This window comes from Ylistrum balloti, unplaced genomic scaffold (assembly GCF_031769215.1).
Source record: "Ylistrum balloti isolate Yb309-2 unplaced genomic scaffold, AGI_CSIRO_Ybal_v1 Utg369660, whole genome shotgun sequence".
NCBI classification, from domain to species: Eukaryota; Metazoa; Mollusca; class Bivalvia; order Pectinida; family Pectinidae; genus Ylistrum; species Ylistrum balloti.
The window spans coordinates 539,147-683,325 of record NW_026781911.1 but is presented as its reverse complement, the minus strand read 5'-3'; the positions used below and the strand labels follow the sequence as shown (position 1 = coordinate 683,325).

The 144,179-nt window shown below is 35.7% G+C and overlaps 10 protein-coding genes across 10 annotated transcripts in view; 4 read left to right on the top strand and 6 right to left on the bottom strand.

Moving 5' to 3' along the window:
- The window catches only part of LOC132558758 (E3 ubiquitin-protein ligase TRIM9-like), a gene marked incomplete at its 5' end in the record, with an annotated part of 54,900 nt that extends 10,783 nt beyond the window's left edge, over positions 1 to 44,117 (top strand). Inside the window, 6 exons of the mRNA XM_060223359.1 lie at positions 21,619 to 21,775; positions 24,102 to 24,113; positions 28,012 to 28,151; positions 35,644 to 35,782; positions 39,015 to 39,239; positions 43,173 to 44,117. Of these exons, the coding sequence (XP_060079342.1) occupies positions 21,619 to 21,775; positions 24,102 to 24,113; positions 28,012 to 28,151; positions 35,644 to 35,782; positions 39,015 to 39,239; positions 43,173 to 43,477 (978 nt within the window). The remainder of the gene's footprint in view (positions 1 to 21,618; positions 21,776 to 24,101; positions 24,114 to 28,011; positions 28,152 to 35,643; positions 35,783 to 39,014; positions 39,240 to 43,172) is intronic.
- A 3,347-nt stretch (positions 44,118 to 47,464) lies between these two features.
- Positions 47,465 to 52,618, bottom strand: LOC132558686 (radial spoke head protein 4 homolog A-like). Its single transcript, XM_060223284.1, has 9 exons — positions 52,460 to 52,618; positions 51,082 to 51,271; positions 50,518 to 50,793; positions 50,107 to 50,164; positions 49,763 to 49,876; positions 49,536 to 49,633; positions 49,244 to 49,385; positions 48,231 to 48,600; positions 47,465 to 48,059 (listed from the first exon to the last, which is right to left on the bottom strand). Exons 1-9 carry the CDS (start codon positions 52,579 to 52,581, stop codon positions 47,831 to 47,833), a joined length of 1,599 nt encoding a protein of 532 aa, XP_060079267.1. The 5' UTR covers positions 52,582 to 52,618; the 3' UTR covers positions 47,465 to 47,830.
- A 153-nt stretch (positions 52,619 to 52,771) lies between these two features.
- Positions 52,772 to 66,366, top strand: LOC132558579 (protein salvador homolog 1-like). The gene is made up of 7 exons (XM_060223168.1): positions 52,772 to 53,316; positions 57,427 to 57,951; positions 58,561 to 58,761; positions 59,006 to 59,201; positions 59,345 to 59,511; positions 60,113 to 60,174; positions 60,550 to 66,366. The coding sequence occupies exons 1-7, from the start codon at positions 53,226 to 53,228 to the stop codon at positions 61,195 to 61,197; spliced, it is 1,890 nt and encodes a 629-aa protein (XP_060079151.1). The 5' UTR covers positions 52,772 to 53,225; the 3' UTR covers positions 61,198 to 66,366.
- A 4,765-nt stretch (positions 66,367 to 71,131) lies between these two features.
- On the bottom strand, positions 71,132 to 77,727 carry LOC132558777 (coiled-coil domain-containing protein 42 like-2-like). Its single transcript, XM_060223383.1, has 8 exons — positions 77,651 to 77,727; positions 76,129 to 76,348; positions 73,559 to 73,716; positions 72,788 to 72,870; positions 72,506 to 72,615; positions 71,852 to 72,022; positions 71,473 to 71,589; positions 71,132 to 71,275 (listed from the first exon to the last, which is right to left on the bottom strand). The coding sequence occupies exons 1-8, from the start codon at positions 77,725 to 77,727 to the stop codon at positions 71,132 to 71,134; spliced, it is 1,080 nt and encodes a 359-aa protein (XP_060079366.1).
- Positions 77,728 to 79,472: 1,745 nt separating this feature from the next.
- Positions 79,473 to 80,816, bottom strand: LOC132558748 (G-protein coupled receptor 84-like). The gene has a single exon (XM_060223347.1). The coding sequence runs from the start codon at positions 80,814 to 80,816 to the stop codon at positions 79,473 to 79,475; it is 1,344 nt and encodes a 447-aa protein (XP_060079330.1).
- Positions 80,817 to 81,535: 719 nt separating this feature from the next.
- Positions 81,536 to 82,870, bottom strand: LOC132558738 (5-hydroxytryptamine receptor 1A-like). The gene has a single exon (XM_060223337.1). The coding sequence runs from the start codon at positions 82,868 to 82,870 to the stop codon at positions 81,536 to 81,538; it is 1,335 nt and encodes a 444-aa protein (XP_060079320.1).
- A 1,978-nt stretch (positions 82,871 to 84,848) lies between these two features.
- Positions 84,849 to 95,060, top strand: LOC132558600 (protein YIPF4-like). Its single transcript, XM_060223191.1, has 6 exons — positions 84,849 to 85,017; positions 87,228 to 87,399; positions 88,290 to 88,461; positions 90,433 to 90,510; positions 90,884 to 90,997; positions 93,237 to 95,060. Exons 1-6 carry the CDS (start codon positions 84,849 to 84,851, stop codon positions 93,372 to 93,374), a joined length of 843 nt encoding a protein of 280 aa, XP_060079174.1. The 3' UTR covers positions 93,375 to 95,060.
- A 1,916-nt stretch (positions 95,061 to 96,976) lies between these two features.
- Positions 96,977 to 103,748, bottom strand: LOC132558627 (kelch-like protein 28). The gene is made up of 3 exons (XM_060223227.1): positions 103,702 to 103,748; positions 99,147 to 100,859; positions 96,977 to 99,018 (listed from the first exon to the last, which is right to left on the bottom strand). The coding sequence occupies exons 2-3, from the start codon at positions 100,843 to 100,845 to the stop codon at positions 98,777 to 98,779; spliced, it is 1,941 nt and encodes a 646-aa protein (XP_060079210.1). The 5' UTR covers positions 100,846 to 100,859; positions 103,702 to 103,748; the 3' UTR covers positions 96,977 to 98,776.
- Positions 103,749 to 106,147: 2,399 nt separating this feature from the next.
- On the bottom strand, positions 106,148 to 120,604 carry LOC132558716 (DNA polymerase alpha subunit B-like). The gene is made up of 15 exons (XM_060223315.1): positions 120,526 to 120,604; positions 119,979 to 120,112; positions 117,640 to 117,722; positions 117,323 to 117,508; positions 116,972 to 117,159; positions 115,912 to 116,156; positions 114,477 to 114,539; positions 113,641 to 113,686; positions 111,688 to 111,806; positions 111,111 to 111,149; positions 110,611 to 110,684; positions 110,023 to 110,122; positions 109,170 to 109,285; positions 107,211 to 107,400; positions 106,148 to 106,789 (listed from the first exon to the last, which is right to left on the bottom strand). The coding sequence occupies exons 1-15, from the start codon at positions 120,602 to 120,604 to the stop codon at positions 106,631 to 106,633; spliced, it is 1,821 nt and encodes a 606-aa protein (XP_060079298.1). The 3' UTR covers positions 106,148 to 106,630.
- A 246-nt stretch (positions 120,605 to 120,850) lies between these two features.
- On the top strand, positions 120,851 to 141,239 carry LOC132558767 (uncharacterized). The gene is made up of 20 exons (XM_060223371.1): positions 120,851 to 121,012; positions 121,585 to 121,789; positions 124,345 to 124,511; positions 124,845 to 125,142; positions 125,354 to 125,427; positions 125,962 to 126,015; positions 126,530 to 126,644; positions 127,214 to 127,389; positions 127,871 to 128,098; positions 128,250 to 128,458; positions 129,838 to 129,978; positions 130,304 to 130,447; positions 136,163 to 136,388; positions 136,578 to 136,779; positions 137,254 to 137,451; positions 137,852 to 137,895; positions 138,284 to 138,386; positions 138,564 to 138,760; positions 139,930 to 140,146; positions 141,100 to 141,239. The coding sequence occupies exons 1-20, from the start codon at positions 120,851 to 120,853 to the stop codon at positions 141,237 to 141,239; spliced, it is 3,300 nt and encodes a 1,099-aa protein (XP_060079354.1).
- Positions 141,240 to 144,179: the final 2,940 nt, after the last annotated feature.

Here is a 144,179-nt window from a genome sequence, read left to right as displayed (position 1 = left end):
TGAGGAGGTGTGCATTTGTGTATAGATTTGGAATAAAGTTGTGTTAGTGCCCCAGTACAGTCAGGTACTTTGTTGGTACTAGAACCATCCTTCCTCTGGCAAACTTTGTTCATGTTAGTGATTGAACTTTTCATTAATGGAAGACCAAGAACCACTGTCTGTATTTATACCTGATTCCTAAACCTGCTCAGGAAATAGCTGTAGTGTCTCAATCTGGCTTCAATTGTCTACACAATTCAGCCTCAAGATTTGTGGAAGTGTTGTGGATCTGATGTCCAGGGATTATAGAGACTAGACTGTGATAGTGAGACACTGACTGACTGTGTGGAGCTTGAGGCTGACACAACAGACAGGGATTGTCATCAGTTAGCCAGTTTTGCTGATTGTAGAAATGAATTTATACAATATGTTTTGTAAAAGGGTTATATGGAAATGATACAAAATCCCCTGACTTTCGTTAGGAGAATGGATGCATTAAAAGGCGTTGTAGATATGTATACAGACCATACCAATATCAGAAATGAAAAGTTGTATATATGCACATTACATTTAATGGTCAACAAATTATACCTTTTATCTCACTTTTATCCTCAGTTGAACTTGACCATTAAGATAGATTGGTCATGCATGAAAATTATTGACATTGATAGGGACACAACATCAAACACTGACCGATGCTCTCAATCTTTTAAATCTGGACAACCCATCAGCAGTTATCTCTATCTATTTATTGAACGTTCAATTCATTTCTTTCACACCTTCAAAGAATTAGATGCATAACACTAGACAGAAGGCATTCTGCTATATTATAGATATGTTTACCATGCTCTGGGCTCTACATCAGGAATATAGAAGGTTTAATCAGACCATGATGTGCCGCCCCAGGGACCCTAGTCAATGTTTGTGAGCTGTCACTGTCCACTTGTGGACCTATAGCCAATCTCTGAGTGGTCCTAGGGCTACTTTTAAAGGGTGTCTCCATTAAAGAAACACCTTTTGTGGCAAGGAGGTTCTGTGAGGTGTATTAATAGCATACCAATTGTCACTTGATTTTTGTCAAATAAAGCGGTGAGAAAATTTGTACTTTTCAAAAGACCAGGCGAGAAATCTTAAGAATTTCTTGCTAAAAATTCCCACTGGCCAAGTAGCATGCTGGGAATCTTTTATCTATGTATTCAGAATAAGGTCTTATCAGATGTAGGTACACACACATTAGATCAGGGGTTTAATTGAAGTAAGTAGTAGGTAAACTGACTTGAGATTAGAGGTTACGTGTACTACAGGGTTTGTCAAACATCTCCAGCAGTAAGGTTACCCAATAGAACTAATCTAGTTACTCAAGGGGTCGGATTTACACACAGGTATTGTCACTGTCCTGTCACTTGTAAGTCCTTGTAGCAAAACATTAGCTTTATAAGGTACACTGTCCTGCCATAAAATGCCCCCATGATAGTTGAGGATTAAGAAAGTATCGTTTTTTTTCACATGTGTATTACAATGCAAAATGATGATTTGAATATCACCTTGTTAGAGATTGTGATATGTACTATTGTACAACACTATATCAGTTTTGTTTTACTAGACAGGTGATGTTTGAATGTTGTAGGTTGTAGACACTGTGTGTTTTGACTTTGTCAGATGTATATATGACAAGGAACTGGAGACATGTATAGAGGATGGTCACGACATGCACGGTATATCATCTATAGACTACAATACCTGTGTCTGGTCATGCTTCTGTGACCAAGGATCACAGAGATAGAAAGATACAGGTGTATTACATATATAGATAACAAGACTTAGTTTCGGTGTTGTAAGATGATGATATGACACTTTTCCCTTCAGCATGACTGACTGGCTAATGTGAAGGGAAATAGCAACACCCAGAAAAATTTGGCTTTTCTCATTTGTATAACTGAATCGAAACAGTCGGTAGAGGACCAATAAGATGTAATCTGGAACAGCTGATGGCTAAAGAACCTTATACAATACTACTAGTATAGGGATGTAATTTCAAAATATTCTTATTCTTTATGGAAACATACCTGATTTAGTCAATTCCACTTAATCTGCAAATATTTATGCATGGTGGTACAGGTCCTCTTTATTTGATATCCTTTGTACAGTCAGAGATGAAACCATGTGTTTTGGAATGTTATTCAGAATAACCATAAACAAGGATGGAAGATGGTAACCTCGGAAACAACTCGGTATATTTTTTAGGGAGATAATCACCAGTCTTATTCAGTGGAAGAAAAAAGGGGAATATTATTGGTCTTAAAATAACCTTATTTAATTTGTATTTTGGGGTTGAAGAGACCTGAATGTTTGAGGGAACTTAATATTCTTCTTCCCCAGTCAGTAGTGGTGGTAGTTGGTAATTGGCACCATGCTCCAAGTAACACCTTCTTTCCTAGTCAGTATTTAGAAGTCAGGACCTTAGTTAGCTGAAATATATATGTGTCCAGCCCTGCAGGATTCATTTCAGAGACAGATGTTGTTGTCAAGACTAGGTCTATTTGATCAGTTAGATTTAAGAGGGACACCTGATTAACTTTAGTTTGGTAGTTTTGTCTAACCAATGGTTATCATAGTCCAAAACACCCATCGTACATTCATGTGCTAAAATTGTCTGGTTTCCAGTCCAGAAGTGTTGATAGTTGATCAGGGTTTGAGAAACAATCTGGATAGATGATCCCAGTTTTGCATTGATAGGCAGCTTTTAGATCAAATTATTTGTCCCTATAAACCATGGAATGTCAGCAGGCAGCAGACTTTAATTGTGTGTTGGGCTGTGCAGAGATTCCATTGGATTTGACCTCTAGACACAGGGGAACAATCAGACCCACAAAGACCCTTGTCACTCAAGGCATACAAAATTCCTAGGCTATTCTTGATTAATTTCCTTTGGAGAAAATTGCAGGAGATAAAGTTTCCTTGTTGGGGATGTGTGTTTAAAGTTTACATTATATTGATTTATGCCTGCAACGATATGCATGTTGGAAAGGTAGACATTTTGTTAGATGTTAAAAACAATCTCAAAAGGGTACTATTACATAACATTGTGCTAGAGACTACAATACTGGGCTAGATATTTGTATTGATTCTAATACCTTTTAAATTTATCAAATTAAATATGTTTAAACTTGAATATCGGGTGTAAGTGAGAAAGAGATCAAATTTAGTTACTAGTATTGCAACTACGGAAGTCTATTAGATAGAAAGTCACATTACTGAGACATGTCTACAGTTCCCTCCAAGTCAGACAGTGCAAAGATAGGAGATACTTTAATTCTCATGAAAATTTTTTATCTTTAAAATTAAAAAAAAAGAAAGATATCAATTTAATGTAGACGATTTCTAGAGTCTGTTTTTACAAATGTTTCTATCATAAACGTGTCAGCAGGGCACAGTCTAATGTAGGAAACTTGCTCAGTTTTAAACAGTTCTTCAAAAAAAAAAAAAAAAAATAGCCAAAGGTTACCATTTAATGTGATGTAACTGTGAATTGGTTTAAAGAAAAAAAGGTCTACACTCTATTTTTGAGTCAGTTACTTATCAAATTTCATATACTTAAAAAGGAAGAGATTTGTATCAAACAGTATGTGTGAGTCTGTAATGTACTTTTAAAATTGTTTTAAATTCTTGTTTAAAAATTCAATTTTATCTTAGATCACAATAGAAGATCAGTGTACATTATGTGCATTGGTGACAAGAGATTATGTGACCTTGTGGTTTTGACTTTCTCCAGTGCTAGTTGGTATCTGATCACTCACCCGACACTTATTCCCAAGAAACTCACCAAGTACATTTCACAATTTGTTTGATATTTTAGATTTGACTGTCTGTTAAATGGACAGGATGATTGTCCTCAGATCATTAAATAACACATTACACCAAATCTCACAATACCAAAGTCTTATTGGAAAAAGGATAGTGGCAGAATGACCATTGAACAAACCTAGTAAAATGTACTAAGTACAACTATTTCTAGGATGATTTAAGTAAACAAGAATCTCTTCAAGCTGTAGAGATTACTATTTGTAATTATATATATGTTTTTTTTCTCATTGAGATTTCAAATATGGATCACATTAACTATGAAAATGATTTGCAGAGGTCTTTCAAATGATGGCTACATTTGACTTAGATGAATTAAGTCAGCTGTCAACTGATGGAGTAAAGGTAACCAGACCCATGGGAACCAATAAAAAATTGATGTTAAATGTCAGAAGTTATTCCAGAACAACATGGTCTCATACCACATGGCTGTCCTCTCTATATAATTGTCCCTGCACCACCCATATAACATGACATGAATGTCATCGTAACCGGTTCCTGCATTACCTCAAGATTTGTTCATAACCACATGCAATTTGATCCGTGTCCTCTCCAGATCTCCTGTTCCTTCCCACATACAAGATAGCTGTCCTCTCCAGATCTCCTGTTCCTTCCCACATACAAGATAGCTGTCCTCTCCAGATCTCTTGTTCCTTCCCACATACAAGATAGCTGTCCTCTCCAGATCTCCTGTTCCTTCCCACATACAAGATAGCTGTCCTCTCCAGATCTCCTGTTCCTTCCCACATACAAGATAGCTGTCCTCTCCAGATCTCTTGTTCCTTCCCACATACAAGATTGCTGTCCTCTCCAGATCTCCTGTTCCTTCCCACATACAAGATAGCTGTCCTCTCCAGATCTCTTGTTCCTTCCCACATGCAAGATAGCTGTCCTCTCCAGATCTCAAATTCTAACCCACAGATAACATGGCTACTGTCTCCAGATTCCCAATTCCTACCAAGACAGATCTCCAGATCTCTCATTCTTACCACATGGCTATCTTCTCCAGATTTCCCATCCCTACCCACAGATAACATGGCAGTCCTGTCCAGATCTCCCATCCCTACCCACAGATAACATGGCAGTCCTCTCCAGATCTCCCATCCCTACCCACAGATAACTTGTCTGTCCTCTCCAGATCTCCCATTCTTACCCACAGATAACATGGCTATCGTCTCCAGATTCCCAATTCCTACCAAGACAGGTCTCCAGATCTCTCATTCTTACCACATGGCTATCTTCTCCAGATTTCCCATCCCTACCCACAGATAAAATGGCAGTCCTCTCCAGATCTCCCATCCCTACCCACAGATGACATGGCAGTCCTCTCCAGATTTCCCATCCCTACCCACAGATAACATGGCAGTCCTCTCCAGATCTCCCATCCCTACCCACAGATAACTTGTCTGTCCTCTCCAGATCTCCCATTCTTACCCACAGATAACATGGCTATCGTCTCCAGATTCCCAATTCCTACCCAGACAGATCTCCAGATCTCTCATTTTTACCACATAGCTATCCTTTCCAGATCTCCCATCCCTACCCACAGATAACATGGCAGTCCTCTCCAGATCTCCTATCCCTACCCACAGATAACTTGTCTGTCCTCTCCAGATCTCCCATCCCTACCCACAGATAACTTGTCTGTCCTCTCCAGATCTCCCATCCCTACCCACAGATAACTTGTCTGTCCTGTCCAGATCTCCCATCCCTACCCACAGATAACTAGTCTGTCCTCTCCAGATCTCCCATCCCTACCCACAGATAACTTGTCTGTCCTCTCCAGATCTCCCATCCCTACCCACAGATAACTTGCCTGTCCTCTCCAGATCTCCCATCCCTACCCACAGATAACTTGTCTGTCCTCTCCAGATCTCCCATCCCTACCCACAGATAACATGGCAGTCCTCTCCAGATCTCCCATCCCTACCCACAGATAACTAGTCTGTCCTCTCCAGATCTCCCATCCCTACCCACAGATAACTAGTCTGTCCTCTCCAGATCTCCAATCCCTACCCACAGATATCTTGTCTGTCCTCTCCAGATCTCCCATCCCTACCCACAGATAACTTGTCTGTCCTCTCCAGATCTCCCATCCCTACCCACAGATAACTTGCCTGTCCTCTCCAGATCTCCCATCCCTACCCACAGATAACTTGCCTGTCCTCTCCAGATCTCCCATCCCTACCCACAGATAACATGGCTCATTCCTATCACATGACTTTCTATTACATTACAAGTGTGTGTTCCTATTCACGGCTGTTCCCTCTAGATCTTGTATTCCTCTCCCGTTCTTTGTTTATGAATGTAAAGTCAACAGATATGGTAGAGCTTGTTATTTACCTGGAGAAGGACTTGACATCCTGTTAACATCTCAGAGCACTTTTTGAGATTTTATTGGTACACTTACTGTCGTCACTGGTACAACCTAGTGAGCTGGTAATGAGGTGACCGAGGTACATTAGTGGTGACAGACAAGCAGGGGCATTTGTGAGCTTGACAGCTACAGTCAAGACAATTTTATGCCAATTTTATTAACTTTTTCATCACATGATCCTTTTAAAACTTCAAGAAACATCAAGAAGCAAAACAAAGACAATAGAAAAAAAATTCTTAAAGTGCAGTAGGAATGCTTTTCTGAAAGTAATTTGAATATTTCTTTTGTACTTGGGTGTTTCTGCAGATCTGACAGGAACACCTCCAACCTGAGACAGAATGCTGTAATGTTTAAAATGAAGATGAAACCATATGGTTTTTGATGTGTTGATGGCCGTTATGCCTCTAAGACAGAACCTGATAATTTATAAACAAGTCTTGTGAACAGTTCTGTAATGCCTAAAGTGTAACAGCCCTTTTTTACTCATTTTCAAGGACAATTTTGTATGCACTTGTACAGCATAAGGAACACCTCACTATGTATTAAAGCTGATTTTCAGATTAAAAAAATTGCCCCTAGTCCAGGTTTATATTTTATATGAAGTTTGCAAAGAATATACATTCACAGGAGATAGTGTAATGCAGCAGTTACTACTTCAAAAACTTGCTATAATTTTGAATTCCCTTCGCAAAGAAAATATTACAGTATAGCTAAGTGCATGGCTATAATTACCTTTGAAGGAAATTGATGATGTGTCTCCTGCTGGGTATAAAAACAATCCAAGAAGCCAGGCAGTACAAATTTGTGTTTAATTGGATTATTTATTATGGATACCTGACAAACTTTCTCACAACTTTCTCTGGTGATTATAAGTAAACGTAGACTGTAGTGAGTATACCATGGATATTATACTTCTTAGGTTTCACGCTTCTGTCAATATCAACTGATAATTAGGGATGGATGGATTGACCAAGGGAATCGAGTGTTACCACATGTTTATAATGAAGGGGCACCTGCTTTCAAAATGACTTCACTAGAGTCCATCAAAGGCACCCTCTGATTGACAGGGGTATTTATTAGGTTAGAAGGAGACAATTTGTGTTAAAATAGGATATATAAATAGCCATCCATTAATTGATTGAAAAAGGTTAGTAAACATCAAAGATGTTTCAAAAAGCTGTTCAATACTTAGATTTACATATGACTAAAATATACCCAAGTTCTATTAGCATTAGACTCTACCTGTAACACTGGGGGCAATGAACTTCTTTGTCTAAAACGTTAAAAGGCTGATTGGTTTGATCCGACAGTGATGAAATGGCCGCAGTGCTAATAGATGGGGTCAATAATCTCCATATGGAACAGTGAGTAATGAATGGGAGGAGCTCTATTGTCTTATAGTTTAGGCAGTGATCAGGTTGGTCTTTCTGTCACAGAATCAAACAGCCCCTGTAGGTGGTCAAGTGTTTTTAGTCCTCTCCCTGCTTACCTATATCATTCACTTTTACTGCATTGTAAGGTAACAATACATACAGTATTGGTGAATGGTTGACTGTCCATGTACAGGAGAAGCAGAGTCAACAAAATAGACATTTCCTTGTTACATAGAAATATAATTAATGGATTTAATTCAATATTTTACTGTAAAATGGATCACAGGTACAAAAAAGGTCCAATAATTAATTCAATATCTCACACTTACATGATTCACAACTACAATAGAATTGTTTATTGTTCTAAGGCAGTGACCCTTTAGGAAGTGTCCACATACAGTAATAAATATGCTTGTCCATTCCTCCTGCAGGTCATACCTTTAAGAGTGATGCCTACTAACTTAAAGGGCCAGTTTCCTATCTTAAATCTAAATGGGGTTCAACTTGAGGTGAAAATATTTACAGTATAGCAAGATTTATTTTTCAACACATTTGTAGGTCTTGACAGAAGTAGTCTTTAACTTTGAATAAAATAGGTCCACTTAACATAGGTATTAAAATGTTGTAATAAGTTGACTTTGGTCGACTTAATGTAGTTAAATGTTGTGTTAATTGTGAATCATCTGTTTTACATATTCACAAAAAGTGAATTATTTATTACTTTTATCCTGGAAATCTCTTGCAGACAATTTCACAAGACATTTATGTGAAAGGATAGTTAATAGTAGACATGATGGCAGTATTGGTCAGGCAAGTGGAGAGATTGATAAAACTTGTATCAAAATGGGATATAGAATTCGGAGATCAAGTAATGCTGATAAAGACAAAGCCAGGCCTCACTGTAGAGATATATAACAAAGTCTGGCCTTACTGTAGAGTGGAAGGGTACACCAATAATAACAGTCAGGACTTACTGTAGAGATATGGAAGGGGACACAGGACTTACTGTATAGATATGGAAGGTGACACCAATAATAACAGTCAGGACTTACTGTAGAGATATGGAAGGTGACACCAATAATAACAGTCAGGACTTATTGTAGAGATATGGAAGGGGACACAGGACTTACTGTAGAGATATGGAAGGGGACACAGGACTTACTGTAGAGATATGGAAGGGTACACCAATAATAACAGTCAGGACTTACTGTAGAGATATGGAAGGGGACACAGGACTTACTGTAGAGATATGGAAGGGGACACAGGACTTACTGTAGAGATATGGAAGGGGACACAGGACTTACTGTAGAGATATGGAAGGGTACACCAATAATAACATTCAGGACTTACTGTAGAGATATGGAAGGGGACACAGGACTTACTGTAGAGATATGGAAGGTGACACCAATAATAACAGTCAGGACTTACTGTAGAGATATGGAAGTAATACCGTATAGAATATAATATAGTTATGTCACGTATTTTCTGTACTTGTGAAACTATGGTGTCTGATCTGTATGTTGGAGATGTGAGGATGATATTTACGATGATTTACATAAAAGAGAAGTTATTTTCTCTACTGGAATGATACTTATAGAAGTTAATGAGAGAAGGGATACTATCTTCTGTGGGTAGATAGGGGATATTAAACAGTCACAAACCATTCTGAGTTTGAAAATTAATCATGAAATTGTCTGATATGAGATGACAAGATGTACTGGAGTTACTTCTCAACAGTATGTAAGGTTAAGTTAATATTGGGGAGGGGACACATACTCCCTAGGTGATCTCTAGGTAAAATTAGGGAGGTATACATACCACCTAGGGGAACCATGCCAGGTAATATCTCGGAGGGGCAACACATACTCCCTAGGTGATCTCTAGGTTATATTAGGGAGATATACATACCACCTGGGGGAACCATGTCAGGTAATGTCAGGGAGGGTTACACATACTCTGTAGGTGATATCTGGGTTATATCAGGGAGATACACATACCACCTAGGGGAACCATGTCAGGTAATATCTCGGAGGGGCAACACATACTCCCTAGGTGATCTCTAGGTTATATTTGGGAGGTATACATTCCACCTACAGGAACCATGTCAGGTAATATCAGGGAGGGACAATTACACATACTCCTTGGGTATCCCTATCTAGAAAAGAACATTATGTGTTTTCTTGACAGAACTTTAGTCCTGTTTCAAGTGGTATACATTGAAATCTATCAGGAGTTCACACAAATAGACCTACAGGTACAATATGAATGTCTTTAGAGTTCCTCCCATTTGAAAACACTGATGGGTTCCATCATTAAACAGCTCAAGTATACACTTCAGGGAAAGATTTTTTTACTTGATGTGATAAAAAAGTAATTTGGAAAAGTTCTCTGGCATTATTTCTTGGGGCCAGAAAATCATCACAGGTTTAGTGAATGTGCCCTTCTCTACAGCTATATAATAATTACATACTTTACAAAGATCAGAATTTCTCTGAAATACATTTATTAGTGTACTCATCTGGATCATACTGTATGTTTTACTACGTCTCTGGTCAGAAGTAGTGCTGTTATGTTTTTGTTTTTCAAAAACAAAACTATTATTGGATGGATGTTGTATTTAACATACTCATTGAGTCAGTGGAAATATTACTAATTGTTTAACTACTATAAGTATTATGTTAAGGAAACAAAACATTAGCTTGTGTATCATCTAAAATCAGAATTAAAACACAGCCATACAGCCAGAGTGCACTGACAACGTTTTTCAGTACATCTCTAATGAAACATCATAGCCATGTAGGTAAACTGCTTTACAATGTAAAAGATCAAAGATCAACGTTTGTGTTTTAATGTCCTTATTGGATTTGTTAATCTGTAGAATCTGAGCCTCATATGTTGTTAGATTTTAACAGATTCCTTGTGTATATTGGTAAAGTGTACAATAACTGGAGACGAGTGCCACCTCTACACAGGTCAGAGTTGTACCACTTATAGCTGGGTGTCTGTCCTGGAATGGATAAATAGAATGTGTATAGAAATGTAGCACAACATTTAGCCTTATCAGACAGATTCTGACATACAATATCATATAGGCTAATTTGATACATGGATTATTAAGTATGCATAACTCGACTGATAACCTAGTGTGATACAAGCCTAACAGTTAAACCCTCCAATATAAATATGACAATGTCACTGCTGTGCTTTTAGATGTTAGTGTGACTGTGGATATTCATGTAATTGATCAATATAAGATCTGTAATAAGTTTTTATAAGATTGTGAATATGAAAATCATGTTTCCGAAGTACATCTGTGAAGGTAGAGAATGTACAAGACAGCTAGCACCCTGCAATCTCGCCCAGTACACAGCACCTGATGCATGGCCAATTATAGAACCATGGGAAATGTGCTTTCAAATTATGTCCAAATTTGATTGGTGTTGTTTGCCAAAAAATTATGTTTTTAAGAGTTATCCTTGTGAATTTTAATGTTAATTTCTCAAGTTGGATTCACTTAGCCGAGATCTTTATTAGAAGCATGTGGACATTGCTTTACAGGAATTGTGGATTCCAAATATTGCTACCAATCAAGATTTGATATGTTGCCATGTACATGACACACATGTAACTTTGTATGTCATTGGTTCCGTGTACAATGGCCCTATATGTCTACACAACAGCTGGTGTACCTGACACGATAGTAGGCTAAACACCTGACAATGGTAAACCCAAACACCTGATCAAGGTCTCAAACCACCCTGCTGGCAGCCTTATTGCAGACACTACTGGGTACCATTGTTTACTCATAGTCCTTATATTGACCGTCAACACTCACATGGGAATGTTAGGTAGCTTTCTGTGTAGTTTGTCTGATGGTGGTCTAGACATCAACAAACATTATGTTTTTGTAGAACTGCAGTCCAGTAAAATAACAGTAGGTTTTGTTAATGAATAGTTTAAATAAACTACCAGTAGCTAATTTGTTTGTTTTCTTACTTTGTTCTCATTATTTAATGTAAATACATCTCTTCATATGTTGACGGATTTCTTGTACCAACAGTAACACAGACATATACTTTACAATGTACATATTACACTGATGGTATTGTATATACAATGTACACATTGTAGAACAGTATATTGTGTTTATGATGTTTATAATGTATATGTGATAACATTTGCTCAGGATGTGTTTTTTTTTTTTTTTTGCATCCTTGGATAAAACTGTTACATTCATCTTAAAATAAAGATCACATCTTTTAGCTTTAACATCAAATTTTGACCAATCATTTATTAGTTATCTGTAAGTTTTCTGTATACAATATTGCAGTCATGTACATTGCTTTGTAAGTCTGGGAACTGGGCTTTGAACGGGACAAATGGTATCTAGACTTGAGACTCCAGAGTTGTTTGAATTGACTGACAGGTTTTCCATCTCTATGACTCCTGTGGCTGGGTAACATCTAAACCATGAATGTTAAGTGTTTCAGCGATGAGTCGTTAGGAAGTTGAATCAGGTATATCTTCATTGAATCAGTTGATATGTTCTTCAATTATTTCAATGATTGAAATACCACCATATTTGTATGGGGAAAAAATGTTGGATTTCAGTATTCTAGAGAAAATGAAGTTATGGTAGAATTTCTTGGCTACTTATTCAGTACTATTGTCAGTGAGACTACATCTTAACTGGCAGTAATGAAGCATTGATGTACCTAAGGGTTATGGCTAGTGTCCAGACATCTAGATTAAAGGTGGTCTGAGTGGTGACGGTAGGGTTGGCTGGACACTGGTCATCATGACAGATTAGCTGTTATATTGATAAGAGACAGTCCTACAGGTGCACTATTTGATACAAAGGCTGATGATGTCATACTGCTGTAATAGTAGGTAACAGGGGGTAACAACCTGTAACTGATCAAACAGACACAATCAGTCAATTAATTCATTATTCTTGTTACTGTCTGAGGCCTCACAGACACTAGCCAGTCTCTACTATTGCTGATGTTGAGAATAACATCTCACACTTTAAGATCTTGTATTTCCTTTTGTTCTGCAGTGGTTTTGATGTTTTCTAAAGATATTAAATGATCTTCCTGCTTTACCTCTAAATAATCATAAAGTACATTGTGTTTTTATTAAGCATTTATCAATTATTGAGCCTGAAAGGATGATGTTATCAATGCCAATGATGGTATATTTATTCCATTTCAATACCATGAAAGCCTAGTTGTGTCTGTACTCTATATCCACACCGGGAAGCTACGGGATCTGTATTTAGTAATGAGTAATGTCTCACAGAGACTCATTCAGACCCAATATTATCTTCAAAATACATGCACGATCCTCATCTGGGAAGCCTCATTCTGTATCATGTCCATCAGGGATCACCCGTTCCTGGGGTATCATGTCGGTCATGGTTCAGTGACTTCTGGGGTCAGTGGTTTGTGATAGGACCTTATCAGATATGTTTCCTATATATATATGATAGCCCCAGTGCCAGACAAGACTTATCCAATCTAGTGTAACCATAAAATCAGTTTATATAAAGGCACACAATTATTTTATTACAGATCTTAATACTTGAAAGGAGCTTTTAGATATATCTTTTTATGTTAAGACCATTTTAGAATCTTAGCTTGGCTATCAGTTAAAGATGGCTGACACGTCCTCATATATCTCTAAAGATGCTTGACCCATGTTGGCATCCCTTTATAAATATTTTTTTTTTTCATTTTCTTTTTTTTATGGACTATTTTGATGTTGTAAAAAGCTTTCAATTGGACCACTGTAGGTCTGAAGAAAAATAAATTCAATCAAATGTTTCCTTTGAAAATGAAACCTCAGCAAACTGATTGACTTGCACAGATATGTGATGCACCACAGTACATGACCATGAACTCAGAACCTTAAAATTGGTACAGTATTGATACTTCTGAAAACTTAAATGCATCATGGGTAAGTGTCTTCTGAAGTGAAAAAAAATGCTGCCATTTTGTTCAGGTTAGCTGTTCAAGCATTGAAAATAAAAAAAAAAAAATGCTTTCTGACCAATTTTATTAAATGAACGTTAATATTTTTCTGTTATAATCAAGAATAAACTTAATTGCAATTACCTTATAAGGCAATCTTTTTTACTAATATGCCCTTTATACTACTTCAGTTTAATCCAAGGGCTACAATCCATATTGACTGACATTCAAATATTCACTTCACACAAAATGCTTTATAAATTTCAATTACCTACCTTTTTTTATTATTGTTTGTGAGTAAACATGAAGTTATTTAGGTACAGAATGTGATATAATTACAGCGTACGGTCTATAAAGAATAAACACATTTAACTAGCTTCCTTTTAACGTGTTACATATATAATAGCAGCCCCATACCTAGTAAGGTTATGGGTGTGCATGTGTGAACCTAAACACGTTTGAATCCATAAGACATTTACAGGATCAGGTAGGATTATTTCTTGTGCGACCAAAATACATGTGCAAGAAATATATCTATTTATTCTTATTTTCGTTTGCCAATAAAAATGATTTGTGATATTTCATGTTTGATCATTTCAAGTAAAAAAAAACCATAACCACAATTAAAACAATACTTTGATTCCTCAGTCCTGTAAATTGTCACCTGATCCTGTAAATGGATTAACCCCATTTTGAGCAATTGACCGCAGACTCTAATATCATTTACTTCACACCAAATCTGAACATTTCATTGTAGATATACAAGTTTTATGTGAGAAAGTCGCCAGGTACTGGTTGTAGGTTGGTGGTTTTCCTCCAAATCCCATCTTCCTTCCATCATCCAACGTAATACACCCTTAAATGACCCTGACTGGTAGTAGGAGTTAAAGGAACCTATGAACAAGTATTGGATATCGAACATCAGAAAAATTGTGATGATAAATATGTGACCAATTTGATAAAGTATGTACTTAGAATTACACAAAATGTTTAAGCTTTCAAGCATCTTGGAACTGCCCTTAGATATTTCATGAACTGCAGATTTAGAAATTAAATGTCCTTGACAATTGCTTAATGAATTTGTCATAATTGACCATCAACAAATTAGTCAACTACTTCTACAGATTTAGATTCACATGTATTATTGAGACAGCAGTTTTGCTGGTTAGTATTTACCACCGTGCGTGACAGGATAGTGTTTAACATGGGTTTGTTGTAGGATTGAAGGGTTTTATAGCATCAGTGTGGTATATGGCTGTTTGGTAGTATTTAGTGTTAAGTATGGGTTGATATAAGTGTACTTGCTTGATTTAGAATAAGACCGTTTGATAATGTGTACTGTTTGTGAAAATATGGCTGTTTGAAATACAAATTGTTACAACCATTGAGAAAGTGCACTGGACCACTCGATCACAAAGCACTCTCAAGTCGACTTGAAAATCGACAGACATTCATGTCTGAGCTTTTCATTCACTAAAGTATTGATTCACTTTTGGAATTATAAAGCATGTCTATCTACATCTAGGTATGGGTTGTATGTTTCTGTCTGCAGCATCAAAAACTTTTCCCTGAATGATTGTATTAAAATAAAGATGCATAAAGGGCTCAATGTTATGGTGATTCAAATCACTCCGCAAGTTGATAAGAGAGAAGGGCCTTTGAAGGTTTGTCTTATTATGCTTGTAAAGACACATCAGTGATCCGAAACTCCTTAACCAACACCAACCATGTCATTCAATTCATAGTCATGTTTTATTTTAATTCATTAAATACATGTATTGAAATTCAAAAGGAAATGTTTTATGTTTGCTAGTGTTTGTTTCTCAGCAGAAGCTGACTTAATGTAATGACCCAGATAGTGTGGTTGTTCCTACAGAGGTTCATCACCATCAAAGAAATGAATATAATGCTTAATCTTATCAATAAGAGGCTTGAGACAAAGTGGGATCTTTTCATTTTATACCTCATTGCCTTCAAACATTGAGGAGTCTTCATTTATTGTTTTTATCGAGAAGAAAGTTATAAGGAACTAATGGAGATGAGACTGGCCTCATTGATCAAGGTCATCTTTGTTTATCTACCAGGAGTGAATCTTTATTACTTTATTTCTGTTATCTATTTGATAGTCATCTTAGGTTGAAGTCATTTCATGGTTTGAGGAGCAGTATTTGCTTACATGATGGGTGTGAGTTCTATCATGGAAAGATCTATTTTCTGTTGATCAGATAGCTTGTTTTCTTTGACAGAATTACATTTATTTTGAATCATTTTGATGGAAGACACAATTATATATACATACTGCATAGAGATAGAACACATTGGTATTTGTAGAATTCTGTCGAGTTCTATATTGTTATCTATAGAATAAGGAAAGAGTTCCTGGGTTTGTAGTCTTATCAATCTGCTCAAAAATGTCAATGGAGAATTCTTTGATATGGCTGGACAGTCCTTCACAAGGATGGTGTTGTAGTATCATCTACTTAATCAGGTAGGTGGCTGGACAGTCCTTCAGCATGATTGGGCTTGTAGTCTCATCTGAATGGTGAACTATGAACAATCTGTGTGATGAGGAAGGTGGCTGGATAGTCCTTCAGCATGATTGGGCTTGTAGTCTCATCTGAATGGTGAACTATGAACAATCTGTGTGATGAGGAAGGTGGCTGGACAGTCCTTCAGCATGATTGGGCTTGTAGTCTCATCTGAATGGTGAACTATGAACAATCTGTGTGATGAGGAAGGTGGCTGGATAGTCCTTCAGCATGATTGGGCTTGTAGTCTCATCTGAATGGTGAACTATGAACAATCTGTGTGATGAGGAAGGTGGCTGGACAGTCCTTCAGCATGGCTGGTCTTGTGGTTTTGTCTGTCTGGCCAGGAAAGTGACTGGACTTTACTTCAACATGACTGGCTGCACTTGTAGTCTTTTCAGTCTGGCCATGTCTTTAAAACCATACAGAACTGGATCATATAGTTAAAGTTCTGAAATGAAAACCTTTAAAACTATAAACAGAATCATATATAGAAGTCTGATTGCAACAAAATCATACAGAACTAGGTATGTAGTTATATACAGAACTAAGTATGTAGTTATATACAGAACTAAGTATGTAGTTATATACAGAACTAAGTATGTAGTTATATACAGAACTAGGTGTGTAGTTATATACAGAACTAGGTGTGTAGTTATATACAGAACTAAGTATGTAGTTATATACAGAACTAGGTATGTAGTTATATACAGAACTAGGTATGTAGTTATATACAGAACTAAGTATGTAGTTATATACAGAACTAGGTATGTAGTTATATACAGAACTAAGTATGTAGTTATATACAGAACTAAGTATGTAGTTATATACAGAACTAAGTATGTAGTTATATACAGAACTAAGTATGTAGTTATATACAGAACTAGGTATGTAGTTATATACAGAACTAGGTATGTAGTTATATACAGAACTAAGTATGTAGTTATATACAGAACTAGGTGTGTAGTTATATACAGAACTAAGTATGTAGTTATATACAGAACTAAGTATGTAGTTATATACAGAACTAGGTGTGTAGTTATATACAGAACTAGGTATGTAGTTATATACAGAACTAGGTATGTAGTTATATACAGAACTAGGTATGTAGTTATATACAGAACTAAGTATGTAGTTATATACAGAACTAAGTATGTAGTTATATACAGAACTAGGTATGTAGTTATATACAGAACTAGGTATGTAGTTATATACAGAACTAGGTATGTAGTTATATACAGAACTAAGTATGTAGTTATATACAGAACTAGGTATGTAGTTATATACAGAACTAAGTATGTAGTTATATACAGAACTAAGTATGTAGTTATATACAGAACTAAGTATGTAGTTATATACAGAACTAAGTATGTAGTTATATACAGAACTAAGTATGTAGTTATATACAGAACTAGGTGTGTAGTTATATACAGAACTAAGTATGTAGTTATATACAGAACTAAGTATGTAGTTATATACAGAACTAAGTATGTAGTTATATACAGAACTAAGTATGTAGTTATATACAGAACTAAGTATAATACTTGTAAAACCTACCAAAGAGTATTGATTTTGTCTGCTTTGATAGCATCATGTGACAAACAAACGATGTTTCATTCAGATATTTTCCAATATTGAATAAACCGATGAATGTGATGTATAGTAAAAATACCGCATTAGAAAAATACAATGTACCAGACAGTTTACACAAGTCCACACTGGACCGTTCCTGGTTCTATAACTTGACAGCTTGGGTTTAGTAACGTATACAGATACTATAATGGATATATTGATCAGTGGTTGCAGTAATATCATACAGCTATAGTTCGTGGATGTTGTTGCACTCTTTCAACACTATTGTACCACACCTGGATTGTGCAGGACATAAGATATATTTAAACATAAGATAAAGTAAGTGAAAAGCACTAAAAAGACATGGTGATAATGTACCTACCAAAGACAGAGCTGGAGTCTCATAAACAAAAGCTATCTGTATCTGTAGGTATATCCACTGAAATCTACTACCTATATTTGTAGGCCTCCCCTCTTAAACCTACTACCTATATCTGTAGACCTCCCGTCCTAAACCTTATACATGTATTTACAGTCCTCCACACCTTAACCTTCAACATGTACCTATATTTAAAGGACCTCTCCCTAAACCTACTACTGATATCTACAGGTTACCCCTTCTATACCTTGTTTATGTATCTGCAAGCCTCCAGACTTAACCATTTACTACCTATATCTATAGGCCTCTTCACCTTTGCCAACCTCTTCTATTTATCAGCCTTTCAACCTAAACTTGCTACCTACAGGTCTCAGCACATTCTTTCATCTATCACATATATCTTGGGCCTTTTCATGTCCACCTCCAACCTATTTGAGCAGGCTTCTCAATCAACCTGCAACATGTAATCCACATGCCTCTTCCCCTCCATTTACAATGCATAAAGGTCTTAGAGATTTCTGTCTGTTAGCTGTATTTTTACAGGACTCTCCACCTCTACAGACTATCTATTATTTCAGTCATAAGAGATACTGATAGGTCACCCTATCCCAATGTAATAGTACTTACTGGCACATATATCAACAAGTAAAACAGACACTGATAGGCTTGAGTCTCAACCTTCTACCTATATCAAACAAACTCCCAACCTCAACCTACTACCTATATCTACAGGTATTTCAGAATTTGATAAGCTTCCAACCTCAACCTTCTACCTATATCAAACAAGCTACCAACCTCAACCTACTACCTATATCTACAGGTATTTCAGAATTTGATAGGCTTCCAACCTCAACCTACATTTTACCTATATCAGCAAATTTATTAGCTCTGATAGGCTTGCACACTCGACTTATAACCTTTAAATTTTACAAAAAAATCTCAAATCTACAGGTGTAACAGACAACAGGATTTCTTACCTCAGTCTGCTACCTAAATGTACCTACATATCTATACCAGACACACACTGACAGTAACATGCCCATAGGGAGCTACAGTGGTAAGCACATTGAACATAGATTGTAATCAGCTGTATATTCTGAAGCTAGACTTAAATTCTTTCTTAAATCCGCAGACTTCAATTTAGATAATGATACTCTATGAAGTTTTATTCATGACATGTCTTTTCTTAGCAATAATAAAAAAAATGGAAGTAGAAGAAATGCCGAAAGCATTTACTGTATTTTTTTCACTTGCATTTTACAGTGTTTCTCTCCTCAACTTGAGAGCATTTGACCATTTATTTTGTATAAGTGTGATTCACTTCTGCAGACTTTTGTGACTGCAGAAGCTGAAATCAAATAAAAGGTTTAGCTTGCCCAACACCTAAGAGTCTCCCTAAACTATTGGGCCCTGCATCAACAGTTGGTTATTGATTCTGATGCTGACATTGATTTGGATTTGATATCCAGTGGTGATCGTTGTGTCGTAAAACCTGTCTATTGTGACCCCTGAGTGAATCAAGTCTCATCCTACAGCAACTCTGTTATTGGTTCTTTGGCAATAGTCATCTTAATTGATTATAAAATGTGGAATATCATCACCATAGGTCTTGAAGAACTCGAGTGAATGTATGTTTAATGGGTACAGAGGCTGCCCACAGCTCCATGTCACCCAAGGGGAAATTTCTATTCTCCAGCCATGTGTATTTTATGCCGTTTCTGACCTTGCCTCTGAAATACTCATTAATATGCATGATGACCTCTGGTTGACCATTGCATTGGTGGTCAGTGTGACTATTATAGGTATAAATCTGAAGAACTCTGCTGACCTTGAGGATTAAGGTCATCTGGTGCTGAACTAGTTAACTTATCCTGTTGATAGCACATCAGTCCACTAATAAGTTAGTATATAATTGACCAGCATTGTGTGTCAGTAGATGTGACATTATGTAAATATATACAGATATCTAGGCCAGTTTCTATCTAGAATACAAAAAGTCATTATGTAAATTAGGTGACCATTTATCCTTAGGTCAGCCTGACTGGGTACATCCAGTGTGAGGTCCACAGTTAATATGTTAATGTGACGGTAACATTGGTGTGATGACCATATATTCTGACCATGCACATTTAGTACACAGAGGTCCAGTAGATTATCAAATAATCCACATGTAATGGTTTATATTATTATGAAAGAATATTGATTAGTATTGTTCTGTAAATCTTCATCAGTATCACTTCTAAGTATGATAAAATAAAGGGAGGTAAATGTGATGATTTGCCAGTAAATATAAGATTTATTTAAAATTTTTGTTTTACATTATCATTAAAGAACATGAAAAAATAAACAGTCAGTCTTACTTGCAAGTATGATAAAGTAAAGGGAGATATTATGATTTATTAAAATTTTTTGTTAATTGTTAATTAAATGAATGTAACTGATCATTGTTCGACTCGATATGTCTCTTGAATATGCTCTCCACATGAAATTTGTAAAGGAGTGTTAAAGGAGATTTCCAACTGCAACTACAGTTACCAATTTGCATGACATCTGTCATAGTTGTAAGCCACAACAATGAGATAATCTGCCCAGCTTCCCCAATATAACCGTGGCACACTTTCTATATCACCTTTGTGCCTAAATACACTGATGTCCAATGTGAATGGTTTGAAAAGCAGTATTGTGTCTCAAGATTTTCAGTATAAACCCCGTGGGAACTACAACGAAAAAATTCAAATTGTCATTGGGACATTAGCAAGTGGTTTGTTTGATTAACATAAACAAGGGTCTGCTAATGAATTCCTGGCACACATCAGTCAGACTTTCAGGCTTGATTTATTCGATAAAGTGTTCTGTACAGAAGTGGAAGTATTGCTGGCTATAAATGGAAACGTGCATTGTTATGATGTATTAGAGTTATTAATAACCAATACGATCAGGGTTTGTAAAGCGATCCATCAATATGGCTTTACTGGTTCCTGTATCTGTGTTTAATCATTTCACCATACAAATTTAAATCTATACATTGCTGCATTCTAGTATCATGGCAGATACAAAGAGTTTGAAAATGTTTACACAGTTTTGAAAATGTTAAATGAGAAAAGGATATGATATTAATGTTGTATTGAACAGTATTCTTTAGCACTTGTTAATGATTTGTGTTATTCATGTTAGATTGAGAATAAACTTGAATTTGCTTTCACTATTCCCCCCCCCCCCACCAACATTTGATCAATTTCAATTAACTTTATAGTAATTTGATCACCAACACTCTGTAGATCCAATTTGCTTATAGTTGAGTAACAGGATCACACACCATATTAAAGATCTGAAGGACAATTAAAAATCTCTCTCTGTAATAAGGTGACACAATGTCTTTATCTTACGTTGTACTGGTATGTAGAATGAGACATTTAGGGAGAAATGTGTAAGTCAGTTCCAAACACTCGAACTTGTTCAATAGATACTGGTTTTACATATTATAATAGGAACTGATGTCCTTAAACACGCAACATATGTGTTACAACACTTCAACATCTTGAGCAGTAGCTAAGTATTGCTGTGTTATATATTTCAGGTGTCCAGTGGATTGCTGAGCAGGGTCTCTGTCGCAGATGAAAACTTTAACAAGGAAATGGAGTTCATCCCTAGAATTTCCCCGGAGTTTGAGCTCACTCTTGACAACAAATCTGTTCTCCATGCCATACAAACTATGAATTTTTTCCAAATGAAAGGTAGCCGTCTAATCTTTTTCAACAAGAGATATCTCCTTTTGTAGTGTATGGTTAATGGTATTCAAGATATAAAGAAGATATTAACAAAGTGTTTTAATATCATGGCATTGACTGAATAATTTCAAGTGTTAACACGTTAAAAACCTGTTTGTATATGATAATTCAGCTTACAATCAAAAGAATCTTGCCATTGGCAGCTACCTATTTTTTCCAGTGACTTAATCAGTGATAAACAAGCCTCCAGGTCCAGGTTTATTCGGGAGGAAGAGTCTAGGTCAGCAGGATGTTTTCAGGTCAAATTGTCGTTGACATTTCCGTTGGTTGTCTAATTTATCTTTCATTTACTTCCAGATGGAGGTTATTTGATATTCAAATAAGGGTTTATATCAAGACTTGACACTTTAAAAGATAACTTATGTATATTCTGTCCAAAATATTTCTATTTCAAACGTTTTCTCCAAAAGTTTTTATCAGTCAGAGATAAAAAAAGACATGTAGTGTTTTGTCATGGGATTGAAAGCCTCTGTATGTTAGAATATAGTTTGTAGAAACACTTCCATGTAATGAACCTGAGCATGCACAAGATGTGAGAGGTTTACACACTGTTTGGTGAATACAGAGCTATGAAATTTCTGTCTGTAAGTAGATAGACACAGAAGAATGATTAATGCACTGATGGTCTATTTAATATATTACTGAAACGAAGAAATTTCAACAGACATTCAATGTGATAATTAGTTTTCTATGGGAGGACATAACATGATTACTGTATGGATGGAAATGGGGCAGGGGTGATGGCAGATGATTGTAGCACATGGTACATATTATTCATCTCATGAATAACAGACATAATAGCTGTCTGTACTTTGTATCCAGATTTCCATACATTCATTATTGGCTGGCACTAAAAAGTCTGAGAAATCAAACTAAGTTAAGGTTAAGTATGTTAACTGCTTACAATTAGATACTGCTTAAAAAATTAGTCAGGACAGTAACAATGTATTATGTCTACAACTAGATCAGATAAACTAGACGTCCCTCCCCCTAGTAACAATGTCTACAACTAGATAAGATATACTAGATGTCCCTCCCCCTAGTAACAATGTCTACAACTAGATAAGATATACTAGACGTCCCTCCCCCTAGTAACAATGTCTACAACTAGATAAGATATACTAGATGTCCCTCCCCCTAGTAACAATGTCTACAACTAGATAAGATATACTAGACGTCCCTCCCCCTAGTAACAATGTCTATTGTCTACAACTAGATAAGATATACTAGACGTCCCTCCCCCTAGTAACAATGTCTACAACTAGATAAGATATACTAGACGTCCCTACCCCTAGTAACAATGTCTACAACTAGATAAGATATACTAGATGTCCCTCCCCCTAGTAACAAGGTCTACAACTAGATAAGATATACTAGATGTCCCTCCCCCTAGTAACAATGTCTACAACTAGATAAGATATACTAGACGTCCTTCCCCCTAGTAACAATGTCTACAACTAGATAAGATATACTAGACGTCCCTCCCCCTATTAACAATGTCTACAACTAGATAGATATAACAGATGTTCTTCCCCCTAGTAACAATGTCTACAACTAGATAAGATATACTAGATGTCCCTCCCCCTAGTAACAATGTCTACAACTAGATAGATATAACAGATGTCCTTCCCCCTAGTAACAATGTCTACAACTAGATAAGATATACTAGACGTCCCTCCCCCTAGTAACAATGTCTACAACTAGATAAGATATACTAGACGTCCTTCCCCCTAGTAACAATGTCTACAACTAGATAGATATAACAGATGTCCTTCCCCCTAGTAACAATGTCTACAACTAGATAAGATATACTAGATGTCCCTCCCCCTAGTAACAATGTCTACGACTAGATAAGATATACTAGACATCCTTCCCCCTCACCAAGTTACTTGCTACAGTAGCTGGATCACTTCACTTTACGTATCAATCATCAGTGTAGGTGACATAAATACTGGACCATTGTAATATTTTCAACTTGTCTTAAAGATTGAAATCACAAAATCTGTCATCATTTTAATTTATGTACTACTATAGGGACCAAAAGATACTGTTAGTTTAAAGTCACCAGAAATAAAAACAATGCAAACTTCAAAAATCAACCTGGAGCATGATGGTAGGCGTGTCCCATGTGATACATCACAAAAATCTGGTGCCCAGATAAAACAAATTGATGTAGGATGAAAGTTTGATTTACAGAAGTTGATGTACTGTTGGTGTATTATATGTTGATGACATTTAAGTATCATGTGTTTGTTTCTTGTTCTGTCATTAGAGGGTGTCGTTGGTAAGTTATTTTAAGGCATGCTTACAGTAACACAGTTCTAGATGGAACTCTTTCAGCCGTATTTTTTTGTTCATTCTGTGTTGTCTGCTATGCCATTTGTGTTTGCTGTCAACAACATCTTTATTCTAATTATTTCATTCTGTTATCTTTTCATTAAATGTTCTATTTCGAGGTAGGGAAAGTTGTTAATGGTACATGGCTCTAGGGGATTGCTTATGCTTGTTTTGACACTTTCTAAGATTATGTTGGATCTGCTGAAGATAATTCATCAAAAAGATGATTGGTGTGACCCTTACAACCGTATAAGTGTCATTCGACATGTCCACATCAATCACACAGACAGTCTACTCTGGATCTGTGGTTGAAAGGGTCAATAAAGAATCAGTTTTGTTTGGTAGTTTTGATATACCAGTTTAATAAATTTCTATATGGCCATGTGATGTGTAATGTCATGAATGTGTTATGTGTGACTAGCTACCCTAGAGATACTAACCCCACACCATGTGTGTCCTAGCCACCAATATCACAGGACATTTTATCACCATGTCATTGAGATTTTCAATCATCATAATTCAGTTAGAAATTTAATGCACAATTCTGATATCATAAGTAATGTGATGGCAATATATATTACACAAACTATTTCATGTTCATGGAATCCAGTGTATTAGATTGTTCTCCTTTGGTAGCCTGATGCTGGTACATCAGTCCTGTAATAATCTCAACAACTCACAGCAGGTCTGCTTTCTGATTTTTTTTTAGGGAATTTTTAAAATTTTGACAAACTGGGACTTTTTATCAGGTATGATGATTTTTCTGTCAGTGTGTACCATAAGGAAGGTAGAGAATTGATATTCAGCCATGGGAAGGCAGTTGGGACCATGAGTTATGATTTTGCTGTCAGTAATGCTAGACTGGTTATATCAGGTGGAGGACTGTGTAATCTTTGTACCCCTCATCAATCAACCAACTGCCACGTTTTTTTGTCTGTTTAGGTTTTCTGCTGTTTTGACATTTGACCCGAGGGTCTGATCTCTAAATTCAAGCTATTTCTCTGGTTGTTTTATTTTTACTTTTTATTTTACCTGTCGTCTTATCTATGTTTCAAACAAATAGCACACAGGACTTTTTATTATTTTTTTCTGTATAATTTGATGTTGTAAAAATATTATCCACTGGTCATCAGGAAAGCCAATGACATGAACCATTCTTAGCATCACCATTTGAGTTCCAGAGTGAGGGAAATTTGTCAAGTCCTAAACTTGTTTTTCCCACAGGAAATAAGTAATGACATCATTAACCTAGCTGTTTAGTTTTCATACCAATTAGGAATATTTTGTCATCATTATTACAGCTTATGTTTTATTCAGATCTACAAGTTCTGTGTATTAGCAGATTTGGACCAAATTATGCAAAGAAGCTATACTTCACACATATGTAAAACTATGAAAAGGATCCATCTTTGTTTTCAAATAGATGCAGCGGCAGGACGATGAAGCAGTTTTTTTTTTCAGATTTTAAGTCTGGAACACTTGTTTAAACAATTGTCTATAGTAGATCAGTACACACTCTGGCCCTTTATTGCTTTAAGATTGATTTCTTTGCTTTTATTGAGTTCAAATAAACTGCAGCAGACACCACAGAGGCTTACTGTTGCTGAGTGTACACCCCCTCCTGAACTGATTTCTCTTCTTAAAACCATATGTGGCATATTTCTGCTTGGTGATGAAAAAAGTATCTGGTACATGAAAGACATAAATTTACAAAGTAAATACAGATGACCATTTGTATTGTAGTCTCCTTCCAAAATATAAGACGACCTTGTTTGGCATCGTGATAATTATCCTTCCAAGACTTCACTCACAATTACCTATTTCAGGCAATTTGTCAGAAACTGGTAAATACCAATGTCATCTGACCCTGTTCATTGCCACATACTGTAGAGCAAGCATTCATTTTATCCCTGTTGCCTCAGAAAAACTACAAATGAAGTTATTGTCGATTAGGAAGAAGAAAAAAATTAAGGAAAAGGCTACTGGATTGATTGCTGAAGTCACATTCAACCATTTTTAGTGGGAAATTGGCTTCCATTGATTACTATTTACATACCCTCAAAGGCTTGAGACGTCTTCAGTCCAGCAAAGAGCAGACAGCAGGATATTGAATGATGGGAGACAATAAGAGCTACATACTAGAGTATTGTAATATTGTTTCTTGTAGGCATTCCAAACACATATGTCGGTATTACACATGGATAGCCAAGTATCAAAATAAGCCAAGAATATTTTATCTAATCTGTTAAGATGAAAGAAGCAGGTAGAATATTTCATGAATGCATGCAGCCATGTTTGCATGAAGCATGCAGAAATTTTAACATGGAAAACACAGACATTTGAGGTATGAATAGATTGATATTTCAGTAACAAATGTGATGAAGCTCCAGCATGCTCTTTTAATTGTGTTTATTCTACTAGAATTTTTAAGGTGACCCGTTCAGTGTCTGTGTAATATCAACTTTAAGAATGACACTTAAAGTCACTGCACCTGTGAAAAAGCTCAGCTGTGATATTACAAATTGAAGACAGACATATATGTATGATATCTTTATTTATTTGGCTATCCTTTTAGAAACGTGAAGCAATTTAGTTTTTGTAATCAATGTAAAGAAACACAATTTATCATTATTTACATTGTGTCTACAGAGGAGTCTGATTTCATTATAATCATTTGCACCTGTTAACAGCTCAGTTTGTGGCATTAAATTGCTAATAGAAAGCCATATAAAGTGTGCCAGTATTCTGTGTCAGCCAACCTCCCTTCTCTGGCTTTACTCAACCACTAAGTTTTGTCTGCATTTGAATTGGAAGAATTTAATTGCTGTGTCTATGATAGCAGCAGTAAATTGATCAAGGTTTGGATCTAAGGACACCAATGGAGATGGTTTATGTCAGTTTTATACCCTTTAAGCCAGTGTGTATAAACCCGGTATTTTTGGAAATCTTTTCATTGTCATGAGGATCGTGATAATGAAGTACTTGAGACATTCTGTCCTTTAAGATGAGAGAGTTCCAGGCATTATTTCAGTCAGGATTGTCATATCTAACAGCAATATTGTAAAACTTTGGCAAAGAGTCAGGGACATGTAATTATACTACCCATGCTGTTTATGATGCTTGAGCTCCTCCCAGGCATATTTTCATTTCATATGATGTTTTATCTCATTAAAGAAATGTCCAAATTGTCAGGAACTGAGAAGGGCCCTACATGCAAGGAATTTAGAAGGGTGATAGATGCAAAATTGTCAAGAACATAAGATATTTGTACCAAGTTGTCAGATACATACAGACAAATCTACAACCAAGTTGCCATATGCATGAACAAACACAGTATATACGCCTCATATCTGGTGAATCTGGAAGGGATAATATGTTATTATCAAAACCTTATTAGCAAGGTCATTTGTCCTAGTCACTTGTGTCAATTTCTTTGGAATATTGAAGAAATTTAGATATTGTTTCTTTATGTATACTCTATTGTTTGATATTGTTAACACAAAGTTGTAAACTGTCTTGGTAGTAACAGCTGTACATTTTTGAATAACAATACATTTTACAAAAGTACAGAAACCCAGATCAGATTCATTCATCATTTTCTGAAGAAAAAAAAAGTGATTTTTCTTGTCCAAAATAGACAGAAATTCTTCTGGAACATGTAATTTTTGGGAAGGAATTCATTATCAACACTAGCAGAAGTTAATAAGAAAGTGATTGAGACTATTTATCATCCAGTTATTATTACAGGAATTATAAACAGAGCCAAGTTGACAGTGGGTGGTGGAGTGTACTATTATTGTGCCCATTGTAATGTCACCATTGATACATGTTTTTTCTCTCCCCAGCGCCAAACAAACCTATGATCCTCCCAGGGAGCTGTAGTGCAGAGAACAACAGTGTGACCATCGCCTGGCAACCACACATCGGCAACGTTGTAGAGAATTATTCCCTGGAACTGGACGATGGCAATGGAGGGGACTTTAGGGTATGTTGTAGATACGACCACAATGGTTCATAACATTCACAAACTGGTGGGACTAAGGGATGCATTCAGAGTACAAAGCAGTAGCAAATATGCAGTGGGGGTGGGGGGACTAATGTACAAATTCAGAGGTCATAATAGTGACACACTTGGAAAAGGGGGACTATTACAGACAAATTAAATGTAACAAATGGTGAATGTCATGGAGTAGGGGTAGGAGGACTAAAGGACAAATTCAGAGTACATCACTGTGGAGACAAACTTATGTGATGGGTGAGGCACTTTTAGTGATGGGAGAGGCACTTTATGTGGTGGGTGTGGCACTTTTAGTGATGGGAGAGGCACTTTATGTGGTGGGTGTGGCACTTTATGTTGTGGATGAGGCACTTTTAGTGATGGGAGAGGCACTTTATGTGGTGGGTAAGTCACTTTATGTAGTGGGTGAGGCACTTTATGTAGTGGGTGAGGAACTTTTAGTGATGGGAGAGGCACTTTATGTAGTGGGTGTGGCACTTTATGTGGTGGGTGAGGCACTTTATGTAGTGGGTGAGGCACTTTATGTAGTGGGTGAGGCACTTTATGTAGTGGGTGAGGCACTTTATGTAGTGGGTGAGGCACTTTATGTAGTGGGTGAGGCACTTTATGTAGTGGGTGAGGCACTTTATGTAGTGGATGTGGTATTTATTTGGTGGTTGAGGTATTTTGTGGTGGATGGGAGGTACTTTTTGAGGTGAAGGGTATGTCAACTGACCTTCAATGATATCATGGAGATGTCCAAGTGGAAATTAACATTATTAAATCTATATTATTGCAGGTAACATTCATTTTACACAGTACACATACAGTTTACACTTTGTTACAGATTTCTTAATGAACAGTGCAATATATTTACAAAACACTGTACGGTAAAGCTATCCTTTAATGAACAATAAAGTTATACTGTACATTAAATTGATACAAACTGTACAATAATGCTATAATGTACAATGAAGTTATAAGTTATAACAAACGGTACAATAATGCTATACTGTACGATGAGATTATAAGTTTAACTACAATGCTATTTCTGAAACTGTAAGATGATAGCTGTACTGATTTGAACTTGGTACATGTCACTATATGTATACGCAGTACCTGAAACTTTAAAATTGGTACATGTGACATGTAAAATTTGTACAGATATCTTAAATTATAAAAAAGTACCTTCGTAAGATAGCTAGCTTCTCTGGTAAGGTCATTTGATAAAATTAAATACAAGATGGACTAACTATCCCTCAACTGTAAAAAAAACAGTGGAACTTTAATTGTTGCTTTCCATCTGTTTCAATTCAAGCGGACTGACCAGACTGAATCTTTACACACTGCTTTCTTATAAGGAATGCATGCTTGCAATTGCTTTGGGGTTGAAAGGTGAAATGTTAAGTTCACTTTTACTATAAATAGAAAACTGTTCAGAATTGCTGTTTATGGACAAAATAAAAGTTCCATTGGACAGATCAAAGTCAAACTCATGCTCCGATTTCTAATTAGGTAGTGCTTCTCTGGGATTGCTTATTTGGGCAAAAAGTCAAACATTAAGGTCACAATAAAACTGTGGTTATAAAAATTATTATTGAGTTACCTTGGACCAAACAAAGTATAATATCACACACTGCTTTCTTAAATAATGTTAAAATTTAGATGAAAACCTTTGTTGCTATGAAATAAATTCATTTGGATGCAGTAACTCAAGTTTGCTCAATAACTAGTCCCTGAACAATAAGCAGATTAGGGGGGATTAGCATCATTTTATCAAAACCTGAAGCCGAAAGTAGACGTAAAGGAAACATAAAGGAAATCTAATTGTTTGGGACATAACACTCTGAATGATTCCAAAACACTGATCTGTGAAGTGTGTTGTAATACAGTGTTGTTTAATGTTATCAGATTACCATAAATATACAGCAATGATAAGATACTTTATTTTGAGAAATCTAAACTTACAGCATGTAAAAACAATAGATGAGGTAAGGAAACGTGTGTGTAACCATTCAGAGATGTTATTTTGATGCTTTTAAAGTTTGGTTTTGAAAGTCTGTGTGAAATCATGATTGTTTGTTGGTACTTACATCAATTCTACTACAGAGCCATAACATTTTAATGGAATTGTCCGTGTTCGCAACTTATCTTCTGGATTGGAGTGTTCCAACTCTTAAACCAGAAAACCAAATCACTCGAAGGTGTAGCAATGTTGCTGTGTTGTTCATTTTTTTCTTTCTTTTATTGACTTTCCTTTCGTGTGCTGACTGCGATTGTTTTGCTGTCCTAAGTACCTTTGACGCCAAGCAAGTGTGAGCAATCTCAAGTGGCTTTTGGCAGCTGCCAAGGTCACAGTTCTGACATTGAAAACAATTTCTATTTTTTCAAGCCATACACCCCTTCATTGGGCAAGATAAGGCAGCTAGACTAGAATTATTGTAACATTTCTGTAACCATATTTGGAAGGATTACATGATATAATTGAAGGGAAACACCCAGAACACTTGGTGAAAGCTGTCCTCGTAACAAGATGGTGTTTGTCATTGTCGTCATTTAAATCCATCAGACATTCATTTTTACTTCAGTGCCCACCGTTAACCATCCCATCCTTCATACATTTTGATAAAACCTGTCAGCAGCCAGTACAAAATATGATGAGATTTGCTTGTTTGTTAGACTAATCTACACTCAGCTCCCAATAATGTCATTGGTCGGATCAGACTTTTGTTCAATTGAATTTCCCGTACAAGAATGGTGCATCAAATTTTCCTAGAAGATTGTCTCTGAGCCCAACCGTATTGGCCAAACTAGCTACATGTGTGGTGTGTGTGGACAATATTATTAAATTGGTCTTGAAACATAAAAAGTGAAACGGCCTTGAGTATGTTTCTAGGCTTAGCAATTTAATTAACCGAATTCCGTCATTAATTTAGAAATAGCTGAGAATTAAATGGTTAGCTGTTGATAGTGAAGCTGTCTTTTTAAAACCAAGTTTGTGTTTTTTCTTTTAATCATTTTGAAAAATAAAAAAAAAAAAAAAAATCTGAACAAATTTAGTATTACTATGCCCTAGTGTTTAGAAAAGCCAAATCATGCAAACTAAACTTTACATTTGTAGATTCTGAAACCTCGGGTATCGAGTAGTGAATTTAATTAAACATCTTCACTTTTCTCTTAAAGATCTGTGCTCATTCCTGATTCTGTAAACCTCCAGTATCGAGCAGTGAATTTAATTAAACATCTTCACTTTTCTCTTAAAGATCTGTGCTCATTCCTGATTCTGTAAACCTCCAGTATTGAGCAGTGAATTTAATTAAATGTCTTCACTTTGCTCTTAAAGATCTGTGCTCATTCCTTTGTAAACTCTATCAAAGTGAATTTAATTAAATGTCTTCACTTTGCTCTTAAAGATCTGTGCTCATTCCTGATCCTGTAAACCTTCAGTATCAAGCAGTGAATTTAATTAAATGTCTACACTTTGCTCTTAAAGATCTGTGCTCTTTCCTGATCCTGTAAACCTCAAGTAGCAGTTAATTTAATTAAATGTCTTCACTTTGCTCTTAAAGATCTGTGCTCATTCCTGATCCTGTAAACCTCCAGTATCAAGCAGTGAATTTAATTAAATGTCTTCACTTTGCTCTTAAAGATCTGTGCTCATTCCTGATCCTGTAAGCCTCCAGTATCGAGCAGATCTGTGCTCATTCCTAATCATAAATCCTAAAAGTGCATAAAATTTACACCTTAAAACCTGAAAATTATTACTGTAAATTTTCTTTATGATTCAGTTTGTATATAAGCTTGCAAAGTTGACTTTTGCACTACACGTATTTGATTCCTACAATAAAGTGTGTTTTTCAACCATTATATACAATCTCTGTTCTCAGCTTTGACCATTTTGCCGTTGCCCATACTAATCAATTCCTGTTTTCAAGTTTGGCCCATTTGTCATTGTTTGTGGTAAATAACCTCTTTGGACAATTTTAGCCTGTCTGTCTCTATATGTGACAAAGAAACCCTATTGAAATGGTTAGTCCTTCTGTTTCTGTTTGTGTTAATCAAACCCTATTGAAATGGTTAGTCCTTCTGTTTCTGTTTGTGGTAATCAAACCCTATTGAAATGGTTAGTCCTTCTGTTTCTGTTTGTGGTAATCAAACCCTATTGAAATGGTTAGTCCTTCTGTTTCTGTTTATGGTAATCAAACCCTATTGACAGGTCTAGTCCTTCTGTTTCTGTTTGTGTTAATCAAACCCTATTGAAATGGTTAGTCCTTCTGTTTCTGTTTGTGTTAATCAAACCCTATTGAAATGGTTAGTCCTTCTGTTTCTGTTTGTGGTAATCAAACCCTATTGAAATGGTTAGTCCTTCTGTTTCTGTTTGTGGTAATCAAACCCTATTGAAATGGTTAGTCCTTCTGTTTCTGTTTGTGGTAATCAAACCCTATTGACAGGTCTAGTCCTTCTGTTTCTGTTTGTGGTAATCAAACCCTATTGAAATGGTTAGTCCTTCTGTTTCTGTTTGTGGTAATCAAACCCTATTGAAATGGTTAGTCCTTCTGTTTCTGTTTGTGTTAATCAAACCCTATTGAAATGGTTAGTCCTTCTGTTTCTGTTTGTGGTAATCAAACCCTATTGAAATGGTTAGTCCTTCTGTTTCTGTTTGTGGTAATCAAACCCTATTGAAATGGTTAGTCCTTCTGTTTCTGTTTGTGGTAATCAAACCCTATTGAAATGGTTAGTCCTTCTGTTTCTGTTTGTGGTAATCAAACCCTATTGAAATGGTTAGTCCTTCCGTTTCTGTTTGTGGTAATCAAACCCTATTGAAATGGTTAGTCCTTCTTTTTCTGTTTGTGGTAATCAAACCCTATTGAAATGGTTAGTCCTTCTGTTTCTGTTTGTGGTAATCAAACCCTATTGAAATGGTTAGTCCTTCTGTTTCTGTTTGTGGTAATCAAACCCTATTGACAGATCTAGTCCTTCTGTCTCTATATGTGGTATATAAACCCTATTAACAGGTTTGGCCCTTTTGTTTTGGTCTGTTGTAACAACCTTTGTTGACAGGTTTGGCCCTTTTGTTTTGGTCTGTTGTAACAACCTTTGTTGACAGGTTCGGCCCTTTTGTTTTGGTCTGTTGTATACAACCTTTGTTGACAGGTTTGGCCCTTTTGTTTTGGTCTGTTGTATACAAATCCTGTTGACAGGTTTGGCCCTTTTGTTTTGGTCTGTTGTATACAAATCCTGTTGACAGGTTTGGCCCTTTTGTTTTGGTCTGTTGTAACAACCTTTGTTGACAGGTTTGGCCCTTTTGTTTTGGTCTGTTGTATACAACCTGTGTTGACAGATTTGGCCATTTTGTTTAGGTCTGTTGTATACAATCTCTGTTGACAGGTTTGGTCCTTTTGTTGGAACCTCTGTTGACATTAATATGTTTGACTTTTATGTCCTGGTCTCTGTTGACAGTGTTATAGCCTGTTAATCATGTCACTTGTTGAACCTGGTAGTTTTAGCCTAGTGGTCATTGTCACATTGCTGAGATGATGAAACTCATAGGGACATGATCTACTATTGATCATTATCCAAGTTGTGTATTTATGTCATGACATTAAGAACATGATGACCTTTCAAAGATTTCTGTTTCTGGTTACACCAGATTCTAAGAAACCTATAAGAGGATCCTTTAAGCCTTCAAACTAAATTCCCATAATTCTAAAGTGATTATCATTACATTGTACATGTCATACTGACCTGGTGCTCTGTAAATAGCCCATTGTATTAACTTCACCCTTCTTACCAACCACTTGTAATCGATTCTCTGGGACTCTGGAACACAAGGGGCTTTACCTGTTTCTGATCCTTCTGGTTGGACTGGTACAGATTGATAATGGTAGGTTGATACTGTAGGCTTTACCTTGCTCCATTACATGTTCAGAGCAGTCTGACCTATGAACATCCATATATAGGATACACATCAACTGGTCGTCGTTGGCTCCTTCTTGCATGTCTGTTGTAATAGAAGACATTACAAATTTAGACATTAGACAAGGAGGGTATTTATTTTTGCTCCATTACATTTTCTGGTCATTCCTGACAGACTCAATCTATAATGGAGCACTGCTAAGTTGACCACTCTTAATTTCCTGCTTGGTCAAACTGGTGAAGCCCTTTAATGGAAGGGAAGGATCTGACACTGAAGTTGCTATACACATCAGAACATAGTAACCCTTCATCTGTTTCATTGTTCTCCTAGCTGTTGTACTGGTTCTGTTTAACTTATCAATACTAAAACCATTCAGAACTATCCACAGACAGTGGACAGGAAGCCATCATTGTCTGTGGTCTCTCTCGGGCCATAATGCCCCTACTACCACTGTCAGGCTCCACATCCCTTACAATTGGTACAGCTGTTAACAGTGTCATTTATCTCTGGAATAGATATATAAGGAAAGTCTGTATGACTTATTAAAAGTATACCAAGTGTCAGTTCAAATTGTGATTTATTAATTATAGCCAAACATGAGACTGCCATTTTTAGGCTGTTTGGGATGACATTAACATGTGTTAAGAATTGTAATATTAAAAGACTGTCAAATAAATCTAAAAAGTCATTGATTAAAATTGCTCTCAATAAAAAAAAAATTCTTTTAAGATATTTATGTGAGAGGTCTTCTTACTGATGTAGAACTTTGATAATTCTGTAGATATCAATCTATAAGTAGATATCTAGATATACTGAATTCTTCCATCTGATATGTTATTCATTGCATTTAGTATTCATGCCTTGTCTTTAGCCACAAAAGCAATGACAGTTTCTGCACTACAAATATTTTGTGTTATACAGGACACATTATTTCAATATCAATTATTTGTTGTTGGTTAAAACATTTCTATCATTATAGAAAAATGTCCTGTTGATGAAACCGCTTGCCACACAATTTGTGCCTTGAGCAAGAAGAAAATATTGTTTGTCATACAGCTGTTGTGTGAATACTCAAAATGGAGATGGCACTGTGCATGCATACTTTCTGTTAAAGCTTTTAAGCAGATTTGTTATGTTATCAATCAACTTAATCTAAATTCTAGCACCAACATTTTCCTAAAACGCAACAAACGTGTCTAAAATATAAAGTATCTATATTGTTTGGAAAAATTCTTAATAGAATTTCAAGGAAAATTGTCTGTGTACGAGTGCTTAATGTGAAGAACAATTTGTAGGCTTCTAATCCGGAGTCGTTTTGTTGATGTGTAACTATATGATGTAAAAAGCGGTATAGATGTTTTTTGTGGTTTTTTGTGGTTTTTTTAATTTCAGTATAGGACGGTGAATTAGCATTGTTTTATCTGATTAGACATGAACAGTGGGATTGTTACCTGTCTTTGGTTTAATAATGGGTAAAGATTATGGGTTTTTTAACTGAGTTATGGGTAGTTTGACTTAATGGAGCTATTTTTTAGTCATTGTCATCATAACTTTATATTTTAGGTGGTGTATGTTGGAAGAGAAACAATCTGTACTGTCGATGGTCTCCACTTCAACAGTACATACTTCGCCCGTGTAAAGGCTAGCAACCATGCTGGTGACAGTGATTACAGTGAGCCAATCAGTTTACAGACAGCAGAAGGTAGGCTACTGTTTTGCATTATAAAGTGTTGCTAATCTCTTAGATGGGAAAATCCTATATACTTCTCATGTAGCTCTGACCTTTGACACGGCCATGAAGTAACATCACTGACCATAGATGTCCGTCCTCTGTATGGTGTATTTTACACCCCTCCATGTTATAGGCATTGTTCCCAGTGACAATCGTGGTGATGACAATACCTGTAAATAATCGGTACAAAAACAATCCTACCTTTGGGAAATCACTTTAATCTGGCAGAACTGTACAATTAATTACGAGATAATTTGATTTGTCTAGTGGTTTGTTCACAAATAATTAGCATTCTTATTAATGAAAACATGTACTTTTATCAGTTGTATTAGATTACTGTCAGTTTAACAAAGTTAATTTACTGATTTGAGTACATCTTACACATATGTCCTTTATTTGTGACTGGTACCGTTGTGAATCACTGTTAGTAAAACTTTGTCCAATATTCTTGTTTGTGGTCTAATGAGTTCCATGTCTGCATGACTTCCTATTATACACTCATGCTTTAACATCTAATGGTAATGCCAACCTCGTAACTTCAACATGACACGCCTTAATGTCATTTTCCTTAAATGGTGTGTCATTAAAATGGTAAAATGCATCAGAATGGATTTAAACAATCAGAATGACTTTCACAGTTGACCTTGACATCACAGACTTGGTGATAATAAGAGTCTTTACAGAATTCTATGAGATTCATACATTGAATGAGTGTAATTATAAGAATATAGATATTAATTATAATCAGTGTGCCCTCTGTTTTTACTGGAGTCTAGTAATACAAAACAGTATTAACCAACTGAAATTTGATGACACAGTAATATTTTTGCAGCATGATAACAATCTGGTAGTGTTGTTCATTTTATTTCTGTTTGATATTTATTCTTGTCCATGTTAATCAGAAATAAATCATAAAATTCTGTCACTTTCATTTGACCCGAATATGTTTCCATCCACAATGAAGAAGAACTAAACTCCTTACAGCCTTTGAACCAATGACATTGATGGATTAAAGTGAGTGAAAGAAGGAAGAGATTTTACCCCACATGCATTGTAGTAACTATGATGACTTTGTGGCCTACTAGACAAGGCATTGTTCCTGGGATAGGTCCCTCCTCATTTCCAGGGCCGTCATGGTAATCCATTACTCACAGCAGGCCAGGATTTTACAGCAATTTACACTCCTGACAAATTGCTGCAAATGTATCATTTATATGGGGGGAAAACCTGCAAGTAGCTCTAAATGTAGTTAAGAATGTTTCAAATTAATTTTAACACTGTTATGTATGGGGACATTCATTATGTTACATGTCCTCAGCATTTAGTTTAACATCAGTAGTTAACTTGGCAGCATCTTCATACAGAAGAAGCATGGATACCACAGAACTGGCCAATGGCATTTGTACAATTGTGTACCTGTGATATTGTAATAGAAGTGAATTAGGATGACATGCTCAGCAAGACCTTTGAGAGCAGGATATAAGTCTCCATTGTCATTTAAATCTATCATACATATTCATTTTCTTGCCAAATGTAATAGCCACTAATCATTTCAGCTACATTCCCACGGTAGGGACCAATCTGCTCTTTTTTCTCCTGACTGACAAGGTGGGCATCTTGCCACTGTGTCAGGTTGTCAATGTCCTAAGTAGGGGCTGTGACATCATAATGTGAAGGTCACAAAGATCATATACTGAATGCTATACTTCCTCAGTTTATTCTGCTGTACAAAGTCATCCCCTCCACATTTGAATTCCTGTATCCTTGATGAGATTTAGGGAGGATCTGCAATATCAGATATCAGCCTCCCCTTTCAGACAGATTCTCTAAAAGATTTGGCTGTGAGTTACTTTGTGTTTCAATTGATGCTTCTCTGTCCATGGTAGGTCTTGGCTGGAAAATTTATGTAATGGCATGTGGACTTCTCATATCTTTTCTAGTGTATTTAACTATATTTGTAAATTCCTCTACAGTTTGACCTTAGATTTGACTGATACGAGACAATTTGTAGGTCGAGGTTTAATTCTATTTAGTTTATGTTATCGAAAACAATAGACCTCAGCTGCATGTGTACTTTGAGCCTGCTTCTTCTGTTTGTCGATGTCATCATACTTCTTTTAATGTGATAAGAATGTGCTATCACAAACACATAAAATGAATGACTTGAGAGACTTGTAGAAATCATCACCATTTGTAAGATAAAACATTATATGTAAGACACAGTGTTAAGGATAAACCATTACATAGAGGCTACATCTTAGATACAGCATTAGGTTGTCGCTGATAACTAGATGTTCAGACAGATTACGCATTGTCTGCTTCATCAGTGACATCCACTGTGTATTTATCAAAGTATTCAACATTATGAAATGAGATGATTATAGTTATAGGTGGAAGGGTATGATTGAATAGAGATAGTACATCTGTAAGAACAACCGTTGCATAGGGTTTCTTTCATTCTGTTTTTAATGTACTTAACCACAGTGTAAAAGGATCACATATGTTACAGAAGTGTCTGATATGTTTTGTAATAATGGTAAGCTGCCTGTCTGGACACTGCTCTTTAACATTGTCCTTTTTACATCTGATGACAGACTGAATCAGACAAATCTCACCCTTACAGTACATGCCTGACAGACTTATTTAGATTACATACCCAGTACATGGATTCTTAGTTTACATGACAATAAATGCCTAGAATTATCTCCCTTGTTACTCTACACACTGTAAATCACATAGATTTCGTGAATGCATATATGTGCTTAATTTCAAAATCTTACCCCTTTAGATGTATTTTAGAAATGACTTTAAATTCACAAATAATGAGCTAGTAGAGACCTGGACTCTTCAAGGTAACCAAATCAGCATGAATGATATCCAGAGTTAGCAACTGACTCTCCTTACAAATTACTGGTAATGTGAAAATAGATCTCACACAACACATAATTGTTTAACAGTACATGGATTCTTCAATAGCATGATAATACATGTCTATGGTTATTATCTCCCTTTCATTTCAGGTGATAGATGATAGGTAAATGCCAAGGACTACTCCACCTAAACAATTATTATTATTCCCTTTCAGTGCTTGTGATTACATGTTCAACATATTTGATAGCTTTTACACACAAACAAGAACCATATTTTTGGAGGTCTTTATGCACTTCATGACCATTGTCTGATAAACTTCCTTTTTTTTTAGTTGCCTGGTTTCAGTTTGATCCATCTGCTTCACATCCAGACATCATTTTTTCCAATGAAAACTTGACTGCCACTTGTAACAGTTTTGACCACCGCGTCGTCCTTGGAAGTACAGGGTTCTCAAAAGGTGTCCACTACTGGGAGATTGTCATCGATCGTTACGACAACCACACAGATCCAGCTGTGGGCATTGCACGATTTGACATTGACAAAATGATGATGCTTGGTATGTTCTCTTTGAAAAAACTTTATCAGTTATAATGTTATTAAGATGTTTCTGTATTTCTGTATACAAAACTTTAAATACTGTGTCATAATTTCTAGAGAAGGAATTTTTTTTAATATAGATGTACACTTCTGAAATAGCAATTACTTCTCTAGTGTTCTGAAAAGAATTATGTGAACATTTCCTTTGTTAATTTCAAATTGACTAAAGATTATTGAAAGGTTAAAAGAACTTTTCAGAGCAACAGTTGGATGATCTCATTGGTCCCCAAGGGTCCAATCAGCGAGACTGAGACATTAGAAATAGATATCGAGGGACAGCGTTAACATGCTGGCACTGTTCACTCCGACCTATTCTATGAATAATTCATTCATTCTGTAACAGAACAAGTTAATCAGTTACAGTGGTAATAATAACCTTCATTACTGTATAGTTATCATAAACGAAGCTCTTAATGCTGAATCCCTTCTGCCAGTAATAAAACCAACTATATAAATAAGTCAGGTCTACTTGCTGGATTTAGGGTTGTAAGGTGCACTTGTCAAACTCTTATTTGTTACGCAACTTCCTTCATTCATATTCTCAGCCATTCTGCATCTGTAATGCAAGTGTAAAATAGAAGTATGCCTACTGTTATAACTAAGTCAGTGTTAGCCTGGATTCATTATCCTCACTCTCACCAACACATTGTTTTAATGATGCTCCTTCTTCGTTTTAAAATCCAATCAAAATGATTTTCCAAATGAAGTCTTCTTTAGAGAATTACATTCAACAAAGTGAGAATGCCACCTACAGAGAAGAAAAATGGCAGTGTCAGAATAATTACAACACTACATTACTTTGAGGCATGCATTATCAATTATCAATTACTCATCATATCCTATTGCTGTAGTCAGCACACACTTAGAAACAATTTCACCATTATGAGACTTAGAAACAATTTCACCATTACAAGGTTGCATATACTTTGAATTTCAATTTTTGAAATTTTCAATTAAGTAAAAGTAGGATAATTTCTTTTAATTTTCTGAAAATCCAATCAATTTTTACCTTTTGGTGTGCTATTTAAAAATGACGATGCCAGTGTATGAAAAATAAGAGAAAACAGAAAGGGAAACCCATGTTTTACTGTATAATGTAGTTCTGTTGTACAATGTTATGTTACTGTATCAGGGCTTTCATAGCACACATGTCTTAATTAGCAATTTATTCCTTTTTATCAATGTACCTTTATCTGCTGTGTGTATTTTGGAATTTTTCGGAGTAAATAAGTGGCTAATAATCTTGGTGTTGCCACAGATGGAAGTAAAGCCAGAGAGATTTCCTGTTACTTGTCATTACTTATCATTATCTTATGCTGAAAAAGTGAATGTTGACATTTGGGGGGAAAAAAATCAAATGTTTTAAAAAAAATATTCAAATGTCAATAGGCTATGAGATAATTGTTAGCTGATAACACATGTCCAAAACCATCTTCTGGAGATTTTTATCCCAAGAAAAACATGACACGCAGATCCTTAAGAGTCTTAAGGGAGAGGGAGAAATGTGAAGCAGTACAGCTAATTTGCGCTCTGCATCCATACCTCAGTAGAAGATCTAATGTACAGGGTATTTTTTCATGATGAAAAAGTGCACCAGCAAATGTTGATGCAGCAAAACTTGTGATAAATTAAGGTATAATTTATTAAATGAGCAGTGTCCTTTATGGCTTCTAGGTCTAGAGTGTGTGCTAATGAAACTGACTGTGATATGAGAAAAGGGAAAAGTGCTTGTTGTATATAGTCTTCCTTTAAGAAGAGGTTAGATTAGGATTAAAATGTAATCTCTCTCAGGGATAGGGGGTGGCTTGGCTGGGAGCTGATACTGTTAGCACTTTGTCTCAAAAAGAGGGGGTAGGATGATACTGTCAGTATATGGACTGTAACAGGGAGGTTGGATAATACTGACAGTATGAAGACCGTCACAGGAAGGTGTAATGATACTGACAGAATGTAGACTGTCACAGACAAGAGATAATACTGTCAGAATGTTGTGTGTGATGGGGAGGGAGGTGAAGGTGACATTGTTGGAATGTAATCTGTCTAAACACTGTATCGGGAAGAAGGTAACATCTGTCAAAGTAAGCAATTTAGTTCAAAATCAGTACATATGATGGGTGCTGCCTTTGATGTGAGGTGCAATGTTAGTGACCTTGAGTGGCTTCATACAGCACATCAAGACTGATACACAGAACCTGTAATGATATTTTATACAAGCAAACTTATCTTACAGTATAGCATGTTATTAGCAGAAATGTGGTTTTGATGATGGGAACAACATTGATTAATATAAGTCAAATGATAACACTAATACATCAGGCCCTAAATTTTGTAACAGAATGACTGGTTCATAGATACTTCATCTTAATTTAGAATTATTATACCTTTTTTATCCTCAAGTATCACTAGACTTTTTATTTTATCAAAACAAAACCCTTGAAAATAAACTTTGGGAGTTTCTCAGTGTTTTTTATTCATTCTTAAATTAAATAATAAGCTTTCCTATGATGGAATGCAGGAGCAGATTTCCTATGAAATGTTTTATTAGGGAGTAACATATTACATAAATTTGTAAATTGAGGCAATCCTCCATATAAAATGTTGAGTGATATGTACATGTCATTCCAAACATTCTCATCACTGTTAGTGGAACACATAATCATTCAAGCCTTACATTGCTTCCAACCATTTCTAGTCCACTGATAGCCAACATTTTATTAAAAACATATGAAAGCTAAGGCATAATTTAGAGGGATTATAATGCATGGATAGGGCTAGAATAGCCATGATTCCTGACTTAATTGTCTACCATGGGATAGCTGTACAGTCAGTAACTGAGAACAGGGTCATAGCTATACAGGATTCATTAAGTCTGGGACATCTTGTTTTCATTAGAAGCTCTAATTAGTTCTAACTTCCCTGATCTTATTTCAATTCCTGAAATTTATCTGAAGATCTGACTAGAAGTATGTCTGTAACACTATTTCAATTGACCATGTCAGAGAGTGGGGATGTGAAGCCGCATCTGGTTTGTGCAGACTCCTCAACTCTCTTGAAAATGGAGTGTGTTTTTGTTGTGTTTTATCTGGTTAAATAACATCATGTACATAAAGCATTAAGTGTTATACAGGCTTAAACTGTTCAATCAATAATGATACTTTCATCTGTCTGCATGATCACACTAATCCTGAAAACTACTGGATTTAAATCAGCCACACAGTGCAGCAAGGGCAGTTACCAGAACACTCTTTGTGATATAATGATTCAGTATAGCGTGCAGTTTACTGTCTCTCCCAGAATCAGTTATCACAATATCATTGTCACCATTTATTAGATATACATTTAGGTTTAGGTTATGTTGGGGACACAGAAATAAAAACTCCTTTCTATTACAGATATTGTGTTGGAATTTTCATGTTAAAGAAACCAGCATTCTCTCTATTTGCTTAGAATCAAATTTGCATTGTAAATAGATTCAAAAATTGAAACATGAATTCTTCACCATATGAAAGCACTGTAATAGCACAGGCTTTCTTACAGAATTGTGGCAGTTAATATGTTGAATATTAGGATGTTGATAATTCAAATTATCTGGCAGAATTCTATTGCAATAGAAATCAATCATGTATTGATATTTGACTAGCAGTGTGAAAGTCTTTACTATTTCATGTAAACTAAATTACCTGCATCACAAATTCCTGAACACAACATGTCAATTTGATAATTCCACCTTCAAATTTGCTATAGAAAGAATTAAAATCCAGAACATTCCTTATAAGTGAACTGCTTTGCTGTGGTGAGGTGAGGAAAGAATGACCAGATTTAGAATTAATGGGTTCTATTACACTGATGTTTTACTGTTCTCATCTCTCTAATACATTAATTCTGATTCCAGGAAAGGATGACAAGGGCTGGGGTATGTACATTGATGACAGCCGTAGCTGGTTCATGCATCATGATAGCCATAATGACCGAACAGAGGGTGGCATCAAATGTGGCAGTGTTATAGGTGTCTTACTTGACCTTGACAAACGCATGCTTAGTTACTTTGTTGATGAAGAACCTCACGGACCCATTGCTTTCACCAGTCTTCTTGGCGTCTTCTTCCCAGCAATCAGCATCAACAGAAATGTGCAGGTGACACTGCGGACTGGTATTGAACCCCCAGTCGAAAGTGACCACGAAGAAGATTCCTCATAGGTCATCAAGAATCTCGAAAACCTCATGATCTCCTTTCTCCGTCAAAAGTGCATGTCCTGTGACAAAATGTCTTTGAGGAAAAATTTACCAGCTTTTATCAAGGAATCAAAGTTACCGTGCTACTTAAAAGATTTCAGTTCAATCCTTGAGTTCTGTGATGGATGTGTTGATCAACCTAGGCCTTTGCTTGAACATTACTACTATGTTATTACATGCAGGAAATAGAAGATATATCAAAAATAGAGAACAAGAATCGTAGCAATAACCATCAGGTCTACATTTATTGTTCTACCAGACTTACTGACCTGTCAGATGTGTACTGACAACATGACAGAATCAAAGGCAGGAGGTTTTATGTATGTGACCTGAAGACATGATGGCTACCTTGTTAGTGCTTAACTAGTATAACACAATATTTCATGATAAAGGTAAAGGGAGATAACTGCAATAAGGAACAGCACAGACTTTTTGACTTAAAATCAACAGTTTTCTTTCAACAAACATTTTTCAGATGATTCATTTTTAATGTGTTTATCTTTGCAGTATTAGAAATATTCATCACTATGCAAAGACCTACACTCAGCATTCATGTACATTATTAAACAAACCAAATTTTTTTCATTTTTCTAGTCAACGTTTTTTCTGCATTTTTTTGTTTTTGTTTTTTGTTTTTTCCCTTTGAAATCCTTTATGTAGATTTTGCAACAAATATAAGTATAATATCTTTAAAAAAAAGATTTTGTTTGATACATTTTTGTGTTTGCTTTATTCAAACTTAATATTCATCTCACCAAATCTATTCATTGTCAAAATATTTTCTTTTGTAACCATGTTGGTTTTATACTATACAACTATAACTTATAATGTCTATTGTCAAAATGAAAAGTAGTAATTTAGTTTTATGTTTTAGAGTTTGATAATATGATTGATTTGACATTACCATAGTTCAATGCCAAATTAGGTGACAAGAATATTTACGTATTAATATTAATATCTTCTCCAAAATGTGTTTTAACTTTACTGCAATAATCAAATATCAGCCTTTTTATGAATTTTTACGTGAGTTCATACAGTATTGATGTTAGTACATATAACTGTAACCATTAAAAGTGTTTTACCACATACATTTACCATGGTAATTTTACATGGAAGAAAGTGTGTACTACTCAAAAATCTTGCTAGATAGTGACTGTTTCAGTCTATAACTTGGTATTTTTTGTAGCAAAAGAAAATGTATTTTTGTATTTTGACCAAATCTTTTGGCCAGGATTAAAAAGACAAGTACACTTTACTGCAGAAAAAATCATGCATTTGTAACCAAATTTGATTGGATAAATGGATGTTTTAGCATTAATATTATCCTGATATTTTATTAAACATAATTAGTTTGTGGTATATTTTTTAAAATACATTTTTTCAGACATCAGAAGCAATCCTAAAAGGATCTATTTTAGTGAAACTTTTATAGTATACGAGGTTGTGATTTACCAAGGATTTAATTGTCCACATTATCAAGTAAAATTTTAATAAATCAATTTTTTTTTGTAAATATGTGTTTATTTATTTTTGATTCATATTTTGGTTTAATAATAATATTACCATTTATTATTTGCTCATAATTTCTTCACATTTTCATTGTAAGCGTATTTTTCACTTCATATAACTGACAACTGCAGTTTATGGGGGAGTACAAGGGGAGATAATCTGCTGTGTGGTAGACAGACTTGTAGATACAAAAGCCACAAATATTAGAAAATAAAACTATAAAACACATGTTATTGTCTTGGTTTGTTTCTTATCACACAGAATTCCTATTCAAAAGCAAAATTTTGTTTGTAAAAACTTCTAGTGCTTTGGATTCTGCATTAAAAAATTGGATAGACTGCCTTGAAATCTCTACATTCTTGCTTTGAATTTGAGATGGTTGGCTGTTCAAATCACTGTGCCTATGAGTCACAAATCATTCTTATTGTCACAATTTCTATAGAAACATTTAACAAATAATTCTCTAATTCCGTATGTATGTTTCCCTTGGTCCCTTGTTGTGAACAGGCAGTTTTAAAACTGATCATAAAACGGGCAGGCATCTTTGTTATTGACAGTCAGTGTTTCTCGTGACCAGTTCTGGAGACATATTAAATGTATCACTTTCCAATTTTGTATACAGGTTCCCTTTAGTCCTTTGTTGTACTTAGATCATTTTGGGACGAATGGGGAAAAAATGGCTGTCAGGTGGCCATCTTGGATTTTAACAATGAAAGTTTATTCATGTATCTATTTCTTGAGAAATCATGGATGGATCTTTCTTAAATTTCATATGTAGGTGCTCTTTGGTCCCATACCATACAGCATCTTTTGACTTGACTTTCCTATGTCTTTGTAATGTGATGCAAAATTTATTCTTGTATACATCTTTTTGCAATGAATAAATGCTTTTAGCTATTTCATCACTTAAACCTATATTTCATCCAATTTACACCAGATTTGGTACATTTACAGAGTTACAGATCTTTCAAATCCTTAGAATAAGTTCCTTGTTTGTTTCTGTCAGATAACTATAATTTTCCTTGTCAGACTTGAACCAAACTTGTTTTATATTAGTGAGATGTCAAGGGAGTTCAGTATTGTCAAAATCTGTCAGAGCTACAGGACTTAAATTTAAATAAGTATATATAATAATACTAATGTAATTTTCATGTTCATGACTGTAGTGACTAAATAACTAATCTGAGCACATCAAGGCTTAATTATATGATCTGACAATGGAGAACATTGTACAAAGTTTACTTGTCAAAATATTTACAATTAAATTCAATTATCCTTAGTCCGTCAAGGCTGCCATATTATTGAAATGTTACATCATGCACTGAAGCATATCTGTGTTTGAAAGAGTCTGTAGTTCAAAGCTTAAAAATGACTCAGAAGTTATACAAAAAATTTTATCGACTAAGCTAAAACTGGATTATTTAAACTGTTGAATACCAAATCTTTACTGTACCAACAATGTTTCCCACCACACAGGTGTTTTTATGTTTCACCATGACCGCTGTATCGTGTGTCACCACACCCCTTGACCAGTATTAGAATACTTTACAGAAAATTATCATGTTTTAGCCACAGCTGCAGTTTTGATACACTATTATCTAAATACTTATTAACAGTAAGCTTGTAATGAAAATAATGGTGGAAAACCAGTAAAATAATAAGTTCCTTACTTCATTTAGCAGACATTAATGATTTGAACTGTTGTATTTCCTTTCCTTAACTTGTAGTATGTCCCATAGTCTCCATTATATTTACTGTTCAGATATTATCCCAAACTATCACAATAATGCCAGAAATCACAAGGGAGTGTCTCACTATGTGTAAGATTTATGTTTTTGTAAGAAACAGTCAGGCATTTCAGCCAATCAGTGTCCTCAGTTTGGTTGCTTTGAAAAAACAAATGCAGTTGGGTGCTTTGGAATAATGTTCAAATATTTAACCAATCAGAAGCCGTTTGGTTGCTATGGATGCCAACATAGATAACAACATCATTTGGAATCTGAATAGCTGCCGACCCACACAGATACTTATGCAAAGGAGTACAAGTAGTCCCGGAGGGAAATGTGTTACAGCAACTCATATACCATTGACAAGAAAATGCTGAGAAGTGGCCCCCGTGTCTTTGCGATGTATTTATTAATATGTTGCTCTCATGGCCCTTTTGTTCACTCAGGAGTGCAATGTGCTGAGAAAAAAGTTGATCCTCATATTGTTCTGATTGATGAACATTGTTCAGATCATAACTTTCAAATAGTTCTCTGAAACAATTAACAAATCCAACAGTCATTAACATACTACTATATCAAAATCAATTTGTAATTACAGGATTCATCATACAGAAATTATGATAATAGTGTTTAACATAATTTACATAAAAGGAAACACCCAAAGATTTATTCAGAATATTTTACTCTATCATACATTTATTTTTCTGTACAATACAATTGTATTATGTAAGTAAGCATGCACTCTGGGGAAGTATTGCCTGCAGATGTATACATCCACCAAACATCCTTGAGTGAACAAATTGCAATTGATAATAAATATTATACACAATCTATACATGACATTCTCTGGATTGTTTCTGTATAAAACAAGTATATCCTTCCTTTGTAAGGCCTTCAATCTTTTAACAGCAGTTTTTCTCACTTTTTTAGTCAATTTGAATATCCACAGATGTGTTGGGAACAAAATCATGTTCAAAATATAGATTGATTATCACAGTTTATCAAAAGAATGAAACAACTGGCTTGTTAGACTGATGAGTCCAATGATAATTTGATGAATTTCGGGTCACTGAGATGTAATCTAATCATCCTCATCTTCCTCCTCCTCTGCATCCTCCATCTCCTCAGCAGCCTCAGCAGCTTCCTGTTGTGCATGTCGGAGTGCATTCTCCTCCTCAACTGTTGGATCCTCAACTTCAGTAATCTCAGGACCACTTGGAAACTCGTCCTGAATGCCAGGGGTGGGCTGTGGACTGTAGTTGTCCTGGTTGTATTTGTGGCCAAATCCAAGGTAAACATTCTCAAACTTCCTGTAATTATAGATCAAAACATTACTCACTAAAGTATCCCAGGAGTTTCATAAAAAAAAGAACAATTATGAAAAAATAAGACAGATTTACCACCCATATATCATGTGATTTGTAACTTCTGACATTTAAGACAATTAAACAAAAGCACATCAATCTATAAATGCCACTTACTTTCCAGTGGCGAAAGCATGAGCTCCTGGCCAGAGATTGGAGTGAAGCACTGCTATGGCATACTGGGGGATGAGGTTTGATGACAGTTTAGCAGTCCATGGGGGCAAGTTCACTATCTCTGCATCCTCAGACAGAGGAGTTAATAAGGGTTGTCCTTGCTCTGGAGTCAGCTCATCGGGCTCCTCTCTTTCCTCTTCCTCTTCCTCATCCTCAAAGTCTTCCTCATTTTTCTGGATGGGGTTGTGCCACTGACACCGACCCTGTGGCAGGATGTATTGTACATGATGTACCCAGTGTTGTAGTGAAGAGTCTGTCAGGTCACGCAAGGGAAGACCCTCAAAGTCCAGGTTGGTCACAAAGTGATCACGTGCTGAATTAAGAATAAAGACATATTTCTGAAATACAAATCTTTTAAATTTGTTGTTTTTTTAAGTTTTTTCAACAGATGTTGTGTCTTCTAATTTCATACCACTTGCAAAGAATTTGCCATAATAGGTTAGCTTAAAGTATGACAACACTTCATCTATTAGGACTATGGTAAATCTAGAATAAGTGCAACCAGTGATTGCCAAGTTCACCAGCAGCAGCCATTGCAAAAAGTTTATAATAAACAAATTGGAAGAGTGTGAGGGGTATGCTGATATAATATGAACTGATCCACCTTTCAAAAACTTTTAAGTGAGTTTTGATATGAAAAAAGTAAAGTTCATAGCATGGCAAATTTTGCAAAACATGAAAAAACACATGCATGTACAAAACAAGAATTAAGTGTATGAGATGTAGTTTTTGTTATTTGTAACTGGTGAGTTAAAAACTGATGAGTTAGAACCGACTTACCCAGTATACTGTTAAAACAATTTTGCAATGTTGTTGTAAATAGGAGAAAATAGGTAAAGGAGAGTTTAAATCTTGCCTCATAAAATAGAAATTATATACATATTGCAAAGCTGCCCTAAGAGTCTTTTATCAAACTGCACAGAAACTCCTACTCCGCGTCATGTAACTATACACACCTTCTCCCTCCTCTTCTTCCTCTTCCTCTTCATCGAACTGGTAAAATCCAAGTGGTGAAACATGGGTTCCAGAGCTGATTCGAGCAATTTGAGCCCTAAGGTAGTTACACTCATTACCAGGAAATGGAGGATAACTGACAACCTATGGAAGATAAGTTTAGTTACAATCAAACACAGCAATTTCTACTGGTGAAAAGTATAAAAAAGAATACATCGCGTAACAAATGAGATTGTTCAACAAACCTTTCTTGTGGAACTTTTATTTTAATAGTGTATTAATAAGAACACTTACTGGTGCATCAAGACGACCAGTGAAAAATTTCTTGATATTCCTGCCTTGAGCGATTTGGGCAGGAGTTACTGGAGGAAGTTTGACCCATGGTTTTCCAGCTGTTAATGAAAAGATATAATTTTCCTTATAATGATATATTTCACTGTATAGCTATAGGATAAAAGATGCTAACATTCAAAACAAAATATCAAGTTAACTAAATTTTCCAATGTACATATAAAACTTACGATCATTGCACACGAAGTAGGTCTTTTTGTTAGTGCCTGTTCTGTTCTCTTCTTTGGGTATTTCTGGTGGGGGTTTGAAGTCTGACTTTGGTGTGTCGTCCTCCTCTTGTTCCTCTGTAACAATGATCAAACAAAAATTTGAAATTTAGTCCAATAATGTGTTGCTCAATATCTTTAAATTGTCACATGATATTGTTTCTCATTACCTGAAAATATTGGTAGATTTATGTACTAAAATTTTACAGTGGATGAAAAGTCAGTACCAAATTATTTTTCAAAAAGTCCACTAGAAATTACTTCTTTTGAAGAAATATGATCATATAATTTAGGTGCACAATAGTTACCTTCTTCTCCTTCTTCTTCATCTTTCTCTGCTGTCTCTTCTTCATTTTGTTCTTCAGGCTAAAATATTAAATCATCAAGTTAAATTTCAAAATCAGCATGTAAAGGCATAAAAATGAAGACATGAAAGTTGATATTACACTGATATTTGTGAGTCTCTGGTTTGTTATTATAAGTGCCATGAAACATACTTTTCAGTAGTAATCTAGTAACTTGGGTGGTGTTTGTAATTAATTAATTAAATCATGTGTGTGATATAGGTGTTCTGCATTGAGGTCTTTAGCATTATTTTGGGTGAGTCAAATCATTTTTACTTTTAGTCTATTAAAATTTCAATGCGTGTGGAATTTGAATGACTCAATATTAAAATATTAGCCTTATCATATTGTCTCAGATTTCCAAAACTAATTCACCTCTTCCTCTTCTTCCTCCTCTTCATCTCCTTCTCTGTATTCCACTTCAGCAACATAATAGTTCTGTTCTCTACCAAAGATTTTGCCCCAGAATCTTACATGTGCTAAAGTGTGACTGTCTACAAGATTTTTAAGAGCAAGCCATATTCTGATTACTTCTTCACGATTCAACCCAATTCCTGCTTGTTCAAAGAAAAAACACAGTTCCATAAGGTTTGGCAGTGGAGTTTCCACCTCATCATCTGCATCTTGATCCTGGTCTTCTCCATCTCCTTTCTGAAATCAACATTTTGTAATTTTTGTTTAAAGTGTATCTAAAAGTATGAAGTTGATTAACTGGTCCATTTATAATTTCATTCTCAGTCTGCTTAATTGAAATTTTGAAAATGGAAAGAAACTGTTCAAAGTACATCAACTATATAAACAAATTATAGCTACAGTGTACTTTAATTAAAAAATTATCAAAAACAGAATTAACGTCATGTGAGAAACAACCGAAAGACATCAATCTGTCTTTTTTAGGAAAACATAAAATCAAATTTTAAAAAAGCAAAAAATACTTACAGCAAACAACTTCCTCTGTACATGTGCTAAAGCTACTTCAGTGGACTTGTCTAACTTGTCTTGAACAGTGTCAACCTTTGAGGTGAATTTGGCTTTCTTGGTGTCTTTGCTGATATCTTCAAAAACATCAGCTACATTGCCAGGCCGTTCATCTAAAATCCTTGTCAGGACACCACTTAAATGGTCAAATCTGAAATACAAGTTAAAAAATATAATCTCTTACAATACTTACATATACATCTGTTGATAACATCCACTTTATACTGCTACTTGTTCAAGTCCATTCAACTTTAAATCACAGTGCATATGTGAAACTTTAAATATCAATGCCATTATCTATGGATCAATTTAAAATTTATTTTTCTGATATTGTCTAATAACAAATACCAATGACTGCTGATCTTGACCAACACAAAAATAAAAATGTAAATAGAGACATTTTGATCAGAGCCTTTTGAACAAGTGTCATACATTCAGGGACCTATAATGCAGAAGGGTAAGAAACTAGGCCCAGTGGAGACTTTTCTGGTTTTAGCTTTTGTGTTTGTTCACTGAGCTGTGAAGTCCCCTCTTCTTATTGCTGTTATCAAATCTCATCTACCTGTGCCTCGATGATGTAGTTACTGTGACTGGCATAACCAGAGCCATGTTGTTGGCCAGTCAGAAGTTAAGTTCATTTTCATAACAAAATAATACGATTGAATAAGACTGATGTATCACAATAATAACATCAGTCAATTGGAATATAACTCAGCTTGGTATGCCATTAATTTAAAGATGACTTCTACATATTTTCAGCAGAAGGTTGTATACAACGAAGGGAAGTTGTAAACAGGTTAAACATTTTGTTTTACAAATTTCAAAAGTTAACAGAATTTTTATGTCATAATAATAGTTAGCTCAATCAATTTGAAAATATAATGAGCTTTCTAAAACTGTCTATTTTGAAAAGAGTTGTTGTGAACTTTAGGAGAAAACTGGTTTATGAAAACAGCAAGGCTTGTTAACTTGAATTTCTTCGCTACAGCATTACACAGAGATATAGTCAGTTTCCCATCTCTTTGTATTATACGTTCCTGATATATTACGTCCCTGATATATTTCATACATGTAAATGAATGTATAACAAGTAGGGCAATATTAGTATGTATATATGATCATTTCTCCCAATCGGCAATAAAAGTGTAAATGGGAAAACAAACACTCGCATACCGTTGTCAACAACTAAAACGCATTGTACATGTTCAAGAATTATTAGTATAGAAACTCGCCTGTATAACACTAAAGTACATGTCTCCATTCAAAGATGGAATGTATGAAAAACAGTTTTACAAATCATAGCAACAATGGCTTCATACACAAACATGTGACTACTTACAAATTAAGTCCTGTGTCTGTGCTGGAAGTGAGAAGATATGATTTTGCATTGATATATTGCTGATCTTTCGGGTTAATATTGACATCCATGTTGACTGGTGTCTGTGGTTTATCGCTACTCATATCACAATGAGGTAACGATTCCCTCCCAGTCTTCTAATGAAGAATACTTGGTCTTGGTGCTTGCTTGTTGTTGCTAAACTACACACTGCAATCCTTACTGTGATGTTGCTAAGGAAAATACACACAATGGCGTCATGACGTAGCTTCCGGTGAAGAATCCGTGACGTAGTTCACATAGCGAGCACCTTGAAACATTTCCGGAAAGCAACTTAATTCGATTGTATTTGTCATTATCTGTGCCACGGAATGCTTCATAAAGGATGGAAATGTTTGGAGAGTATAGGGATATTGATGATGTATACAATCACAAGAAGTATGAGTTTCTAATGCAGATATCATATTTACAAAATAGGGCGGTGTCGTTGTATTGGAATTTCTTTGACCTGCCAGAGAATGTGCAGAATGCATGGATTTTTTCCCGATAAATAGGATAACAAAATCAATAAATTAACTAGGTTACATTGATAAACTAATTATCTTTTGTATATACAGAATAGTTTGCATCTGTTACTACATGTCTGAGGCGACTCTCAATGGTTCGTGAGCAACAGTTGGTCATTAGATCAACAAGTACAGGAAGACTGTTGACTGTGTTGATGGGAGTCTGACAGCTGCAGAACTCTCATCAAACTAATTCAATCAAAATGTTGCCAAAAAAGAAAGACTCTGCATCCGGAATAAATGATGGCATTGCTGGAAAATATGTCAAAAGAGACACTCCACCTATGTTGAGAAGTGAGTATGTAATGACTATGTTACTATTTATAGACAGAGTAAGTAATTCTGAATACTTGGTTGTTTACAGTCATTTCGGTAACAAATCGTTTCCGGAGAAACACAGCAGTCATTAGGGTACTTTACTGGGGTTGTTTCGGGACATATGAAAAAGTTGTTTCTCTACTTTAGTCATTGATTTTAATAATTGCAATGACTGACTCTAAAAGTATTTGTTTAAAACAGATACTTGGTACGGTAGACCGATGTTACATGATCACTGTCAAAGAACATTGAATTATTTTCAAGAGTATTGCCAGTATTTGCCTGATTTACATAATTAAATAGAGGCTTCGAATGAGATGAAACTTTTCCCATATACATTATTATTTTTTTATGATTATTCAAAAATTGTAAATTGTTACAATAATACATTTTTATACGTACACTTATTATTTCATTTTTAATTTTCAATAAAAACAATTGTTGATGTATTGTCATCTTGTGTTTTGCTCACATTTCCTTTTTCATTTTGAATTGATTAGTTTATGTAACAATAATTGATCAATATTAAATAAATATTTAGAAGCAACTGTCAATCCTACAAACCCTTGTGCTATTGCTGCAACAGCAGGTGACACTGTCAGACATATCATAATATTGAATGTAACCAAATCTTCAAGATTTGGTGACATCACAGAAAACCCCATTAATGAAATTAAAAAGGAAATCCAAGAAAATCAATTACGATAACATATTGTCAGATTCTATGGAGGTACCAAAACATCCTGGGCAAATCCTAAAAATCTCTTTCAAATCCTAAATCGTTTTTGGGACACCCAAAATGACTTGTTATCGAAATGACTCGCATTCAAAACAATATAGATATTAAAGGACATCTACATGAAATAAACAAATACGTCTGCTATCACCTACAGGTAACAGAATTCCACCTCTACTAAGATTTTACAGGTTCTGACTGTATCAATCATTTCATTTTTACCTTTTCAAGATAAAATCAGAAATAGATAGTCAGAATCCTTCAGACTACCAAGGTGTGTTTCAATGGTGAACAGCCTCATCATTTGTTTTATGTTTATGTGATACTCTCACAAATATACCAATTGCCAATTGACATTTTGTATCTGATGCTATTTATCATTAATCACATACATGTACAAGATGTACTAATACAGTTTCACAACATAAACTTTTACATGCATAATTTTATCAGCAATCACATTTTGACCCCAACTGACTAGTAGATCATGATCATGGTATAGCATCCATTATCTGCCAGCAACAACTTGTACAAGTTTTTTCATTTAAAAGCTTGGTTTAACAGAAGAGCTGTTTAGATCTTGACCAAAACTGTTGAGAAGAGTTATGACTAATAGTGAAGGAGACTTTAAACAGAGGGTGTGGTCATGTGTGGGCTGCATGAAAGCTTTCCATATTTCTGTGTGAGCTGATATTAGGATTTTAATCACAATATGTTCTGTTACTTAAAAGTATCATGGACCCAGGGGAATCAATTTCACATACTGGTATGCATTTGTACTTTGGCTCTTTTCTTGGTAGATGATCATGGGTAGGGAGTAGGGAAAAGACAATAAGTGTTGTCATTTAAATCATTATTGAATAGGATAATTGAAATGGGTCAATATTAGGGTCAGCAGCAAGATTCATTTTGCCGTTTGTTGATAACAAAAGTAATTGCTAAACACATATGTATGTGTGCAATGATATCTAATATCTATCTCTTGTTTGCAATTTTTTGTTCATCCATCTTTTTGCATCGTGAATCATCCGTTATTTCACTTGCATTTAAATCTTAGCTGTTAGTTAATAATAATAGATCTGAACAATATCTTTATTTTCTTAATTTCAAGAAACATTGACCTTTAGGCAACAGTACATTTATCTATGTAATCTGAACGAAATATATCCTGTGATTTTGTTGATTGAGAAACAAGTATAGCTATAATTGAAAATTCCATAGATGCCAAAAGTAAATAACTTTAATCTTTAAATGTTCCAAATGTTAAATAAAACTCTTGCAACAATGACTTAGTTGGGAAGATATGGTGATAACCATACATATATACAGATAGATAATGCTAATGGGTTAGTTTAGATTAATTGGAACTTCATTAATTTTGAAGGTTATTGATGTGAAATCCTTTTCTGTTTTGCTACAGCATGGAAGAGTAGGTGGATGGTACATGCCATTAGGATTTTTGGTATAATTAATAGGTAGCATTTATATATATTTACAGTTACCGTTGAAGTTGTTCTGTAACCTTTGCAATCTTCATTATCATTATACATGGTTAATGATGGTTTCTGTCACATAAGTAGTGAGATAAAAAATCATGTCTTAATAGAAATCTCACATCAAAAATTAATGCAAATATATCGATGATCATAGTAAATGAAATAACATGTTGATTACACCTAAAAACAATTAAGTAAATAACGAGGATTTTGAGACATGGAACCATGTTCTCTCATGATCAGTATCGTGTCCACTACTGCTTAGGCCTAGTCATATTTGGAAGATGAAACTGCCGTCAGCTGATCACAATCACAAACCTCATATTTTCTAGATGTCACAGATATTTATTTAATGTGTGTGGTACCAATGAGACACCTTGAGTGACATTTATTCTAAAATCACCAAATGTGCCAACAGAAACATCATCAGACTTGATTACAAAGCCAAAAACAAAAAACAATTTTCCAGTCTGTATACTGTGTAAAGCCAGTTTTACATTCATTACATGATAAACAATAGATTTACTTCATTTGTCTTATATATATCTGAACCAGGTGCATTGGTGTTAAATAGTAGCCTTACCGTCTGCATGTAACTTCCTCTAGACGTGACATGTAGCCACTACTTCATCTGATATTGTTACATTTATATAAACACAGCTGTATAAAGTAGAGGAGACCTGAGGTTTAAGTCCTTGTATGGTCAGTGTAGGTGGGAAAGGACAATTTGTAATATGTTCATTTCTGAATTTATTGATAAAAGATACATTATATTTGTTTCCTCTAAGTTTTTCTGTCATTACGTACATTACCACTGTGTAATGACTATGTGATCCCTGGTCTAATTATAGTAAAGTTGTGCATGCATTATCTACTTTAACTCCATTAGTGGTATGTACTTAAAATTCCATGTAGGAGGGTGTCATTTCCTCCTTTTAGACTATCATTTTAGTAAGTTGGGATGTACAGTTAACATGTTGAAATTTCCTTCATTAATCTTGTCTCAAACAATGGACTTCAACCGTGACTGGGATACTTTTTTAAAAAGTCATCTGGATTCCTTGTTCAGGAAAAAAGATTTCCAAGTTTGTGATGAACATTTTAGCTTTAATGAGATTTTCAACACTATGTCTCTAGGTAACTATCATTGTTATTGTTAGTACAGCCTTAAACATAACTGTTTATCCAATATTTCATGGCAATGAAAACATGAATACATACTATCTAGATATCATGTTCAAAGATAATTAGATTTTATTATAAGCTGATATACTGTCAAAGTGATATTCCAATTTAACTGATTACCTGTATTATGTAGTGCACCACAAGCAGGTATTACAGGTGTCACAATTTATTATCAATTAAGTCATTCAAGAGAAATTGATTTGTTTACAATCCTAAACAAAAATACTATTTTACATTTTTGAGAGTACCAGGGTATGCCTCAATGATATGCTGCTGTTTATCAATACGGTCACTCAGTAGACCTATATATGTAGTTTATGTAAATAAAATTACAATGTCAGTGTGTTTGAACATGAAATAATTTATTCATTTGATATCAGAATTTTTTTAAGCATTCTCAAGAAGTTGCTGTTTGTTTCAAATAATTAAATGAAATAATAAGCTATTTTTTTATGAAGGAGTTTTTCAATATAAGTGTTCATTGTGAAAATTTCACAATAGCTGCCTTTATTACTTTTATTAAATTCTTATAAAAGTGAAAATGAAATCATTGGTACCAGTTTTATGAAATGTGAAATTTTCTTCTTTGTATGCCATCTTGTTTGCTTTCTAACCTTGGTTGTGTTAAACAATAATGAATTTGATGTAATTAAGCAATTGTTTTTACAGATTACCATACTCCAGTGAGACAGACACCAAACTTTCAGAGGAGGAGTTCAAAAACACCAGCATTTTATGTACCTCAACAACCCATCATCCGCCCACCTGTGTCACGCTCTGTCCTGCCGACATCACAGATGACTTTCACTAACACAAGCAGCTCATATGAACGCCAAGTACAGTCTCATATTAACAAGTCACAGCCACAAAAACTGCCTCTCAGCAAACCAGTACAGATGCCGGTGTCCCAGCTCACACATGGATTACAGAACATGCACATAACTGGTCAGAGTGGCGAACAGTTTCATAAACCCAATGTTAATCTGTCTCAACCAGGGAGTTTTCCTTACCAACCTGCTAATACAGGGTCAAACAGCTCCTTAAGCACTCAGGGGTCAACATCTAGTCGTACAACCACTGGGTCCTCTGGGTACCAAAGTGGTGGATCAGGTGTTCAGCATTTCATCCAGGAGGTGAAACCAGCACAGGTGTCACAGTCAAATAGACTCGGTAGTTTGGGAGCCATCAGAGAAGGTAAGTGCAAAGCGTTTCATAATTATAAAGTTGCACAATTGCAAGTTTTAAAGATTCAGAAAACATTGTCACAGAATAGAAGATTTTATAACACAACCAGTGGAAGATTAGAGTTTGACATTTCAATGACTACACAGTCACCTTCATCAGACATTGATTTTCTGGTAAAGGTGACTAATCATCGAAACGTCACATTCAAATATTCTACTGGTTGTGTTACAAGAACATACATTCTATTGAAATTATTTGTGCCAACCTGAAGAAAATGTTCTGAAATATCGTTATTCTGTTGATGATCTTATTTCTAACATGTACTGGAAGAAGCTGTATTGAAAATAAATTTTATTTTCGGTCTGTGAATTACATGAATTTAAAGACAATTTTGCAATGAATATCAGTGAAAGCATTCAGTTGAACCTTGAAATTTGGCAATTTCAGAAGTCAAATCACAAATCTGAAGGTCAAAACATATTTGAAATAGGCTTGTTTCTTCACACTCAAGAGTCAAAATACAATTTTGAGATTTAAACACAGTAACTACTGAATGCCCTGCCTATGAAATGACATGTAATCAGCATTATAAAGTTATATTGTCTTGGAATCTTACAGACAACAAGGATGACATATCTGGTCATTATCACAGTAATTTTGACTACCACAGTCAATATGATGAAAATTACCAAATCCAGCAGTATCACCAAGAAATACGTAAACACTACGCCCAGCAGAATCCTGGGGGACAAATCGTAAAGCAAAGTCTACATGCCACCACACAGAAGGAAATCCAGACAAACGTCCCTTCCTCTGGTTGTAAGTTGGTTAGATTAAGTATCAATGACAAGTAAGGCATACAATGTAATGTTAAGGATTAAAACAAATGGGATGATTTACCTGTCACCAAGTCCAAATGCTCTGGTTTTATTCTGATTGCAGTGTTCTTGCTATCCCAGTATTTAAAATAAGATGACTGTTGATAAACAAAACTGATGTTAATAGGTTTACAGCATTGAAAGGTTATTATGCTAAGCTTATTACTGTTAATTAATGTTTATAGCATCGAGTGGATTCCCTGGTCAGGATGAGATGGCCTTACCAACAGGGTGGTCAATAGACTGGACAGTGAGAGGGCGAAAATATTACATTGACCACAACACCCAGACTACCCATTGGAGTCACCCATTTGAAAAGGAGAGTCTTCCGATGGGATGGGAGAGGATTGAGTCCAAGGAATTTGGAGTCTATTATGTCAAGTAAAATGTTTTTTTGATAAAAATAAAATTTCAGAGATATTTTCAGCTTTTGTCAATTATGGCTTTTGAATCATATTTACAATCACTAATGATCAGTATATTGTATTTACGCACATATATTTAAGTACATTTGTTATTTACAGTCACTTCATGAAGATAGCACAGTATCAGCATCCCTGTGCTCCAACCATGCCACAGTTTAGCCTTGCCTTCCAGTTCCCTCAGCGACCTGGGCTCCCACAACAGATAGAGTACCGGCCAGCTCGTCAGACGAATGTCCTAGTACCTGCAAATCCTTACTTATATACAGGTACAAATCTCTTCCTTACATAGAGGTGCACATCCTGATTTATATTCTTACTTATATAGTTACAAAACCTTACTTTCATACAGAAGTGTCATTACTGATATACAGGTACAAATTCTTACTTATATATACAGGTTCAAATCATTACTTAAATACAGGTGTAAGTTCATACTTATGTATACAAATAAAAATTCTTACTTATATATACAGGTACAAATTCTTACTTATATATACAGGTACAAATTCCTACTTTGAGATAGGTACAAATTTTTATTTGGATTTTTACAACAATATTTCTGGTAACGTAAAAATGAAGACAATTTATGACCATGGCATGTCCTAGAATGAAAGAAGAGGGCCTAAGAAAGTGATGTGTTCAAATGTTAATTTTCATGTTTGTGTATTGGTTTTGATAGCTCACTCTATTGACCATGTTAGTATTAAGGTTAACAATTTTCTGATGGGTTTTGGATGTTAACGCATACTTTATTTCATTATTGTGGAACTTACTTTAAAATTCACCTGAAAGAATTTACTGGTTTTTTGGCATTTGATGACTACCAGTAGTGTTTCTAACTTGATGATGTACTTGTCATATTTTAAGAAATCCCTCAGTGGCTGAGTGTGTACTCCAGAGGTGCACCAGAGCACGACCACAAATTAAAGGTAAGCATTATGGAACGTAATACCCTATACAGTACCAGATATTGTTCTGAATGTAGAAGGCATAGGTTTAATTAACTTCTTCAGTGAACATTTAAATATCTTTTTTGAAAAAGGGTGATAATGCACGTTAAAATTTGTTTTTGATTGGACAGATTTCTGTCAGATCAAAATAAGTTATTGAGTAAGTCCCTTTTCCCATCTAGCTCTTCAATTCTTAATTACTTTATAGCAAACAGTGTATGAATCCAGCAAAGTAATACTACTCTATGCCCCCATGTTTACACTGTATACAGTCAATACTACTTCTCTTTGACAAATGATGGACATTGAATCCAAGTCAGAACTACTTCTCATGTGATATGATTTGTGTTGCAGTGGGACCTGTTCACTGTCAGTCAACTGGAACACTACGATGCTATGCTCATGAGATTACATAAGCAAGAACTGGAACAAATTGTGATGAGTTATGAAAGTTATCGTATTGCCCTGAACCGTGCAATGGATAATCATAAAAAGGAACCACAGACCCCTCAATTACCAATGCAGTTAGCGTTACCCCAGAATCTCGAACATCATGATCTGTTACAGCGACAGTTACCAGCCTTACAAGAGGCACTACAGAAAAAGATGATGGCACAGAACAGTGGCAACCAAAATAAAGGTCACTGGCACCAAATAGAACCATCAGGAAAACAACCTGTGTTAAAACAACAACAACAACAGATACCAAAACAACAGCATCAGCTACATCAACACATGCAACATCACCAGCAACAGCTTCATCTTCAGCAGCAGCAGCAGGAACTTCACCTTCAACAGCAGTATTTACAGCATCAACAACAACAGTTACGTCAAAAGGAGCTACAGTTGCAACAGCAACAGTTCCAACAACAGCATATACAACAACAATTACCACAGCAACAATTACCACAGCAACAGTCTCAGCAACAACAGCCTCAACAATCTCAACAGTCTCAACAGCAGAACAGATTACTGACTCAAAACATAGAAACAAAAGTATGACCGTGGCTTTTATTAAATGTCAGGGCACCAATGTTTGGCTGTGCAGTTTTCAAATCCTGCCAAACATGTCCACTCATTTTTACTTGTGTTTCAAACAGACAGCATATTTTGCTAGTCCAAACTAGTGAGAGCTGCAGTCCAATGGATGATTTTACTGTGATTTAGGTACTGCTGGCTGGGGTACTTATTGTAAAACTAAAGGGATGATTATCTCAGAATGTTATGTATATTGTAGTGAAATGGTGTCAGTCTGAATAGATTATGTAGTATTATATCAATCCATTATATCATTTCATTCATCCTGTCATGGAAGCCCTCATACACAACATTACATTTTTTTGTGCTACAAAGGACAAGAAATGAGACAAAATGTGATATGGTGCTCTGTTTATCATGTATAATATTATGTATCGACTGCTGTGAGTTGTGTGGAATATTACCATCAGTATAACCTTTTCGTTTCATTGATGATATTTTATTTGCACCAAAAATGTAAATATCCTTAGGGGTATAGAGCCAACGCCATTCTTTCCGCAAAGAATGCAAATAGGTACCATCGACTGATATTAGTAAATTCTCCCCAAAATCAGATGATGATTTAATGATCAGTTTCATTTTTAACAGATAAGTGACAGCATGGAATATGTAACTTTGTGACCGATGTGATTAAACGTATTTGGAATGTGAACAAATGATCAGTTTGTTTAAACTACCTAGGAACCACCATACAAATGTATATGTTGAACATATATTTAAGTATGTGCCATAAAAATATTATTTTAGAGTCATCACCTCTCTGGTGTTTTATGAAGGGATCTTAAATAGTCCAGGTTGTTGACTACCTAATGGTGGAAGGTTTAATTGTAAGTTGGACACTGGCCTTTTATATATGTGTTCAATAGCTACTGGTCCTCATGGTGTATAGCTACATGAAAATGAAACACTGGCCTTATTACTGACTTCTATGGTGAGGTGATATTAATGCATTTTAGCAATAATTATGTTAGGTTGTAAAGGGATGGAGCAGTATGTGTGGAATGTTTGGGAGTGATCAGCTGTTTATAATACAACCATTTTACTAGAAATTAGTGAAAGTTTACAGTCAAAGTATATTTTTATGATTTTATCAGATCGATAATGATGAAGTATCTTGAAAATCTTTTTAAAATTCAAGAATTTTCAGTTTCACATTAGTGTGATGCCGACGTGATGTCCACCATGCAGGGGAGCCTGTGACCTGTGGTACTCCTGTGTACTGTGGGATAATGTGTGGCTTAACTTTATATGTTAATTTGTCTGATGATTGGTCTTGTTCTGATGATACAACACAGTCCTAGTTACATGGTGTCTCTTGTCTTCCTTAAACAACTCATTATAACACAGGTTAAGTTGATAATAACCATTATATGGATTTATATACCATATTATTTACAACTAACCCACATTTTCACACATGCACTTATTTGTTACCTCCCTTTGTTAATTTTTTCAAATTTGTAGGAAATCAAATTTCACCTAGTATCATGCTTTTATACTTGTAATAGAGATACTTTTTTACTGTATTTTTATATTGATTGTTGAGGCTTGTGAAGATTTTCAATTTCTATGACGATTTTAAATTGGTATGTGTAAGTTTGTAGGCCCTCATAGTGTTAAACAATGTTAAATGTTCCTCCATGCTGTGCATCTGATGTAGCAATTTTTCTGTCAACAAGATCAGGATATCCCCATATCAGACAGTGCATGGAAATCTTACCCTTGAGTCTTGGTCACTTCTTACATGAAAGAACTGTTCAGTGATCAAAGAAGAGTAGAAAAGGAAGACCTACACAAACCAACCCTAGGGTAGGTTTTCCCTTAACTTCTACAAATAGGATTGAAGGAAACTGTAAATTTTTTCATTGTGTTCTTTACACTGTACTGCAATATATACACACTGAATGATATACATATATTTATATATATTTTTTTTTTCAAAAAAATTTGTGATCAAATCCTGTAATTCAAAATGGCGCAAAGAAAGAATGAACTAAAAATGTGAATCTATATTTTAGTTGGTTTTCAGTTCTACATAACAGTATGAAAATACATTTATCAGTAATCTTTGTTCTTTTATGTATTGGAAGCATTGTGCTAAAAATGATAGCACTAAGTGCAAATTGTTGATGTTTTCTGTGGTAAAATATTGTGAGTGATCCCATTCACTGATGTAGTAGAATTGTATAATGTGCTAAAATTTCAAATGTGCCTTAATAAGTGCATTCATTTAACTCCTTTATTAAAGTACCAGGAAATAGTTTCCATCAGAATGGCGCCCCAAGATAAATCGTATAAATAGATAGGGAGTAGTCAGAGATTCCTCTGATACTGTAAGAGTAAGTAGTCACTGACAGGTGTGAGTTGTGTAGTGTTGGTGGTCATGAAGACAGGTTCTCAGACTCTAGTAAGAAATATTAGGTGTGATTGAAGTGGGAATGGCTGTCATGAAGAAATGTTCTAATATATTCTTGTGGGAAGTTGCCACAAATAGGTGTGAGTTGCTTGGTGTTGGTTTTTATGGAAACATGTTCTGGTACTGACTCATTTGAATGGTGTTCGAGGAAGAGCCACCCACATGTGTGATTATTGTGGGAAACAAGAGCAACCCACATGTGAGAGTGATGTGGGAAACAAGAGCAACCCACATGTCTGAGTGGTGTGGGGAGAAGGAGCCACCAATACATGTGAGAGGTGTGGGGAGAAGGAGCCACCCACATGTGTGAGAGGTGTGGGGAGAAGGAGCAACCCACGTGTGAGTGGTGTGGGAAGAAGGAGCCACCCACATGTGTGAGAGGTGTGGGGAGAAGGAGCAACCCACGTGTGAGTGGTGTGGGGAGAAGGAGCAACCCACGTGTGAGTGGTGTGGGGAGAAGGAGCCACCCACATGTGTGAGTGGTGTGGGGAGAAGGAGCAACCCACATGTGAGTGGTGTGGGGAGAAGGAGCCACCCACATGTGTGAGTGGTGTGGGAAATGAGCAACCCACATGTCTGAGTGGTATGGGGAGGGGGAGCCACCCACATGTCTGAGTGTTATGGGGAGGAGGAGCCACCCACATGTCTGAGTGGTATGGGAAGGAGGAGCCACAAGTACATGCGAGTGGTGTGGGTTCAGCTATAATGGATACTATCACTTGATGTCTCATACTGTAGTACAGGTAATTTATTTATTGTCATTACTTGACAGACCTAGATTGTCATCTGTTTTTCAATGATCTCCATAGAAATGTGATTCTGCTCATCATTTCTTGTTTTAGTATGAAATGTGTTTTATTTATAACAAAGATATTTACAGGTGAAGATTATATTATTTTAATTCTTCTCTTAAACCAGTGGTGATCATCACCTATGCATGGTGCACAATCTGTGAGTATTTTGTGTTGGTCGTCAGCAGTAGCTACCAGCTGTATTGTGTGAATTTACAAATTTGTACTGATAAGTCTGGGTCCAATTTTGCTACCATACCATACAAATGGTCCTTGTACTTGATTGGTTGGTCAGTAAATGATTAATTAGTCCAAGATAAATGGTTTTCAGGCATTGAATATTGATCTTCTGGTAAACAGAATGTAAAATTGAGTTATGAACTATATTTTTTTAAATTTTAGGTGAACTCTTATTATCAGCAATCTTGAGATCATCAATATTTGGACTCCAGACAAAACAGTAAATAGATTTCTGAACCATAGGCAAAATGGAAAAGAGAGTTTTGAACTTTTGCCCAATGGTAATCAGATTTTTGGACAATGTGCCAAATATTGAACAGCCTTTTTGACTGTTGCTCAAAAGATAAACAGACTCTTGGACAGGTCAAATGGTAAACAGACTTAGGAATAATGGTTGCCTTACTCACTTGGACCACAAGATTAATGGTAAATAGATTTTTACACTCCAGGTTTTAACAGATTTTATAACACTGGATCAAATAGTTATCTGCCTTTGAGTTTGACATCTATACTCTGCATTTGTAGTAAAAAAAAATAACATTCTTTTAGACATCAAACCTTACTGGTGTACTCTTTAATGGCTGGTGTGTGTGTTCATAGACTTACAAAAAACAGACCGATTGTCTCAAATTTTGTATACGGTATATTTATACAAATGTGTTTGTAGTTGTCAAGTCATATATCTATTTACTTAAAGTCATCTAAAACCTTTTGTTTTTAACAGATTATTCATGCCTGTTCCCTTGTATTTTCAGTGTTCATCTGACTTCTATATCTCCCTGATTATGTAAATTACTAGAGCACATAAAACTAAAAAAATAAAAACAAAAAGATGTGCTACCATTACTACTAATACAGGTTTGTCCATCTGTGTACATTATTTCTGTGGTACAACACAGTAGCAGTACAGGTGTACACAGCTGTGTACACTATTTCTGTGGTACATTACAGTAGCAGTACAGGTGTGTACATCTGTGTACATTATTTCTGTGGTACATCACAATATTAGTACAGGTCAGTCCATCTGTGTACACTGTTTCTGTGGTACATCACAATAGCAGTACAGGTGTATACATCTGTGTACACTATTTCTGTGGTACATCACAAAAGCAGTACAGGTGTACACATCTATGTACACTATTTCTGTGGTACATCACAGTAGCAGTACAGGTGTGTACATCTGTGTACACTGTTTCTGTGGTACACAATTATTGATAGTATGTATTCCTTTTTGAGATCAAGTAGTACCAGAAACTAGATATCTATGCGAAGTAAATTTCAGTTTTTACTTTTTGTGTGTGGAATGACAATTGGAAATCCTGTCATATGGTGTTCATTAAGAATTATGATGTACCCTTTATCTTTATTTATTACATGATGACATTTCTGTTTTGTTTACATAAAGGTTGTTCAAGTTGTTAGCTGACAATGTAGTCCGAAGTCTGTATACTGTTTGTGATGCAAGTTCGTGTTCATGAAAAACACAAAAAACAAATATTTAAGTGCAATTGGTAGATAAGACTGTATTAGTCCCTGTTTGTACTTGTATATCAGTGTTTTGTTATCAACAAACAATGTAATCTATTATGTAAATAATATTTATGTGTGATTACACATAGGTCAACATTTGATACATAATTTTGTCATTGTATATTATACCACGCAGTAAAAGCCATTCCTTCCAAACATTATCTCTCTGTTGTCACTGCCACAAGAAGCAAACTCACAGACTTATATGGAAAAACAGTTTATACCAGTAGTTTATGATTTATACCTTAAACACACAAATCTATAGTTAAAAAAACAGTATTTTTGCCGCTAACTCCCAAATTTACATAAACATCTACTAGTAGTACATGATTTCAGCCTAAAAAGTTATAGATCTATTTATTGTGAGAAAGAAGAAGTAAAAGAAGAATTTCTGCCCGTCACTCACAAATCAATGTATAAAATACAGAATTTCTGCCCGTCACTCACAAATCAATGTATAAAATACAGAATTTCTGCCCGTCACTCACAAATCGATATAGTATAAAAATACAGAATTTCTGCCCGTCACTCACAAATCGATATAGTATAAAAATACAGAATTCCTGCCCGTCACTCACAAATCGATATAGTATAAAAATACAGAATTCCTGCCCGTCACTCACAAATCGATATAGTATAAAAATACAGAATTCCTGCCCGTCACTCACAAATCAATATAGTATAAAAATACAGAATTCCTGCCCGTCACTCACAAATCAACATAGTATTAAAATACAGAATTTCTGCCCGTCACTCACAAATCAATGTAGTATAAAATACAGAATTTCTGCCCGTCACTCACAAATCAATGTAGTATAAAATACAGAATTTTTGCCCGTCACTCACAAATCAATGTAGTATAAAATACAGAATTCCTGCCCTTCATTCACAACTCAATGTAGTATAAAAATACAGAATTTCTGCCCATCGCTCACAAATCAATGTAGTATAAAATACAGAATTTCTGCCCGTCACTCACAAATCAACGTAGTATAAAATACAGAATTTCTGCCCGTCACTCACAAATCAATGTAGTATAAAATACAGAATTTCTGCCCGTCACTCACAAATCAACGTAGTATAAAATACAGAATTTTTGCCCGTCACTCACAAATCAACCCAGTATTAAATACAGAATTTATGTCCGTCGCTCACAAATCAATATAGTATAAAATACAGAATTTCTGCCCGTCACTCACAAATCAACATAGTATAAAATACAGAATTTCTGCCCGTTGCTCACAAATCAATGCAGTTATAAATACAGAATTTCTGCCTGTCGCTCACAAATCAATGTTGTATAAAATACAGAATTTTTGCCCGTCACTCACAAATCAATATTGTTCCAGATAATCGTTGCATCTGTAAAAAGTTTTTCAAATAGTCAGTATAGGTGTGAGCTTGTAATTCAGAGGTACAGCACAGATATGATGTAGTGTCCCAGATAGTAAAACCATCCAAAATCAGTACAGGTTTGGCTGTCTTAGGTAGTCAGTACAGGTTTAATCTTATTTTCCACATGTTTAATACAGGTTTTAACTAATGCCCAAGGGGTCGGTGTAAGTGTGACTTAAGTCCTAGTTGGTCAACTTGGGTGTGACCCTGTGTCCAGATAATCAGTTCAGATGCGACCATGTAGCCATGATAATCAGTGCAGGTGAGGCCCAGTGTCCTAGATGGTCAATACAGGTGTGACTTAGTGCCTCAGGGGGGTCAGTACAAGTGTGATTTAGAGTCCAAGATGGTCAATTTGGGTATGACCTTGTGTACCAGATAATCGGTTTAGGCGTAACATATTGTCCAAGATGATCGGTACAGGTTTGACCTAGTGACCAAGAAAGTCAGTGCAGATATAGGTGACATCTTGTCCCAGACGGTTAGTACAGGTGTGACCTAGTGTCCCAGACGGTAAGTACAGGTGTGGCCGAGTGTTCTATAAGGTCAGTACAGGTGTGACCTCTTGTCCCACACAGTGAGTACAGGTGTGGCGGAGTGTTCCATAAGGTCAGTACAGGTGTGACCTAGTGTCCCAAATTAGTACAGGTGTGACCTAGTGTCCCAGACGGTTAGTACAGGTGTGACCTAGTGTCCCAGTCAGTTAGTACAGGTGTGGCATAGTGTTCCATAAGGTCAGTACAGGTGTGACCTAGTGTCCCAGACGGTTAGTACAGGTGTGACCTAGTGTCCCAGATGGTTAGTACAGGTGTGACCTAGTGTCCCAAATTAGTACAGGTGTGGCCGAGTGTTCCATAAGGTCAGTACAGGTGTGACCTAGCGTCCCAGTCAGTTAGTACAGGTGTGGCATAGTGTTCCATAAGGTCAGTACAGGTGTGACCTCTTGTCCCAGACGGCTAGTACAGGTGTGGCAGTGTTCCATAGGGTCAGTACAGGTGTGACCTAGTGTCCCAGACAGTTAGTACAGGTGTGGCCGAGTGCTCCATAAGGTCAGTACAGGTGTGACCTAGTGTCCCAAATTAGTACAGGTGTGACCTAGTGTCCCAGACGGTTAGTACAGGTGTGACCTAGTGTCCCAGATGGTTAGTACAGGTGTGGCCGAGTGTTCCATAAGGTCAGTACAGGTGTGACCTAGTGTCCCAGAAGGTTAGTACAGGTGTGGTCTTTAGTCCTAGATGGTCAGCAATAGTGTGACCTAGTATTTCAGATGGTCAGCATAGAAGTTATGTCTAAAACGGTCAGTGCAGATGTGACCTTAGTGTATTTGATGCAATAAATACATCCTAGTCCCTGGTTGGAATGTGTATACCCTGGTACATATGTTGTGTTGATGTATATAAAAGTGTGTTACAAGGGGTTTTCTATTTTACGTGAGATTTTATGAAATAGCCCTGTCCTTTTGGGTTTTATTTTTTCATTTTTATGAGCCTTGGTGAGCAAAAATCAAAACTCGAAGACAAGTTTCATAAAATGATGTATGAAAACAAATTTGAATAACTCAGAATAAATAAAGTTTGTCAGGTTTTAAAGTCAAAATATGGCGGATAAAATCAAAAGGAGGAATCAATTTTGTTGCATCATTTTCATTTCATAATGTAACATCATTGTCCATATCATGACATAACAATCAATTTCTGACTGGTGCAGCCACTGAAAAAATGTTCCAAGGTATATTACGCTAATAACATAAGATATTAAATGGGAGAATTCACTAGATAAGAGGGAGATTGTGTGGTAAATGTGAAAATCTAAGATTTTGGTAATAAAAACAAAATAGGGTTATTATAACAAAGACTGGAATTTGACAAGATGTTTTATTTCGTTCACATGGTGAGGTAACTATTAATGTTCCTTTGAGGGCAGTTTGGCAAGGTAAATGCTCACTATCAACCTTAACAACATCAATTAATGATTTTCTGCTGGATTAATATTGTAAAAGCTCTTCAAAATGTAACATGTAATAGGCAAAGAGGATTTGTTTTTGTAGTATTAAACAGTCATTTTCTGTCATTCTATTTTCAAGGTATTATTGTATACCTGATCAACAATATCACAGGCTTTTCTTGCCAGTCTATATTTCTTATTATTTTGACCATAAGATTGCACGGCAAATGTTGAATTGACAAATTTTAAATGAGAAAAATCTGCAGCATGTGATTTTACTTCCTGCTCATCAATAGTAAAATTATAACATGGCTGGAATTACAAATTCTAGTTTTGATACCAATGGCAAAATTCAAGGTATTATATCCACAAAAAAAGGTGAGAAATTATCAATGTTAACAGTGTTGTCTGTAGTGACAATAGCCTTTGTCCAGATTGAAAAGTTACCGTATGTGTACAATTGTAAACGTAAAACATATGCACACTATGTCAAGTAGAACAATAACTTTGTAACCATAAATTTTATATTTTGATAAATGTTTGTTAAGCAGATTAAAATTCAGCTCAATCCACACAAAATGTAAGGTGCTTTTCAGACCAAGTAAGATTTTCTACAAACATTTTGTCACTCAACACTGAAACCACATGGAAACACAGATGGACAGTTACCTCCCCTTGGGTACTATAAATCTTTTCATGAAAACAATTAATTTCAATCACAGAGATTTAATATATCATGGCATCTACAACTTGCACCTACATCAAATTATATATGCAACATAGTTAAATTATATTGATTTCCTGACCATGATGAACCGGGTACTTGATTGCTAAATTTGTGTTCATCCATATATATATAATAATTGTAAATTAGGTTTCCAATTTTAAGTGACACCAGATGAAAAATATGATTTTGTAATGCTTGTATTGTGGGAATGATTATTCTGTAGATATAAATTTGAAGGGTGTCACATCATTATGTAGAATGCTTTTAATGAAATGGAGATCAGAAATCTTGGGTAGTAACATGGCAATAGTTTCCATACATTTTCTTTCACCTAAGATGAAACAACAATACACAATTTCCTTTCTCACAATCTTTAACTCTCCCTTTCACACCTATTCAGCTTTCTTTTACTCCATCTTAGATACTAACAGTAACTGTTGTTGCAATTTTGTGGTCAGACTGTTCAGAAAAGTCTGGCAGTATACATTCAAGACATATACATGTTTTATACACACAATCTAATCGTTGTTTGAATAAGAACTCTATTATCTTTTGTAAAGGATTTTGACAGGACACAATTATATAACTAGCTTTACAATCCATTACTATGATCCATGAGATAACTTTTCCAACATGCTTATTTGTTTACCATGAACACAGCTGATATTAGCAGTAACAGTAATGCTGTATATGGAAGGTGTCAGATTGGACAGGTTATACCTACAGTCTCCTAATTCATATATCTAACATGTACTCTTTTCTGTTGATGTTCTGCTAATTAATTCAAAGACTTCTGGCCAACATAACAACTGGAATATTACTACATTAACATGGGTAGATAAGTCTTGATTTTGATCATGATGGACCAGTTACAACAACTTTTTTCTTGGCTTTTGACTTTTGGAGATCTGCACTGTTGCCTCTGCTGCTCTCCTTCGCTGTGGTCGAGTCACTGGGCATGGCCATACGAGCAACATCCTCCCGCTCCACTACATGATCCTGTGTAAATATCATGGTTACAAGTATATAAACATTCTGGTTGCAATGAGAATTATACCTAATATATAGTTCCTTTTCTGTAATGGTGAGTAACTTGCTATGTATTTTGTCAATATCACATTTATATGTTTGTGATTTAATCATTCTACCAATAAGTCTCAGTTTTATCAAGTAGATTTCTTGATTATAAACCTTACCCCAATTTTTTTGAGTTTTTGTTCCAAAGTGAGGCCCTCCACCGATGTGTCGAGGGCCTTTAGACACTTCTCTGTGATGTTGTCTATAGCCATCATGATCACTCCAAATTCTGTTCGCTGTAAAAGAAAGTCTTTGTGACTAAGAATATCATTGTAACTACAAAATATGTAACTGAAAACAGTGTAACTAGTAACAATTGAAAGTAACTAGAAAGATTTGAATATCCCCTACTCCTGTGCAAGCCAGAATGTGATGTAGAACTTGATCATGATACTAAAGGATAAATATGAACCAAATCTGTTGAGAGCCTAGATAAAGCAAGGGAACACTCAATTTATTTTACAAAGAGTTCCAAATATATGAGAAAAAGAACCTCACCTTTGACCTCATATTTCCTTTGTTAGCAGCGAAGTGTTGCTCACTCTGCTTGTTGCTTTCTTCTTTATGTTCATGTTCATGTTGTAATCGAGCCAATTGACCGTTGATTGACATTTTCATGTTTGTGTGCTCCCCCTTTATTTCATCCAAGTCATGTCTTAGTTCTTTCATCTGTAAAAATGAATAACAGACTTATTTATGAAGCATTGATGAGTATGTACAAAACATAGAGAGCTCTACCATAACACTCACACTTCAGTTTCACTATGATAATCTTTACTATGGAAAATGTGTAAAAGTGGTGACCTAGAATACAACATTGAGATATGTACTGCCAAGTATCTATGGTGACATAGCAGACTCCTGCCTATCCATAGCGACCTGATCTATCTTTGAGATCTCTACTATTTTGTATCCATTGTGGCCTAGCTAGTAGACTGCAGCCTATCAGAGAGACCTGTACTACCCTGTATCTATGGTAACCAAGCAGATTCCAGCCTATCAACGTGAACTGTTCAATCCTTATTTGTTGTGACCTAACATAAAACAGCCTATCTATGAGATCTTTACTACCCTGTAACCATGGAAACCTAGCAGACTCCAGCCCCTCAAAGGAAGTTTTACAGGTGAGAACATATTTCCATAGTGACCTACCTCATCACCAGCTGACTCCAGCTTATCTATGAGAGCTTTACTGGACTCGCTCAATGTCCGATGCCTCATCATAAGACCTTTCACCTTGTCATCGGTGGTAGGAATATAATCTACAAACAAATCAATGATAAGTAACTCATCACATCATATCATTAATACCTGAGTGTATATATATATATAGATTTAGAGGCTTTAGCTGAAGATAACTTACAATTCCAAGTATAATTGTGAAGTTGGTAAATTTTAAGATTTGACTCTCTGTAAACTAAAGTGTATACTTACCTTCAGGCATTATGTCTATCACCCTCATCAGGAAATCTGAAAACTTCTTGTATCTAATCACAGATCTTTCTAAATGTTTTTGCCTGAAACCAGAATAATGCTTCACATCAAAACACAATCATCATTAATATATAAACTATACTTGTTGGTGGTATGTTTTTTGTTTATTTTTTCATACGCTACTTCCTGCTCCTTTCACAAAATCACAATGAGTGATAATGATGAATTTCACCTTGTCACTGGTCGTAGATTTTTTATAAATCGTGACCTTTCTTCCACTTAAGAAACTTCCTTCCTCTTTAACTCTTTGTCTCCTCTTTAGATCCTCCTCTATTGATCAAATCCCTACCTCCTCTTGAAACCACTGTTTCCTTTTCAGATCTTACTTCCTCTTTACTTTAAAACAATACATCCTCTTTAGTTATTTACCTCCCCTATAGATCCTTACCTTCTCTTTAGACCTTTACCTCCATTAAATATCCTTGCCTCCTCTTTTAACCTCCACTAAAGATCTTTCCCTCTTATTTAGTTATCTCCTATGTGACCCTTACTTCCTGTTTAGTTCTTCACCTCCTCATGTCCTTAATTCTGTAGATCCTGACCTCTTTAGTTCTTTACCTCCCCTATAGATCCTCACCTCCTCATGTCCTTAATTCTATAGATCCTGACCTCTTTAGTTCTTTACCTCCCCTATAGATCCTCACCTCCTCATGTCCTTAATTCTATAGATCCTGACCTCTTTAGGTCTTTACCTCCCCTTTAGATCCTTACCTTCTCTTTAGATCTTCCATTTGTTGTAGTAACATTTCTAGCTCCTTCGTTTTCTGTTCCTTGAGTTTAAGTTCTGTCTGGTACTTCTGTATAGCTCGCCTCCTCTTGGCATCATAGTCTTTGATGTATTTTTCACAATTAGTAAATTCATCTTTCATCTGAAATGAATACAACAAAATTGATTGTACAAAGTATAGCAGAGCAACTCATTACCAAAGGATTTGGTAGTAGAAATTGTAAGAACTCAAATTCTGATTACACATAATGTAATACAATATGATCAGGTTAGTAGGTATTGACTCCTACTCATCTAGATATCTTGTTTGTTAAACACCCTGCATGCATACCTTCAAGCAAGCAAACGAGGCGTCATCTCTGAAGATGACACATCTTGTCTCTACCCTTGCCTCGCCCACCTCCATGTATACATGCATATATAAATGAAGTCTACCAATCCTTATATTTATGAAAAGTAATTAGAGATACATACGACATCTAATGCATGCTAGCAATATGTAGTTACCCAAATGTGAATTTTAAAAATCTGAAATGGTCCTTCATATTTGTGTACATTTGCAATTGAACTTGGTTCACAAATTTGTTGCATTTCCATGATACGGTTTTTAAAAACCTTTATCTCATCATTAGATCATGGGCTATTTTAGTTACAAAATTCGGCTTGAGTTAGATACATTGGAAAAACATACTGAGAAGTTATTATGAACTGCATTTTATTTGAAAACCTGTGTATAGTTACCAAGGTAACCAAACTTTTTTTAAAAAGATTGTATTCACATCTAGATATTATCCTGTTTGTTCCTGTATTGTTTCATAGAAATCAGTGTGCATATTTAGGAGGCGTTGTCAAAAGAAAGAAATAATGCGCTTTGTTCATAGGATGAAAAATTAACAAGCCAAATATTTTTATTAATGGTTTTAAACTAAGCAATCCAATTCTAGTAGACTGAACAAAATCAGAAATGTGGATATTTCATTTGAAACCTCAAACATCCAGAAATCTTAAATAGATAGTAGTGTCTTTCTACTAAAAATATGTGTATAATATACGTGCAGACCTTCTGAAATATGTAATGAAGAAGTTCTTTCAAATGAACACTACATTCAAAAGCTTTTGTAATTCAGTAGGACATCAATATAGTAAACTAAACCTGCAGTAAATTCTATACAAACACCTGGTAGTACACAACCACTAACTGCTGTCAAATGTACAAAAGTACAACTTCTACCAAATATTATCTAGACATTCAATTAACTATTTGTTCTCTGTCAGTATAGTTTGGGACTGTGCCAGAGTGTTTTAACACATTAAATGTTGATTGTGAGGGTGACAGTCACATAATACCTTACAAACAATAGCTATAGAAGTAAGGTGGAGAGCACCACCTGGTATTCTGTTCTTCAAGGTATTAATTCAATTACCTTACAAGGAAATTAAAAATTAAAGACATATTACTTCAATATTAACTGAGTTGAAGTAATGTTAATTTAAGAGATACCTATATTTATAGGACCTTTATTTGCAAAAATACCCTTAGAAAAAATATAGAAAACGACCTTATTAGACAATTAACAGATAAAGACAACATACCCATATTTTGTAAGCTGGTTTAATAATGTAGATATAGAAAACCTACACTTTTCTGGTGGTACAAGATTTCCTTGTCACATTTTAGAGTTGATAATCAAAGGATGTCATTTCAAAAATCCATGTTTATAATAGATCAGGTGATGCAGTGATAATACACTTGCCCCTCATCTAGGAGTCCTGGGTTCGATTACCTGATTGAAATTGACAAGGTATACAATCTCCTTCCTCATGGATTTTTCTCCACCTACTCCAGTTTCCCCTCCCCACATCAATCACTCAATCCTTAACAGGCAAACCCTGCTGCTTCCAATTCAGAAACTTTGTTTAAACCACTAACTTTAAAATGCACCAATACAATTTATTTTAGTTGAAAATGCTGAAATTATGTTGACTGAAATTCTAAAACATATCAATTCAACATTATTCCAACAGACCTGCCTGATATAAGTACAAGTATCATCAACTACTCATTTTGATAATCATTTAAGCACCTGTCCCTGGAGACATAGAAACAACCAAATTTAATAAATCTTCAGATGATGCTTTACAGTACACCAATTTCAACTTTATCAAAATTGTTCGTTGTACATTAACAAGAAAAATCATCATACTACCTTATTTGTAACATTAGTGTCATATTTTATTGTAGCATAACTAAAAAGTAGAGCAAAAACCATAATTAATTTATCATTATGTTGGATTGGTGAGATAAAAATTTTCCTGACATGTAAACAACAAGATTTTCATTTAGCACCTTTTAGGAGCAGGAGCTGAAATGTTCAATATTGCTGCTTATTCTCATATCCAATCCATGCATCAGGAGAATAGTATCTCACTGCTGTACCAAATTAATGAACTACACCACATACTTCAGCACTAAGAAAGATAACTGCCAAACCAAAAATCAGCATGGCTCTATATATGTGTCCCTATATCTATGTATTGTCAAATGTCAACGAACCTGTTGCTGCCTCTTCTGGATGTCAATCTGACGCTGTGCACACTGCTCCATTTTACGTTTGAACTCTTGTCGTTTTTTGTACAGCTCAATGTCAACTGCTTCCACCTCCACCTGTTTCTTGAGCAATAACGTTTTCTGAAGTGTGTTGATCCCCGTTTCAATGAGCTTGTCACCAGACTCCTTGACAACGGGGAACGCTGTGATTTCGTCCTCATCGTCTCTGTAATATCAATGAAATCCAGTTACATTTGTTTCTCTTGAATCTTTTTCTCTCTTTTTTTCTGTTAAAACAAGCAACTGGTCTTATCTGTTTGGATTAAATATTTTCTTAACTTCATTTAGGAAAGGGAAATATGATAATAAGACACCTAACATGAGCTTGTAATATCTAGATCTAAGTCCCTGGTAATTCTGAAAAATTACTCAACCACACAAAACGGTTCTTTAATTGAATAACTAAAGTTTGCAATCACAGTTGTGCTGCATTTCATTTTCTAGCTAATATCAAAAGTCTTATCTTACTTTTCTGTGTATATATTAATACATATCCAGCATTATAGAATGATAACAGAACATGTATAATCCAACTCATGAAATATATCAATATATCAATTCAAAACAAGAAACACAAGTCGATAACTGAGTTCTAACAATTAAAAAGTTACAAGCATATTAGTCACAGTAATATTCATCATGCTGGTTTTATTAATGAAACTGATTACAAAGACAATCACCTGGAGACAAATGTTATCAAATGACAGTTAATCAATGCCTGTTCAGCATCATGGCAGTTAAAATACCATATTTGGTGTATATATAAAATACCATGCAATACGTTCTATGAGCTAGCACAGTAAAATACAGTAAAGTATATATTTCAAGACATATGTTAATGTGTACCAATAAAAAAGATTGAGTGCACTTTAATACATCTGCTATTGAGAAAACAGTGTATTATTCTTTATTTTCCTAATGATTTTGACAAATTAATACAAATTATCCACTAAACTTTATTTTTCTGGGATTTTCAATTTGTATGGTTATAGACATACATGTCTGTCCTGTTATTTACTCATTGTCCTGTGTATCAAATGTCATCAAAAATATTTGCTTCAATTCCTCCACTAGGGATCGAACCCAGAGCCTCTGGTTAATTTGTCACCCAGTCAATTAAAGAGATCTCTCTAGCAGAGCTGTATACCGTTGTTAGTGTTTATCGGATGGTTACAATTTAATACCACTGAATCAGCAACTAAACCATTTTTTCGTGTTTTGATATGTCATCTGTGTGATTAATGAGGAATTTATTGATACATGTATGTATCCATTACTTCTATGTAATTTAACAAACGTGTATCACCTTAATCTATTCTCTCTGTATCAGTAATGTCAAGGGAACATCTAAGCCTTCCCGTGCGTGACGAGTAACTTTAACATGATGGCCTGTAATAGACTCCATCTATAATTCACGCACTTGTTATCACTAGTGGAATCACGACATTACACATGGAATGGATCTTACCTTTCGTTGAGTTGCGTGACGAACACATTGCGTTTCTGGTTGTCAAGGTCCAGGTTGTATCCCCCAGTGTCAGCCATTTTGACAAATAATATCCTTTGCTGATTTTACAAACTCGCTATATGCTTTCAATCGTTCACAGCCACACTGTCCGCCATTACTAAACAACTTTATGCAAATGAGGGTACCTAGGAGATGATCACGTGGCCATGTTGACAATCGTGTCCGCATACACTGTGGACTGACAATTTTGCTATAGCTGACGTTAAAAGTAGGGGATTGGAAAGTGGGGGAACTTGGGCATGCATGCATTTTATATAGGTAAAAAATATTTCACTGCCGCGTCATCATGAACGGTGGGCACCAGACTGTGCGTCAAAATAATTTGACCTCGGACGACAGGAAAATCACTGATACCACTTTAAGATATTGCTCTCTCTCTCTCTTTAAATAAATAGGCCTACATGTTCTAGGTAGAGATACCTCAATCACACATGTTTGTCTAGTCTGTTGAATGTTTAGATACATATGTGTACCTAGTTCTTCACGATAGATTTCTTGTTCTATAAAATGTTTAATTTGAACAGCTTCACTGTTCTGTATTCGATTTTAATTAAGTATTCATTACATACATCAGAGACGTATCTGGATGGAACAAACCAAAGGGCACTACGATATTATATATATTACTGATAAATATTGTTTCGATATCATATAAGGAGGCTTTCAGGTTGGCTACACCTCATCAAGTACCACAATTCCCCGACAGGAATCGAACCTAGATCTGTACCTGATGCTATTTAACACAACAATCTATACAATTACATTATTCTGTTCTTCCCCAGACTTAGATCTATAGTAATGTCCGTGGTTCTACCTTCTAATACTCCAAATCATATCTTTTCGAGGGGTCCAAATTTTATCACTGGCTTTTACAACAAAAATTACTGATTCGTGGACAATTGATTCCGTGGATAAATATCGCTCTCTTAAGATCCTTCTATTTGTATAAGATCGTGGACGTGTCCGAATTCGTAGATTAAGAATACTTACGAATTCAACGAACATAAATAATCCACGAAAATTGCACCACAGTACAACAGTATCTAATCCAATGGGGTTTACATTTGAAAAAAATGAGTATTCACGCGAGTGATGGAAATTCCAATACCATTTTATTCATTTTTTTACTTGGATATTGGTGCAAATCCTGGAAAGATAGCTGAAGGTCTCATCTGACCAAAGTCGCTCGAACTCGTGATTTCCAATTGTTCTTTGCTTTTGCAGGCTATAGTCGTATATGTGCTAAGGAGGAGATGAAGAGGAAGTTTCGTTTGCCGCTGTAGATTAGTGAAGAACTAGTGTACAAACAAACCAGTCGTTGCCAACAAGGAAAGGAAAAGGAAATCAGATATCAAACGATCTTAACGCTGGAGAGAGAAAAGAAAAAAACGAAATCGCCATTTAACGCCAGTTCAGTTTATCCTTCAAAGTTTATTACAAATACCGTACATTGGCAATATTTTCACCAGAATAGGAGAGGGATTATAAGGAAGCCAGTGATTTGACGGGAAAGCATCAAAGCCAATCGCCGAAATTGATCCTGGCAATATTTATGTTCTGTTAATTTCAGCAATGGATGTATAACTTTATCCCAAACTATATTAGATAAAATTACCAATATAAAACGGATGATACAGTAACCGCGTCGTCCATGGAAACACTATGAATAGAAATTGTCATCGAAACACGTCCCCCGATGTTTGATGTTTTCCTCCTGAAAAGTCACGTCCTTATTGAATAACATAACCAGCGCACTGCAATTTTATTGTCCAAGCATCACTTCTCTGACATCGTTGTCGTTTGATGTCGATACACGTCCAATGTTACTTACTGGGACTCTTGGTAAAGAAAGCATATTACGAACTGGTCCCACTTGGCGGGAGAAGAGACGACAACATTCACGGCGGAAGTTTCTATTAAAGATGCTATATATTATAGGATTGGTAGCGTTATTTAGGCAGAAAGACTTCGACGCCACTTCTATCAGCTGTTGTACATGGATGTTCTGCTTCCGGAAGTCCATTTCGCTATATTTGAGGATAATCTCAATGACAAGATACGGAATATAGCTGAACATAAAACTGACCGTCACTGCTATGAATATAATGGCAGTTTTTGAGATTTGGAACCGTCTTTTGATATCTAAATCTTTTATCTGTTCGATATTCGCTTGTGGAACTTGTTCGGTCGGCGTCATACATTCATTTGCAATATTTAACGTATTTCTGCTTTTCCTTTTCAATTCATTATCATCCATGCTATCTAAGCATTTTGAATATTTGGTTTCCGATAAGTGCTCGTTTTCAACGTGTTGTGAGAACCGCTCCGAACACTTTAATACAAATACATCACGAGTATTTTGGTTAGCTTTGGACTGAAGGTCGTAAGACCTTACGTTCTTCTTTGCAAACTTAACTTTCATGGCCTCCCCGATGTTATTTCTAGATCGATTATAGACGACACGGATAATGCGTGTATAGACGAACACTAGAAAGAAGAAACTCCCAATGACGATAACAGCATAAAAACCATAATATAATTTAATAAGTAACTGATTGCGTGAATCGTCGATGGAACAGGTTGTTGTCACGATCCCTGGTATGGCCATTTCGATCGTCTTGGTACCGTATAGGAAGGAGGTCGGCCACGAGATGAAGAGTGCAAGAATGAATGTGCAGAAGATGTTTTTGTGTGGAGAACGAACAGCAAAGGTCTTCAAAGGATGACAGATTTTATAGTACCGATCTCGGGATATACATAACAACAGGAGACACTGCGACACGTATGCCACCGTGGTTACCGTACTGAAGAACTTACACGAGATGATATCTTCGTACAAAAGGGGAAAACGGATCTCAAATATCTCGAACGGAATACAAACCGTACAACACACTAAGTCAAACACAGACAACCAGTATATGTAAACACTGGCACACGTCTTCTTGAATCGGTATCCGTACACATAGAACACAAATCCATTGCCCACCAGCCCGAGAATCATCATGGAACTGGCAAAGAATATCGCTGGTATGTAGATTTCTACCTCTTTTTCATTGGCAAGCCACAGTAACGTACTGGTGGCGATTCTTGTGGTGTCATTTGTCATCATGAAGCATTACAGTCTGAGACAGGGTCTGCAGGTATTCAGAGACTTTTACGGTAGCCGTACTTTCAAATTAAGAAGCGATCTGAAAGAACATGCAAGTTTCTTTGTATAACATGGTGATAAAAACCAGGACGTTCACGTACCAGTTTCACGATCATATTTGAAGAATTCGAAATGTCACACATTTTCCAAGGTTAAAAAGATTTATTGGAAATTAGTGATAATTTCCTGTAGACAATAACACCATTGGTAAACTAACCAACATTTTTTATATATCCATGAAGTCACTTGAAGTTTGACAAGTCTTCATATCTCCGGTGGTTTTAGTTTTTGAAGATGTTAATTGTTTATATTATTTCAACAGATCCTTTCAATATTGCTGATTTTGATACTATATTCGCAGACCTTTTCAATACTGAAAATCATTGGCACTTTTTCACAGACCTCTTCAATACCGATAGTTGTTTTAACAGCATTTTCACAAGCCTTTTTTCTCTGGTGATACCGATTAACTGTTGGCCAGTTGTGATGGATGGAATGCCGTTCATGTACTGTAGTTTCTGTAAACACAGTGTACATTTTCTGTCGATATGACTTTGTTTTAGTTAATGGGTTTAATCACTAATGATACCGACAGATAAACGATGATTGTTTGCAGTGATGTTATCCTTCTGAAAAGTCACGTCCTTATTGAATAACGTAACCAGCGCACTGCAATTTTATTGTCCAAGCTTCACTTCTCTGACATCACTGTCGTTTGATGTCGATACACGTCCAATGTTACTTACTGGGACTCTTGGTAAAGAAAGCATATTACGAACTGGTCCCACTTGGCGGGAGAAGAGACGACAACATTCACGGCGGAAGTTTCTATTAAAGATGCTATATATTATAGGATTGGTAGCGTTGTTTAGGCAGAAAGACTTCGACGCCACTTCTATCAGCTGTTGTACATGGATGTTCTGCTTCCGGAAGTCCATTTCGCTATATTTGAGGATAATCTCAATGACAAGATACGGAATATAGCTGAACATAAAACTGACCGTCACTGCTATGAATATAATGGCAGTTTTTGAGATTTGAAACCGTCTTTTGATATCTAATTCTTTTATCTGTTCGATATTCGCTTGTGGAACTTGTTCGGTCGGCGTCATAAAATCATTTGAAATATTTAACGTATTTCTGCTTTTCCTTTTTAATTCATTATCATCTAAGCATTTTGAATATTTGGTTTCCGATAAGTGCTCGTTTTCAACGTGTTGTGAGAACCGCTCCGAACACTTTAATACAAATACATCACGAGTATTTTGGTTAGCTTTGGACTGAAGGTCGTAAGACCTTACGTTCTTCTTTGCAAACTTAACTTTCATGGCCTCCCCGATGTTATTTCTAGATCGATTATAGACGACACGGATAATGCGTGTATAGACGAACACTAGAAAGAAGAAACTCCCAATGACGATAACAGCATAAAAACCATAATATAATTTAATAAGTAACTGATTGCGTGAGTCGTCGATGGAACAGGTTGTTGTCACGATCCCTGGTATGGCCATTTCGATCGTCTTGGTACCGTAGAGGAAGGAGGTCGGCCACGAGATAAAGAGTGCAAGAATGAATGTGTAGAAGATGTTTTTGTGTGGAGAACGAACAGCAAAGGTCTTCAAAGGATGACAGATTTTATAGTACCGATCTCGGGATATACATAACAACAGGAGACACTGCGACACGTATGCCACCGTGGCTACCGTACTGAAGAACTTGCACGAGATGATATCTTCGTACAAAAAGGGAAAACGGATCTCAAATATCTCGAACGGAATGCAAACCGTACAACACACTAGGTCAAACACAGACAACCAGTATATGTAAACACTGGCACACGTCTTCTTGAATCGGTATCCGTACACATAGAACACAAATCCATTGCCCACCAGCCCGAGAATCATCATGGAACTGGCAAAGAATATCGCTGGTATGTAGATTTCTACCTCTTTTTCATTGGCAAACCACAGTAATGTACTGGCGGCGATTCTTGTGGTGTCATTTGCCATCATGACAGCCTGAGACAGAGTCTGCAGGTATTCAAAGACTTTTACGGTAGACCTGCTTTCAAATTAAGAAGCGATCTGAAAGAACATGCAATTTTTTTTTATAACATGGTGATAAAAACAAAGACGTTCAAGTACCAGATTCACGATCATATTTGAAGAATATGAAATGTCACACATTTCCAAAGGTTAAAAAGATTTATTGGAAATTAGTAATAATTTCCTGTAGACAATAACACATTGGTAAACTTACCAACATTTTTTATATATCCATGCAGTCACTGGAAGTTTGACAAGTCTTCATATCTCCAGTGGTTTTAGTTTTTGAAGTTAATTGTTTATACTATTTCAACAGATCCTTTCAATATTGCTAATTTTGATACTATATTCGCAGACCTTTTCAATACTGAAAATCATTGGCACTTTTTCACAGACCTCTTCAATATCGATAGTTGTTTTAACAGCATTTTCACAAGCCTTTTGTCTGGTGATACCGATTAACTGTTGGCCAGTTGTGCTGGATGGAATGCCGTTCATGTACTGTAGTTTCTGTAAACGCAGTGTACATTTTCTGTCTATATGACTTTGTATTGATTTAATCACTAATGATATTGATAGATAAACGATGATTGTTTGCAGTGATGGTCATTATTAACGGAGCGGAACACGGACATATATTAGTTTACAAGTTTACTCAGAGAAGGCAAATACTATTTTGAACAACGTTCGATTGTTATTACTTTTTTCTGGGTAACTCAAAGTTTGATAAATCGGGGAATGCACACAAGATATAAACCCGATCTTGTCATTATCAGTCATTTTCCCATGAAAATAAGCAATTTGGAAAAAGACCATTTCGTCCGGAGAGTCGTTAAAACAGACTGCAGTTGAAGCATATGAATTAACATGTTAAGTGATGCACTGAAATATATCTTATGTAGTACACTTAAATACATGTCTTGTGGTACACTTAAATACATGTTTTGTGGTACACTTAAATACATGTTTTGTGATACACTTAAATACATGTTATGTGGTACACTTAAATACATGTTTTGTGGTACACTTAAACATGTTATATGGTACAATTAAAGAGATGTTGTATGGTACACTTAAATATATGTTTTGTGATACACTTAAATATGTTTTGTGATACACTTAAATACATGTTATAGTGTGATACACTTAAATACATTTTTGTGGTACACTTTAACACGTGTTATGTAATAAACATACACTTGTGTTTGTTTTATCGTATCGGACAATAGATTGAATACCATATCAATAACAAGTTTTCAATACTGAAATTATAGATTTTACCATAAACATCACGAAATGTCACATATCGATCAATATTATAAGAACAAATACATTACAGACATGTTAGTTATAACACGTTTATTTTCCAAAAACAGTGACAAGGGAATGGAGTTTCCTATTCTCTTGTTTTTCACCAAGATGATCAGAAAAGAGTCTGGGGCTGGTGCAGTGGTAAATCCGCCTCTTCTCTTGGAGTGGCCAGTCAACGTACCTTAATCTGAAGATGTTGTGTATGGTTCCGCCTACTGCTTGTGGGTTGAGATTTGAAGGGTGCCTGACCCACTGTGGTTCATGGATGCTTGTTTTCATCAACATTTCTTCAATCTCTATTTCCTCAATTGGTCAGGTTTTAGTAAAGTTATCAGGTAAGACTGCTGTATACCCGCCGGGTAAGGCCAACGCGTTTGCATGCACCGGCCTCTGCCTTTTGAAGGATAATTTCGCTTCAACCCCATAAATGAAGACGTCATCTAACAGATATTTTTCCAAAAAAGGTAAATCTTCGAATCAGAGAAAAAAATGAAATTTTCACATGAAGATGTCTAAATTATATAAATTCATAATTAAATAGAATTTTAAGAGGAACATATAATATGCATATCTGGTGCCTCCTCCCCTCACTTTATACGAAAGTGTCTCTCTCAATTGAATGCTAGCTAAAATGGCGTCCATGGACACATCGAGATCCACATCATCAAATGATTATTCTTTAACCATGGATGACTTCAAGTCGCAGCCACTTGGATCTAGTGATTATAAATCAAACGAACCTGCAGTTTATAATCCATCAAGCGACGAGTTTCAATTTGTACAACAATCACCAAATTTTGGTAAACCTATGACACTGACTTTTCTCTCTCACTCTCTTTCGCAGTTTCGGCTTGCAGTCAGTTGACATTCACAGGATTTTGAGTAACGTATAACATTAGTTAATAACCACAACACTAGAAATCCAGTATTTGTATCTTATGAAGTTTATAAAACATTTGGGCATCGATATATAAATATATGCATGCCCCAATTTGTATAAGGTTTCAGATGGTGTGTATTTGTACCCTTAGACGTTTCGTTTAGACATCGGTTTCTGTCCGCTAGATATATCGGTGTTGCCATGTTGTTGCACATTATTACGTGAAATGTTGACCTACGTAACCTACAACCCGAGTGATTTTGGTCACTGTAACATGTGACGCTTCAGAAGAGAGACAAAAACTGGGATTAAATCCATTTATCATCAAATATTATGAGTATTCGTTTCAGTGGCAAATTTGTGTATTTTTCTTTATACATATTTTTACATGTCAAACATCCTCCTAGATATGATAAAATAGCTAATCAATCTGTTCCCATAAATCAGTATTTTGTTGTCTGTTTGTAATCAAAATCGACTATGAATAATAGGCTATGCCTCCTTGCATTTTTCTTTGCCACGGAAGTCCAAACATGCACATATGATATTGGAAAATCAGGATTTTGAAATTATCACTTTTAATGACTGCTTTCTGCTTTAAAGTTACAAGTGAGTTGTAGTATGGCACGTGAAAAGTTTGTGGTAAGGAAAAAAATAAGTAAGAAACATGGCTTAATATGATTTTATTTAAATTTTTTCCAGTGAAATGTCATTCTCATTCTGTTGATTTTATGTAAAATTTGTGCACTTCTGGGTAACTGATAGACTAACTCAAGCATCTCTGTGATTCAGGGATTTCATCAGAAGCAATAGCGTAGACACATTTCCGATACACATGTGTCATTTGAGGTGGTATTTGTGGATATCTTTCAGAAAAAAATACTGGTATTTCTCTGATTACTTTATTGAATAAATTTCTTAGTATGAACACATTTCAATACATTTGTGTATTTGTTTGTTTGCAAATCATTAACATAGTATTGATATGGAGATACAATGTATAAGGGGCCTGAAACCAATTCGCCAAGGATGTATGAAGTATCAGTCTGCCTGATTGCATCGGCATTGTCACATGAGTTTTTCACTGTTTTGAACCTCAAACATTTTTGGAGTAAGTTTGTAAAAATACTGGATTTATACTATTGTGATTATTAACAGGTTTCATAAATTACCCACATTCCCAAAAGTGAATTCTTGCACTGGTAGTAATAGGCACTGAAAGACCACAGTCTCAACGACCTGTTTAAAATCAGGATATATATATTGGATGATTGATTTTCATACTGGTTATTAATACATTTCAGTTCCAGTGAAATCTAGCAGAAGCCATAACAGCATAAGGCATGCAGCTGCTCAGTAACATTGCTCCAAATTTTCTCTAGTCCCGTCATGAACACAATTTGACATTCTTTAGAGATGTTCACAGGTGCTTGTGTGGTATGACCATGCATCTTTCTGCCTAAATGCGTATGACCAATGTCTAATATTAGGGTCATTATGGGAAGGAAAGATGCATGAAGTCTTTTCCACTGAAAGCCTATAATAGCAGACGTAAAACCTGTTAATTAAATGAATAGATACAATGTGGAAAGGATTCAATAGGTTGGGAATAAGACACATACATGAATTTATCATGAGAGGTTCAACAGTTTTCTTAATGATACAACTTGGTGTTGGAGCCAGAGGATTCTTGGGGAAGGGTGAGGGTACAGTTTGGGATTTAATGGATGACCAATATCCTTATTCTGAGGGTCCCAAAGTTTAGAAAAAAAATCTTTAAAATGTAAATCGAAAAATGTATGGGAATATCTTATATTTTCTGTCAGATGTTTCAAGTACTCAGCATTATCTTGAAAGGTTACAGACTTATTTGTAAAGTTGAGAATACAGACTAATGGGAATTTCCCTTTATTCAGGCAGTAGAGTGTCTGTCTAGAGACTGAAGGGTGGCTAGTTCGAACCTTAGCAGTGGTAGGGCATTTTCATTAGTCCTCTTATTACATATTTATCAATGACAGGTGAGTGATTAAAACACATCTTCTTTGTTGAAATAGAAATACATGTGCACAAGATATTTCAATACTTACCCATTTACTGCTTAAAAAATACTGCTGTTGTTACTGATTGTAGGGGGTAACAAAATTGAGGGCACAATGGATATGGCTGCTGAATTGACACCATCAGATTCTGCTGCATATGGAGTGAGGCCTCGAGGTGCAGCATCTCAGTTTCTAGATAAAAAAGGGTTCTCCTGGCTGTTGGAGGAGGAAGATTTGGATGAGGAAGATAAACAACCATTGTTGTAAGTTGAACAGCTATTATTAGTTAATGTTGCCATGAAATTTGGGAAGTATGTCTGTTTATGTTGTGAATACAGTGGACTCACAACCCAGACAGAAATGTTGGGGTATGGATTTCTGTAATGTTAATTGTGCTTACTAGTGCAGAAAATCTAAATTTTGGTTCCATAAATACCTTTTTGGAATGGAATGGAATTTTCATATTAATATTTCAGCAATAGTCATGACATTTTTTGTAAGACCAGTATTGGGTAATTGGAGAGCTTTACCCAACTCCAGTTTGAATTGCACGAAACAAAGAAGAAAAGAATAAAATCTGCATGCAGAAATTCAATTTTAATTCAGATTCTTTAATTCTGCAAGCAGATTAGTTGGTTTGCATATTTAATGTTTGCCTTCACTGATATTTATCAGTGTTCAGCAATGACCAAATGGATTAACCTTTTCCAGCCACCTCTGGTGAATCTGAGGCCCTATCCTTTTGACATGTTGTCAAGGGTGGGGCTAAAGTTTCTTGAACAGACTGGAACACAGTATAATGTTAGGGGTCTCTGAGGTTCTATCAAGACAGTCTACATCTGTTTGAGACCGCCTCTGGAATGTCTGCACACAGGACTTCAGTTGTATTTCAGGAGTCATGAGTCTCTACTTAGCAAAGCAAATAACAAGTTCCAAATTTTCCATGAGGTTGCCAATATGGGCATTTGTGTTGCTCTGACACAGCTTGTTTTAAGCAAAAACAGATAAAACATATATGTAACAGTTACATGAATGAAATGGCAGTTGTAATGAGGTTAAGAGTAAAAAAAACAAAATAATAGAGGTGTGATTGTTATGTTGTGTGTATTGTATGCAAAAGGTCTTCAGTTTTCTTTTTTCTTCCTTTTTGTAGAGAGGCACTTGATATAGATCTGAAAGACATTTACTATAAACTCCGTTGTGTGCTGTTTCCTCTGCCTCAGCTTGGCTTCAACAGACATGTAGTGAGAGAAAGTCCAGACTTTTGGGGACCTCTGGTGGTCATCCTCCTGTACTCACTAGTATCACTGTATGGACAATTCCGGGTAAGGTCTGAGTCATTTCAGCTTACCATCTAATTAAAGAAAAATGCATATGGGTTAATCTAGAATTGGTGGGATACATGTACTACTCGTTGTGGAAAAAAGGGAATTTTCGGCCTACTGTGAGAACTAAAGAAATTTTGGACAACTTGTTTGGTTAGAATTCAAAATAGGGATAGGCTTAAAATAATTGACAGGCATGACGGTTACATGAAGGAAATATGACAATTTTGAGGTTAAAATGATATTTCTTGTTCAAAATTGAACATCATTCAAAACAAATATTAATCCATTTTTGGTTGAAGTTACAAACAAATATCTGCAATAAGTACTCCTTACAGGTAATAAAATGTATATATTTGATTAGATTATTATTTTATGGGTGGTTGATGCACTGACTGGTATGTTATTGATAGTTTATGTAAATGACCGGTAATTATTGGATGGTTTATGTAAATGACCGGTAATTATTGGGTGGTTTATGTAAATGACCGGTAATTATTGAGTGGTTTATGTAAATGACTGGTAATTATTGGGTGGTTTATGTAAATGACTGGTAATTATTGGGTGGTTTATGTAAATGACTGGTAATTATTGGGTGGTTTATGTAAATGACTGGTAATTATTGGGTGGTTTATGTAAATGACTGGTAATTATTGGGTGGTTTATGTAAATGACTGGTAATTATTGGGTGGTTTATGTAAATGACCAGTAATTATTGGGTGGTTTATGTAAATGACTTGTAATTATTGGGTGGTTTATGTTAATGACTGGTAATTATTGGGTGTTTATGTAAATGACTGGTAATTATTGGGTGGTTGATGTAAATTAGTAATTATTGGGTGGTTTATGTAAATGACTGGTAATTATTGGGTGGTTTATGTAAATGACTGGTAATTATTGGGTGGTTTATGTAAATGACCGGTAATTATTGGGTGGTTTATGTAAATGACCGGTAATAATTGGGTGGTTTATGTAAATGACTGGTAATTATTGGATGGTTTATGTAAATGACTGGTAATTATTGGGTGGTTGATGTAAATGACCGGTAATTATTGGGTGGTTTATGTAAATGACTGGTAATTATTGGGTGGTTTATGTAAATGACCAGTAATTATTGGGTGGTTTATGTAAATGACTGGTAATTATTGGGTGGTTTATGTAAATGACTGGTAATTATTGGGTGTTTATGTAAATGACTGGTAATTATTGGGTGTTTATGTAAATGACTGGTAATTATTGGGTGGTTTATGTAAATGACCGGTAATTATTGGGTGGTTATGTAAATGACTGGTAATTATTGGGTGGTTTATGTAAATGACCGGTAATAATTGGGTGGTTTATGTAAATGACTGGTAATTATTGGATGGTTTATGTAAATGACTGGTAATTATTGGGTGGTTTATGTAATGTAAATGACTGGTAATTATTGGGTGGTTTATGTAAATGACCAGTAATTATTGGGTGGTTTATGTAAATGACAGGTAATTATTGGGTGGTTTATGTAAATGACCAGTAATTATTGGGTGGTTTATGTAAATGACCAGTAATTATTGGGTGGTTTATGTGATTGACTGGTATGTTATTGGGTGGTTTATGTAAATGACCAGTAATTATTGGGTGGTTTATGTAAATGACCAGTAATTATTGGGTGGTTTATGTGATTGACTGGTATGTTATTGGGTGGTTTATGTAAATGACCTGTAATTATCGGGTGAGTTATGTGACTTGTGATAGGTAACGGGTTGTTTATATAACTGACCAGTGTTTTATCGGTAGTTTATATAAATGACCAGTATTTTGTGGATGGTTTATGTGATTTGTTTATGTGAATTACTGATTGATAGTTGGTAACTTATAAAATTGACTAGTATTTTATGTAATTAACTGGTATTTCATTGGTAGTTTATGTAATTAAGTGGTATTTTATTGGTAGTTTATGTAATTAACTGGTATTCTCTGTTACTACTGTAGGTGGTATCTTGGATCATCACCATTTGGATATTTGGCTCCCTCATTATATTTCTGTTAGCCAGGATGCTTGGAGGTGAAGTAAGTACTTATATCCTGATCTGGTACAATTGAAGAGGTGGTTGTCAGTGAATTGTTAGCTTTGATGATGTGATGCTATGGCTGTCAATTTTTAACACTTAATGAAACATTGATAAGAATAAATTGAAATGTGTAAAAAACTTAATTGATTGTAGGAAACAGAACAGCTGGTATATGTTGTGTTAACTCCCTGCTTCTGATTTATAGCTTCTATTATCGGAATGGACACTCTGTATAACTTTGTAGTATTCTTTTACCAGTAAAGAACCACTCAATAATGGCACCAATGTTAACTCAACCTTTTTTAAACCAAAAGGTAATGTCAGAAAAATTTGGAACCTATGTTTTACTGAACAGTATTGTGTGTTTACAGGTAAGCTACTCACAGTGTCTGGGTGTGATTGGCTACTCCGTCCTTCCATTGGTTATCACAGCTTCTGTCCTTCCCCTGTTTAGATCTCTGCACTATCTCGGCTTGCTAATAAAGGTATGTGTTAATGTAGGATGAACAAAAATATTTTGATAGATATTTTCTTACATATCATGAAATATTTGATTAAATTTGGTTGGTATAATATATTTGTAATATTTCGATATCCACATTCTGTCACCTTCATCAGACAATGGACGAGTGAATTGTGTGTACACTGAGGTGTATAATATGAGATAATTTGTCTATACATAACGTTAAACCTGTTTCCCCTTTGTGTACTTACATGACTGGTAATTCTGTTATGTGCCGTAGTTAATGCTTGTATTATATCGGTGCAAAAGTTTCTGTGTGAAACAAGATCCAAAGGAACACTTCGACTGAACTGTAGAAAATAATACCATATTTGTCTTCAGAAAGTTACTAACAAAATTGGTTCCAACATATTAATGTGTGTTAGTCTTTTACAGCTGTGTGGTGTCAGCAAAGGCCACACAGTGTTGCATGTTACTGTGTGTCTCTATAAGTAAGCCATCTGTATGGTGTGGAGGACACACAACGCTGACATGTTATTGTATGTTAGTAAGAATGCTGTGAGGTGTGGAGGACACACAGCGCTGACATGTCACTGTGTGTCAGTAAGAAAGATGTGCGGTGTGGAGGACACACAACGCTGACATGTTATTGTATGTTAGTAAGAAAGCTGTGAGGTGTGGAGGACACACAGTGCTGACATGTTACTGTATGTTAGTAAGAAAGCTGTGATGTGTTGAGGACGTACAGTGCAGGCATGTTACTGTATGTCAGTAAGAAAGCTGTGAGGTGAGGAGGACACAAAGCACTGACATGTGACTGTGTGTCAGTAAGATAACTGTATGGTGTGGAGGACACACAGTGCTGACATGTTTCTGTGTGTCAGTAAGATAACTGTATGGTGTGGAGGACACACAGTGCTGACATGCTTCTGTGTGTCAGTAAGATAACTGTATGTTGTGGAGGACACACAGTGCTGACATATTACTGTAAGTCAGTAAGAAAGCTGTGAGGTGTGGAGGACACACAGTGCTGACATGTTTCTGTGTGTCAGTAAGATAACTGTATGGTGTGGAGGACACACAGCACTGACATGTGACTGTATGTCAGTAAGATAACTGTATGGTGTGGAGGACACACAGCGCTGACATGTTACTGTGTGTCAGTAAGAAAACTGTGAGGTGTGGAGGACACACAGTGCTGACATGTTACTGTAAGTCAGTAAGAAAGCTGTGATGTGTGGAGGACACACAGTGCTGACATATTACTGTAAGTCAGTAAGAAAGCTGTGAGGTGTGGAGGACACACAGCGCTGACATGTTACTGTGTCAGTAAGAATGCTGTGAGGTGTGGAGGACATACAGTACTGACATGTGACTGTGTGTCAGTAAGAAAGCTGTGATGTGTGGAGGACATATAGTGCTGGCATGTCACTGTATGTCAGTAAGAAAGCTGTAATGTGTGGAGGACACACAGCGCTGACATGTTACTGTATGTCAGTAAGAAAGCTGTGAGGTTTGGAGGACACACAGTGCTGACATGTTACTGTGTGTCAGTAAGAAAGCTGTGAGGTGTGGAGGACACACAGCGCTGACATGTTACTGTATGTCAGTAAGAATGCTGTGAGGTTTGGAGGACACACAGCGCTGACATGTTACTGTATGTCAGTAAGAAAGATGTGAGGTTTGGAGGACACACAGTGCTGACATGTTACTGTGTGTCAGTAAGAAAGCTGTGAGGTGTGGAGGACACACAGCGCTGACATGTTACTGTATGTCAGTAAGAATGCTGTGAGGTTTGGAGGACACACAGTGCTGACATGTTACTGTGTGTCAGTAAGAAAGCTGTGAGGTGTGGAGGACACACAGCGCTGACATGTTACTGTATGTCAGTAAGAATGCTGTGAGGTGTGGAGGACACACAGTGCTGATATGTTACTGTGTGTCAGTAAGAAAGCTGTGAAGTGTGGAGGACATACAGTGCTGACATGTCACTATGTGTCAGTGTCAATAAGAAAGCTGTGCAATGTGTTTACTATGCATTAATATCACGAAAAAGCTGTGGGTTTGAAAAGGCATACAGTTGTGTTGCAGTGCATTGCTATTTGTCAGTTACATGATTAGTATGGGCATATTGATGCACCGTCACCTTACTCTACATAATGAAATTATTTTGTGTGTGTTACACCTTTTGTGTTGTATGTTGTAGGTAGCCTATATAATAATTCATCACTATTTCATTATATCTGTTTTTTTTGTTACAGCTGTGTGGTGTGGTTTGGGCAGCATATAGTGCAGGTACATTATTATGTGTCCAGGAACTCCAACACAAACGACCTCTACTTCTGTACCCTGTATTCCTCCTCTACATCTACTTCCTGTCACTCTACACTGGAGCCTGAACCTTTCATCAGGATCAGAGTTGTTGTTTCCTCCTTGTTTGAAACAAATAGGAACTAAAAATATGGAGAACATGATTCCCGGCATAAAATTAGTGTGACACTGAGGCAGGTCCAAGGTCACCATAAGATGTGTGATAAAACTATTAACGACTATCAAAATCTCATGTCAGAATGATATGATGGTGATAAGTTATAATATGTTGATATTATCTGGTTACATTGTATGTATTTGACCAAACGCGTCACACTGTGTGTTACTCTAAAATTGTTACATGTACCTAATATTTTTACCTGATATCATGGGATGATCCTAATGATGTAGAAAAAACCATGCAAGAAGGAAATGTTGAGGGCTAAGTTCATGTACTACATCATGAAAGTAATTTTGGTGTAGAAAAACTTTCCCCAAACACCTCCTGAAGGATTAACTAGATCACCAGATTTAAACTTGTCACTAATTCAACATATTTGGTCTTGTTCCAAATGCTAAACAGATCAACTGCTTAACAGATAAACATAATGTTTCTTGTTCCAATATACTGGTCAGAATAACTGAATTTATGGGAGGTGGTGAGTTCTGCAAATATCTGTGATATCAAGTTTGCAAGCGTACTTAGTAGAAAAACATAAATGATGTGCATATTACATTAAATTACATTGTATGTATAGGTACTGTTTAGATTCACGACTGCATGATGTGCTTACAAATATATAAGTGCATGTAGTTTAAAGTTTGACTGTGTGAATGATGTGTGTAGAGAATAAGAGCCTTTCTGTATAAAGATTCGTTTGTATTTAATGATAGGTAGCTTTTAAAATAATCAAACTGTGTGTAAATTAATCTAGAAATTGAAATTTGGTTCTAGATTGTCCCTGTGTCAAATAAATAAAACAGTTCTTGCAGGGGCAGTGTGCTATAAAATTTCAAACATATTGTAGTTTTAAAATAATTTTGTACGAAACAACCACATGTAAAGCTTCTTATTCCCAGGCTTGGTGTCAGAAAAAGGGTGAATAATTCTGGTGTATTAATGGTTCTACTGACAGGTGTTAGTTGGCTATGGGCTCCTTATATTTACACAATATCAATAATGGTGCACTGATTCAAAAATACAACATCTTAAGTTATGGAAATCACTAAAACATGAAAAACAATGTTTTAATTATTCTAATTAGTTCAAAAACAAGATCGTATCACTTAAATACTGTCATTAACTTTTGCTATTACATATATGTAATGTTACCATTCTTATCCTTCCACTTCTTCATTAGCTGCCATCTTGGATGTTGCTATTCTTGTCTTTCCAGACTCGCAGATTAGTGGTTAAATAATTACATACATTAGTATTGCAAATAACTATGAAATGAATTTGGCATGTTATTTATATGACATATATGATGTACATAGTATAAGATGTTATATGATACCTGTACACAAGAACTTTTTTTAAGAAAATAATTATGTATCATTTATCATACATTGATATGCGAATGATGTATTACATCTAGTTACTGATGGACAAATAGTACATATTATGAATGTATGTATTACATATATATGAATACAATTTGTTGCCATCAAATATTGTTTTTGTCAGTTATTATAATGAAAATAAATGTGTACATAATTATGTATGACATTATTTTTGTACAATACTATTAATATTACATGGTACATGTATAAAGTTTGGGACAGACATCAATACTTTTGTCTTGTTTTTACTGTATGAGCATTAGATGTAAATTTGTAATAGAGTTACCGAAGGGAGAGCACATAGTCACTGCTTTGTCCATCTGAATTTGTCTGGAGCATTACATAAAAACTATGTGAGATGTCAGTATCAACATAAACTATATATATATCATAGATATATCTCAACAAGGAGAAGTGTAGTGTACAAGAACCATCACTCTTTTCTACATACCAGGGTAATTTATGAGTTAATACCCATGTTATTTTCACTTCTTAAATTTGATTCCATTTGAGGAACATAGGTGTCTCTGACAGCCCTTGCTTGTGGAGGTTGGAAACTTCCATATTTGAAAAGTATCCTGTTGTTTTGTAGCTAGAATAAAAGTAAAATACCCTATAGCTGTTTAGATAGGACAATCATACTGTGTATTGCTAAAACAGTACAGTTGTCCCTTACCAACCCCTTACAAGCTATTACACTGTAATTATTTGTAAAGATAGACGTTTGATGAAACTCAGACTTGTTTGAGTATTTTAGTACTTTTAAAAGTGCGAGATGTTTGGTGACAATCCCAGAAGAAGTAAATGATTTTCTAGTGATGACAAGTAACCTTGACTCAACAAATCTGAAACCCAAATTTTATGAAAATACCACAAGGAATGTAGCCATTAGAGTGCTGCCAATGATTTGCTTAATTACAAGTGACCTTGATCTCTAGTCAAAATCCTATAAGGAATGAAGCCGCTAGAGTGCTGACAAAAATCTTGTAAAAATAGTAACAGAGACCTTGACCCTACAACCTTGAAACTTGAGCTTTTACAAGATGTTTTTTGTGCTAAATAAGTGTGTGAAGTTTGATGAGAATTTTGAAGGAATGAAGCAGCTCAAGGGCTGACAGACTCACAGATACAGTGACAGATTAACATTGGGACAGAAGCTATAGTCCCTCTCACCTCCTTTACCTTGTTTGTGTGTTGGGAAGCACCCAGTAGCTATCTAGCTAGAGTAGATAGGATAAAGGGGAAACATTTTGAATAGAACAAATACATCTACATTAGAGAGAATAATCAAAACATGATTGAAATGTCATCCATTACTTTTTTATCCTTGACATGTATATCCACACTTTTCATCTGTGTAAGATTTCCATGTTTCACAGTAGGATTGAAAGAGGACAGATCAAAGCATTAGCTGTCCTCTCTCAAACATGTTGCACAATTTGGAGCTTATAAATACTGACAGAAAGAATAATAAGTTCTGGCTGAGAGAAGAATATATATTCTGAGAGAGTGAATGACATCAATACTGGTAGGGGGCTCAAGAACAATATCACAGGCAGGGAACTTGACAACAGCAATACTGGTAGGGAGCTCAGCAGTAGCATCAATACCGTAAGGAGTTCAAGAATAACATCACTGCAGGCAGGGAGCTTGAGAACAAGTTCAGCACTGGCAGGGAGCTCAAGAATGACATCAGTCGGGAGCTAAAGAAAAACTTCATTACTGGTAGGGAGCTTGAGAATAACATCAATACAGGTAGGGACCTCAGGAACAACATCACTACAGGCAGGGAGCTCGAGAATAAGTTCAGCAGTAGCAGGGAGCTCAAGAATGATTTTAGCCAGGAGCTCAAGAATAACATCAATACTTGCAAAAGGATGAACATCTATACCGACATAAGAAATGTAAATACTGACAGATGATTAACAATTTATAAATCAACATAGTTCTTAAAAGATTGACAAGAAACAAATGTATGTAAATCAAAATGTTTTATTTTTTCATATATGAGACATGTTTGTGGAATGTGTTTTACATACAGTAACAAATATTTAGAGCCAAGGACAAAACATAATATGGCATTGATAATTGTTCTTTTTTTTGAAAAGAGAACCTATTCAATAACTCTACATTATATATTTTTAAAAAACAAGAGTGCTTTGAGTATACACAATATATATTTTTGATAAAAAAATACATCTTATCCCTTGGTTGTTACATAATCATGTCAATTTTACATATAAAACTTTATACAACATTAGTTTACATGCCTCTGGGTGATACAAAGGATTGTAAAAAAACATCACTCATATTGTAAGTAGGTACAAATATACAAATACATAAAAGTTGATTAACCATAAATTAAAAACAAATATTAGTGACAACAGACAACTTTCATACTCAACATGCTTTGGTGTTCAATATGTCTTAAATTCTTAAATATATACAATCTAACTTCATGATAAAAGATTTCCAGCTATCTCCTGCTTTCTATTCAACAGTGAATCAGGCATTTCACAAACTTGTCTGGCCATATTCATTGCTTTTTTTCCTTCATCATTCTAAACTTCACTGACAGTTTATACAAAAAAAATAATAAACACTTCTGTGATCAATTATCTAAAGTCCTAAATTTCAGTTTGGGTAGTTAGTTAGGTCTATGTAGGAAAATCCATATCTTTAACATTTCCAGATCTATGTTCACTCAAAAATATTTCATACATTTGTATACAGAAAAACAAAATATCTCATATGATAGGCATAGTTTCAAAACTGTATTGTTTTCAAGTATTGTCTCTAGTCCTCATCTTTACCCTGTATGATATATAAAAGTGAAATTCATATTCCTCATGTATATGACAACAAAAATATCTCTCAAGGATATGATCTCTGTATGTGCAGAAGTATGATAAATAAAGTATCTTATAGCACTGTTTTTATTTACAGCAAAGAGCAGCCATAAATTGAAATTTAAGTGAATGTTACACAACTGTTGTACAGTATACAAAGTATATTTCATCCTACAAAAATGTATCAATAGAGACACTGCATTCATATCTCAGATTATGGTCCCTTATGACTCGGGCTGATTAGAGGAGACACAAACGTGTAGATCTTAATATAACAGGATTTACCATAACCAAATTCTGCTACATACAAACCTTTATCATATAAAGGTAATTCAGTACTGTCAGTTATTTGATGAGTGTGGAGGACAATTAAGTTCTGGTCCAATCTACACAGGAATAGTGAAGTATTCAGGACCCTGTATCAAAGGAACAACCCTTGTAAATATTAGCCATAATATACTTCTAAGCTAGAGAGATCGTTTCTTCATCAGTGGAGCATAAGCCAGAGGTTATGGGTTTCATTGCTATCAAATGATGACCACTGTTACAATATCTCTTACATCTTTAATATGTAGTGATTACCACATGTCTACACAATCACAATGGTACTACATGGTTACAGAAATTATCTGGAAATTTCTTGAATAGTCATGATTTATGATCATAACATTTCATTTATTCGATCAGTTTTAACTCAAAAAGAAATGGTGGGGTCAAAACTTAACTATTTTGCAGAGCTGATTGGCTGATGCTATTTAGTACTTAAAAGTTTTTCACCACAAAACAAAAAAGAAGTTTATGAATCAATTTTAATATGTTATGAAATGTTTTGAATTTGGTACATAGAAAGAGGATGTCCATACAATTTGCATTTTATTTATTTCCATATAAATTTCCATATAAAATAAAACTTAAAGACAAAATTCAATTTTGAGCTTTGCTTGTTATATCAGCCTTCTGTTACTACAGATGTTTGTTGTGGTATATTTTTTCTTTGCCACCCAAAGAATTTCACCAGAATCCTGGGAGTAACCTACAGGTTTAGTATCAAACTAATGTAATTGATGATTAAAACCTGGCTATGTATCTACCTCAGGACGGAACACCTGTGACAGCTTCCTAGTATGGAGCTTGGCTGCAATACAATTGTAGTTCCTGGTATCACAAAGGGTTTGTTCTATAATGTCCCACTGACCACGGCTAAAGTCGAGCCGACACACAATGTTGCGATATGTTGGGTGTGTAAGCCGTGCACTTTCTGTCATACCACATGCATACAATGCCATATTTACAACAGCAAGCCCCACATTGTATATTGCCTTTTTTTTTTTTTTGTGTGTGTGTGTGTGTGTGTGTGTGTGTGTGTGTGTGTGTGTGTGTGTGTGTGTGTGTGTGTGTGTGTGTGTGTGTGTGTGTGTGTGTGTGTGTGTGTGTGTGTGTGTGTGTGTGCAGGAAGTTCTGGGCCTGGACGCCACTGATTGTTTGCCACACTAAATATCTCAACAGACTTGAGAGCTTGTCTGTTAATAGTGTGAGAACTTTGGGAATAGATCTGACCGCCAGCAATATAGATCTCATCATCAACAATGCATGCACCGAAATTAAACCTGGGAGTGAGCATTCCAGCCCTTGTGATCCACTGGCCTTTGACAGGGTGGTACATGACAACTAAGTTATGTGCACCAACACCTGTACGTCCCCCTAGTAGGAATATGTGCTCCTCATGAACAACACAGGCCAGATCTACCAGTGAGGTAGGGAGCATGCCTTGATAACTCCATCGATTCTTGTCAATGTCATACACCTCAATGATTTCAGTAGGATGCTGATTCTCTGTCAGACCCCCAAAACAATATATTTTTCCACCTAAAGAAGCCAGAGAAAAGTTTGATTTGGGAAATAACATTGGAGACAAGGCCATCCACTTGTTGTGATCGTTGTCATAGCGATAGAAATCTTTACTTACAACCCTTTCTTCAAATTCATCTAAGGAATCATCGGAGTCAAAGTGCTCACCACTGTCAGAATGATAAATATAGTTTCCACCTCCAGCAAACAAGGTGTTTTTGTCAGTAACAACACCAGCCAGACTTTCCACATCAAAATCACCATATCTTCGAGAAACAGGGAAATCATTCATAAAAAAGGCCTCTCTTGTTAAAGGGTTGTAACAATTAATGTAAGGTCGACGGTTCTCTGTTCCTCCCAGTAGTAACATACAGTGCTCAGGTTTAATCATACCAGAACGCAAAGACAAGCTAAAGGTGCTCTGTCCCTGATAGGAATGAGGATTACTTTCAAACTCCTTCAGATCTTGTAGAAGAGATACACAACTCTGGTCACTAAGCATTGAATTGCTTTTCATCACCCTTTCTTGCATGAATCGTAAAGAAATGAGACCAAATCGAACCTGTGTCATCAACTGTCCAAGAAAACCAGTTCGCCCATCCTGTGCTCCAACCCAAGCTAATACAGCTTCAAAGACAATGTCCTCTTTGTCAACGTTTAGTTCATCACTGCCAACAATTTCCTTAACTTTATCCACAGGAAGTCGTAAGAATTCCTCACACTGGTAAACATCCATAAAGTTTTTTTCGATATGTTCCCTTGCTTTAACTTGCAGTGAAAGACAGCTATGAGCCTGGGCAAAGCAGTATATGCCAACACAATTATTATTGTCAAGCTGGGTTTCCAAAAATCTTGCACAGGCCTTTTGAACTGGAATGATCTGAAATAATGAAGCTGCTGCCAGCAAATTCTGAACATTCTCTTGACAAATTTCCAGAGTCCCTGTGTAAGCGTAAGTCACAACCTGGCTCACTGATTCAAAGTCCACCTCAAACAGCTCCACTACATCTTGCCTACTCTCATTCAGATCCAGTGTAAACATGGCTTTGAAGTAGGGGCTTGCAGCTGCCAGTACCACACGATGAGCAGGCAGTTTGTGTCCATCCACACTCAGGGTCACATCTGTCAACAGGCCGTCATCATAAAGCACCTTCATTTCCTTCAGGAACTGTGAACTATGCACATCATTATGGAACACCATGGAGTCCATGCTATTGTAGAAGACATTGTAATCCACACTGTCGCGCTCAGACAGCCAGGAGTCTGGACTGCCTGGTCCGAAGTTGTCACATCCAGACATTAGGCATGTCTAACCTACAAAATGGAAACAATAAAAAATAGACATTAGGATAAGATATGGAATATAATATCTTCTGACATCTATAGGCATGCGATACATATTGCTGTTGAACCTGTTTAGAAAGACAACTGAATGAAGCAGAGAAAAGTGGCCACAATAGGCAAACAACAATTATTATAGAGTTCCTAAATGTATTTTGTACTATGAATGTATTACAGTAGCCTTTATAGACAGGTATTCATTTTATGCTGGGGCTTTTTAAAGAAAATTTTACCTTTTATATCATACAGCATAGTGTTATTCCTCACATCTTAGATTTATACAATTCATAATATATTATATTGGCAATATTAGTTGTAGTCTAAAAGTAAAATCAATATACATGTATGGGTAATGACTTTTTACAAAACACCATGTACCTACCAAGTATGGACGTCATCATTCTATTAAGACATCCTCATAATATGATAAATAAACACCTGATGTCTAAAGAGGCAACTTATAGCCCTTAAAGATATGTATACATACAGGTTGCTAGAGTAAAGCATATCATATCTACATCAGCAGATAAAACTGAGATGTGAGATCTATAACCCATGTACTTGTCTGATAAAGATGTTGTCATTAATTTTCATGTAAGGACATTTAAATGGCAGATGTTTGATAAATGATAGAAGATATAACAGCAAGATCATTTAGAATATTAGAATAATTCTAACAATGCTAATGTTATACTGTATAAAATGTGTGCGACGAAATACCCAAAACTTACCAAAAACTGCCAAAATGCTTACAATATATTTAAAGATGACAGATGACACTAAAATTTATAACATTTGTGTTTAGTTTACGTTGTTCTCATGTCAGCCTTGGGTGTGTAATGCTTATCTCCAATACATCAGGGCACAGAAGGAACAAAAACTAGCATATCTGCCTTGATTTCAATAGATCAACATTGTTAGGGACACAATTAACGAGGATATGTTAATTAATATGATAAATTATGTCCATCAATTACAATATGACTCAACTCTATATGAACAATTTGTAAGAAGTCGTTAATATAACAACAAAGGTAAGTATCAATATATGTATCGCTGAAATTAAAAAATACATAAAAATCAAATAAATATATTGATTAATACATATCAATTTCACATTTATTTTCACAAGATTTCTGCTTAATTCACATATTTACATATAAAAACGACATAAACACAGCATAAATATTGCAGATTTTTGAAGTATGTATTTGGATATATATATATGAGTTTTTGGTAGTTCTGCATAAGTTATGAGTCGTTCTGAGTATTTCGTTGCGCTGTATATTAACAGGAGAAATATATATATGACCTTAAAGTACTGATAGTTGCACTGTTGGTTGGTTGAACTGGTGGTTGGAAACACTATAAATTTACAAGCTGTAATGTGGTTATACTCAATACCGTGTTTTAGTACTACATTAAGATGTAATCTAAAGAGAAAGAGTCTATGTCAGTTCAGAGAGTATTTGTTAATCAGTGGGGTGCTACACATTGGGTATGGATACTGAAAGGCATGCAAGGCAATAAAATAAAATATGAAAATTAATTCAAGTAATTTCACTTGCAACATACCCAAGTGTCAAAAGTAAGTGGGCTATTTATTGCCCAACCAGTTTCATGCTTATATGCAAGGCTTCATCAGGATGAGGCCTCACTTACTGGAACTACCTGGATTAATTTGAGATGCAAATTACCGACTTACTGAAACTACCTGGATTAATTTGAGATGTAAATTACCGACTTACTGAAACTACCTGGATTAATTTGAGATGTAAATTACCGACTTACTGAAACTACCTGGATTAATTTGAGATGTAAATTACCGGTTTACTGAAACTACCTGGATTCATTTGAGATGTTAATTACCGACTTATTGAAACTACCTAGATTAATTTGAGATGTAAATTACCGACTTAATGAAACTACCTGTATTAATTTGAGATGTAAATTACCGGTTTACTGAAACTACCTAGATTCATTTGAGATGTTAATTACCGACTTATTGAAACTACCTGGATTAATTTGAGATGTAAATTACCGACTTAATGAAACTACCTGTATTAATTTGAGATGTAAATTACCGACTTACTGAAACTACCTGGATTAATTTGAGATGTAAATTACCGACTTACTGAAACTACCTGGATTAATTTGAGATGTAAATTACCAGTTTACTGAAACTACCTGGATTAGTTTGAGATATGATCTCGTTACATAACGCTAAACTACATTTTTTTTTATCAAAGGGGCTGAATTTGTTAACGTAAGATCAGAATAAGGTCAGAATACATACATCTGACCATCCAATCATTCAAAATGTAATTATCAGCAACCCCCTCCCTCCCCCCATCGCGTGTGATTTTCTATGTATGATTCCTGTTATTTAGTAATGAAATATCTATATTCCACATACAGAACGTCATATTAAAGTTTTTTTGTACCGCTGATGTTGACCCATTTGTAATTATGCCTACTCATCCTGGATATATTTTTTTCGCAAAAGCTCTTGCAACAGAGTTGCATTACCATGCCTTTATACGTGTATATTGTGACTCTAACGTGAATACAGGTACTTCTGTACTCAATTTCATTAGAACTTAAGATAAAAAAAACCAACACACAACAACCTTTTAAAAACTGAAACTCAGTCCACAAGTACCTGTGAACGTGAAATGAGGACTTGCAATTGTTTACAAGGAATCCGTTGTCACCACGACTGGTGCAATGTGTTGGACATATTCACATATGATCCGCTAGGCTATAAAATCAAATACGAAACAATACAAATAGTTCAATGCTAAACAATGCTTACATCGCTCCAGAGCGTAGAAACTTGAATGGACTCCTTCTTGTTTACGAGAATATCAGAAAATGTCAACATACGCAAGGACGATAACTCTTAATCTTCCGTGGCCGGATGTGAAAAAAATTAAGGTGTTTTATCCCGTACTTTATGACATAGTGCATCCTAGAGTGGGCTTCTTGTAGTTCGATTTCGTGACTCTTTTGGAAGAGTTATTTTCTCCCTTCAAACAATTTAAGTATTGTGTAATTAATATCTAACAGTCAAAATCCAAGATGGTAACCTGTCAGCCATGTTATGTTTTGATCAGTCCCATGATCAAAAGGTACCACTGGGGATCAATGGGAATCCACATCTACATTGTATAAAGTTAAATCTGGTGTTTCTCTAGACATCAAGATAACAATCTTTCATTGTCATTATGATACAATGACGGCAGTAGTAGTAGTGGAAATAGTTATTGAATAATTAAAACAGTTTGAATATTTCAGCAGATAAGGCAAACTTGAAACACTCTTCGTTTCAGTTTCTCAAAATCAGATTCCATCAAATTTCCGTGCAATGGCTTTATTGGAACTTGCGAAGAAGTTGAAGCTTTGTATTTCAAGATGGGTGTTCATGATTGCCATGTTGAACTTTTGACAAAGCTGAAAAATAACAACTCTCTCAGCTTTCTTTCCTTAACATCCCTATCAATTTGCTTAGTGGCATTGGTGGAAATTGAGAGGTTTCAAATGTGCAGACATGCCATGATGGTCACATTGGATGTCTGACTGACCCAAAATATTACAAAACTTGGTCAGAATGATCTCTGGATAATTTCAGACAAATTTCAGCTGAATCCAAACTGTGGAACATAAGAAGTTGAAGAGAGGCATTGCTCAAGGAAACCATGACTGCGCAACCATGTTACAAAATGGCTGCTACATTGGACTTTTGTTAAATTGATGTTACACAAAATTCAGATAAATATTGTAGGTGGAGTTATCCAGACAAGATTCAGTGTTGCAATAAAAATAGATACCAGTAGACTTATAAAACTTTGTCAGGTGCACATTTGTGTTTGATGACCACATCAGTGATGTGTCACAAGATTTGAACAAAAACTGTAGTAGGAGTTTTGACAAGATTCATTCTTCACAGTTCCTAAAAACAGGGGCAAAACTGAATTTAGGAAGTTTGATAAAAAATATCTGAAGTTCCAAAGCTTGTGTTTGATAGTGTCTGAAGAGTGTCAGGACATTTAAAAAAAAAAAAACTTAAGTGTTGTCCAGACAAGTCTGTCTTTAAAAAATCATTGTAAAAGGGACAAAACTGCAATATTAAAGTCAAGTCCTAAAGTAAGGACAAGCTTACAACTTCAGTATATGATGACTGCATACCAGGGTATGTAGTTATACAAAGTTTGGGGGGGGGGGGGAAACCTGCAGGAGGAATTGTCTGGACAAGATTCCGACATAGATGGGCAACCTGATTCCAGTATAACACTCTCCCTACCAATAACTATATAAGTTGGATATTTTCTCTTCTTTGCACCTAATCACTTCTACATGTATTTACAGGTGCCAACATTATTTACAAATGAAACTTTAAGGAATTGGAGCTAAACATTTAAACCACTTTCCAACAAATATCAAGATCAATCTTCAGAGTTGTAAACACTCAAAATGACCACTATTGGACCAACTTATTTATTTTTTTGTTTTGATAATCAGCTTTAACATTTTAATGTGAGAAAAGGAGGAATTCCCACATGAAAATTGGTAATAATTTTTATAATTTGTGACTGGCCCATTCTGTACTCCTGAAGAATCAGATAACAACATTTCACAGTCACAATTCTTGACGTGTGGGGCCGTTTTTATTACATTTGTTAAAAAAAGTTATTTCTTTGAGGCATTTTTTGAAAGTTCAACTTGCATGAACTAATGATGATCATGTATAAAATTTAAGCAAATAAAACTGCTTTGTTTCTTGGTGGCAAACTAAAATGTTATTTAATCGGAACTTTTTTCCAGAAGTGAAATTTGATCATGCATAAGGTAATAAGAACCAATTCTACCCCTACTTCCCTATGGCCACACCCTTTCTCTCTAAATGTATAACTTGAATCTTCACCACATTTTAATATATATTTCCAGTCAAATTTGGTAAAAGTTCATCCTGAAATTAAGAAAGAAGAAATTGTCAATTTGTCAACAGACGATATACACTATGTCATAATCTCAACATGTCAAAATATTAATGACTTATTCCAATCATTTAATAATAACAAACATTGTCTTACATTTTAAATACATTTATTTGTTCAATTTCATACATATCCATTTACATAAAAGGTATATAACATACCATAAATACACTACAACCAATAATGTCTGAATGAAAAAAATTGTAACAAAATACAAATTGCCAATAGTAAAAGGCATCATACAGACGAGTATATGGACTTCAAAGAAAGCACACAAAACACCTATCTCATAAAAAGCATAAAAAAGTATGTTATATGTTATGAAGACAGAATCTTTTCTAGAGTTGCCTAGATTATCCATGCTGTGCTCATGACTGCGAAACAGTTTGGTTTGTGCATATCGGCCTTGGAGTTCTGACACATATCAGGGGAAGGTTTAGTGTATAGTACTTTATATTTCAGACTTAATGTACTTTTCCCAATAGGACAGGTTTTACTAGGGATGATCGTTTACTGCCCAAGTCGGTCTGCAGATATCTGGCATCGAGGACTAGACCAAATGAATCAATTGGCATCACAGAGGACCTGCACTGACAGATGTGGTATGACTATTGATGAGAATGTACTTGTTAACAGCTGGTCACATATCAGACAGAGGACTAGTTCTAACAAAATATTTGGTCCCATAGAAAACCTGTCATGATGAGGAATTTACACTCTATGACAGTTGATCTTTATAAATATGTATTAGACTCGGAGGACCTGTGCTGACAGATGTGGTAAGACTGATGACGAGTTTGTATTCTTTGACAGCTGGTCTGTTTGTATCACAAGTCGGCAGTATGTGCCCCCACTTTGTCCTTTTGAGAGCCGTCCTGGGTTTATACAACAACATCCTTGAATGTCCTGAAATAAAAGCAGAGTATCATGCATATTGCAGATTAAATAATGGCATGTCACTGACACAAGTAACTCAAACCACTAACTTCTATACTTCTTAATTATGTCAGATTTACAGGAAACTGCATGTAATTCCATGTATCCTTTTGTTGATGGCTTACTGGACCAGTTACCATATAAATGAAATTCAAATTCTAAATCATAAAATTTCATACCAGTTGTGGTTTATGAACTACTATTCTATGCAGAGTTAACTGGTGAATAAATTGTCTTGAAGATGAAACATTTGTCTTGAAATATTTTGTTGTGGTTCCAGCAAAATGGAAATCTTATCATTATTCTTATATATTGCTCAAGATATGGTCAGATTACAAATGGAGCTACTCTGACAAATGTTTCAAACATTTTTATAAGATACTGCAGTTACCTTCACAAACTGTTTCAGATCAGATGGTACAATAAGCACATGTGGAGTAACTGGTATCCTCCCTTTGTCCTCAAAGTATTTGTAGTCAATGTTGACTTCATCAGCAGGAGGACAGAGTGGGTAGTAGTTCCTCTGGGTAAGAAGATGTTGTGTTAGTCGTCCTAGACGATCTGTTGATCCAGGGATGTTGCTGCAATATTCAATATTAAATATCTGTGATATTACGTTTCATACACATGAACTTTATACTTAATAAAATAGTATCTAAATTTTCTAAATTACAACTTGTAACAACAGATAATGAGGAACCCTAAGAGTCCATCATTGTGAAATAGCTGTACATTCTATAATCTATGTTAGACTGACTAGCCAAATGTATATGAACCAGATTGATCAGACCTTAATAGAAACCCCTAATTCCCCTTTATTTTGTTACTTATTCACTGTAATGTGTATCCCTGTACCTACTTCCCCAAAATTGTTAGTGTAATTTGAGCTCTTTTATTTTTTTACCGGTTCACTGTAATGTGTGCCCTAGTGCATTCTTCTCTTTTTTTGTTACCTGTTCACTGTAATTTGTCTCAGTACTCCTGGGATTACGATCACTTTTGTTAACTGCACCCATGGAACTTGTCATGGCAAAATTGAAGGCACAAACTAAGTAGATTTGATTGGTTCAAGGAGAAAAAACTGACCAATCACAGGCTGATATGCTTCTTATGCAAATTACAAAGGAGTGATACCAAACATCAAAGCTATACCAAACATCAAAGCTAGTAATGTGACCGTATTTTTCCAAATCATAAGCTTCATGCAAAAAAAAATAAGTGTTGCAAACAAAACAAAAAAATCAACAAAAAACATGATTGTGGTATCATGTTATAAAATGACCTCCCTGGTTGCGGTATAAAAGTTTTGACAAGGTAGAAAAATTAACACTTTGTTGGCTACCTTTCCTTTACATTCCTACTATATTTTTTTTAGATCAATGGCACCAGTGAAACTTTACTTTGGAAGTTTGAAATATTTTTTTCAAGATGGCAGCTATGGTGGCCATCTTGGATTTCAGACATAATTGCAAAATAAAAACACAGGGGTAAGACCATCTTGGAATCATTTCATGCAAGTTTGAGCTCAATCCCACCGAAGTTATGTAGAAGAAGTTTAAAATGTCAAACGTTTATTCAAGGCAGACAATAACGGACGAAGCACAATGGCTATTGGTCACCATGACCTAAAAACAGAAAGCGTACAAGTTCACCAGTACGAGAGAGTATTGGGGTTTTTTAAATGAGTACCTGCCCATCACGTGTTTGTGACTGAAATTGATCATCTAGAACTGTCATTTACAATCGTATACAGGATGATTTGAAGATTGAAATAGAAATAACATTCTTGTGGATTTTTTAATATAAATCACAATAATATCTTCTGGACTTTTAACAGTTACTTTGAAGCCATAGCAGAAGTTTACAATAGCCCTTTGTGTTCTGGGATCGATAGGTCATCGGGGTATAGGTCATATTCTAGAACGATTGCAGTTTTGTTTACAATAGGAATGGCTTCATGTAACTTACAAGAAGAAATAACATGGGACTATAAGAATTTGGTCAGCATGCAAGGGTTTTCAATAAAAGGTGTGGCTTACATGTGGATTAAATAGAAAAAATCAGTAAAAATTGGCCCTGCAGCTTATAACCTGAAAAATACGATAGTCTTGTTGTCTTGTCCACAAGGTGTTGCACAGGGAACCTTCGATTTTGTTTAATGTTCCAGGGGTGCAGAAAGTGAAAGTGATTGTAATCCCTAGAGTATCCAGGATGTGTGCCTACTTCTCCTTTACTTTGTTACTTTCATTTGTACCCATTTTCTCACAGCAGCTACTAAGTTTTCACTGATGAGAATTTTGCTTAACTTTGCTTATTGTTGTGACACTGACATTCCTGTGAGATTACGTACCAAGAGATTTCCTCTGCACCTAGCTGCATAAGGATGTCTGTGGAAGTGATTCCAAATACTACATTGTCAACACACACAGTACACGGGTCAGGCATGAAGTGCAGGTTCTTGGACAACTGCAATGAGCAACATAATAAAGTTAGGGCAATAGCATTTTGAAGAAGATGCCAATAAAAATCTATAAAAACAGCCAATTAAGCTAAAAATAGAGAGAAATGTTTATTAAACAAAATTGTGTGTACGTGTGCAGAGAAAGGAACGCATTTATAAGTATATGTCTTTTGGGCAGATTGTAGAAAGAGGAGAGAAAATTCAGGTGGGAAAGACAGTGAAGTAGAAAGGATGTAATATGATAAGGTTTTCAAGAAACCTAGAGTACATTAGTAAAAATAAATTTTCACTATCAGATATCTGCCAGCATTCACCATATTCTTCTAGGGGTCAGTGATTCTGAACTCAGATGTTGCTATAGCATCTTCCAATCAAAGTAGACATTTCTCTCACCATGTGCGTGAAATGCCACAAGTCTTTACAAAACCAATGGAAATGCTTTACCTGTTTTAAAAGACCAGGAGACCGGGACAGGAACTTACAAAACAAATTATCAATTTAAGTATTTCTAAAGAAAATTTGTAAGACAAAAGAAATCTGCATCCAACCTATTCATAAGACAGAATTTACTCTTTCAGTACATTGGAGTTTGCTTTGAAGACTTTCAAAGCATGCTACAATATGCTGTCAAAGGGAAGCACCAACATATATATGATGAATGCATGCTCCTTAATTCAATTTACAGTATTTACTCTCCAACAAATGAATAGCAATCCTTTTATTCATCTTTTTACCAACTTACATTTGGCTTGAGGTTCTTTGGATCAAATGGAGGTTGAGGATATACATAATCATGGTGGATATCTCTGTAAGAAGGCACCACTATGAACTTGCATCCCGAGCTGTAATATGAATGAGCAGTTACACATATTATCAAGATGTTTTTGATTGGATAGCAGTTTTTACAAACATCTACTGAGTAAAATTTAGAGAACCATTTTTATTATTAACCATTTTACAATAATTCTGCAACTTGGCCTAAACAATTAATGTCATTCTTATCTAGACCCAAGCAGTAATTTGCAAAATAACCAGGCAAGTCCCTGGTCTTGTGAAAGATAAAAAACTTCCATTGTAAAAATAAAATAAAAGCCCCCTATCAGCCAGTTTGTTTTTCTTATCAGTCCAAAAATCAAAAAGTATTTTCTTATGAAATATGAGAATGATCCAAAAAATACTTCTCCATAAAAAACAGACAAACCATGGCTGCAGTTCCAACAGCCAACCCCATCTGATGATGGTGGAATAAAAATATAGCTCATACTACATCTGCTAACAGCTGTCTTGGGATAGAATACGTATGATAAAATGTTACATCATCATAACTCACTTGTCTGCAATGTCACTGAGACTTTTCATTTGCATCCAGAAAAGTTCATCATATGAGGTTGTGCAATTTCCTTTCTGAAAGTACAATCAGATACCATATGTCCTGTATTTTGAATTGATGCACTGTTCTGAGCACAGTATACCTAGTATGTTGAAACATGTCAACATTAAAACCAGGTCATCTATACTAATTGTTTATATGTTACTAGAACCGGACTTGTGTATTAGGAATCCATCCTAGGAAGTTTACTGAAAATTAATGAAACTGCCCACAAGGACACTGGATCCCATTTTCTTTGTATTATAAAACTTAAGTTCTCTGTTAGCACGCTCTCGGTTGTAAAATATTTTACAGAAAGTCTTCACATCATGTTCCAAAATCGACATTAAGTTGTCTTTCCTATCACTTTTTCAAATTTTCATGGCAATCCATTGACACTCCTACAGTTATCTATTGATTATTATTAGATACTAAAAAACAAGGTAACAATCACATCTTACCTCAATCTGATCGTTTTTTACATCAACGAATGGACCAAGCTACAAAGAAAATGAACGATTAGATCAATGCTTTAATGTATAATCATGAAGAAAAATATTGAGACTTTGAGCGATAACACTCTAAATAATTTCTGTTGTAATGATATACAGTGGAACTTCTCCAAACTGACCATGCATGAGACATGAATATTTGACCAGCTGAGGAATTTTTGGTTTGCAGCAGTGAACCAACTTAACTGGTCCAGACTTGGATATAATTAAAGCGATTCCATTTTATATCAACCAGTCTGTTCTCTGTTTGCCAGTTCTGTTCTGTATATCACATTAACCATTCCGTTCTCTATCAGCATTTACATGCCCTCCATATGCTGCATATTTTATTGATTAAAAATATTTATATTTGTAAGTGTCAAAATAACATTATAACTTAGATGCAAAACTACATGGTGGGAAAGTTGCACTGTACATGATTTACAAAGATCAGTGTTTTGTATATAATAATCAATTATGAAGAGTTCCCCAATCTGGAGCTACAGTCTGATTTGGTCCAGTGGCAAGAAAGAGTAGTACATCTCACCAATATACAGACATCTGGGGAGTCTCGGTTGATGTATTTACACAGGTCTGTCAGAGGTTCGTAAGCCAAATTATCCGAAGTTGTAAATGGTCCTGTCGCAACTATTACACTTAGTTTTCCTGAAAACAAAATACTGTACAGATTCCAGACAAAGAGATCAAATTACATAATTACATTCAAGAAAAATACTGATACAATTGCAGTACACATCTCTTACCACTTTTAATATGGAAAAATGTGAGGCTTTAAAATTTTTATTTAATTCAGTATTTCAGCTTCCTAACAAAATTTCAGTCATCAGAAGTTCAAATGAGTAAAATACTGATATCTTAATGCTTACTGAGTTGTCATGGTTTCAAAACAGTTGGTTCTATTTCTGGTCTATCTGTAATTATCACCAGATTTCCCAACAATAAACTTTAGTAGACATCAGATACTTCCATGGAATCAACTCCGGCAATTTTTATAAGGAGTGTAAAAGTGATGAATTTGTTATGTTGACAAAATCAATAGCAGATCTGTGTAGCTTTGTTACCATGAAGTAGATTTAAATGTACGGATGACAGAGGCAGCTGGCCAATATGCCCTGTAAATGATTCCTAGATATCATAGTAAATTTTCACTTCTTAATTACTGATTGAAATATACTGTGACTCTAAATATATTGGTATCCGTCGGTTGTAAGTCTGGAGTACTCTTAAATCCTCTTGTAGTTAGTTCTCCACGAGTAGCAGGTTATGATTATTTTTGTGACACAATATGGTAATAGTTACAGTTGTAGTAATGGTGGTTCGAATAATGAAGATTGACAGGTATCTGTTAATATGTGACAATTCATGGAAACTGCTCGAGGGCGGAGCTCAGTGTGAGAACACCCCCAGCAGTGACAACCTCACCCCTCGGCTCAGGGCTGGGGGTAAACTAAAGATGAGGATGAATTTTTACACAAGGCCGGCATAAGGGACAGGCATCATGTGCTCTCCGTAGAAGTGAACCCATGTGCTGAACCACGACGCATCCCTGAATCCATAATTGTTACGAAATAAATAATCAAATAACGACAGTTATTAATACAAATAAACGTAACAAAAATAAATGGAGTGAAAAAACACAACTCCAACAAACAAATACGAACGAAAGCAAAAGCTAACGAAACGTAAAAAAGCAAAGCAAAATATACGGTCGAATAAATAATACGACCGATAAAAAGCGAAAAAAAAAACTTCACGAAAAAACCGAACAGCGCAAAACACGTAGATACGCGCTCGGTGCGTGGAGTATAGCAAAATGGCCGAACAAAGGCCGAACAAAGGCCGGCCGATTGAGGCCTAAAAGCAATATATTAACTAAATAAACGTCTGCAAAAGACTGTTATAGTTAAGGATGGGTTTAAAGCAATAAACCGATATATAAATAATAGGCTATAAGGTAGACTTAAGCTAAAAGGAAAAGGAAGGCACTCAGCTGAATATAGCACGTCCGCCCGCTCTGGTAGCCATAAAGATAAGAGGAAGGGAAATAACTCTATGTTCATGACGTGAAGGCTCATGGTCGTAGGGAGGGCGGGATTTTTGAATCTTTTGTTTTTGGGATACAAAGATGGGTGTAGGTACCATATTTGCATACTAAAGTTATGGTAATTATTACTGAAATGAAAACTAATTTTTACACAGAATGAAACAGTTATTCGCAATGGTACAAACTTGGATATCAATCTGTTTGTGAAATGATAAATAAACTTATCATAAACTTATAAGTAGAAGGAACTTATCATGTTCCTTACAGTGATTTGTAACAAAATTCCTTCAGTTTTGTTATAATATTTCCATGTCTTTGTTCAGATCCAAATACTGTGATAAGGTGAATAACTGTATAATACTTTATTGTAGGTGAAGCATGACTTCACCTTGCTGAGGTATCACAAACTTCACATCTAAAAAAATCAAGTTTTACCTGCTTCTGACTTCACAGCTACATCTGGTAGAGGAAGACTGACACCCTTCAAATGAAGCAAAAAAGCATCAAGTAGATATCACAGTTTTGGACAGACAACTGAAATCCAAGAGGATTCTTGGCGCCCACCATTGTTTGAACTTCATGTTCTTTAAAAATTGGATCTTTTCACTTCTTAACTTTTATTTGCTCTTAATTGTATGGAATTTACAAATTCCTCATAAGAAATAATAATAATCTTTAACTATCAATTAAAACATGGTCACCTGTTAGAAATTAACAAACCTTCATCCTACTTTAAGCTATTGTTATGTCCCTTCAATGTGAGTTATATACTTTCCAAATATACTAAAATATATCTTAAATTTCTCCACTAACCTCCTCCCCGTATGAATCTCCTATTAAATAAAAAATTTCCTAAATGTATTTTTAACTGTCAAATACAAAATGGAAATAATAACAGACTTCAACCATTGGTTCCTTGATCAGTTTCAAAATTAAAATGGTGCAACTAAAGTGCCAGCATATGAAGTTTGAGAAAAATCCTTCAGTTCTTCTCAAGAAATATTGATAACAAGAATGGCTTACAGAGGGACTATGGACAAAAAGTGATTTGAATAGAAATTAATATAAGCACTCTAAGATGCCTGATCACAACTACGAACAAAAGTAAAACAAGATACTGGCTAATCAAATGACCAATCGGAACCTTCATACAATATACTTAAAAAAAAATCATGAAGACTTATATATCTACAGAAATATCAATGAGGAACAACAGATAATGCATTTGTATATTCAATGTCCCAAAACAATGACAGGTGCTAGACATTTACCTGATGTAACTTCTTTGCAACAAACTTTTGCCCAGTAATGTTTATTCCATCCAAAGCAACAATCTGAAATGGACCAGTGACATTTTGATAGAAGTACAGATATAATTTAAGCTGTTTTGATTGTAGTAGATCTGCAAGTAGACAGTGTTCACTTAATGACATATTATCATTCCTATATATCAAAACTTGCAAAAAATACAGTAAAAACATCAATGTGACATTAAAAACATACTGTACGAGGGCCAGCAGTGACAGGTTATGCTCCCCGATTGGGACAAAATTCAAGAATGAAATATAATTAAGGGCATAAGAAAGTTATGATTCTTGTGCACTACCCCCTATCTCCGAAGGAAGTTTCATGTCATTACCTCTTATAGTTTTTAATGCACAAAATTTAACTATGCAAAATTATAAAGGGCAATAACTCCTAAATTATGCAAAAGTGAATAATGGTTCTTAGGCACTGTACTTCTTGCTCTGATCTATCTACCTATGAAGTTTATGCTGATACCTCTTATAGTTTTTGGGTTATGCCTCAGACAGAATTAAGATGGATGGACAGACAAAGCAGTGACTAAATGCTTTCCCTTCATAATGAGTGCAGGTACTTTTTGGGGTTGAAAATAACGACAAAATGCTTCCACTTGCATAATGTGCATACCCAAAAATTCAGTCTAAAAAAATCTCTGAAGCCAAGAAATCAATCACAGAATGTTCAACTAACATTGGTTGATTCCTTACTATCACATACACTACCTATGTCAGCGCTTGTAAACTCAACACTGGTCATCTGATGAAGATGACTGTGTAGTAATTGAAACTGTTTGTCTTATAAGAACTCCTATTCTATTGACATAACCAACCTGAAGTAAATGTTCCAAAATAAATGTGCATACCGCCCCTCCCACCCGCCACCCAACTTTGGACCTGTTTTTTTCTCAAAAGAAAACTGCACACATTTAGTGGGTTTTTATGGAAATGCTGTCATGCAGTGAATTCAATCATGTGACATTTCTGCATATCAACGAATGTTACAAGTGTAGTATAACCTGGAACATTTGTCATAAGTTGCATCATTCTGAAATTAATTGTGATGACTTAATAAGGACATAATGTCATACCAAATTGAAAACTGACTGCCTTTGTTTGATTTTGTCTTCCACATTTCGACTTTGAAACCAGTCAAGACTTACGAAAATAAAAATTTCCAAAATTTGTTTCATAAAATCTCATATGAAATGAACATTGATTTAAGGTAATACTTGAAAAATATCATTTTCATAATAAAAAACAATTTGCTATCTTGATGTCAGTGATATCCAAAATAAGAAATGAGAATAACAAAAGACCTCCAAATTACACAGTTAAAATGTCTGGATGCTGTATTAGCAACAGGGCTACTTGGTCACTAGTGATGACAGCAGTGATAACATACCTGTCCTGGGAAAAGTGAAAACTCTTGGAGCTCAGTCAGATCAACAGGGATACACCTGCCAGCAGATGTTTCCTGGGAGCCCTCCAATATCACAGACTTTGCGTTCAGCTTGCCAATACTGTCACAGCCAATCCGTCCCACAACGGTGACAGGCTCCTGGACAGGTAAAGCTACATGGGACAAGTCCTCTATCTTGTGCTGCTCTTGGAGCTGTTCCGCAAGGTCTTCAATCATATCATTGAGAACTGGAATGGTGAATGACATAGATACATATACCGGCAATAATGAATAACAGATCTTGTGTCCAAGTTAAAGGCAAATGCGACCTGCACCTTTTTTTCCAAAACAATTTGATGCGACTAAAATGTTATTTATGTTTGAAAGGTATGATTTCCTGCATAACTACATTTTAGATAGATTTCTGAGTATTGAGCAGTGTCCTTTTAATTTTTATCTTTAAAGTCCCTCATTAATTGTGAACTTATATGCCAAGAATGTACTGTAAGTGAATCCATACCTGAAACAAAAAACCAGTGACTAGTAGTGTAGGAAATAAAGCCTAGATTAACTTTTTTTTCTCTGATGTAGGCCATTGATCAAAATGTTTGTAAAAGTGACTTACTTTGGATACACAACACACTACCTTATTAAGATGAACCCATATCCTAACTATTAAGTTCCAGTGACTTATAGCATAGGAGATAGCACCTGGACAGTTTTTTTCTTTGATAAGGATCAATTATAAAAATGGAAGTCAGTGACCTACCTTTGATACATGAAAACTGCCGCTCTAAGGTGAACCCATATATTAAATAGAAAGTTCTAGTTACAAGTAGTATATAGGAGAAAGAGCCTGAACATGACAGTGAAAGGACATACACAATGCCAAAACTATAGTCCCCATGTTTCTGATGGGGGACTAAGGTGTTATACTCAAAACGAACAGGATGAGGGACACCTACAGGTACTTATCTGCCTGATATATAAAACATTTAAGCCCACTTAGATTAACCTTGTTATTTCAAACAAACAAAAAAGAGGATAAATTTGAAGTACCTACCATTAGCTTTTTCAGTTAACTTTTGAAACATGTACTTGAAATGTGGTTCCATTGCATTTCTAGAATCATAATATGCTATGTGTACATCATGACCTTGACCCTTCCAGTTAGTGTTGTCATTGATCCCCAGTGAAGCAACATTTTCTCCAGCATTTGACCTTGAGCTGAACTTCTTTGAGGGAGTTATCCTAAAACCAAACATATTTTTAATCAAACTTCTTCAGGTTCTGTAAGAAATCTTGATACTATAAACAAGGATTTAAGTATAAAATATCAGTTTCAAACATTCATTACTTAAATTTCAAGTTCAATATCATTTAAAATATGATAACAAAGTCAAATGGTTAGTACCCTGGTGAGAAGCTGGCAGGGGAGAACGGAACCATTGGACTGCGGACACTGTTTGTAAATCGTTTGACTGGTGGATTATCAGGAGTCAGCTGGCGCTTCTGTGATGCTGCAATTTTTTTGGAATTTGATGGTGTGGAAGCTCCTGAGTAAGCATTGTAAAGTTCAACAGCCTCATTCTCATCAATGCTGGGTGTTATCAAGGATGAATACAGCAAAACTTATGATTTAGCATGTAAAATGTACTTACCAGTGGTACATTTGATTGACAACACAAATGTGTGTAAATATTTCACATGTCTACATAAAGTAAAGGATACCCATTTTGAACAGTGTTGACATCATACACAGTTGGGCCAGACTTTTTAACTTGTGGTGTGCGAGGAGTTTTCTTGTTGAGTCTCTGCAAGCATGAATCAAACAAATTAGATGTCTTTTTAAAGACTTATAGATAACATTGTCTGTTTTAATATTAGAGGTCCCTTCAACAAGTGCAACCCTATAACAATAATGATTAAGAAACACTGTTATTTATACCGCTATTTTAAAAGAGGAAACTTAATTTATTTTTAAGATTATACAAAACTGAAGAGGTCCATGGATCTCATTCATCTGACAATTAAACATCCAGAAGAATTAGTACCCAAATGGAGTATCTAGTTGAAAGAAACAAGAGGCCAAATGGGCCTGTATTGCTCATCTGGATACTTCCACTCTGAACTTAAAACTAATTTTGTTCACAATTACATTGTTACATTTTTTCCTCAAAAAGATAAGGAATTGTAAAAAATTTGACCAAATACCAACAGAACATCATAATCTTAAACTCTTACCTTAAATTTTCCATATTGGGTCCTGCTCCACTGCAGAGAGCATGATTTGTTAATACAAAAATAAGTCCCTTTCACCCACAGATATTTGAAGCAGTAAGGCAAAAAATAGTTACAATTTTGTCCCTTGCATTATTGCATCATAATTATACAAAGCAAGCATTGGTATTGTAATTCACCAGTGTAAATAAAGCTTTGCAATACAGTCAAACTCCATTAACTCCCAAGTTGTCTGGGTTGTGAAGGCTTTGAGAAAAATGAATATTGGAGTTCTAGTTTCAAAGTTTTCTATAAGATTTTGTATTATATATAGCTATTTTAGGTTATTTGGGGCATATATATCTGCCATTTGGGGCGGAAATGCAAAATAGTATCTTTTTTTGTTAACCCCAATTTAGAAAGTTTTCCCAATTCTGAGGTTATTTGGGGCATTGAAAATTATGGTGTGAGAGCCCTAAACAGGCATTCCAATTTCTAGCAACAGAAAGAGGAAAACAATTCAGCAATTTATTCAAGACTTATATGTAGTTTATGAAGGGGATTTAAAGGGATGTCAATTAGATAAAAATTACTATCTGAATATCTGTCTGATTAGATATTAAAATATTTGTTTTTATGTTAATTCCATATGGTATGCATGGTTCACTCTAAATGGGCAGTCGTTACAGCCTAAGTCTACTGTACAATAACAATGTTTTGCCAATACAGAACAGAATGGAACCTATAGTGACTTGATGTTTTCAATATGATGACTATTACACACAACTAGTTATACTGAAAATGTTAAGCTTTAAGAAATAAGATCAATTTCTAGTCCAATGAATTATTTAAACATATAAGTGACTTATTTATCAATATAATAATCATTTAAGTAAGTCATAGCATAACTTGTTTCACTGTTCATGTACTTACGAAAATAACGCTAAATCTACATCTGGCACAATGGTGGACTTTATTTAGCTACAAGTATTAGGCCCAGAACAATGTCATTGCAAACTAAAGGTTAACAAAAGCTAATATTGAAAAGCTCTGTCATACTACACTTCTTATTGAAATTGGCAAGGATAATTTCTCTCATAATGATCAACATGTTCATCATTATTCACGAAGCTCTCAACGTCAACGTAGCAATCTAATGAGCACTACAGACCATACAAAAGCAATAAACATCGGTAAAACGTCACACTTGAAATTTGCTTGTCTTTTATTTTTTCACTTTATGGTAACTGATGTAGTGTTCTTCGGCTTTCTCTATTGATATTTAAGTCTTTTGAACACATTAGTCTGAGTACCAGACTAAGGGTGTGATTTCAGCTGTGCAGGGACATTTACATTGAGTGCTAATAAATGACTTCCTGTAAGCACTGTTTCTTATATGAACATGTTTTTATTGTGACAGACTGATTTTCTTTTCACAAACTAAGTGGTAATGGGGCATAGGGAGTTTGACCAGGAGTTTTATATAAGACAACAAAAGGACCCCAATGGAAATAAGCGTATATTATTACGCTTTTTGGGCTATTCTTGGATAGATTTGTTCAACATATATCAGCTGTCTTTATTGTGATTTAATGTTCCGGTGTTGCATGTTTTATTTATGTCAATTTTTCACCTTATGCACTATGTAACATGTATTTTATTTATCATGCTTTGTATACATTTGTGCAAATCTTTCCTGAATAAATTTATTATTATTATTATTATTATTATTATTATTATAAACCAACAAAGTACTTTGAGTTAAACAAGGTTTTCAAGTTTGAAGTAACAAAGTTTGACTGTATATGATAAGCAATGTTGTCCATATATGGCAATCCTTCAACACAAACCTCTCTGTCAAACTGATCCAACACTTCACAGCTAAGAGTCATGTTTCCTTTGGATTTCTTTGTATTAAAGAAAGCTATCCATTCTGTGCTGATTTGGGATGCATCTAGTCGGTACAGGACACACAACTCTTTTACTGAATAAAATATCGAAAATTATCATTGAATAGAAACTGCCGGGTATTAGGAACCTATGTATATTAAAGTCATACTATAGATTATAAGCTACTGACAAATTATGATATCTTTACATCAGTAACATTCCAACACATCAATGCAAGCTAACAATGCTTGAATGCCACGGGATGCCATGGTTATACCGTATTGTCGTGATTGTCATACACGATTTTTGCAATAAATCGCGTATGCTTTGGGAAATCGAAAGTATTCGACAACAGTTCCGTGTGGTTTCATTGAGCATCAATGTGCAGAATTGGATGCTAGATGCTTTTTTAACCATATTGATACCGCAATGTACCGCGGACTTACCAAAAGTGCAACTTATACAAACTAACATTGATAATGTTCATATAAATACGTTTTCACTTACATTTGTCTATCACATCTTGATTTTCAAGATCTACGCCAAAAATTGAAAATTCGTCCTTCAAGTCTTCGTCTGATGCCATTTCTTCACACAGATACCACAAGCCTTGTCAAAATTTATTCTTTCCCGCGTAATATTTTGTATACATCCGGTTGCCGCTTGTTTTGTTAATCTTTTAAAAACAAAGCAATGTATTCATGTATTTAAATGAGAACATTTTATATCATTTTACATTTCTTTTCACAATAAAAAAGATATTTTGGGACGAAGTTTTTGAAATTATTATTCTTAATTTATAGGTCCGCACTGAAGCTTCCTAAGTTTCAAGATGGACGACTGCAATCTAGAAAAGTTAGCTGTCAAACCTGGAAAATTGACCCCAGTATTCAACAAGGATACTACAGAATATGCTGTGACCGTTGCAAGCAATGTGGAAAAAATCCGAATTGATCCGCTCACAAGTGACACCGGTGCATCTTATTCTATATCTGTACGATTATTTTTCTCACGTCGGTCAGCAAACGGTAGAACAATTAAGCAAACATGACCCTGACCTACACTGAACATGTATGAATTAATACTTTCGATTCCTGTCGTACAAAACTAAGCTCTTCTCACATGAAACAAAGTTTTTAAGGTCTGTTAATTAAAAAATAAGCAGCTCCAACTTATATGTACACTTTCAGCTGCCAAATATGTAGCTGTAAAATCACTCAAACAATGATAGAATATATACATAAATGTTCAAGGCAAGAAACTTGCGACAAATTTGCCAATAGCAACAGGCGGATGGTGATCTCTTATATGTATAAGATTATTGTAGAATTTTCTTTTGCTGTACTGCAGAGTTGTCAGATCTTTAGATTTCCCCAAGCTTCAATGATTTATTTATCATGAAAAACATGAAAATTTGAAAATGTATATTGTGATCAGATGGTGTCTTATTAAGTACATCTTTGAAGAATGGTCATTAATCAGAAGGAGATGCCTACTTTGTAGGGCACTGAGGAGAAAAGATTGTGCTTTAATACTAACTTGTTCAGGTGTTTACTTAATTTGTAGGGAAGTGGAGGAGAGAAGGAGGTTGGTCTACCAGAAGGAGTTGTAACTGATATCAAAATAGAAGTCACTTCAGAAGATGGCACTGTGAAAAACTATTTCCTCCATGTGAAACGCCTCTCGGCTAAAGATGCTGTACTTAGTGACCTTAAGTTTTCTCAAGGATGTCTCATGCCTGAGTTTGATTCTGCAGTTACCACTTACTCTTGTAAGTTACATATGGCAATATATATAGCCTCAGCAGTAATACAGTTATGTTGAGAGTGACAAAAATATCCTGATTTCCATTAACTCTGTCATGGCAAGGATCTGTTGATTTCAGTTGACCTTGACATTGTTCTGGTGTAAAGATTATTGATTACTGTTACATGATTATAACATGGTTAAGATTAGAGATTATCATTAGCTGTTGATTCAGCTATGGCTACAGTCACAAGATTCTGAGGTGGTTTGTTGGGGCCCGATAAGACAATGATCTGTAGTGATGTGTTGACCCTGACATAGCTAGGATCTTTAGCAACCAAATGACCCTGACATGACTATGATCTGTAGTGGTCTGATGACCATGACATGACTAGGTTTTTTGTTGATCCAGGCATAGCTATATAATCTATATTGTTTTGTTGACCCTGACATGGCTCTAAGATCTTTAGTGGTGTGTTGTGACTGACATGACATGGATCTGCAGTGCTCTGTTGACCCTAACATGGTTGTAGGTCTGTAGTGTTCAGCAAACCCTGATTTGGTGGTCTGATGAACTGTCATGACATGGATCTGCAGAATTCTGTTGACCCTGATTTGACTTTAGGATCTTTATTGGTCTAACGACCCTGACATTGTTATAGGATATGTAGTAATCTGATGACCTTGACATTGCTAAAGAGTCCTAAGTGTTCTCTTGACCCTGACATTGCTATAGAGTCTATAGTATTCACTGGACTCTGACATTGCTATAAGATCTGTAGTGGTTTGATGATTCTGACATTGCTATAGAGTCTGTAGTGTTCTCTGAACTCTGACATTGCTATAGAGTCTGTTGTGTTCTCTGGACCCTGACATTGCTATAGAGTCTGTAGTGTTTTCTGGACCCTGACATTGCTATAGAGTTTATAGTGTTCTCTGGACCCTGTCATTGCTTTAGGATCTGTAGTGGTTTGATGACCCTGACATTGCTATAGATTCTGTAGGGTTCTCTGGACCCTGACATTGCTATAGAGTCCATAGTATTCACTGGACCCTGACATTGCTATAGAGTCTGTAGTGGTTTGATGACCATGACATTGCTATAGAGTCTGTAGTGCTATAGAGCTAGGATCTTTATTGGTCTGTTGAAACTGACATGACATGGATCTGTAGTGTTGAGCCTGACATGACTGTGATCTGTCGTGGTCTGGTGACCATGATGAACACTAGGATCTGGAATGGTGTGGTTACCATGACATGCATTTGTAGTAATCTGTTGAGACGACATGACATAGATCTGCAGTGTTCATTTGACCCTGACATGGCTGTAAGTTTGAATCGTCTGATGATCCTAACATGGTTGTAGGATCTTTAATGCTCTGCTGACCCTTACATTAGACTTGATTCTGTAGTGTTCTGTTGACTGTGACAATGCCTGGATACTTAAAATTTTGCTCACCATAGCTGTTGTACATTATGTCACTTTCAACTAATAAAGCTATGTTGAAAGTGACATAAACCAATGGAATCTATAGATTTCTGTTGACCCTTGCTGATATAGCCTGGATGAGTAGATTTTTGTTGACCCTCGCTGACATAACTAGGCTTAGCAGAGTTCTGTTGATGCTCACTGACATGGTGAGTTTTGATTGATTTCTGTTGGTCCTCACTGACATGGCTAGGATTAGTAGATTTCTATTAACCCTCCAGACACAGTGAGGATGAGAAGATTTAAGTTGACCCTTGCTGACATGGCCAGCATTAGCAGATTTCTGTTGACTGTCACTAACATGGCTAAGTTTAGTTGATTTCTGTTGACTGTCACTAACATGGCTAAGTTTAGTTGATTTCTGTTGACTGTCACTAACATGGCTAAGTTTAGTTGATTTCTGTTGACTGTCACTAACATGGCTAAGTTTAGTTGATTTCTGTTGACTGTCACTAACATGGCTAAGTTTAGTTGATTTCTGTTGACTGTCACTAACATGGCTAAGTTTAGTTGATTTCTGTTGACTGTCACTAACATGGCTAAGTTTAGTTGATTTCTGTTGACTGTCACTAACATGGCTAAGTTTAGTTGATTTCTGTTGACTGTCACTAACATGGCTAAGTTTAGTTGATTTCTGTTGACTGTCACTAACATGGCTAAGTTTAGTTGATTTCTGTTGACCCTTGCTGACTGGACTGGTTTAGTTCAGAGTAGGTATTGAATCCATGTGTCTGTCTTCTAACATGATATTGATTTCTGTACTGACAGTTTTTTGTCTGTTGACTGTCACATAAGTTTAGTTGATTTCAATGGCTAAGTTTAGTTGATTTCTGTAACACAACCAGTAGAAGATTGGAGTGTGACATTTCTGTAGTCATCAAAATATCATGCTCAAATTTTTTACCGGTTATGTTATAAGAACTTTTATACAATGAAAGGTCTAGAAGATTGGAGTGTGACATTTCTGTAGTCATCAAAATATCATGCTGTTACCTTTTATTCTACTGACATTACCAACCTGAAGATGTTTTGAAATAATTTTTTGTCTTTAAAATTTATGTTATTATTCAGCAATAATCTATTCCATATAGGTGTATTACCATGCAATGTGGCCAGTGTCACTGCTAAACCAGTTGCACCAGACCCCAAAAATGTCGTTTTGGTATGTGGGGAGAAGCCTGGAACAGCCTACCCACTAAATGTGGGAGAGACCAACATCCAGATAGAAGTGACGTCTGCTGATGGTTCTAACAAACAGGTAACAATGGCAGCTATTGTTTACTTTAAATGGAACAACAATTGATAGGTAATATTTGTATTTATTCACCATTGATCAAATATTGCTGTAAAAAAAATTTTTAAGCTATATTTTGTATTGAGTTTTTCCAAGCAAGTACACATGGCAATGTTTGGTAGACTATAACATACTTTAAAGTTTACTCATTCTAATCATTTCATACACAGGATACTCAGTCATCTTAACTACACTCAGTTCATACACACCAAGTTATGTATGGGAGTTGCTATGATGGTTTAACATGCCTCTGTATCATGTAATATCACAAATTTCTGTGTCTTTTTCAAACACAAGACCTACAGTATTGACATACTGAGGAAGCCTATGCCCAGATATGCCAAGTTTACAGACCCTGAATTGGCACAGAAGTATGAGTGTCCCATATCACTCTCACCTCTCTACCGACCCATCTCCATTCGGGGGAGTGAGCCAAAACACACCTACTCTGCTCCAAACATTGATGCCATGACTCGCACTTCTAAAGTGGATCCCATCAGTGGTATGACACTTATGGGTGATTGGAGGATAGTCGACATTGCCATGGAGAAACAAATGGCTGCTGCACTAACAAACATCCCACTGACATATGGAGGTATATCACAATATTATTTTTCTGATTAAAAGTCACAGTATTTATTAATCAATTGTGTATTGACCTTAAATTCTTGAATGCTCGATAAAAAACTTACTTGTTCAACATGTATTTTTTTATATAAATACTCACTGTAAATTTATGGTGAGAAATTATTTTGTGAAATTGTGTGTTGATATTAAATCAATACTATTTGTTCCCTGTGTTTAAGGTACATCAGATGCTCTTAAGTTTGGAGAACTAGCTGCAAGTATTGAAAAGTGTAATGTGGAACCTAAAGTTGAGGTAAACATTTTTTTTCAAACTGTAGTATAATTGGGCATGGTAAACACACCTTTATACAGCAGTACAGTGTAACACTTAAAGTCAAGGTAAACACACCTGTATACAGTAGTACAGTGTGTCACCTAAAGTCAAGGTAAACACACCTGTATACAGTAGTACAGTGTAACACCTAGTCAAGGTAAACACACCTGTATACAGTAGTACAGTGTGACACCTAAAGTCAAGGTGAACACACCTGTATACAGTAGTACAGTGTGTCACCTAAAGTCAAGGTAAACACACCTGTATACAGTAGTACAGTGTAACACCTAAAGTCAAGGTGAGCACACCTGTATACAGTAGTACAGTGTGACACCTAAAGTCAAGGTAAACACACCTGTAACAGTAGTACAGTGAGACACCTAAAGTCAGGGTAAACACACCTGTATACAGTAGTACAGTGTGACGCCTGAAGTCAAAGTAAACACTTACAGAGACATAATGAAAGAAACAGTCAATTACATTTTTTGAAAATTTGTATTTGTGTCATTGCAGGATTTAAAGGATAAATTTAAGGACTCTTCAGCAACATTAGCACACTCTGTCAAGGTATGTATTACAAGAAACATAATTTTAGGTGTGTATAGAACTGAATAAGAAAATCTCACATAGGAAAATTTCTTTTGTGGACACAGAATCTGTAACATACTCTGAAGTGTGGTGAAACTTGTGGTTTGGATGTCATGGAATCTTGGCCTGAGAAACAGGTTTTCATCTTATTTTCTCCTGCTTTGCTAATATCAAAAATACATAATATTACCACAGTTGGTTTTTCAGCCAATAGGGCCTCTCTACTACTACTTAATAATATAGTCTAAAAAGGGGGTATCAAATATGTTTCAATACTGACCTAAAGTTAAAAATGAGGAGCATTTAATATGTTTCAGCACTGATGTTTACATTGCTTAGTGAAATTAAGTGTCAGGTGTCTGGTAAAGGTGCTAGACAATTCAGACAAGGATCTAACACCAGATATCACAAGGGATATCCTTGTCTTAGTTTACACTATATATACATGTTACATCTGTCTGTACATTTCCTATTGTTTTTGCTTAATGAAAAGGTACGTGGATGGGAGAAGAATTTACAACAGATTTTCGGAGAGAACAAAGTTGATAAATTAGTTGGACAAGCAAAAGATGAAATCAAGACCTATTTCACAATTCTACCAAAACCAGGTTAGTAATTCTTTTTCATAACCAACAGTTATTTTCATATACTTTACAAATTTCGATGTTTCATAGTGTGTTGATATATGTTTGCTTGTGTATACTCTATGAAGTAGATATGATATTTATAAAACTTTCCATCAACAAGTAAATGTCCACTTTTTACAGTGAATGATATATCACATGTATTATAATAAGAGCATACAATAATTTCATAAAATTAGAGTTATATGTAATAATCACATTTATCATTTTATTACAGCAGAATATGTAATAATCTGAATAGTAATAAGTAATTACAGAAACATATATGATTTTATTACAGTAGAACATGTAATAATCTTATATGTAATAATCACATTTATCATTTTATTGCTGTAGAACATGAAATTATCTTATATCAAAACATGTGATAATTACAATAGGACATATATTGTGTTATAGTAGGACATATACTGTAGTTATTTGGCAGTAAGCCCAGACCCAGTAGTAATTAGCCCCCACACACATTCTGCAGTCTCATCACAAATGTCAGCCAATGCTCTATCATTATGTCCAGATTTTTGTGTCCCCAACAGGTCAGTCTAAACAGTGGTCAGAGGGACAGGGGCCTCTAGATTGTCTCCTCAGGGCTGCACATTGTTATGCTGTAGCCATCTCAAACAAGCCTAAAGATGCCAATCTGCACTTACAGCTAGGCATGGTTCTTGAGGAGCGGTATTATGCCGAGGATATGTTTGGTCTTAAAAAGGAGGTGAGTAGGAGGATTAAAGCTACTTATCTAGGATTTCACCTTTAAAGTGTGCATGATAACCTTGACTTGGGTTATATACCTGTTATTGATGCAGTTACAGGTACCTAATCATTAATTCATGCACATATAACTGTAAAGTAAATTGTTCTCAATATCATCTATCTCAGTCATTTGATGCTCGCCACCTGTGGCAGTTTGTGAGAAACAGACCTGTCTGTGATATTGTGGTTGTGTCCTTGGGCTAGACATTTTTTCTCCAATTGCTCAGGTTGGCATGTGACAGGCTCCCTGTATGTTTTTTTTTGTGAGGAAGCAACCAGTCACTACACAGAGACCCACCACAAAATGACCCTGACTGTTCATGGGATTTAAACCCAGCAAATATATCACCATCCAGTACACAACTTACAAATATTACCTGTATCTGATAAATAAAAACTGATTTAATTGTTTAAATAAAATTGATTTTTTTGTTCTCTAGGAGTCTGATTCTCTGCCATCCATGAACTTAGATGCAAAAGAGAGTTCGAAATCAGAGGAGTGTGCTGCTATTTGTAAGCTTCATGGTGTTGATGCGGACACAGCTCCTCTAGCCCTCCAATTGAAGGCTATAGATGAAGAATACCAGCAGCTCAACCAGAATGGCCAGAGTTCGAAGGCTGACCATGTCATGGGACTGTTTGTCTGGAAGTCAAAACAAGCCAAACCGGTGAGTGATACATGGCAGTGATGTAAGGGCATTAGTTAAACTTAACATTATCATTAATCACAAATAACAGGGGTCAAGTTTCTTAAGAGGAGAAAGTAAAAGAAGTAGAGCTACATGAATCAGTTTAATAAAGTACATTTTTATTCCCCAGGAAGGTGCTGCAGCCCAGAAGGCTGAGGATGAGGAGTCACCACTAGGACAGGCCTACCTTAAGTATATGGATGCACTTGTCCTGGATGAGCCCAAAGCTGTGTACAATTTCCATGTGGGACGTATGCTTGTCATACAGGGAAAATATACTGATGCCATCTCACGATTGGAGGTCACCTTAAACTGGAATCCTCAGTATCAGTTAGCCAGGTATATATACTGTCCTACATAGGATTAAACAGGACAGCATCACATAGTTACAACTCCTAGCTAGCTAGGTATATATACTGTCCTACATAGGATTAAACAGGACAGTATCACATAGTTACAACTCCTGGCTAGCAAGATATATATACTGTCCTACATAGGATTAAACAGGACAGCATCACATAGTTACAACTCCTAGCTAGCTAGGTATATATACTGTCCTACATAAGATTAAACAGGACAGTATCACATAGTTACAACTCCTGGCTAGCAAGATATATATACTGTCCTACATAGGATTAAACAGGACAGCATCACTTAGTTACAACTCCTAGCTACCAAGGTATATATACTGTCCTACATAGGATTAAACAGGACAGTATCACATAGTTACAACTCCTGGCTAGCAAGATATATATACTGTCCTACATAGGATTAAACAGGATAGTATCACATAGTTACAACTCCTGGCTAGCAAGGTATATATACTGTCCTACATCGGATTAAACAGGACAGCTTCACATAGTTATAACTCCTGGCTACCAAGGTATATATACTGTCCTACATAGGATTAAACAGGACAGCTTCACATAGTTACAACTCCTGACTAGCTGGGTATATATACTGTCCTACATAGGATTAAATAGGACAGCATCACTTGGTTACAACTCCTGACTAGCAAGGTATATATACTGTCCTACATAGGATTAAACAGGACAGCATCACTTGGTTACAGCTACTGGCTAGCCAGTTACATATACTGTCTTATGTAGGATTAAACAGGACGTCATCACACAGTTAGAACTCCTGGCTAGTCAGTTATATATTTAAAAAAATATATTCTGTGTAACCATTAAAAAACTGAAAATTTGTTTCTCTGCTTAACTTCTTTGTAATTGTTAATCTAGTACAAAATGTACTATATTTAGTCTACAATAAAATTGTACAATATGATATTATTTATCACATCAATACCCAATTACGGATGTAATAAGACCCATGACTTAAACTTTCGTTATTACGTATGTGTCATATGTGTAATATGACCTAGCGAGCTCCTATTGTCTGAAGGTTTCCGTTCTTTCTATTGTGACAGCATAGCTTCATGGTGCATGTCATATGCATTGTGATGACATAAAGAAGATTTAAAGTTAGAATATTGCTAGTTTAGATTTTGTTTCAATCTGGTAACATGACATTTTCTCAAATATTTGGAAAAATATGCAAGTTATGTGATAAATAAAATCTTTATTTTTGTTTCCATTTCACTTGACATTGATGATCTTCATTTTACCTCACCTGAAATAAAAATTCAAAGATACATTTCATAAATCTGAATAGAAACTAATGTATATACTTCTATATCTGTTTCTCTTAAACAGGTTTTACCTTGGCTTGGCCTTAGCCTTCCAGCCTGGAGGTCCAGGAGCCCGTACCAAGGAGACTGTAGGGTATCTGTTGGAAATCATGGAATCTCTGCTTCAAGCAAACACCAAAGACTCACTGTCTGCCGAGCAAGCATGGTAAATTATTCATTCATTGTAACACATTGGTTTATGTTGCAAAAATGATCGGCGACTTTGGATGGTATAAATATATCAAATAGATAATTCTATATAAAACAGGAAAGGCAATTAAAAGAAAATAGAGAAGAAATTTTTAAATCAAGAAAATCAGTGTTATTACCAAGCCATTGATGAGATAAAGGAAAAAATCCATTGAATATTGAAACAATATTTGAGGAAGCTATTGGAGGGGGACCATACCCTTTGACATCTTTACTGGTAAACTGCCATGGTATGAGGTAAAAATAATGCTGTTCTGTTCAAATGTTCTTATCGTTTTCAGGGAATTAAATCCTATCCTACATGCTGAAAACATTGTACGGTCTAGTAATGTGCATCTCCTACGTGGCATCATCAGTCTAGGGGTCCTACTCGCACAGAACCCTGACATTAAGGATTGTATGGCTGCACAAGATGTATTTCACACGTAAGTTTATCTTTACTTATCTAAACGACATGAATATCTTTATGTCAAACTTTGTTTTAATTTTAATAGTTGTTTTTCCATTTCCGATTAAACAAATTGTAAGATGACTGCAGAGATTAAGTGTGCATGTTTGAGGAATGTAGAGATTAACTATGACATGACTGTAGAGATTAACTGTGAGACTACTGTAGAGATTAACTGTGAGACTACTGTAGGGATTAACTGTGAGATGACTGTAGAGATTAACTGTGAGACTACTGTAGGGATTAACTGTGAGATGACTGTAGAGATTAACTGTGAGACTACTGTAGAGATTAACTGTGAGACTACTGTAGGGATTAACTGTGAGACTACTGTAGAGATTAACTGTGAGACTACTGTAGGGATTAACTGTGAGACTACTGTAGGTATTAACTGTGAGATGACTGTAGAGATTAACTGTGAGATGACTGTAGAGATTAACTGTGAGATGACTGTAGAGATTAACTGTGAGACTACTGTAGAGATTAACTGTGAGACTACTGTAGGGATTAACTGTGAGACTACTGTAGAGATTAACTGTGAGATGACTGTAGAGATTAACTGTGAGACTACTGTAGAGATTAACTGTGAGATTGACTGTAGACTGTAGAGATTAACTGTGAGACTACTGTAGAGATTAACTGTGAGACTACTGTAGAGATTAACTGTGAGATGACTGTAGAGATTAACTGTGAGACTACTGTAGGGATTAACTGTGAGATGACTGTAGGGATTAACTGTGAGATGACTGTAGAGATTAACTGTGAGATGACTGTAGAGATTAACTGTGAGATGACTGTAGAGATTAACTGTGAGATGACTGTAGAGATTAACTGTGAGATGACTGTAGAGATTAACTGTGAGATGACTGTAGAGATTAACTGTGAGATGACTGTAGAGATTAACTGTGAGATGACTGTAGAGATTAACTGTGAGATGACTGTAGAGTATTAACTGTGAGATGACTGAGATGACTGTAGAGATTAACTGTAGAGATTAACTGTGAGATGACTGTAGAGATTAACTGTGAGATGACTGTAGAGATTAACTGTGAGATGACTGTAGAGATTAACTGTGAGATGACTGTAGAGATTAACTGTGAGATGACTGTAGAGATTAACTGTGACATGACTGTAGAGATTAACTGTGACATGACTGTAGAGATTAACTGTGAGATGACTGTAGAGATTAACTGTGAGATGACTGTAGGGATTAACTGTGAGATGACTGTAGGACTTAAGATTAACTGTGAGATGACTGTAGAGATTAACTGTGAGATGACTGTAGAGATTAACTGTGAGATGACTGTAGAGATTAACTGTGAGATGACTGTAGAGATTAACTGTGAGATGACTGTAGCGATTAACTGTGAGATGACTGTAGAGATTAACTGTGAGATGACTGTAGAGATTAACTGTGAGATGACTGTAGAGATTAACTGTGAGATGACTGTAGAGATTAACTGTGAGATGACTGTAGAGATTAACTGTGAGATGACTGTAGAGATTAACTGTGAGATGACTGTAGAGATTAACTGTGAGATGACTGTTGAGATTAACTGTGAGACTACTGTAGGGATTAACTGTGAGATGACAGTAGAGATTAACTGTGAGATGACTGTAGGGATTAAGTCTTGGTTTATCTGTTAGACTACTGTAGAGATTAACTGTGAGATGACTGTAGAGATTAACTGTGAGATGACTGTAGTGAGATTAACTGTAGATGACTGTAGATGACTGTATTAACTGTGAGATGACTGTAGATTAACTGTGAGATGACTGTATTAGACTGTAGAGATTAACTGTGAGATGAGGGTGAGACTTAACTGTGAGATGACTGTAGAGATTAACTATGACATGACTGTAGGGATTAACTGTGAGATGACTGTAGGGATTAACTGTGAGATGACTGTAGAGATTAACTGTGAGATGACTGTTGAGATTAACTGTAAGACTACTGTAGGGATTAACTGTGAGATGATGGTAGGGATTAACTGTGAGATGACTGTAGGGATTAACTGTGAGATGACTGTAGGGATTAACTGTGAGATGACTGTAGGGATTAACTGTGAGATGACTGTAGAGATTAACTGTGAGATGACTGTAGAGATTAACTGTGAGAATACTGTAGGGATTAACTGTGAGATGACTGTAGGGATTAACTGTGAGATGGGATTAACTGTGAGATGACTGTAGAGTAGGGATTAACTGTGAGATGAGATGACTGTAGGGATTAACTGTGTAGGGATTAACTGTGAGATGACTGTAGAGATTAACTGTGAGATGACTGTAGAGATTAACTGTGAGATGACTGTAGAGATTAACTGTGAGATGACTGTAGGGATTAACTGTGAGATGACTGTAGGGATTAACTGTGAGATGACTGTAGGGATTAACTGTGAGATGACTGTAGGGATTAACTGTGAGACTACTGTAGGGATTAACTGTGAGATGACTGTAGGGATTAACTGTGAGATGACTGTAGGGATTAACTGTGAGATGACTGTAGGGATTAACTGTGAGACGACTGTAGGGATTAACTGTGAGATGACTGTAGGGATTAACTGTGAGATGATTAACTGTGAGATGACTGTAGGAGATTAACTGTGAGATGACTGCAGAGATTAACTGTGAGATGACTGTAGGGATTAACTGTGAGATGTGACTGTGAGATAGTAGGATTAACTGTGAGATGAGGGATTAACTGTGAGATGATTAACTGTGAGATGACTGTAGGGATTAACTGTGAGATGACTGTAGGGATTAACTGAGACTGTAGGACTGTAGGGATTAACTGTGAGATGACTGTAGGGATTAACTGTGAGATGACTGTAGGGATTAACTGTGAGATGAGATTAACTGTGAGATGACTGTAGGATATTAACTGTGAGATGACTGTAGGGATTAACTGTGAGAGATGACTGTGAGATGACTAGGGATTAACTGTGAGATGACTGTATTAACTGTGAGATGACTGTAGAGATTAACTGTGAGATGACTGTAGGGATTAACTGTAGAGATTGTGAGATACTGTAGATTAACTGTGAGATGACTGTAGGGATTAACTGTGAGATGACTGTAGGTATTAACTAGTGAGATTAACTGTGAGATGTGAGATGACTGTAGGGATTAACTGTGAGATGACTGTAGAGATTAACTGTGAGACTACTGTAGAGATTAACTGTGAGATGACTGTAGGTATTAACTGTGAGATGACTGTAGGTATTAACTGTGAGACTACTGTAGAGATTAACTGTGAGATGACTGCAGAGATTAACTGTGAGATGACTGTAGGGATTAACTGTGAGACTACTATAGGGATTAACTATGAGATTAGTGTAGGGAATAACTGTGAGATGACTGTGAGATGTGAGATGACTGTAGGGATTAACTGTGAGACTATAGAGATTAACTGTGAGATGACTGTAGGTGAGATGACTGTATTAACTGTGAGATGACTTAGTGTAGATGACTGTAAGAATTAATTGTGAGATGTCTGTAGGGATTAACTGTGAGACTATTGTAGGGATTAACTGTGAGATGACTGTAGGGATTAACTGTGAGACGACTGTAGGGATTAACTGTGAGATGACTGTAGGGATTAACTGTGAGACTACTGTAGGGATTAACTATGAGATTAGTGTAGGGAATAACTGTGAGATGACTGTGGAGATTAACTGTGAGATGACTGTAGGTATTAACTGTGAGACTACTGTAGGGATTAACTGTGAGACTACTGTAGGAATTAACTGTGAGATGACTGTAGAGATTAACTGTGAGATGACTGTAGGAATTAACTGTGAGATGATGTAGATGATTAGGGATTAACTGTGAGATGACAGTAGTGATTAACTATGACATGACTGTAGTGATTAACTGTGAGATGACTGTAGAGATTAACTGTGAGATGACTGTAGGGATTAACTGTGAGATGACTGTAGGGATTAACTGTGAGACTATTGTAGGGATTAGCTGTGAGATGACTGTAAGAATTAATTGTGAGATATCTGTATGGATTAACTGTGAGATGACTGTGGAGATTAACTGTGAGATGACTGTAGGTATTAACTGTGAGATGACTGTAGGCATTAACTGTGGGATGACTGTAAGGATTAACTGTGATAATACTGTAGGTATTAACTGTGAGATGAGTGTAGGGATTAACTGTGAGACTATTGTAGGGATTTCCTATGAGATTAGTGTAGGGAATAACTATGAGATGACTGTGGAGATTAACTGTGAGATGACTGTAGGGATTAACTGTGAGACTATTCTAGGAATTAGCTGTGAGATGACTGTAAGAATTAATTGTGAGATGTCTGTAGGGATTAATTGTGAGATGACTGTGGAGATTAACTGTGAGATGACTGTAGGTATTAACTGTGAGATGAGTGTAGGGATTAACTGTGAGACTACTGTAGGGATTAATTATGAGATTAGTGTAGGGAATAACTATGAGATGACTGTGGAGATTAACTGTGAGATGACTGTAGGTATTAACTGTGAGATGACTGTAGGCATTAACTGTGAGATGACTGTAGGGATTAACTGTGAGACTACTGTAGGGATTAACTGTGAGATGATGGTAGGGATTAACTGTGAGATGACAGTAGAGATTAACTATGACATGACTGTAGAGATTAACTGTGAGATGACTGTAGAGATTAACTGTGAGATGACTGTAGGGATTAACTGTGAGATGACTGTAGGAATTAACTGTGAGACTATTGTAGGGATTAGCTGTGAGATGACTGTAAGAATTAATTGTGAGATATCTGTATGGATTAACTGTGAGATGACTGTGGAGATTAACTGTGAGATGACTGTAGGTATTAACTGTGAGATGACTGTAGGCATTAACTGTGAGATGACTGTAAGGATTAACTGTGATAATACTGTAGGTATTAACTGTGAGATGAGTGTAGGGATTAACTGTGAGACTATTGTAGGGATTTCCTATGAGATTAGTGTAGGGAATAACTATGAGATGACTGTGGAGATTAACTGTGAGATGACTGTAGGGATTAACTGTGAGACTACTGTAGGGATTAACTGTGAGATGACTGTAGAGATTAACTGTGAGACTACTGTAGGGATTAACTGTGAGATGACTGTAGGGATTAACTGTGAGATGTCTGTAGGGATTAACTGTGAGATGTCTGTAGGGATTAACTGTGAGATGTCTGTAGGGATTAACTGTGAGATGTCTGTAGGGATTAACTGTGAGACTACTGTAGGGATTAACTTTGAGATGACTGTAGGGAATAACTGTGAGATGACTGTAGGGATAAACTGGGAGATGTCTGTAGGGATTAACTGTGAGATGTCTGTAGGGATTAACTGTCAGATGACTGTAGAGATAAATGTTAGATGATCATGACTGTAGAGAACAACTGAAAGAAGATTGCAGAGATTAACTGTGAGAGAAGTGTAGAGAATAGCATAGTCATTTGACAATAAGCCCATGGATGGTAATAAGCCTACCTATACGTATTATTATTCATTGGAATTACAACAAATGGTATTTCACTGTCCTGTCCAGCCTTTAACTTTTGATCAGAATTTGTATGTCCACCTCCTGAACTTATAGGATAGACACAGCAAGTGTATGATGACAGCAGAAAGTTACTGTTAAAAACCTTCAGAGCTTAAATGTAAGATAATTCATATAACATCTTTGTTTTGTTAAAAACAGGGCTGGCCTACTGGCCTCTCAGATCCTGCCTAACATCAGTAAAGGGGACACATTTAAACAAGTTGAGTGGGTCCTGCTGGATGCTCACTCTTATCTACTCAATATGCTGTCCTGTAACCAGAGTGGTCAGGAAAAAATCATTGCCCAGCGATGTATGCGGCTATCAGCTCTCATATTTAATTCCTCAATCCCAATGAATGAACAGCTTTTACAACTACAGGAAAAGGTCAGTGGTACATGTATTTTAATTTCAATGTACTGCAAAGTGATTATGGTATTATATAATTGATACATAGATGATGTAACACTTTATAATCAGAATCTGACCTGTAAATTATAGCCAGCATCAAATATTTTCTGCATATATAGATAGGGTCAAAGTGTATTGTAAATATCTTAATGATTTTGTTCGCAGACATGTCAACAACTGGTACAGATACAGCCATGCAGTAGCCATGCACTTTACCTCCTGGGTGCAGCCCAGTTTGCACAGTACGAAAACACGACACCTGGGGATTTAGCAAACACCCATCTTCAACACAGCATTTCTTCATATGAGGTTTCCATTGATCTGGAGGGCAAGCCAATGGCAGGAAATCCCCCAGAAAAACTAACAGGTAAAAGACCCCCTTGGACATAATTTAAGGTATAATGATAGACTATGAACTATCAGATACAACAACCAGCATCCATCAGACAAGCTCTCAGGTATAATGATAGCCTTCAGTCTATCAGATATAACTACAAATACCCATCAGACAAGATCTCTGGTGTAATGATAACCTTGGAACTATCAGATACAACTACAGGTATCCTTCAGACATGATCTTCAATATGATGATAGCCTTCAAACTATCAGATATATCCGGTACAAAGAGAGCTTTCTATCTATCAGAATCAGCTACAAGTATCTGTCCGACAAGATCTCCAGTATGAAGATAACCTTCAATCTATTAGATACAATTACAAGTATTCCTTAAACTTTTGTAATGGTATGTTGTGCAACAGAAAAACATTGTTTCAATCATTACAATTTTTTTTATTTCATCTGCTTCATTATGTGTCTGTTTCTCTGTGGTCAACCTGTCTAGGCCAGGAATGGTGGCAGAAGAAAATTAAGGAAGAGGAAGAGAAGAAAGCTGAAGAAGCTAAAAAGAAAGCAGCTGCAGAGGCAGCAGCTAAACCAGCAGGGAGGGGTGCACCAGCTGCACGAGGTGGAGCAGCTGCTAGAGGGGCTGCAAGGGGGGCACCTGCTGCCAGAGGAAGGGGCGCGCCCCCAGCTAGAGGAGGTAAATAGGTTACTAATTCAAATTTTGACATTTCATACAACATATGTTTGAAAGGGATGGATAAATAAATGTATTCAGCTTAATATACCCCTACTTGAAGTAATTAAAGATGGTTTATAGTAAATCATTATTATTTTCTGCACCCTCTCTTAAGTATCAGGGTATACCAGAATCAAATTGACTGCTAGTATGGCTTTCTAAATATCTTGAGATTATTTAAATATCTTGACAACTTGTATCATAAATATTTGAGATAAGACCTTTTACAAGACTGCTTTTTGTTGTCTCCATTACCTGTTTACAATAGGCCTCTAAATTTGGGATCTTCAAAAATTACCAAATTAGATACAGGCTTTCCTTATTAAGTTGTATTTCTTACTGGTTGTATTCATTTGCCCAGGTGTAGCTGCTCGGGGAGCTGCACGAGGAGGTGCCGCAGCCAAGGTATGTGTAGATGTTCTATTGAGTGCCTGCAAGATTTTGTAATGCCTATATATCTTACTGAGACCCCTACAATAATCCATGTTATGAAAACATTTTCACAAAATGTAATCAATTACCAGGTATGACTGATTGTTGATAATCCTTCAAAGATAATGATCGATTGGTCTTAAATGAGTCTCAAGTTCCTTTGTGTAATTGAAAACTACTGATATTATAACATCATGTCATGTACATAAGTACAGTGTATATATATGACTTGTGTGACAAAGAGATGAAGATACTGAATGGGTATTCTGCAATAAATTGTAAATAATGTTAACTCTCTACCTATTCTATTGTCAGTAGGAATTTCTGACTGATAATTGAGCATCCCGATAAACTATTACAGACTCCAGCAGGTAAAGCTGCCCCTGTCCCTACTAAAGCTGCTCCTGGAAAACCAGCGGCAAAGACACCTCACTGTGACCCCAAGGCGCCTACAAAACAGGAAGGTGCGTTTGTCAATGACACTGTAAATTTTGTTATGTTGATAATCTGATAAATATATATATATAAGGGTTCTTATCTAAAAATTGTCATGAAAGAAAAACCACCACCATGATGTGATTAGATTAACATTTCAAGTTTTTGTGAATTTTATCTACATATATGGTTGTTTATAACTGTAGATGTACCTGCTGCCAAGGCTCCAGCATCTACAGCCGCTCCGGCTCAGACCACAACCCAAGCTCCACCCCCTAAAGGAACCCCCATCAATAGAACATCCTACTACCCTCATCTTGGATTAGCAAGGGCCTTCAGAGCTGCTGGAAACATTCCAGATTCACAGAAAAACTACAATGATGTCATTGTCATGGCACCAGAGGTAGGAAAAATGTATACTGGACTTGTTATCAGGGACAGGGAAAAGCACTTGTCTGCTCGTCCAGAAGAGTGGATTTTACCATTATAAAGTGACGCCACTTTCCAGTCGAATGAATAGAAAATAGAGATGCAGTATAGCACCTTCTGAATACTACTGTAATGAATAAAAACACACAAAAAATGAACACATTACAATATATAACGCTTTGCTGCATAATTTCATTTTGTGCACACCTGTACTTACACATACAGGGTCATTCTAAATGAAATCGTTAGTATTGAAAAAGTCAGAAAACATCGAATGACAAAGAAAAGGTGAGGGGTACTTTAGAAAGGAATAGCACAAACAAAACTCAACCAGTTTTTTTACTAAACTGATAGTACTGCAGAAAGAAACTGAAAAAAAAACCCAACAAAATATGAAGGTTGGTGACACAAGTATTTCATAATACATTTGTATGGGTAGTTATTTCTGGGATGTTCTCACAAAAGTAATGATATATTGAAGTTTGAAGGGTGATATCGCGAACTGCCATTTGGTCAGAGTAACGATGCTACATCATTTTGAAACCTCTGTGATCATACGATGATCACAGATTATATGAATAATGATAAAAAAAACAAAGTGATTGGTTTGTTTAGCATAAATTGTTTTTATTAATTGTCACTGACAGCAATGTTCAATATACATTTTACGTGTCGGATTTACCAGGTATAATTAACTAACAAAGATAGCCTGCCGTCATAGAAATGTGTGCCGGAATACGGAACTGACGGTGACCAGAAATATCAGTGTTTTAATACATTGACAAATGACGCAATTTCACAGGAATACGGTACAGTGTCAGCTTTGACAGGATGTTGGAAAAATCAGGTGTCGGATTAGACAGGTTTCACCGTATTTTCAAAAAATGAAAAAAATTTGGAAACACAATTTGATTTCTGGGCAAGTGAGATCACCATCTAGACTAGTAGATTTTTGGAAGTCACGTGCCTGGTGGGCATGCACTTTCAAAAATTTTCCTGCTACTGTTTATGTATCATTTTAAAGGGGAAGCTACTCTTTATTATATATGGATTCATGTATGTTTTTTTTTATTGCTACCAAATACGAGTTTATCTTTGACATGTTAAATACTATTGTATATTGTAATGATGGAATTGTTTTAGGTACATGATGCCTACATTGAACTAGCAGAAATGCTGACAAAGACAGACCCAGCTGGTGCTGTGGATGTCTATTCCAAGTTCCCGATGCCTGAGGAGCCATCATTTGATGATGCCTTTATACTCGGAGAGTTAGTAAGACTTCTTATGAAGACAGAGAGTTTTGATGATCCACGTCTCCTGACCTATATGGTTTCCTATGGGCGTGTCCTAGGATTAGGTAAGGGCGTGGTTGAGTTCAGTTTGATCTGGTGACTAAATATTTTTTAATGCTAGGAATAAAAGCAAAACCTTGTGTATATTTTTATTTCTTTTTTTTTCTATAATCTGTCTGCCATTTTGTCACACTATTTTTGAGCTTTAAGTGTGCATATAATTATTGTACAGGCAAAACATTGGGTCGATTCTTTACCATCTTGTACATTAGGTACATCACTGCTAGAACGCTTCACTCTGGTCATTTACCTGATGAAGGTGACCATGTAGTCATCAAAATGTCACACTCAAATCTTTTACTGGTTGTGTTGTGAGAACCTTGATTCTATTGACATAACCAAACTGAAGAAAAATGTTCTAAAATAATGTAGATATTTTTGTCACTGGACATAGATGTTCCTAGTTGTCACCTAACATAGATGTTCCTACTTGTCACCTGACATAGATGTTCCTAGTTGTTACCGGACATAGATGTTCTTAGTTGTCACCTGACATAGATGATGTACCCGACATAGATGATGTAGTCACCTGACATAGATGATGTATTCACCTGACATAGGTAAGGTCACAATCTGACATAGATAATGTCCTACCCTGATGCAGATGCTGTCACCTGACATAGATTATGTTGTGACCGGACACAGATAATGTTCTCACCTGATGCAGATAATATTTAGCCCAAAATAGATGTTGTCACATGACATACATAATATCATCAGCTGACACAGTTAATGTTGTCATCTGACAGATATTGTATGCCATGACACAGATAATGTTGTGTGACCAGCCACAGGTAATGTTGTGTGACCTGACATAGATATTGTTGTGTCACCAGCCACAGATAATGTTGTGAGACCAGCCACAGATAATGTTGTGTTACCTGACATAGATAATGTTGTGTGACCTGACATATATAACAAATGTGACCTGAGATATTTTTTTCTTTGTTTGTTTCAGGTGTTTTAGAGAGGTATGTCAAAATCTTGGAAGACAAATTTAAAAATGACCTTCTGAAGAAAGTATATGCAGGTGTGAACAGGAAAGATGTGGATGATCCTGATTTAGAGGCATTCTTCAGGTTCAAATGCTGGCTGTAATCTTTGTCTCGTGTACACATGTACCTGTCTTCTCCATGACCACAGAAGGTACTGATGATGAAAGACATCCTACAATGACATTGTCACAATGTAACAAGTACATTACAATCAATGAACTTCAAATAGCTGAATTAAAGTGCCAATACTTCAACAAATTATCTATTCAACCTGCTGAGCATACAAGCCATTGAACCTGTTTGACTTAAGATATACTTTACTAGGTATTAAAGTTAAGTAATCAACTATAACACAACTTTGCTTGGTTGACACATTGATAGTTGGAAGCTGCCAATCAGTGTGATAAGCAGTGGGAAGGGCAGGTTGACAAACTGGATAAGTGTGGTGGGTCTGTTGGTAGACTTTGACATATTTGTTGGGAGGGGTCCATTGGCAGACTTTGAAGTACGTGGTGGGAGGAGAGCTGACATGTTTTACCTGCTTGTAACAGTGGTAAGGCAAAGGAGTCACTTGTGAGACAGGGGTTGTCCTAGTAGGTAATTAAGTCATGGATGATATCAACAGGCGGTGTCTACAGCAACAGGTCTGTTCTGGAGACAGTATGGTATAGGGCACAGTCTAAGCATAATGACAGATTTCACAAGGTGTTATGAATTTACTGTTAAAAACTCGATCACTCCATGGCAGTAATACTGTCTGTCCTGGTAATTAAGTACTCTGTCCAAACATTTATACACTTGGTCCAGGTAGTAAAACACTCCAACCAGGTAGTAATACGCTATGTCCACATAGGTTAGTAATACCCCATGTCTCTATAGTAATCCACACTGGAGATTAAACCCCATGTCTATATAGTAATCCACACTGGAGATTAAACCCCATGTCTATATAGTAATCCACACTGGAGATGAAACCCCATGTCTATATAGTAATCAACACTGTCCAGGTAATTAAACACTCTCTGTTTAATACCCCATGTCTATATAGTAATCCACACTGGAGTTTAAACCCCATGTCTATATAGTAATCCACACTGGAGATTAAACCCCATGTCTATATAGTAATCCACACTGGAGATTAAACCCCATGTCTATATAGTAATCCACACTGGAGATTAAACCCCATGTCTATATAATAATCCACACTGGAGATTAATCCCCATGTCTATATAGTAATCCACAGTGAAGATTAAACCCCATGTCTATATAGTAATCACTGTCCAGGTAATTAAACACTCTCTGTTTAATACCCCATGTCAATATAGTAATCCACACTGGAGTTTAAACCCCATGTCTATATAGTAATCCACACTGGAGTTTAAACCCCATGTCTATATAGTAATCCACACTGGAGATTAAACCCCATGTTTATACATTAATCCACACTGGAGATTAAACCCCATGTCTATATAGTAATCCACACTGTCCAGGTAATTAAACACTGTCCAGTAGTGATATACACTTTCCACATATTAAGTATGTTAAGAAAATTTAACACTTCCTATTCAGTTGAAAATAACTCCTGTCCAAATACAATTAATTTGTTGAGGTTAATGTAATGGCTGTAGTTTAGAGCATGTATAATCGGAGTAATAGGCAAGTACTGTACATGTTAAAATATTTTTCTTTTTGGGACCATCAGTTTTCAGGCCCATTTGTATGATAATTTAGTATAAATTAAAACTATCATGATATATGTATGTGGTGTTTTTTTCTGTGATATACTAGATATGCCAAAGGTATTTTGTCACTATACAACTTTTTTGTAGTATTTTATTTTTATGACAACAGCAGGGTAGATGCCTGATAACTTATATACCAGTGTGATATATATGTGTATGTAAAATCATTTGATTTGATTAAACATGGCATCTGATACTTCTGTGTTTGTGGTAATTATATTCCAAAGAATTGTGATCACTTCATATGAAACAGGACAAGGATGAAATGGTCAAGGAATATTGGAGTGTTTTTAGGTTTTCTAACCTGATGGGTCAAGATGACCTACATGTATAGCCATTGTGCTTTGTCCACTGTCTGCAGTGTGTAAATTTTTTCTTTAAAATCCTACTCCTCTTTCTTCCTTTGGTGGATTTTAACCAAATTTGGTCTGATACATTATTGGGTGAGGGTAATCATTTGATAGATTTAAAATTTTTATTTGACCCCTAGGGATTGTGGAATGAGGCCCCAAATGGGTGCTGAAATTAGCTCTTTAAAACCCTACTCCTCCTTTCTGCCTTGGTGGATTTCAACAAACTTTGGCCAGATTCATCAGTTAGGGTAGGCAATTATTTCTTGAATTCAGAAATTTGATTTGACCTCTATGGACTGGGGCCCCAAAAGGGATAAGTAGGCAATGTTTTGGTTCAAAACACTACTCCTTTTTAATGCCCGTGTAGATTTCAACCAAGATGGGACTTCAATATTATTGCAGGTGGGTTATCATTTCTTAGATTTAGAAAATTGATGTGACCCTTAGGGTCCTAGGGGCAGTGGGGCCCGAAATGGGGAAGTTAGACGATATCATGCTTCAAAATGCTACTCCTCCTTATTGCCTGGATAGATTTCAACCAAAACTGGGACCTGGTGGCAAAAGCTCAAATAGGAAAGTTAGTCAATGATTTTGCTTCAAAAAGCTATGCTTTCTTAATGTTTGAAGGAATTTAATGACAAAGTTGGTCAATATTTTGCTTCAAAACGCTGCTCTTCCTTAATGCTTAAATGGATTTCATTAAAATTTTGTCTAAAATATCATTGGAGTGGGCAATGAATGCCTAAATTTGGGAAGTTGTTATGACCCCTTGGAACTTAGGGGTGGGGCTCCAACAGAAGTTTGTCAATATTTTGCTTCAAATCGCTACTCTGCCTTAATGCCTTAATGCATGAATGGATTTCGATCAAATGTGGTCTGAAATATTATTGTGGGTAGGGAATCATTTCTCAAATTCAGAAATTAAATCCCTAGGGACTTAGGGCCGGG

What these genes read in the sequence shown, in the direction of transcription:
- LOC132558686 (XM_060223284.1), bottom strand. Translation starts at nt 52,581, where the DNA reads ATGAGTAGCGATAAACCACAGACACCAGTCAACATGGATGTCAATATT. An exon ending in ACAGACACAGGACTTAATTT is followed by an intron (nt 51,272 to 52,459) that starts GTAAGTAGTCAC and finishes CTTGTATTTCAG; the next exon opens with ATTTGACCATTTAAGTGGTG. An exon ending in CATGCTTTCGCCACTGGAAA is followed by an intron (nt 48,060 to 48,230) that starts GTAAGTGGCATT and finishes CTATAATTACAG; the next exon opens with GAAGTTTGAGAATGTTTACC.
- LOC132558579 (XM_060223168.1), top strand. Translation starts at nt 53,226, where the DNA reads ATGTTGCCAAAAAAGAAAGACTCTGCATCCGGAATAAATGATGGCATT. An exon ending in TTTGGGAGCCATCAGAGAAG is followed by an intron (nt 57,952 to 58,560) that starts GTAAGTGCAAAG and finishes GGAATCTTACAG; the next exon opens with ACAACAAGGATGACATATCT. An exon ending in AAATCCTTACTTATATACAG is followed by an intron (nt 59,512 to 60,112) that starts GTACAAATCTCT and finishes TCATATTTTAAG; the next exon opens with AAATCCCTCAGTGGCTGAGT.
- LOC132558777 (XM_060223383.1), bottom strand. Translation starts at nt 77,727, where the DNA reads ATGGCTGACACTGGGGGATACAACCTGGACCTTGACAACCAGAAACGC. An exon ending in TCCAGAAGAGGCAGCAACAG is followed by an intron (nt 73,717 to 76,128) that starts GTTCGTTGACAT and finishes TATTCATTTCAG; the next exon opens with ATGAAAGATGAATTTACTAA. An exon ending in AAAAACTCAAAAAAATTGGG is followed by an intron (nt 71,276 to 71,472) that starts GTAAGGTTTATA and finishes ATATTTACACAG; the next exon opens with GATCATGTAGTGGAGCGGGA.
- LOC132558748 (XM_060223347.1), bottom strand. Translation starts at nt 80,816, where the DNA reads ATGACAAATGACACCACAAGAATCGCCACCAGTACGTTACTGTGGCTT.
- LOC132558738 (XM_060223337.1), bottom strand. Translation starts at nt 82,870, where the DNA reads ATGGCAAATGACACCACAAGAATCGCCGCCAGTACATTACTGTGGTTT.
- LOC132558600 (XM_060223191.1), top strand. Translation starts at nt 84,849, where the DNA reads ATGGCGTCCATGGACACATCGAGATCCACATCATCAAATGATTATTCT. An exon ending in ACAACAATCACCAAATTTTG is followed by an intron (nt 85,018 to 87,227) that starts GTAAACCTATGA and finishes TACTGATTGTAG; the next exon opens with GGGGTAACAAAATTGAGGGC. An exon ending in CCAGGATGCTTGGAGGTGAA is followed by an intron (nt 90,511 to 90,883) that starts GTAAGTACTTAT and finishes GTGTGTTTACAG; the next exon opens with GTAAGCTACTCACAGTGTCT.
- LOC132558627 (XM_060223227.1), bottom strand. Translation starts at nt 100,845, where the DNA reads ATGTCTGGATGTGACAACTTCGGACCAGGCAGTCCAGACTCCTGGCTG. An exon ending in TCCAGGCCCAGAACTTCCTG is followed by an intron (nt 99,019 to 99,146) that starts CACACACACACA and finishes AAAAAAAAAAAA; the next exon opens with AGGCAATATACAATGTGGGG.
- LOC132558716 (XM_060223315.1), bottom strand. Translation starts at nt 120,604, where the DNA reads ATGGCATCAGACGAAGACTTGAAGGACGAATTTTCAATTTTTGGCGTA. An exon ending in GTTAACTGAAAAAGCTAATG is followed by an intron (nt 116,157 to 116,971) that starts GTAGGTACTTCA and finishes TCACCATTCCAG; the next exon opens with TTCTCAATGATATGATTGAA. An exon ending in AGCTGTGAAGTCAGAAGCAG is followed by an intron (nt 111,807 to 113,640) that starts GTAAAACTTGAT and finishes TTTTGTTTTCAG; the next exon opens with GAAAACTAAGTGTAATAGTT.
- LOC132558767 (XM_060223371.1), top strand. Translation starts at nt 120,851, where the DNA reads ATGGACGACTGCAATCTAGAAAAGTTAGCTGTCAAACCTGGAAAATTG. An exon ending in CATCCCACTGACATATGGAG is followed by an intron (nt 125,143 to 125,353) that starts GTATATCACAAT and finishes CCTGTGTTTAAG; the next exon opens with GTACATCAGATGCTCTTAAG. An exon ending in GCACAAGATGTATTTCACAC is followed by an intron (nt 130,448 to 136,162) that starts GTAAGTTTATCT and finishes TGTTAAAAACAG; the next exon opens with GGCTGGCCTACTGGCCTCTC.